The 144,179-nt window shown below is 38.0% G+C and overlaps 4 protein-coding genes and 1 long non-coding RNA gene across 7 annotated transcripts; 1 reads left to right on the forward strand and 4 right to left on the reverse strand.

Moving 5' to 3' along the window:
- Nucleotides 1–570: 570 nt before the first annotated feature.
- Nucleotides 571–16,638, reverse strand: LOC121641161 (secretagogin-like). Its single transcript, XM_041987129.1, has 11 exons — nucleotides 16,102–16,638; nucleotides 15,681–15,751; nucleotides 13,745–13,837; nucleotides 7,449–7,538; nucleotides 6,892–6,948; nucleotides 6,221–6,298; nucleotides 5,525–5,580; nucleotides 4,904–4,949; nucleotides 4,722–4,781; nucleotides 2,442–2,510; nucleotides 571–1,097 (listed from the first exon to the last, which is right to left on the reverse strand). The coding sequence occupies exons 1-11, from the start codon at nucleotides 16,169–16,171 to the stop codon at nucleotides 969–971; spliced, it is 819 nt and encodes a 272-aa protein (XP_041843063.1). The 5' UTR covers nucleotides 16,172–16,638; the 3' UTR covers nucleotides 571–968.
- A 2,600-nt stretch (nucleotides 16,639–19,238) lies between these two features.
- On the reverse strand, nucleotides 19,239–87,983 carry LOC121641160 (F-actin-uncapping protein LRRC16A-like). 2 transcript variants are annotated; one of them, XM_041987127.1, is made up of 39 exons: nucleotides 87,578–87,983; nucleotides 84,114–84,211; nucleotides 57,970–58,020; nucleotides 52,646–52,705; nucleotides 51,129–51,250; nucleotides 49,842–49,939; nucleotides 49,533–49,603; nucleotides 49,307–49,380; nucleotides 49,028–49,103; nucleotides 43,852–43,940; nucleotides 43,491–43,585; nucleotides 42,332–42,418; nucleotides 41,004–41,107; nucleotides 39,414–39,491; nucleotides 38,815–38,891; nucleotides 37,670–37,774; nucleotides 37,263–37,332; nucleotides 36,361–36,372; nucleotides 35,940–36,021; nucleotides 35,757–35,856; nucleotides 35,338–35,392; nucleotides 33,696–33,868; nucleotides 33,299–33,367; nucleotides 31,374–31,467; nucleotides 31,154–31,252; nucleotides 30,752–30,880; nucleotides 29,464–29,595; nucleotides 28,991–29,166; nucleotides 28,736–28,823; nucleotides 28,293–28,433; nucleotides 26,519–26,585; nucleotides 26,147–26,373; nucleotides 25,881–25,990; nucleotides 23,851–24,090; nucleotides 23,547–23,757; nucleotides 23,203–23,239; nucleotides 22,802–23,068; nucleotides 22,419–22,559; nucleotides 19,239–19,738 (listed from the first exon to the last, which is right to left on the reverse strand). In XM_041987127.1, the coding sequence occupies exons 1-39, from the start codon at nucleotides 87,615–87,617 to the stop codon at nucleotides 19,566–19,568; spliced, it is 4,218 nt and encodes a 1,405-aa protein (XP_041843061.1). In that variant the 5' UTR covers nucleotides 87,618–87,983; the 3' UTR covers nucleotides 19,239–19,565. The 2 variants fall into 2 exon arrangements, with proteins under 2 accessions (XP_041843061.1, XP_041843062.1); XM_041987128.1 differs by lacking the exon at nucleotides 36,361–36,372.
- Nucleotides 74,205–84,188, forward strand: LOC121641162. Its single transcript, XR_006010661.1, has 3 exons — nucleotides 74,205–74,215; nucleotides 77,554–77,560; nucleotides 84,118–84,188. It is a non-coding gene; the product is annotated as an uncharacterized LOC121641162 (long non-coding RNA).
- A 1,043-nt stretch (nucleotides 87,984–89,026) lies between the features above and the next one.
- On the reverse strand, nucleotides 89,027–101,641 carry LOC121642343 (tumor necrosis factor receptor superfamily member 6B-like). 2 transcript variants are annotated; one of them, XM_041989032.1, is made up of 7 exons: nucleotides 98,778–98,789; nucleotides 96,910–96,914; nucleotides 91,887–91,921; nucleotides 90,898–91,285; nucleotides 90,001–90,180; nucleotides 89,813–89,894; nucleotides 89,027–89,716 (listed from the first exon to the last, which is right to left on the reverse strand). In XM_041989032.1, the coding sequence occupies exons 3-7, from the start codon at nucleotides 91,893–91,895 to the stop codon at nucleotides 89,491–89,493; spliced, it is 885 nt and encodes a 294-aa protein (XP_041844966.1). In that variant the 5' UTR covers nucleotides 91,896–91,921; nucleotides 96,910–96,914; nucleotides 98,778–98,789; the 3' UTR covers nucleotides 89,027–89,490. The 2 variants fall into 2 exon arrangements, with proteins under 2 accessions (XP_041844966.1, XP_041844967.1); XM_041989033.1 differs by lacking the exons at nucleotides 91,887–91,921; nucleotides 96,910–96,914; nucleotides 98,778–98,789 and adding an exon at nucleotides 101,636–101,641.
- LOC121642342 (tumor necrosis factor receptor superfamily member 11B-like) lies at nucleotides 94,935–114,516 on the reverse strand. The gene is made up of 6 exons (XM_041989031.1): nucleotides 114,358–114,516; nucleotides 107,238–107,465; nucleotides 105,433–105,577; nucleotides 98,931–99,146; nucleotides 96,960–97,184; nucleotides 94,935–96,861 (listed from the first exon to the last, which is right to left on the reverse strand). The coding sequence occupies exons 1-6, from the start codon at nucleotides 114,403–114,405 to the stop codon at nucleotides 96,470–96,472; spliced, it is 1,254 nt and encodes a 417-aa protein (XP_041844965.1). The 5' UTR covers nucleotides 114,406–114,516; the 3' UTR covers nucleotides 94,935–96,469.
- Nucleotides 114,517–144,179: the final 29,663 nt, after the last annotated feature.

Below are 144,179 nucleotides of genomic sequence, written 5' to 3' on the forward strand. Positions count from 1 at the left end.
ACATAAAACCAATATCAAAGCATATGCCACAGCCATGTGGTGACTCAAAGGGCACTCAGGCAGTAAAGCTTTTAAGTTCGCACCATTAGATCCCTTTTAGTGGCTGAAGGGCTTTCCATTTACTCAACAACACTGGTTTTTATTCTTTGGCTCTTAATTGGTAAAATGTTTTGCAGTGTCAACTTGTATTTCAAGGGGTCACGATGACCATGCAACAGACGATCAGCATCAGATTTATTTAAAATGTGTTCTTTTTAAGCAGCTAAACCAGTGTGTACCTCCAGATATCTGAAATACATGTTTTTAACATTTAGCATACAATCAAAACACAAGAGCAAGGCTTTTCTTGTAATATGTGTGTGAAACAGTTATATTAATGTGACTTTTTGTCATCTGTCCTACTATATGGTCTTGTAGTGGGGATTCTTACACAGAATAATGCAAAATTCTTACAACAATTTTTACCATAAAAGAATTAATGATTCAGGAAACAGTATTGACGCCACCAACTTATCTATCTTAAAATTTTAAATATTTTAAAATGGAAAAGGAAACAAATACAGTATCTCACCAGTTTCCATTGTTTTTTTATTTTCTTGATAGCCAGTTATATTTAAATACACTGAACAACATGCTGCAGGCCTGTTTAGACAGAGAAACATGCACATATCAGTATTAGTCAATCAACTCAAAAAAAAACTTCCATTGTTTCACTTTTACTGACCAGTAAATTGTGGCATACATGAATATTTCACCAATAAAATACTCCCATCCCTTTCTTTGTGGTAGATCTGAAACATGTCCAAGAAATTGTATCATATTAGATCGAGTAAAACTTTATTAATATTGACCTTAAATAACTGAGTAATCAGACTGACCTTTAAATACAACTTCCCATTATTACTGACTATATAGCACATCACACACACAGCCAAGGTTGGGTAATACAGCGGTATAATATAAAATCTTTAAGGTTTTGGTTTGACTCCCAGACACAAAGCTAGTTCATTTTTCTGGATCTTTCCATCTTTGTTGACGTCACAGTGACGCAGCAGAACGGCGCGCAGCTTGTCCAGCTCAGGGCCTGTGATGTTGGGCTGAAGCAGAGAAAAGAGCGAGGGCGGGTGAAAGAGAGTAAAAGGTTTAGTAAATGTGCCGTTGGTAACATGCAAACAGCACAAATGTTTGTGGCCATCCATGCTTTGTAGTCATGTCAAATTCTAGTTATCAAAATCAGTTCTTTGACTTGAAAATTACACTTGTCTGTGCAAAACTGTTTCTACTTAAACTCAACTTAAGTATCAGAAATTCTGTTACTTTTTGTTTGCTTTATATGTTGATACAGGTAAAAGGTCTCACAAAACACCAAAGCAGCATTTCCTTGCTGATATTAGAAGCTTTGACATTTTAGGTGAAGCAAATATGGCTATCAATGGTCCGTGTTTGGGATGTAGTGACATCTGGTGGAACAAATTACAATTTACCAGTAACTCCATACTTTCCACATCTCTAAACTACAGCGGCCGTAAATTATGTGATTTTAAATATGTGGGTTTAGATTTAGAATTTCGTTTGTTTCATTTGGGCTACTGTGGCACTTGGCAGTGCAGCATAGGTATGATGCAAGGAGGGATCTTTGGATGTAGACTAGATGTTTCTAGACAATAAGACTATTTGTCTTCATTCATTCTGTACCACTTAGTCCATTACGGGTCGTGGGTATACTGGAGCCTATCCCAGCATTTAGCAGGTGAGAGGCAGGGTACACCCTGGACAGGTCACCAGTCCATCGCAGGGCCAACACATATAGGGACAAACAACCACTCACTCCTAGGGAGAATTTAGAGTGACCAATTAACCTAATATGCATGTCTTTCGACAGTGGGAAGAAGCCGGAGAGAACCCACGCACACACGGGGAGAACATGCAAACTCAACAAAGAAAGGACAATTTCCCTCAAAGTTCGAACCTCCTCCCAGCTGAGACTCGAACCAGCGACCTTCTTGCTGTGAGATAATCACCACACCACTGTGCAGCTATTTTTTTTTTTTTTTGTCTTCAAGTGACATGAATAAAAACATGGTTCTAATTTTTCACAAAAACTACAATCACTCACTTTTTTCTTATAAATAGAAAATAAATATATAATAATAAATATAAATAATTTTAAGACAAAGTAACTAATCTGTGTTTGTTTGATTATTCTTTTTTTTAAACAAGCAAAATAATGTGCCTAATGACCTGCTGTTTGTTTGTGATTTTGATGAAGAAATATCTTAACGTCATGATGACTAATGATAGTACCAAGTTATTGTATGGTCTAACTATGGCTGATACTTCTTGTAGTTAAAAGCTGAGTAACTTGAAACAAGTAGAATAGAAGGAGTAGTGGTAAAATAATCACACTTAATAGCAGTATTTTGCAATGTTAAGAATCTCACCCTGACCAGCTCCATCATGTCTTTGACAAAGCCATCCACCTCGGGACCCTCCAGGGCTCCTGTCTTACTCTGGACAAGGAAAACGAGAGAAACAGAAAAAGAAGACACAAAAATCAGAAATAATCATAAAGTCTTACTTTTTTCTCATTGTTTCCATCCCTTTAGCATCATACAGAGTTAATTTATTCATTTTTCTTTCCTGGATGTTACAGAATATAGACCTTCCAACGCTTGTCCAAATATATAAAGCACAATCAATAAAGGAAAAAATCTTTACAAACATGAGTTTAAAAAAAGAAAAGGCAAACTAAATAATAAAGGCAAAAAACTCTTTAGAGAAAATGGTTTGTTGTTTTTTTTGGCCTTAAATCCCTGAAGTGGCAACTAAATTGACAGTTTATCACAGAAATAATACGACAGCAACACGAATAGATTGAGTCACTGCAGCTGTCACCCCAGAGCACTTCTCACAAAGCTAACTTAAGACTCAAGTAAAGAGAAGCGAAACGTTTCAGATCATTATAATAAGCCACTTATAGTGTTACAGAGACAACAATACTATAAAGAAGATTGTCTAGAATATCTTAAACTTATTAGACACATTATTAATCAGTTAACTCATCATGCTAGAGTGTGACTTGACTGCATACCGGCTGATTTTCTATTATTTTACATAAGGAAGCAGAGCTAAGGGGTCTCACCAAAATGAAGAATACATAGAACCCATGTTTGTGGCCAAAATCTGATTAATAGATGTATAAAAACTATAAACATAGAAAATAAAACTAGTAATATAACTGAGATGTTTTGTTTAACTGTTTTGACTTGACAACCATCAAATAAAAACACTTTAAATTTAGAAACGTCAGCTCTCTAAGCTGTAAGCAGTAACAGTATCTCACCTGAGTTTCCCCTCACATTTTTTCAAATATTTTAGTATATTTTTTCATGAGATAACTGCAAAAATGTGAGGGGGTGCACTCACTTATGTGAGATACTGTATGCATTTGGTAAAGTGCCTGTTTACGTAGTCATTAACATTTAGAAAGTACATCTTCTTTGAATTTCATGTTTTTTGTATCAGTACAGAATGAAAGAGGGTGAGGTAACTGCAGTCTCAGATGAACAACCACGTCTTATTATACTGTCCTGCTATTTAAGAAATACACAAGCCAACATGCAGAAGCAATGTGTAAAAACATACATCCCATATTTTCACAGCTTGTAAAACCTGTTAAGCAGCAGAAACTTGATATTTTCTGTTTTCTGTATGATGTTGATAATGCTGTGGAGGAATTTTGGCCTACTCTTCTCTATAATGTTATTGATGTTTGTGGGTGTTAGTTTGTACATGGCTCTCACAAGCTCCCTCCAAAGCATTTACATAGGGCCGAGGTCTGGTCCTTGGGTCGGTGCAACATCTGAATCTGTTTTGTTTCTATCCCTTCTGTTCTTGGGATGTGATTCCTGTTAAATTGCCCAGACGGATGTCCTCACATCTGACTATGGAATACTTTGGTGTGTAGAGGAGTAATGATGAATTAGGGACTGCAAAGGTGGCCAGGTCCTATGGTAGCAATGCAAGCCCAAATCATAACCCTTCCACCTTTATGCTTGACAGCTGGTGTGAGCTGTTTGTGCCATTTGTTTTTTTTAACCAAACGTTATACTGTGCATTATTTTGTCTCCACTTGGGTTTCATCGATACAGACACTGAAATCTTGTGGTTTGCAAACCTAATGTGTGTGGCAGTGCTCTTTTTAGAGAGAAGAAGTCACAAATGCTCAGTGTCTCACCAAACTGTAATGTATAACACCTTAATTTAGGCCTGTAGAGTCTTCAGAAGTGAGTATTTGTAACAGGGGTGCTAACTCTACTGTATTGAGAGTAAGTCACACAGCTGACACATCTCAAAATTTTACACATGGAGATTATAACTGATAATGTTGCAGCTCAGAAAGAGGTCAGACAAGATAAAGCAGGAAGTACTGTGCAGCAGTACTCCAGTTATTTGTGTACTCCAACTGTAAGGTTGAACTTTTATACAAGCAAACTTTTGATTCCACTTTCATTGTTTTTTTTTTTCATTTCCTGCCAGCTCACATTTTAAATGATGCAACTGACAACTTTTTCTTATGTGAAACTTTCTTAAACTGCATTTTCTTTTTAATTTCACCCTCCTTATTTATTTTCTCACATGATACATTTTAATTTACTTGCACATGATGAAATTCTCATAGAGCAGTAATTATGACTCACCCAGTTGATTATTTTACTTACCACATCGTAATGGTCAAAGATCTTTTCGAAGTCTCTCTTTCTCTCATCTTTACTGCAGGCCTTGAAAAAACAGAAATGAATTGTTCAAAATAACAGAAAGTTAAGGCAAAAGCAAACAAGAAAATTTACACCATTTCCTGTGGTGTTAATCAGTAACAGAACAACATAAGTCATGCACTTACATCCATCTGAAACTGGAGTAAGAAATTCTCCTCCAGGGCCAAGATCCTGGGAAATAAATGTGTCTTTTAATGTAAATATTTGAGTAAAACAATCAGTCAGACTTATTCCTCCAAAAAAAAAAAAAAAAAAAAGAAAGAAAAAAAAAACATTTATATATCTCTTTCTCTCTATATATATAAATCATTGGTGCTCTTCAGATGTTGGAGACACAGGTCTGATCATTTATGGGCCATGAATGTAATAAAAAAAAATTATGAACAGGCTCTAAAATACAAATCAGAGCAGGACCCTTCTCTAACAAAGTAGTTGACAGGTGGTCAATTATTTATACTTCAGACATACAGGGGTGGGTCTAGAAAAGTTTTCTCTAGGGGCCAGGTAGGGGCACTGACCAGGAAAAGCTAAGCACAAATTAGATAAACTTTTTTAAGGTCTTGATTTGATGTAATATTAAACTGATTATTTCAACTAAAGTGATTTCAAAAGAGAAGAAAAATCCAAGTGAGCATTAGCTTTCTGTTAATAGAAAACAGTAAAAATGAGCATATTTCACTCCAGTTTTCCTGCAACCCTGAATTGGAATAAGCAGCACAGAAAATGAATGAATAAAAAGTAAATACCTTGCCAAATCATTAAGATCCAGACGGCCGTCCTTGTTTTTATCAAAAATTTTCATCTGTAAAAGAAATGAGATACAATGAAACCCTCAAGTCAACTGTTGGTCTTTCTTTGCTTTTACTGGTAATTTCTCGACATCCCCTGTGACTTCTGAGTCAACAAAATTTTTATATAAATGTTTTATAAACTGAGATCGATATAACTGTAGGAAAGGCTGCCTGAGAATGTGAGTTTATGTCAAAGTAACTCAGGAAGTTGACTAATTTAATAAGATTAAAGTTATGTATATCCCAAGTGATGATTCCCTCTCAAAATACTTTAAACCCTTAGTTTCATTCAGCATTGTTAAAGTGACTTGTAGAGTGAGTCATAGCAGTTACCTTCTGAATCTTTTACACGTACCAAAAATGATATTTTGAGGAGAAAAACACCACCTGACTAAAATTATACTTTCAGATGTTTTCAAGATAGACAAAGTAATAGGTCACTATGCATTGGTACACAGACAAATTCTCTCTCTTTCACATACACACACACACACACACACACACACACACACACACACACACACACACACACACACACACACACACACACTATATATATATATTTATATATCTATATATCTATATATATATATATATATATATATATAATTTTGCATTAACAGGGACACCTATGTTACATTACAGTACTACCATTGCGTCAGTGTACTCCTCCAGCTTGTCAGATGACACTTCCTTGTGATGCTGCTGGAACAAATCTTTCAGGAAAGCCTGATATAGAACATGTTATCACAAAGAAAGACAGAAAAATAGTGCAATGGACAATGAATTAAGTAGGAAGATCTGGAAATAAAATGTAAATACATAAAAAAACCCATCTTTTTATTGGAGAAACGGTTGTGTAATTTTGACACTGACCAGAGTCTTTAATAGACCAATAATCTACCACAACTTTATTCCCAATAAACTGTTGTTTCAGAGAATGGAAATGACAAAGTTTGTTAATGCAGGACAAAGGTGGAGGTCATGTATTCGGCGGTGTTGGTCTATCTGTCTGTTTGCAACATATTTCAAAAAGTTACTGATGGAATCTGAGAAAATTTTCTGGAAATCTTAGAAATGGAATAAAGAACAATTTATTAGATTCTGGGGGTGATCTGGATCACCACCTGGATCCAGGATACAGTATCTTAAGTATTTCTTTACCATGGGGAGATAGGGATGATGTCATTAGTGCTTCTAACTCTGAGTTAAAAATAATGGCCACAATCATTAGCAAACATAAATTACAGTGGCTTGGCAGAGGTCTGTGCTTCTAGTTGCTATTGAAAAAGTTGTGCATTTTGTTTGTTTTACATTCTCACCTTAAGCTCCTGAGCTGATATGTAGCCACTGCAGTCAAGATCATACTTCCTCCATATCTGCAGTGGGTAGAAGAGGCAGACCAGTAAATTGTTGAATATTACTGAGCATATTTGAATACAGCTTGCTCGGTGTGACATCATTAAAAACCTTATTATTTATCATTGGAACTAGCAATGAAATTAAATATCATTATAAATTAATTATTAACCTGTTGATTATTCAGGTTTATACTATTTTGGCAAGGAACCAAATCTCCATAACATATTGCTAGTTCTTTAAGAATTCATCTGGTCAGTCATAGACAATCATCCACATAGTCTGTGGTCTCAGAATATAAAACACACCAGGGGACTAAGTGTCAAGGAAAATAATTAATTTGGCATTTAATTTAAACCTATTTTTATTTTCCTTTGACCACTTTGACTTGCAAGACTTTTGTTAATGCTGCTATTTATGTATTACTGCTATTACAACTTTTCCTTACATCTCAAACTGTTAGCAGATATGACTCGTTTCACGTCCTTCACTCTCATCTGATGATCCTGCATGAACTTACCATCATGAAATCAACACTGTTGTCAAGAGGAGCTTCTCTGTAGAAAACTAACAGGAAGTTTTCATCTTCAGGTAGGATCATGTTAGCCAACTGGAAAATGGGTCAGAGAAAAGAGTTCAGAGCAAAAAGAGGCTCTCCATACGCTTAACTTCTGTCCTCATCAGCCTCTGCTGGGTTTATGGCAGTAATACAAACTTTAGAGCAGCTCAGTTTATTCCAAGCTGGCCTGTGAACCATGATTAGATCAGTGGTTTCTCTTAATTAAAACATTTTCTACAAAACATCTCATCTGGTGAGGAACCATGCATTTTTACTCCTTCAGTTTATATTGTATTAAATTGGAATGAGAATAAACTGCGCTTATGTGAAACAGCCCAAACAAGTATAAACACTATACATAAAAATGAATGAAAAACCAATGAGAAAAAACCAAACAAAGCAAAAAAAAAAAAAAATTTCTCAACTTAATCATGAACTAGTCCTGCACTAGTCCTTTCTGGCTCCCCTCCAGCTCATTTAGCTTTTCTCTTTTCTGTAGATCATTTAACAAGATTAGCCCTCCATTAGCAGATTAAACTGACCCCAGTGATCACTTCAATAAAAATACTGCCATCACTAAGGTGACAAAGCTGAAATATGTCTTTGAGAACAAGTGCAATGCAGCAGTTGTGTTGCCAACTGCAGTGGACCAACACTCCTAAGTCCTTGACATTGTTGGACATGTTTCAGCCAAACTATCAATTAAAAACAGTAGTTAATTCTTTCTGTAACCATGTGTTTTATATATCACACTTTTATACTTAGCAATAGTGAAAAGAAAGAACAATACTCAAGCATCAAGGGGAACTTTATATCCACCAAGATCTCCTTGGCAAAGCAAATATTTTCCATGAAATGGTAAAATGTCTCAGTTTCAACATCTGAACATTATGTTCATTATCAGGAATAAAATATGGTTTTACGGGATTTATATTCTGGTTTTATTTACATTTAATAAATGCTCCAACTTTTTTGGAATTGTTGTTGTATAATAATGTACATACAGTGCCAGCCAAACATTTGAAAGCATCTACTCATTCAAAATGAGTGGGACAGATGTGTTCAAACCTTTGACTGGTACAGTAGCCTTTATGTTTAAATATATAAAATAAATGCATGAGATGTTGTACAGTTGCTTGCAGTGGAGCAATTGTAGTAATGACATTTAGTTAAAAATTAGTTGATTTGTGATTAGTCTGTTAAATGAACATTGTCTAACAGAAAAGTCTTGTGACAGTGCACTAGAGAAGTAACAGCACTTCATGCTGCTCCTGTAATAACACAGGATATTGTGGCTTTCTGATCAGTTTGCTGACTTCCTTATAATGGCATGAAAGCACCAGACTGTAGAATTTTGACATATGCAAAAAAAAAAAAAAAAAAAGGGCAAAAAAAGAAAACAAGAGCAGAAATATGTGGCTAAAGTAATACCACAATAGCAGACATTTAGCCACTGCCATGGATTTTCCACATTTCTCGATTACTAATTTATTAAATTAATGTTTTTCAGCATTAAGTGTTTTAATCAAAAACTGCTGCACACAAAGGCAAACTACTTTACTTTAACACTGAATGATAGTGACAGCAGCATGCTATCATCCTGAACATCAACATTATTAGCTATGCCTTGACATGAAAACATTTGCCTCTGTAAACGCTCTGTGTTGCTTGCAGTATGAAGGTTGCTGTTGTTGAAGTTAACCACCAGTCATGGTAAGATCTCAGAAAAGAAACACTTACTTGATATGACACATAGGATCCACTTGAACCTGGTTGCTATGAATCCTGTGCACACCTGATTTGTGTGATTTGACAACTTTCATGCAAGTCCTCATGTTATCAGAGACAACATGTGCATATAACTCTTAGTTGCACTTGTGCTGCTATTCCTCATGTTTACTGACCAGATCTGCAAACTGCAGCATCTGCTGTGTGTTCACTGCCTACCATTTTATAGAAGTTACCCTCTCATTTTAAGAGTGTTAGTGGACATGACTGTGTAGCAAGTCTATTAAATAAACAGGATGCCACACTAATGGGACCAGTCTACAAGCATACACATTTTCAATGTAATGTACAATTGTGGTGTTATATTTATTTAGTCACAGCCAACTTCGAGCTAGATTTTTATGCATCACAGCACTCATCATGTAACAGTACATGGAAAGTATGCATGTCCACAGTTCTACTATGTTGTCAGATTCGGAAGTGGTAGAAGATATATCTGACAGAAACTTTGAGATTAGAGAAAAGTCAGATAAGAAAAAGCCACTAAGCTACTTAGAGCATTGAATTTGCTTTTCCTGCATCAGCTACAGCAAGCTACAAGCAGTAACAGCCCACTTGTATAAGACATTTTTTCATTTCTTCTTTTGCTTTAGTCAAAGCCAATGCATTTTTTATGTGGTTGTTATACTTTTAAGGAGTGGCCTAATGAATGGGTAAAAGTGTCTTTCAGTGAAGAAAAGATAATTTATTTCATTATTCTGATGAAGCTCGGTGGCTGCGCCTACACAAGAAGCCACAGCAATTACCCAGAGTGGAGCCTAAGAGAGCTGCATCATGGAAATGTTTTACATTTCTGAACAGCCCCACCTGTTATGCCAGTTGAGTTTGATTTAGTTGATCAAAGTAATCAGCCTTTTATTATAACACACTATTTGTTTGGGATATTTATTTATTTCTAGCTTTATTCAGTTTCTATTGTTAGTGTATGTTTTCAGTTTAGCTGAATGGTTTGAGTTCTGTTCTCCTCTTGCTGTCAGTACATGAGGATGACTTGGCATAATCCTCAGCAGTACCGGAAATTAGTTTTTGTTCCTCTTGAAAAAAACACAAGCTGCATCATTGACATGGATACATGATATAAAAATAAGATTAAGAAAAGGACATACAGCAGAGGAAGAAGGAATGGTGACTAATAAAGAGAGTATAGAGACAGAAGTGCAATGAATATGAGGGGTGACAGATGAAAGAAAGACAGTCAAGAATAAAGAGGAATTTGACAAGAGGGTAAACACATTTTCAACATGGTGTGGAAGAAATAAAGGAACTGAACTTCAAGCTTGATGCTCAGAAAAGTCTACAAAAAAAACATCACATTTGCTTTTAACCCCACACCTAACTGTTTACATACTATGGCTGCTATTAACATGTAAAGCTGCTTAGCCAAGGATTTCAAATATATGGTCACATTTGATCCTATCTGTGGTAATTTGTGAGAAGTTACACGTTCAAAGCTTTGAGCAGACTATATAAGCAAGGCATCAATTATACACACAAAGCATGATTAAAATCAAGTGTATTTCTGGTCCAAGGGAATTGGGTAATGAAAGGACAACATAATGTAATTAGTTATTGACATGTTGGTAATTAGAAAGGACTTTCATTTAGATGTAATGTGGACTACATAAAAAGCTCATATTTCATTTAAAATACTTGATTGCACAGAGGGATGCCTCATGAAGCGTATTTTCCAGATAACAGGTGCAAAACCATCAAAGACAGGTTGCCAACCAAAGATCTATCTCCATGCTGACAAGCTTGATTTTAATGTGTGCTTGAACTTCAATTCAGTGCTTTGTTTTTGGCTGTTTTTCCTCATCTGTCAATCAAATCAGAGCTTTTTCCACAGTCTATGTAAGAAACACAAGTCTGCTAATGCTTCAACCAGCCAGACATGTCAAGCCTTTGGGCTATATTGTCTGATCTGAGCTCCTTTCAGTGCTGGACAGTATTTTTTAACAGTATTAGCCTTTTGAAAACAGAAAAAGAACTCTGACATTACCATAGTACTTAGACCTTTTTCACCAGCAATATAAATGAGTTAAAAAGAAGCTGCAGGATAGCAGAGAGGAAATGGAGAAAAACAAAATTAACAGTCCATTATAAAATTTTAAAGGAACTCAAAATCTACAATAATTCAGTAAAATAGGCAAGAAAACTCTACTGTTCAAACCTCATCACAGATCCTCCAACAAGTCCTCCAAGCCTGCATAAGACACTATATGTGAGGACTTTGCAGACCACTTCAGAAATAAGATCAATGTTATTAGATCCAATTTTTTTTTCTCAACAACATGCTGATTTTAACAGACCTGAAGCCTTGTTTTTACCTGAAGCAACACTGGAGAGTTTTGTCCTTGTTGATGCAAAGATGCTAAATTGAGTTTTCTCCCAACTAAACACAACAACCTGCCTTTTAGACCAAATTCCCATATCACTTTTAAAAACATTTTATGGTTTATTTGAGCCTGAGCTTTTAAACATAGTAAACTAGTCCCTTCAGTCTTCCCTGCTGCCTTTAAAACGGCGAGGCCCCTGCTGAAGAACTGTAATGTAGATTCAAACATTTTTGATAATTATCGACCTGTATCCAACTTACCTTTTTTAAGTAAAATGACAGAAAAAGCCATTTTTACTCAACTGCATGAGTTTCTGAGTAAACACAAGATTTTAGAAAAATATCAATTTGGTTTTAGGGCAACCACAGTACCGAGATGGCCCTTTAAAAAATTGTTAATGACCTTAGACTTAATTTAAACTCAGAAACTTTCTGTCCTGGTTTTACTGGATCTTAGTGCCGCCTTTGATACAGTTGATCACCAGATTTTACTAGACAGACTCAGAAGTCTGGTGGGCCTCTCAGGCACTGTTCTTAAATGGTTTTACTCCTATCTCACAGATTGACAGTTTTATGTAAGTATGGATACATGCTCCTCAAAGATCCATAAAATTCAATGTGGGGTTCCCAAGGATCAATTTTAGGCCCAATACTTTTTAATTGGTACATGCTGCCTCTTAGGCATGTCATCAGGAGACACAGCATAGATTTTCACAGCTATGCTGATGACACACAGCTTTACATCGCGGTGTCTCCTGATGACCTGGAGCCAGTTAACGTCCTAAACTGTATTTTAGATATTAAGTCATGCATGGCAGAGAACTTCTTACAGCTCAATTAGGATAAAACTGAAGTTTTAATTATTGGTCCCGAGGGCAAGAGAGAGATCATTTTAACCCTCTCAGTGTGTGAGAAACTTGGGTGTTCTTTTCGACTCTGAGCTGGATTTTACTCCACACATCTGAAACATAACAAAAACTGGATTTTATCATCTTAAAAACATTGCCAGACTCTGATAATTTCTCTCTCTTGCCAGCACGGAGGTGCTGATGCATGCATTTATTTCTATTAGAATAGGTTATTGTAATGCCCTGTTCTCTGGTCTTCCCAAAAAGTCCATCTCAAACCTACAGCTACTTCAGAAACTCAGCGGCACAAGTTCTGATGAGGACCAGAGGGCGGGAACACATCACACCGGTTTTAAAATCGCTTTATTGGCTCCCCGTCTGTTTCAGGATTGATTTTAAGGTTCTTTTAGTAGTTTATAAATGTCTTAATGGTCTTGGGCCCTCTTATTTATCAGATCTTTTTTTTTAAGTCATGAACCCTCGCGGACCTACCTTTTTAGCGTAGCTTTTGACTAAATTTTATGATCTTATTTTACATAATTTTATTTCACATTAATTTCTTTTTATTTTACTCAACTGATTGCTTCTTATTTATTTATTTATTCATTCTTAGCTGTTCTTACTGTTTCTTAAGGTAATGTAATTTTCGTTTTAACTCCAGTGTTTTCCTCACAGGGATCCTCCATGCCAGGGGTTTGCCTGCTCGGTCTGGGGGTTGTTGCCATGTTGATTGCCCTTCTCTGGTTGGCTGGGGCTCTGCACTGCAGCCTTATGGCAGTGGTGTGGGCGGCAGCCACCCCAGTCCACCCTGACTGGGGTGGCTGCCGTTGTAAGACATGGGTGGACTGGCTCCTGGTGTAGATGGATCCCCATAATATTGTTTCCTCACAACTTTACCCTTACTTTTTATATTTTATAGCTTGGAGACAGAAGTTAAAGGGTCGTGTTTATACAGAATGGGGGGGTGGGGGGTTGCTTTGTGTGTGTGTGTGTGCAACTGTGTCAAAGATCTTAATGAGTGTTTTTAATTTTTATGTAATTCTGTTTTGATGTGTAAAGGCTTGTTTTGTTTTTAACATTGAATTGTGCTTTAATGTCTTAATCATGTGAAGCACTTTGTATTGCCTTTGACATGAAAAGGGCTTTATAAATAAAGTTTGACTGATAAAAAAACATGTGGTCAAAATAGAAATGTTCAATATCAAACCTGACAAAACACCTACAACCTGGAGACGATTGTAGAAAATAATGTTTGAATGAATGAATTCAGACACCAACAGTTTTACCTCTTGAATCTGTAGTTTCCCATCAGCAGTGACATCATAGGCAGACATAAACCTCTGCTTTAATCTCTGGACCCTCTCCTCTGTGGCTTTCTCCTGCAGAGTAGATTACTCATGAAATCATTGATTTTTTTTTATTGTAATACATCATTACAAATTCATAAACCAGTTTAACTGGAGACAGATAGTGAAGGAGGGAGAGTAAGTAATGGGGTGTAATGAAATGTGTGAAACAACAAACATTAATACATAAGTGCAATAAGTTGTTGAAAATTTTCAAGTGGATCTTTTAAATCAAACAACATATTTTTGAAAACTATAAAATCAAATGAGTTTTTATGTGAGACCTTGCAGGCTGAGTCACACTTATTTTTGAAAACATCTGCTCCTTCTGGATTCTCCTTGATATTTTGTCCCCACAAGGTCTGCATCTCTACCTCTAGCAAATCATGCATTAGGTTTTGTTTTTGCAGCCTAATGGAAATTGAAATCTCAAGATTATCTAATCTGTGCAATTTGCATTATAGTTAACAGCAGTTTGTAAAAATAAATACATATATAAACAGAAACAACAACATGACAACAGAAACTTTTTTTTTTATAAACCATTAATTTAAGAATAAGAAAGCATTTTACTGCATATCACAACCACAGATAAATTGTGGGAGCATATTCATTTGCTGCATGCTCAAAGTTTTCTCTTTTCCTGCATAGACCATAACTCAGATTAAAAGCTTGAAGGAAAGCACACTTTCTGTTGCTAAAGTTCTTCTAATTAGCAGCCAATCTTCCAGTTATTCCTCTCTAATTTGCGAGTTCTGGTGCTGTAACTATAGAAACCTGTTCATCAATGGTGCTAAAGCCTGAATCATTGTTTCATGCAGCACAGTGCTCACAGTCTACAGGGTGCCGGACCCTCCCTCATTACACTATTTGTCCTTGGCATGTCTCCTAAAGCCCATGAGACCTTCTTATGTAGCCACAGCATTGTGCTGCTGCTTGTAAACATTTCAAATCCAATTAATATTTGATGTAAAATGGCAGAGCAAACAAACCTGTGTTTTCTTTAAACGTTTATTATACATTGAAAGTAGAGAGCATGAAAACTGATTATGCTGCATATGTCAATTTGTTCCAGCATCATTATTGTTTTTGATACATGCGTAAATAGGAGGAGAAGCAGGTAAGTGTACTGTGTGACGATAGCTGTACAATGTTTTTGTAGCATTGGAGAAATACATCAGCGCTTCTCCTCCTGGGGGCACTGATGATGGAAAAACAAACATCAGAAAGACACAGTAACATGTGGTTGGTGGTCTGTTTGTTTTTGCACAACTCAATTAGTATCCAAGGAAGTCCACATATTACACAAATACAGATACAGAAGCATGCAGAAGATGTGTGCTCCTTGCAGTAAACACGATGTGCCATTACAGCTCAATACATATTCACTCAAACGCCCTTTTTCCTGGTTAATTTGTAACTGAATCAAAGACTTAAACAGTGCCCAGAGCTCCTTAATTGTATTGTCTGTCATCCTTAAAGCAACCCCATCCATACAGAGAGCTGCAAAGAAGTTCAGCTACCCACAGAGCAGAGCTAGCTAGAGCTGCAAATTGACAAAACATGTTTTAATATTCTCAATGTTAGTCTCATGAATTTTCCAAACATTAGAAAAATTTAGAAAAAAAAATGTGATCTAATGACAAATTTCTAAATAAGCAGTTGTCTGTACATATAGAGCGAGTCTAATATAATAATAGTATGTCTATTACAGAATGAAAAAGGCCTTAATTTGGGGCATCATTGTATGATTTAATTTGATAAACTTGGGTGAATTCAGCATCAGATGGAAAGGATGCCTGAATCTGCAACTAATGGCATGTGCTGAGCTGGTGTCATTGCATATTATAAATCCATTCAAATTATATAGTCTTACCTCAGGACCTAATCTTTTCATCATGTGACGAAAAAAGTCATCCAGCTCTTTGCCTTCAATGTAACCATTATCTATGTAAAATAAAAACACAGGTCATAAGGTAAGAAACATAGGGAGATTTGTTTCTTTTACAATTAAAGTTTATATGTTTACTATTCTGCACCTTCTCTACTTTCAGACGCTACTGCTCAAGTTTCACAAATGACTATTCACAAAAATGCTCGAAATATATTTTTTCTTACTTTCTAATATCTACCACAATATTTATCCTCCTACGCGATGTGACTCAGTTTTCTTTATGAACACAGTTTACTCTCTAATGTTCAGTAATCTCAGGTAAACACATAACTTCTATGCATTGTACAGTCTTTTAAGCAAATCTATGGATAACAAAAAGGAACATGTCATTAAATTTCCTCACCATCTGCATCGAAGTGTTGCCAGATTTCCAGAAAACCAGCTGCATCCAGGTTTTCAAAAGCACTGTCCATTTTAATTAGGAAAACTAAGCTATTAGTTTTTAAATTACTAAAGAAAAACGTCTGTCATACACCGTACTGCACTGTTCAGTAGTGTTTGGTTGACATATGCTCTTTGTGACTACAAACCACACCTCCGCTGTGTGTGTGTGTTTGTGTAGAGAGAAAGAAAAACGAAGCACTGTATACAGAAGATTATACTGTATTTGCCATCTGGTGGCAGTGTTGTCACATTGCAAAGCAGATCTGCAATTAGAAACCAAGTAACCAGAGCTGTGATAAACAACACAATGCAGAGATGTTATAGCCTGTAAAGTTGTTTTAATTAGAATTACTCGTTTGAAGAAATTTCTAACAGAAAAAATATTTTGACCAATGACAAAACAAAATGATGTATAAAGACTGAGAAAATGAGCAACCATGCCATTTTAAAGTCCCCCTTTTCCCCCAGATGGAGAAAAAGTCGTCATATTGCATTTTTTTTCTCATCTAAAACTTGTTTAAAATAACAATAAGACTAAAAATATAAACATTCAAAGAATAATTTTGTACATTTATGAAGACTGTGTACAAGAGAATAAAACAAGATCAAGACATGACCAGCTACTGTCCATGTTTTAAGTTTTTTTTTTAATTCCAAATAAGTTACAAACAAACCCTAGTAGAGTAGTGTACTTAGTACCAAAACAGAGGATTTGCTGTTTTCACATAGGTGTGTGAATAAATCAGTGTGTATATTACATGTGCTTATATTACACATACATACACACACACCTACATGTATGAAAGCACATATATACATACAGTACAACTCACAGCCACATCATGCAGTCACACATACAGACTTGGAGATCTAAACTTAATGCTACTAGTTCACGTTCACGTGTCTCCACTCTGAGCACCGACAGAAAAAGTGGACGCTTGCTTTTCCAGGCTAGAAGTTTCTCAGACGCTGCAACAGAAAAAGTCCACACACAAACCAAAACACAGTCAAGATGTCCAGATAATTTTCTTGAATCACAAAGGGTTTGAAATGCCAACATAGTACATCGCACAGTCACATGTATTTGCTTTAAACACCTTAAAAAGTAGATGCATATTGTTTTTCTGTGTCCTTTTCTGGAGAACTATGAGACAGAAGGTGATGTGCAGTGGTGGATATCAGGTATACAGAGGAACTATACACAGCATGAACAGTGTTATTTGTAATCCAGGATTAGTGGGAAAGGTTAAAAGTCTCACTGTAAACTCACAAAAAAAGACATCAACAGTCACCACAATGGAGGAAAGGTGCACCAGTAAGACCTTTGGCTCGGACTTGAATTTGACTCTTGTACACTACAGCACATTATAAGCTGTGTTCTCTTCACGATGCACATAAGGAACCAACATGTAGTTCATGATTAATATTAATGTTGGAGCACAGTTTAGCACACAAGTAAAAGTTCAGAATTTTAATGTCAGGCAGATGTTGTAAATGTTTGTGGTAAATAAAGTTGCATAAATGTCATATGGACAGATTGTGGAGTTTAAGACAGTTTGCAGAGATGGATATAAGGGCTGACTTCCAATACATCACCAGATCCAGTAAGTCTGGGTTTCTGTTGCATGAGTGATAAAGGTATCCATCCTTATTTCTACAGTTTCTTGGCCTTAATGACCAAAAATCCATCCATATGACATTGATGCAAAAGGACAGAATGTAAAGGTTACATTTTGGTTCCCAAACTATATGTGCAGCATCCTCTATCAGACCAAACAGGCCACTATTTGGGGCACAAACTGTTAACTGCCAGTTAATAAAAATGAAGATTTTATAACAACATTTTTTAGAATTTGTTAGCAAACTGTAAACAGTTCAGAAAGGGTGATCTTAGAAAAAGGAAAGATAGAGGGATCAGCCTGAGACTCAAGTTGATGTGAAGAGGTTCATGTGGTTAATATACAGCTACACTCAGTTCACCTTTAATCTGTTTTTATCTATTTATTTAAATGCCACTTAATGCCATGAGTGTCTTTATTTGCAGAAAGTTTCCTGACATTTCCGAATCTGAATAAGAAGATGTGAAGTGGGCTAAATTTAAAGGCTATTTAGGAAGAGGAGAGTGTGAAGGCTGGAGGTTACTCTGAGGAGGTTATGGTCAAACTCTGTCTATTCTGTGTCCTTCCTCTTTTGGAGTAAGTTCTTCATTAACACACCAGAGGAATTTTGATTTATGACACTAGTGACTTACCAGAAGCCAGAAAAACTTTGTTACATGTACTTAAAAATACTTTAAACAAAACAAATGTTTGTTCAAATGTTGATTTAACCGATGTACACTTAAGAAATATGGTTCAAAATGACATAAATACACTCCTCTCCCCAATAAATAACAAATAATTCATGTTTGCACAGTGTCCATGGAAAACAGTGTTAGTTAACAGTGCTGAAGCCATACTGATTATCAATAATGTTAAAGTGTACCACAGTCCTCTCAGAGCACCAACACATTATATGGTCACGCCAGCTTTCACATGGAGAATAACCTGGGTCCACATGGCTACTTTGGGTCTACAGTTATCTGACAGACCTTCAGTATAGAGTCATGGAGTGCATCTCTCTAGATAGTTGTAGTAGATATGATAGGTAAACTACATCAAATTTCTGATTTCTGTTTGTGCTGAAAAACTCAGCTGAAACCTGCATGTTCCTGGAAAAAAAAAGGAAAAAGAAAAAGAGAAACAATTGCATAACAGATTCAGTCTACTCTGAGGTCTGGAGTGAGTATTTGCATGTACTGAAAAAGCACACAGTAAAATATGAACTGATACTGAAGGAAAATATTCCACTGTAGTCCTGGTTTAGTTGTATGTTGGATTTCAAGTATACTAATCCTGGTGTTACTGTTATTGTGTGTTTGATCCCAGGAAGAGAAGCGATGACAGAAAACAGTAAAAAGATGTTATAAGTTACATAAAGCCACTTCAGATGATTACTCAGGTCTTTCTCCTATTTTCTGGAAGCATACTGTCTTACCTTAAGTGGTTCACCGACTGGGTTGAATTTGAGATTCACCATGCATTGAATGAAATGGACTTGATCAACACCTGATAATTTATTTTCTTAAACCCTGAAGAGTTAGTAAGGAAAGTGAGTAAGAACAAGGACGATAACAGATCTTTGTCAGAAGGAAGCTCTTGTGAGATTTAGCACAGTTTTGGTTGTGTCAAAACAATGTCAAACATAATCATACTAAAATTGAAGCTGAATTTCCTGACAGTGCAGCAGTTCTTTCTGCCTAAACATGATTTGTATTTGTGGTCAGACAGAACCTACAGGTACAAATTCTAATATACATTAATCATGAGTTTTAAACCCTTTTGGCTGCTTTTCTAAAGGGAAACGTGAGGTTTGTAAATGGTCTCATATTAAAATAAAGTCTTTGTTCGCCTCTTCCCCAGAGTCTGATGACTTTTTGCTTGCTGCGTTGTCCCTGTCTGGATTTGGAGATTTGTCCTTGTTCTTGAAGGAGCTGTGATCCTCAGAGTTGGTGCTGAGAGAGCCGGAACGCTGAAGACCATCTGAGGCTGACCTCGCTAAAAACGAGACATATGTAAATTTAGTGTTGACAGAAGGAATGCAAAAGAGAAAGAAAGTAAGCTGTAAATTTTGTTAATAAACAGCTGGGATTCATACATGCAGACTGGAGCTGGAACTATAAATGCCAGGAGGCTCCATTAAAACAACTGATAATATTTGTGAATGTAGCTAAAAATGTTGTTTATGAAACCGATCAGGTGTGAATGCTGCTGACTGTAGCATATTAGTGAGCCTGACATATGAAATGTAGAGAAAATTATGTTTTTGTTACTTGAAGCATATATCAGACCATTTTTTTAGATAACCATTAGCATAATTGAAGACAGGCATTTTGTAAACGGCTTCTTAAAACAATGCTTTATAAGTTTCTGACCTTAAACTTTGATTTGACTCATTTTAATGACACACTGACATTTGTTATGCACAATTTTGCAGCATCCCAGTGCTGAAAAACCACACTTGTGAACTTTTCTATCCAGCCCGGGGCATCACGGGACAGCTGCGTGTCACAGCCTCCATCCCTCAACGTAAACGCTTCTTCGTTCTGTCTAAACTTTTGTGGTTGAAATAAAAAAAAAGGGTCACAGGAAGTCTCTGACTCCAAACCAGGATGGAACCACTTTGCTGGAAAATCACACACTATATGGACATTTTAAATATATCTGATAGAGGGTTGATAATCTTCACTGATACTAACCCCTTCCTTGTTTTTATGTATTTATCCATTTTTATTTGAATAGGACTTAAGATCTTAACTTGAGATCTTGGACTAAATAAAAATGCTTTCAGCTTTCAAGGATACAAGTAGTTACTAGATTTCCTGCCATTACACCAATATTATCTGCATTAGACAATACAACCCAAAAAAATAAAATGCAAACTGAATCTACAATATTTCTTAAAGCTGACAAAGAAGCTGAATTGAAGCAGATGACCATGCAAATAAGACACAACTCTTCCTGACTTTCTTAAAGCTGAGTCATAGTCAAGTGATTGACCACTTTGTGAAACTGAAAAATAGGCAGTAAGCTTTAATGCTCAAAAATTAAACAAACTGTTCAGAATGAGTTGAACTATCACCCTGAAAACCAGGTACTAAACATTACTGTGGAATGTGTATGAAGAGAGTTCTGACCTACCATTGTTTGTTATTGTATTTATGCTTTTGCTGCCATGTTGAAAGTGTTCATGTTCGTTAAGTAAGTGTGCTCTTACATTCATTAATATATCAATTAGAATTTTTGGTAGGAATGTGGCAGTGGCACAGGGCAGTTTGTGTGTATGTGTGTGTGTATGGGAGAAGGGGTATGTGTGATAGGGGGCCTGTGCCCCAGTAGAGCTTCATGCCTAGCAACGCCCCTGGATAAACATCTTCAAATTATGTCCTGTGTGAAAGATGATTTTCTATGTTAGGTGTGTGTTAGGGTTCCTGTCTGTCTTTCCTGTGTGTGTGTGTGTGTGTTCCTGGATTGCCCTAGTGTGTGAGTCTGGCTCCCTCTGTCTGTCTTGTACGTCATATCTGTTCCCAGCCAGGAGAATCACAATAGCAGCAATCACCTCACCTGGGCTGATCGTCACACCAGGACCTCATCCACCAATCAACCACCACAATACTTAAACACCAGACCTTTCTTCATTCCTCACTGGATCATCCAGTTACTCACCTGGTATATCATGGCCTCTCTAGTTCTTTGTCTACATTCTACGCTTTTCTTATAATCCTGTCTTGTCTCCAGATTCTTGGTTCTCCGGATCTCATCAGTCCAGCCTGCCTCACCTACCTCCTGGATAAGTCTGTCCCCAGCTCCTGTCAGCTCTGTGCTACGCTCCACCTGCCACCTACTCTACCTGGTCAACTGTGAACTCCTGTGGTCCCTGGATCCCACACTCGGATCAATCTGTTTACGGATTCAGCTCAGAAACTCTATTAAACCCTTTTAGTAAAAACTAACCATTCTCTGCTGTTTGGTTGTTCAGCGTTCGCATCTTGGGGTCCAGTAATCATTCCTGCCTGACTCATCGTAAAAGTGTGTCAGTTCACAAATCTATCGTGATTCTGAAATAGCAACGTGGGATTTTTTTACTTGGTTCTTTAAGTCACCAGAACAGCCAGAACGATTATAATAATACATAGGGTGTAGGCTAAGTGCTCCCCCAGGTTTAAACAGGGGCCTTGCTTCCATCTCTGAAGATTCAGATAATCAGCAAAGTTGTGCTTTTTATTTACACTCCAAACGACAGGCAGCTCATTCAGAGACTGACAGACTCAGTCTGTTGAAACTAAAGGAGAGGACACAAACTCACACAGTAAAATGTGTCTGTTACATAATATATGACAGATTAAAGGTAGTGGGGGTGAGTGACAGTCCTGACCTGAATCTTTCAGTCTGATGTGTCATACAATATGACAGACATCCCCCCTCTGTGGGCTGAATACAAATACGAAACCACAGGAGAAGCACATTGTCTGATTTTGGCAGTGACATCAAACATCAACCAGCCTGGTTGGTTTTGATGATGGGAGGGGAAAAAAGAAACTGTGCTTCTGAGAAGGGAACTTTATTTTTCAGCTCTTCAGTTTACGGCATTTTCAGAACAGTTTAAAATCTGTTTCTATAGTATAAACACCATCAGATGAAGGGGTTAGGAGGAGACACTTAAGATTTTGTGACTCACCTTCCTGAGTGGTTTTGCTGGTGGAAACTCCTGACTGCTGACTGGTCTCCTTGTCTTTTTCTGATAGTGCCTTCTTCAGTGTTGAAGAAAGAACTGTTACTTTAGGAGACACACCACTGCTCGGGGAATCTGAGCTCTCTTCTATTAAGACATGATGAGAAAAATATCATCAGTAAAGGACAATTTCCGCAATTTCCCTTCGGGGATAAATAAAGTTGTCTATCTATCTATCTATCTATCTATCAATATATACTTGCTTGGATAAACATGGATCCAAAATTTCAGCAAGTTAAAGATGTAGCTCAAAAATCAAAATAATTAAATCCCTGGATGAAAATGTATTAACTGTGACAGCCTGTCCCCAGCCAGTAGTCTGACTGTACCTGTACTCCTGCTGCTACTGGTGGTCCTTGGCTTCTGTGGGATGGCGGGTCGGGCAGCCAGTGCAGGCTTTGCTCCTTGTGACACTGGTGGTTTAGGGGTTACTGGTCCAGAGGGGGAGCTTGAGGAAGACGTAGCTCTGAGACGGGTCGTGGGTTCAGGTTTAGCGTCACCGCGTGCCGATGTCTTTTCTGAGGGAGTAGAGTCCGTTTTGTTAAGGGAACCACTGGGAGACCTGCTCTCTGTAGTTGTAGAATGAGGCTTGGCCACTGATACATGCACACACACACACAAACTGATTGTGAACAATTAAGGAACTCTATTGCATTATATCTATATTCCTTCATTAGTTTATCTTTACATGCAAGTTGGTTCTGGTTTGGTACTTGTTTCTTTTACTTACCTGTTGCATTGCCGTCGGGCCTATCAGGGCTGGAAGACTAGAAGAGACAAAAATACAAAATAATGAATCATTATCTTTTATGTCAACACGTCAGCCTGAAGAACAGTCTCAGCATATCTGTGTGTCTCTTGTGGACGTCTCTTATTCTACAAAACCAGCTAGAAACCTTACTTGCCGAGTGTTGAACAAAGCTGTTTTCACAAGAAGAAGCTAAACACCTTCAGCGTTTTGAGTTCCAATGTCTTGTGAGCTTATTGAAACGAGCCTCTCTCCCTAGCAGAGTGGGCAATGAACAATGAAGTGCATGCGACGAGTGATTTTTGGTTTTGCAGACATCACTTCACCTTGTGCGCTCTCCTTTCATGTTTGGCCTTCATCTCTGCCAGGAGGCCGCTTCCCATCATCTGCACCCCAGGGTACCGCTTCCCTCCCTGAGGACTTCCTCTGCCATCTGAACCCTCCCATGGTTCATCTATGGAGTCTGGTGTCCTCAGCTCCTCTGATCGGTCTGAGCTGCTGCTGTAGTCTGTGGGCTGTGAGCGAGTAGAGGCGTCTCTGGAGTGAAGACAGGATTTGTTTATGAAGCTGTGGCTGTGGTACACAAACTGAGTTAGTGAGTAAATTGCTTTTGTATCTGGTAGCCTTTACCTGGACTTTGGCTCAGGTGCAGGACTCTTGACTATCACCTTTGGAGAGGAGGGCTCCTCTGGGATGGTGGGTGCTGAAGCTGGGGATGTTCCAGATGATGTTGGAGCTGCCTGGTTTTTCTCTGATTTATCTGATTTGTCAGATTTATCAGATTTGGAGGATCGCTTGATGAGGTTTAGAAATCCTCCTTTACTCTTTTTCTTCTCTCCATCATGTGATTCTGAACTCTTAAGGGAACGTCTTAGAGAAGGGAGTACAAGAATGGGACAAAGAGAGTTGGCTATTTGACTTATTGTGTTTATAAAACAGAGCAGGGGTCTTATTTATAAAACATTGTGTCAGATCTATACTAAAAGTGTACGTACCCATAAAAGCTAAAAATGGTATACGGTTTGTTGGTGAGGTGAAGCCGAAAAAGGAAATTTAGTGTTACTGGACACAGCAGTGGAGTCACAAATAAAAGAAAATGTTGTGAGTGCAACGTGTTGATGTGGTGTAGTCTGAGTGTGACTGATAGAACTGTAGCAGAAATAAACTAGGAGCACTCAGAGAGAGCAGACCTCAGCCAAGTCGTTGCAATTTTTTTTATGTATTTTTTGCCAATGATTGTGGGTCTGATTTTGTTACTAAAAAGTTATAATGATAAAATTATCCCCATAGTAAAGAATCCTTTTAAAAAATTCCGGGATCCAGACAGTGATCCAAATCGCCCCCAAAATCTAATCACTTGTTACTTACCCTATTTCTGACATTTTCTGAAAATATAACCAAAATCTGTCCCTAATTTTATGAGTTATGTTGCTTACAGACAGACAGAAACAACACCCCCCGAATAGGCCTTATGACCTCCTCTTTGGTGGAGCTAATAAAAAAATAAGTGATCGGACCTCAAGGCGGATGCAAAAATAAATAAATAAATAAAAAGCCTTGCCTCCCACCGTCAGTGTGTGTCTGCAACCGGAGGAGGAAGAATATACCCAAGCTCACACCGCCGGACTATAAAATGAAGGAGGGAGACACTGATTTGGCAGACACTACAGACAAACCCAGTAAAGCTCTGTTACATATTTTATATCATGGCTGTGTAAACTACTTTATACACATGTAGAGAAAACAGGCTGATGTGCTGTATCCTGCAGCGGCGGTGCACATGGTGCATCTGGAAGTGGTCGGGTTCTGAGCGAAGCTTTACTCCAAACACAAATTTCAGCACCATTAATGTCATAGCTGATGAAATTTAAGAACTTAGAGCTGTGATGTGGAACATAGTGACAGTTTTGTGTGACGTATCTAACACAGTAAAAGATCTTTAAAAATGAACTTCTGCATTGTTGTCATCTCAAATGCTGCATTACATCCTCACTGATCCTTCCTCCCGTGTAAAACCTTCCTGTTAGGGAGGGGTCACGGTCCTCATACTGGGCAGGGGTAGGCCAGGGGGGAGATTGTTTGCTTCCCACCTTTGCAAAATGATTGTGTCAATCAGTGGTTTAGGGTACAACCATGATGATAAATTTACCTATTAGTTGCCACACAGACTGGCACATTTCTCTGCTTCAGGGTTTGAGATTTAAATTATTTTATATATTTCTTATATTGAATAATGTTTATACTACAAGCCACAGTTCAGTTTTCATGGCTGGTTTGAATGTTTATGATAGCGTGGATCTGTTATTTATGTTTGGTGTGAAGGGAAAATTAATGTTTATTAGTAATTAATTAATTAATAATAAGTAATTAATGTGTGAGAGGAGTATGATGCAGTCTGGCTGCAATTCACCATCTGCATCCTTGATTTTCCCATGTCTGTATGCATGGGTCAGAGTTTATGTATAGGGGTGCACATTTTCCCAACTTTTGCGTGGGGAGTGGCGTACGCCACTTTTAGGCCCTGTTTTGTGCGTACGACACATTTATAAATGAGACCCCAGACGAGTACAATAAATACCAGGACGAAGCACACTTTAGCTGTTCTCTTTCTGGATTACATAAAGTGTGAGGCAGTCATTTATCAGGAACATAACCCTTACTTTGCACCTATCTTGGTGACTTTTTTAGAGAAAAACTCGTCCACTCCTTCATCTACTCTTCCCATGAGGCCATTCTGTTCCCCATCTTGAGATGGAGTGTTTTTGATTTGCTGAAAGAAAAAGGTAAAGAATATCAGGACAATTTCTCTGCATGTTTAAGCACATTTTCCACTTACTTTTGTAAAATGACTGTTTAAACCATTTCAGTTTAGCTTTATCTTGCTATCTAATGGTAAGTAAACCATAAACTACAAAGCTTTACTCACAGGTACTTTGCTAGAATGTGTTTTTTTGTTCCTCCGTGGTCGTAGTTTGGTGAAGTGCTGCAGTTTTTTTTCTTCCTCAGATGGCAACTCAGCAATTGTTCCCGGAGGTCGTTGCTCCAGTTTAGGTGTAACCAGGGATGGCGTAGGTGGCGTCTGAGATGACGTGGGAGTGTCCTCCACATGCACAGGGACATCTTCCAGAGCCTTGTCAAGGTCAAACTCCATCTCTAAAGATTTATATTTGTGCACTCTTATCATATGTCACACTAGCCGCTTATATAAAAATCTACTAGTTAAGAGCAGAAGAATAACCCTTTAATTATTTAAAATAAATCTCAACATATTAAATGCAAACTGAAAATTACAACTTACCAAAAGCACGAGACACTGGCCGCAGCATTCTGCTATGGATGCTTTTCCTTTTGGATTTAGGAGTCATCTAAGGGGAGAACAGATTATTGAAAACTTGTATCAACTGGGAACAAAAAGCTAATTTCTGAATGTGCTGATACAAAATAACAGTCACATAACTGGGAACCAGATCTTCCAACACTGGTGTGCTTACTAGCAGATGTACAAGCTGTTACAATCTAGCAGTTTGCACATTGACAAAATCTCATGTCATTTTTTAAAAAAAGAAGAAAAAATATATATAGCTTGCATTCAGAACAGACACACATAATTATGAATCATTTTCTCTGTAAAATTTACCAGGTGTAGCATTTTGTCCTTTGTTGATGGATGTGTAGATCCAGACAAAGTCTCAATAAATGTAGAAAATAAAGTTAATTGGTACTACAGATACATGTCAGCACAGTTATTTATATTTTAGACAGAAACATTGTTAAAGAATTATATTTTTTTGTTTTCATTATTCATCCTTAGTGTAAAAATCCCCATGAAACAGTCTGCTGACTACTAACTGTATCCATATTTTTGAACAGAAGGAGGCCGGGGTAGGGGTATTTGATATTTTTATGGAAGCTTTTCCAAAATTTCAAAATACCATTAAGAATACCTGCAAATTACTTTCATATATGTAATCTGACTTCAGTGGGCTTTAAGTGTGTGTCCTATTACAGTATGCAGTTTGCTGAACAGAGTACATCGCCTATAGTACCTGTACTTATTCAAGGAATGAAATACTAAAATATTGTAGAAAAGAAGCTACAGAGGACTTTTGAGCAAGCACGCACAGTGACGAGAGACAAAAAGTGAAAGTACAGGAAGCCGAAAGAAAAGTGGAGAGAGTAGGAAACTTGGAGGGACAGCTCAGAATTACTTACGCTCGTGCAGCACAAAGTCTCCAAGAAGCAAAGGTGGAAAAGACAAGAAGGATAAGAGGAAAAGGTTGAAGAGAAGAGAAGACAAAACACAGTGAAGCTTAAAGAGGAAAATGAATGAGAAACCAATGAAGATCGGAAGGAGGAAGAAGAGGAATGTAGAACATCAAGGAGGAATAACACGAAAGCAGGAGTAACTACTAAAAGAATAAAAGAGAGAGGCAAGAAAACTGTGCTGCTTTTTATGGTGCAACATCTCAAGCTAAAAGGAACATCTCAATACTGAAATCATCCACAATAATTGTATTTATTTAAACAGGGAAAGCTGGCAGATAAACAGATTTTTGTGTTTGATCTGTTATCAGTCTGTTATCAGAATTCTTTTAAAAGTAATTGGATGTGGATGGATTTGAATACAATCAAACCAGAAGGGGGATAAAAAAATCAGAAAACATTAAATTATGATGTTCATCTAGAACAGTGTTTCTCAATCCTGGTCCTCGGGGACCACTGCCCTGCATGTTTTTAGTTCTGTTCTGATTCAGATTAATTCAACTGCTTGTCAGTTCTTTGCAGGCCTGCTAACGAGCCATTCATTTGAGTCAGGTGTGTTAAAGATGGACATCTCTAAAACATGTATGTAAGTGTCACAATGACTTTACTTTCCAAAGGCCATTTTTTAAGTCACAGAAATAATCAAGTCTACATGAAAGTAGCATGATTATTAATGGCTTATATTAACTATTGATTCTTAAAATGGTAATAATAGAATAAAATACATTTTTATAAAATAAAATAAAATAAAATAAAGCTGTACCCTGCAGGGCTCCTCTCACACCCACCTGTTACAAACCAACACCTACCATACATGTTTCCAGATCCTCAAGCCTCTCAGCCTCCAATATCTCAGTCGATGCCCGTTTAGGAATCTTCTCCTCCGGAACATCCAGATCCAGTGACTCCTGCTGCACCAAGGGTCGACCTCGTCGTACCAGATGGTCTGCCTAAACAGGCAAGAGATGAGGGGGAAAAAAAAAACATGAAGAAAAACTAAATATCAAATCAACCTTCTGCTTTTTCATGTTTGCTTATTAAGGACTAAAACTTAGTGGCAAACATTAAATAAATGTAAGCAATCGTTACAGAGAATAAACCAGTGCTGCTCTCCAATATTTTCCAAGAATAAATTAAATTGAGGTGTAGCCTAACTTAAATAAGATTACATTGTTATGTTGATTCATATAAAGATTTTTTCATATTCAACTCAGATGGAGGTATATGGTCTCACACACTGCTCTCATCTTACCAGTGTGTGTTGTGATGTGGAAAGAGCCTCCAAAATCTCATCAACGATGCGATCAGACAGAAAAGACGCCAGACTCAGTTTCACCTCACTGAGAGAAAACATGATTTCAGAGGGCGAAAGAAAGAGGGTGACAGGGCGTAGAGCAACTGTACCAGCTAAGCTGTGTTTTCCTTATTTGTTGAGGAAACAATAGCAAAAAAATACAATAAATAACATATATAATATACACTTTAACCAACAAACTCACATACAGACCTGATTTTATTAATAATATCCACTCCTGACTGCTCTAGGAGAGTTTTGGTGACAAAGCTTTTAGGTACAAGCATCTTGGCTGAGCTGGCCTTCATTAGCTCAGGACGAAGATTGCTCCTCTTTAACACATGAGGGCACATAGATTCTGCTGCATCCATCATGGACTCTAGCAAAGTCTGGAATGAAAACAGGGAAGAAAAGTAAAATGTAGCTTTATCTTAAAACCCGACTGACAGAATTCTGGTGATCAAATAAAAGACATAACCCTTCATAAAAGTCAAGCTAATCTGCCTGAATTGTGCTTATTTATTTTTTTTGTTTTTCTGGTGAAGCATTTCGATGTCAGTTCTTTGCTGTGATGTGTTCTGCTTTAAAGCAATTACAACAAAGATCTAACAAAAATAGAATAGAAACCAGAAAAGTATTCACAATTATGTATACATATACTGAGTCTGTTTGTCAATACACTGTACCTGCAGCTGCTGGTCCATGACAGAGGTGACCTCCCCAGCCATGGACTCCAATTTCTCCTGGATAGGACCCATTGATGAACTGTTCACCTCCTCTCTGGATGCTGATCCAAGGTGGTACAAGTTAGGGAGTAGCTGGGAATACACAGAGAAGACAAACAGGTAGTTATGATGGCAAATAAGTAGAGGATAATGCCCGACGAGGTGTCCATTATCAAAAATTAATGGATGATGCGGAGCCGTGAAGTTTGCCTCCGCGAAGTCCATTAATTTATGATAATGGACAACTCGAAGGGCATTATCCCGCTTATACCATGGTCACTTACGAAAGAAAAAAATATTAAATAAATTATTAATGCGTTAATGTTGTTTTTTACTGTTAAAATCGCAAGTTTTTCACAAGAAACAGCTGAGTGGACTATTTCGTTATGACGCACTGCCAAGGTAACCGGCTCTGACACAGAACCTGCAGCTCGGTCGGCTGCAGCTGTTGTATTAGACCTGATCAGTGGAGGGAAGGGAGATAATTGCTGAACGTTATGTTATGTGACAAAGTATCATTTCAGAGGGCGGGTGCAGCTCTTACAGCTTGTGTGTGTCCAGAGGATGATGCGACATTTTGTTTCAAACAGTCAAAGTCCACAGATCAGTTTTTATAATGTTATCCCCCCTTAACCCTAACCCCTTAACCCTTAACCCTAACCCTAACCCTAACCCCTAACCCTAAGTAAGGTAATCAAGACAGAATGACGGCAACAATGCCATTGATCGTGACATTTCATAAAGATACTGGCAAGTCCATAGTGGTGTTTGAAGGACGGAGTTTAATGTTTGTGGACACTGACTACTGCTGGTTGACATTGCAGGAGGACAAAATGTTGCTCCACTATCCTTGACTGACGGAGCCCAATAAGCCTGCAAGCTGTTTTCACAACAATGTGCCGTCACAGACATGATCTGGCGCGTCTGCAGCTCGGCGTCTGAGTTTCTGTTGCCCCAGTTACCAACTAGCGTTTAGTCAGCGCAATAATTTACAACAATAAGTCTATCTGACCGGAACTTCTTTCATAGGTGTCCATTATCACTTTTTAATGGACACCCTACAGCCAATCAAAACTGAGTATTCACCCAGACCATGGTATAAAGACATATAACCATGTCTGATGAGACAGTTATTCTCTAAATAACCTTTTATGCAGTAGTGGTAAAACCATGTACATAAGTTTAAGTTTACACAAAAGGATTTTAATTAATAGTGCACATAATATGACTAAAACGTGTGTGTCCTCACAGTTTTAGAATTTCTGGCATCTTTGATGAGATTCTCTGCTGCTTTGACATCTTCTAGGATGGCATCTATCTCCGAGTTCTTCAGAGAGTTCAGGTGATCTTGCACCTTAACACAAATCCGGTCTATCATCTGCAAAACAACAAGAAGACAAGAAGGTTTGCTGGGATTATATTTAACAGAAACAAGCTAAAAGATGACAACTCTTGAGGGTGGATATTTCCAAAGATGAACACTGTATTTAAATGACATCATTTCTGAGCTAAAGTGCCACAAACGACAAGCAAAACATGAATGAGGAAAATAATAATGTCTATAGCTTAATCACATGCTTAACTAAAAATAATAATAGTGCATCTGAAGACGGCCATAACTGTCTTGGTTTTACCCAACCTGTGTACTCACCTGCTGTGTGGTTGTTGTTACGATACCTTGCTGAAGTCGGTAAGCCTGCTCCTGTAGATATTTTCTGGTTTCCTGATTCCTGTATAAATAGTTCTCAATCTGGGAAGAGTAATAAACAAAGAATCTTGTGTTTGTTCATTCAGCATTTTTTTTAATTTAGTGAAAAACCTGCTGCACTTTTCTCTGAGCAATGGAGGAAGCAAAGATAGCACTAACGTACCTTCAACAGAGCATCTTCCGTCTTTTCAGGGCTCGCCTTCAGAGCCTGGGAGGCATCAATGATGGGGATGGGCATGAAGCGGATGGTGAAATTCCTAATGAACATGCAACCAAAACACATGATTCCAATGTAAGTTTTGGAAAAATATATAGAGTTGCACAGAAACAGAAGACCAAAAGGTTAAACGTCCACATGAGGATTGAAGTAGCAACATAAAGGCCACAGGTGTTAAAACAATGATTACACAGTGTGCTTACATCTACATTATAATGGAAGAGATGAAAAATCCAGAAAGTGCAGAGTTTAATGCGAAAAAGTGGAGGATTTGGAGTCAAGTGACTTTAAAGTGGAGACAAATTAAGATTTGACTCTGGTAGTGCCACAGCATTTTACATTAAAGAACTGAGATTTATTCCTTAAAGAATGAACAGAACACCAGAGACATGAAGAAAATTAGAGAAAAAAAAGAGAGAGAGAAAAAACAATCCACAATGCTGCTGCACTGATGAACAGAATGGAGATCTGGGGTAATAAAAAAAAGCCATTGTTCTTTTAATTATTCAATACAGCAGCTCAGAGAGGAACTGGGGTGATGTCCTGCTAGAAGAATATGGAGATTAGCAAGGGAAGAGCTGTGTATGGTTAGATGCATCTCAGAAGCAAATGTTGCCAATTCACAGTCACACAGAATACTGAACAGTCAAAAAACACTAAATGCAAAAATCTGATTTTTTCTGTCATTGGTTTTACTTCTTAATACTCCTTTTTCTTCTAGCATGTTTTCTCATGCAACTGTCTTTCCTGCTGTATTCCCTCATTGTCATTTTTATTTTCTCTCTTTTCAGCCTAAACATACCTCAAGGTTTTCTCAAGAAGCTACAAGACATTTCAGCAGCTACAGCTCACCCTCATGTCGTTCACCAGTACACGTATACTGTGAGAATAAAGGTATAAAGATGCATTTTATTGCAGAAGATTATCAATGTAAGCTATTGTTGCACACACAAAGTATTCAGCTGGATTTTTGAGATTCATTTCACAATCAGTGAGAATCCATCTTGATGAACTGCAAGCTATTTATTTTGTTCCAAAATACAAAAGTCTGGATTATGAAGTGATGACCATTAGTGACATTGGCTACAGTTCACTTACTGGTTACCCTGTGTTTTTCTTAGTTTATCTGACTGGCTCAGTAATAAAGTGGCTTTAAACCAGCTACTTTCCCAAACGGTTGTAACATACTCAACAGTTTTAGAATTAGATGCTTTTTTCAGGGAACTTAAGTTTTCTTTGTTTCCATCACAGCCCAAAGTGTAAATCACACGGTAATCACAAGAGCTTGCATAAAGTTAACTTAACTTCCGTTTCTTGGTTCTTGATGTTTCAGTCTGTGGAGAGTTTCAGCATGTAAGAACATTTACGCATTAACAGAAGTTATGGTCACATGATGCCACTGACTCACCTGACCTGATCTGTTGGTTGTTGAACTCACTGTTCTCTATTAATTGTTTACCTACCTGACAAAAACTGTTTTGGTCAAATGAGTGAATTGTAAAAACTCTGGGGGAGAAGAGTCAAAGCTGTATTGTAGGTGCTGGGAAGGTGAAATGGTCTCTGATCAGAAATGTTTTATTTCCAGTTTAACATATAGATGCCATCCTAAAAGTCCAGAAGTCTAGTTTATTTAAGCTCTTATATTTAAAAATATTTTAAAAATGGTGGCTGAAATTAAATGCTGTGACTTTGTGTTGGAAATGTAAATTTGTCAAGTAATATCCTCAGCCACTTTAGTTTGAATTAATTTAGATCAATATCCCCGTGATGGAAGAAAGCCATTATTCAACAAAGGTTCCTCCTAGCCTGGAAAAGTGGAAAAGGTGTGATATACTCATTTATACTTTGAATGGATTTACGAAGCTTCTTACTTCTCTAAAGCAGCTGCTACATCCTGTAGACCCTGAGGACTGGTGTTGTTCTTATCCCAGATCACAGTCCTGCAGAAAAGACACACAGGATATGACATAATAACAAAACATAAATATTTCATTAAAAATTATCTGAGTAAAATTGAGTTTTTGTTGTAATTATTACAAAGAGACACTATTAAGGACTCAGACTAACATTAACACAGTATACATGCAATAAATGTGTTAATAGTAAAAAGTTTAATTTTGCCGATATAATACATTGTTTTTGTTGGAAAACAGATCATAGTGCCAGTTGTTAGCGTTGTTGCTAATTACTTGAAATCAACTCTGATTTTTGACTGCAAATCAGCATGATGTAGTTGTAGATTTCCCTTGAATACACCTGATTTATCACCTGAGTTTAGAGTTGATCTGCAAAGCCTTTGCCAGCATCTTGGCTCCCATGTCACCCATGGCGTTACCGCTGATGTCGAGCCTGGTGAGCGTGGAGTTGCTGCCAAGGGCGTTGAGAACGATGGTCAAGTCACTCTTTAGTCTTGAGTCTGCTAGAGACAGAGAGGTGAGGGGCTGGAAAGAGGGGGGGATTGAGAAGAAAAGTACAAATGTGGAGGACAAAAGGAAAAAAGGTGTTAAGACTGGGTTATATCAAGAGAAATAAAGGCTATAATACATTCTTTTTATGACTGCTAGGGACAGCATGGTATTCAGCTGCAAGATGTTTAACAGTTACGGCTGATATGCCGCCCTCCAGGAAGCATTTTTATACAGTTCTCCGCATCAGCAGCAATATTTGATGAAGATGGAGAGAAATAGTTCTTATTAAAATCTATTGTACGTTCTCTTCTCCCATCCCATGATCTTTGGCAAGAAAGCATCCAGCTGGACTGCGAGTTCACATCAATGTTGGAAACATAAAATTCCCCAACAACTTCATCTTATTGTAATTCATATTATAAACCTAGATGTCATCTCGATAAAATTCTAACAAGTTAAACAGTTTTCAAGAAAAAGGGTCTCCACTGTTGTTTAAACACCATATATCAAGTGGGGAAAGAAGCTACAGACACGAACACAGAGACACATATAGAATATTATCAGTTATTTTTCATGACCTATGCCCAACAGAGGCAACCTATGTCTGTCTGGACTCTGGCAAAAACACACACGAACACAACCCCTGTGTATAGAGCTGCATCTGACACTGCATGATGTGTGTTTTTCCCATTTTAACATTCCAAAAGAGGAAAGGATGCACATAGAGGCTTGTTATCTCAACAAGGCTTCACTTATCTGTCAGCTCTGGTTTTAAGATACTGTAGCTGAGGGCTATGTAGTCCTGTCTCACAGCGAAAGATGGAAATTTTCTGTTACTTTCCTCCCTACATTACCTTGGTGAGCTTTTCTTTTGCATTTTTTGCTCATCTCTACTGGCCATCCTTTGATCCACTGTCTTTAGCTTGTTCCCATTTCTTTTCCAATATCCTTTCATCACTATTTTGTCTTTAAATTTCAGTGTTTACCTGCACAGCTTTCTTATGCATAATGAGCTACACACACAGATACTAAATCCAAGCACCAGGAGCTCAATTGCAACTCATTTATTATCAATCCATCACATTCATCACTGGAGTGAAATAATGGCCAACACCAGGGTAAAACTTGTTCAAGCTCCTATGATGGGCAGAGAGAAAACACAAGGAAGATGGATCGGTTAAGTCTTAAATCCTCAACAGAGAAGGTGACCATCAGATCAAATTATGACATAACAAGGCAGGTCCACATTCAGGCCATCAGTCATTTACATGCTCTCCTGTACTTTGGTGGTTTCACTTGAATTTGATTGATCCATGGTTAAATTCTACTATATCAAGCCTCCACTGCTGAGGCCAGCTACAGAGTATCTGCTAAGTGTTTTGCTTTAGTCACTTGGATGTTTGCTTCAGCAAACCTGAAACATCATCTAAGAGGATGTTGTCTGTTAATACTGGATTGCTGTCCCTCACAAGCCCCCCAGAGAAAAAAAAATAAATACTCACTGACTCCTCCTCTTGAATCATGTGGACCAAGCTGTCCAAAACTGGAGCAAGGTTCCTGAGTCAAACAAAAGAAAAGAAAGAAAAATAAACAATTAACATATAAAGAAACAATGCTCTTCATTCTTTTTTTCTTTTTCCAGTCACTTGGATGTTTGCGTCAAAAAAACAGAAACTTCATCTCATCTTTCCACAAGAGTGCCACTGTGTACGCAGCACTTTGTATATGTGGATGCTTTAACTCATACTGTCAGACTGTTCACATGTAGGTTTGGATTTGTTACTCAGGTTTTAGCTGTGAAGCATTACAAATCAGTTTATATGACAAAACCTATTTTAGGATACCAGTAGTGCCCTACCCTCCACCTTATTGTGTACACGTCAGCTGCACACCTCCTGCTCCTCTGGCCTTACATTCTTACTTGGATTTGATGTTGTTGAAGTTCTTGCCCAGAGACAGATGTTTGATGGAGCGGTTCTTGGCTAACCAAACAAGCAGAGTGGATAGCTCTGAATCCAGGCCTGGAAGGAGAGAAACATGATTTTTTTTATTTATAAATTTAGTTATTTATTTTTTGGTTTAGTAAAGTTAAAGACCATCCCACCATTATCTGATATATCTAGGCTGGAAATGTTTGGGATCTCGGCAATACAACCCTCAAGGATCTGGGAACCTCCAGACCGAAGCTGGAAAAAAAAATAATGGGAAACCAATTAAAGATTACTGGAATGTGTTATTCTTGCCTTGACAAAATGTACATCAGTCTACATGGATGTATAACCATCTGCAGTACACTGTCTCAGTAAAACACACATTTATTTCCTGAACACAAAAAGCAATCATATAATAATAAATCCTATAACATATATTCATTCAGAACAATAGCTTTTTTTTATGCAATATCATTTTTGGGCCTCACTGAGAATGTTTTCTGCAGGCAAATAAATAGACCAGACACACAAGACAAAAAAAAAAGAAAGAAAAAAAACAAATAAGTTGTTAAGAGTGAGCACATTAGTACTTACACAATGGCCAAGCTTGCAGAAGCATTAGGAGGAGAGAACAGCATGTCAAAGCCAAGCCAGCAATTACCAGCAACAAAACACACAGATGCTTAATGATCATACTTGTATTCAAATACAAACTCATCAAAGACAAATACGCTGGTATGCAAAACACACTCAGCAGGAAGTCATAGAAAGTCCTTGTTTTACATGCAGTCCGCTCACTCTGAGAACAGTTTTGTTGCTCCACCAAACGGTTCATTAAAAGCTCCATAGAGCATCACTTCACTTAGAAAATTCACTTAGGAAAGATTTCTATGGAAATCTAAAAAAAAAGGACTTCCTGCATAACTCATGTGAGTGTGATATGAGAGTTTATCCTTCATGTTTGAATCTGGTTTTTCTCTAGTCAAGCAGCAGAGAGATGAAGGCAACAAGCTGGTGCAAACATCCATGCATGATGTGACGAAACAGAGAGGAAAACTAAAATCCCCATCCACCTCACCCTCCCCCCCTCCGTGTCCCTCTCCCCTCCTTTACCCCTCTCTGCTGTCTGCCAACTATTCCATTATGCAGCCTCTCAGCGTTGCCACTGGCCTGTCGAATGGCTTTTCGAGTGTATCCTAAAAAGCCAACTGCTTTGGATGAGCTTCCCTTTTAAACTGTTCAAAACTGCACTCACAAAACTTCAGCTGACAAGAGCACTTATTCAGCTTTCACTGTTTTACAGCAGTTTTAACAAAATAATAAGCATCGCCGTGCTCTCAGTTTAACTACAATTGGTCTACTGTCCACCCCTAACAGTTGACAAAGACTTTATTTATTTTAAAGATGTGCTAGTGGATCAACATCATTCAGAATTTATTTCTATTATTTAGATCTAGATTTTGAGCAATTTTATATTTTATCTATGAGAGACTTACCTCACAGCAGCTGAGGTCTAGTGACACATCCTTCAGGCTGGGATTACTGGCCAGACCAAGTAGAAGTGCTCTACAGTAATAATATTATAGACAGTTAGAAGGGAAACTCCACACACCTATATCATTGGCAAAAAGCAACTAAATAAAGGAATATTTTAAAGGGAGCTAAATCTCAGTAAACTGTTCATCAACCCACATTTCCTGAAAGCACACATTTATCCCGTCAATACTGTCAATAAACAGCTGTGCTCTAGTTTGTGCAAACTGAGCAGCTCTTAGCTGCAATGTACCTAAAATAATCTAAAAACAAGGACTATGTCAGTGGTATGAGTAAAATACAGAATCAGTCGCAGCTCCTCAGACACGTGTGGATGAACGTGAATAATGTGAATGAATCATTGTCTCACTTGAGAGCCTCTGGCGGCAGCTTGGTTCCTGACACATTGATGGAGCTGAGAGCCATGGCACTGCTGAAGAAATGCTTGAATGATGGCGGCACCTCTTTGCCTTTCCTATGACCACAAGAGGGGAAGAGGAACAAAATATAGCTATGCCACATGAAGCACAATGGTAATAAAAGATCACCCATTTAAAAAATCTTCATAAAGGTTTAATGATACAGTAGATCTGTGATTTTGGATGACATTGAGACTATGTGACAAACACCACATTTTAATTAGCTTACAATAAAGTGTCTGCGCTCCACAAATCCAAGTCCTCTAATTTAAATGCTCCTCCTTCTCACCATACTCTGCTCTTCTTCCCACGCCAACCCCACCCCCACTGCTCCCCTCTTTCCTGGCTTAAGTTCCCAACTCCCCAGAGACACACTGGAAAGATATATACCATAGTTGTAAAGAAAACACAACTCTTCACACATCTGTTACTTACAAAATAAATACACTTGCATCACCATGTGATTGCATTTGTTCACCAGCAGGTGTCACACACCAACACACAGACAGCTCGTCTATAACTCTGATGTTAACAATGTAACAGTAGGAAAGCAAGAACAATAATAGACGAGCCTCAGTGGGGTGCTGTGTTAAGAGCTTACAGTACACAGAGCATGACTACATCTATATTGCATGGGTCACAGCACATTTTATAGTTCGTTCATAATGATTGATAATGTGTGAGCCATTTTCAGGTCTATTTAATATTAAAACAGATTCAGGATGCAGATAAATACTGATACTTAGAAGTATTCATCCTGATAAGCTCCCACGTTAATACAATACTGAGTTGTAAACAACTACTAATGCTGTTTTAACAGTGTTTTTATGTTTCTAAATATTGCTTTGACATTTTAGATATGTTCTAAAGTGGCAATAATATAAATCTAAGTAATAATACTGATGAAAAAACAACCAAATAAAATGACATCCAACTCAGTTGATGTCCCACATGTAATATTTTCTAATATTTTAATACAGAAATCATAATATAAACATTTAGTAACTACAGCCATGATGTGTCATCCATCTGCCTCACCATTTATCACTGTAATCCTCTAATTCTTTCAGTCACCTAAAAGCTGAAAGGTTTGTACCTGTGCGGGAAGATGCTCTTTGACACGTTGAGAACAGAGAGGTGTTGGACAGAGCCTCGCAGCAGAGCTGAGCAAACCTACAACACATGATTATGTCAAGAAAAACTCTGCAACATTTTGGTTTATGGGACTTTTTGAAGCTTCATTTTTGGCTTTAAATATCATTGAGTATTACTGAACAGTTTTAATAGCAACTTCCACCACTGCTGTGATTATAAATGTGTAAATGCATGTACATCTGACTGTGCATGAGTGAGATATGATTTAGGGGCTAATCGATATGTTCAGCGACTAACAGCTGGCTACATCTCAAACTAATCAATAAGCTTGGCCTCTCTCTCGGACCGACATCAATACATCACAAACAGTTTTCAGAACACTTTACAAGCACTGAACCGCAACACACACTGAGTGGATGTACACGATTAGATTAAATTGCCTGCAACAAAGATATTAATGTCCAGCATTTCATTTTACAAAGAGCTGTAACTCTAACTGCATGTTTACATGTCTATTTACGGAAAGTAATTCTGTATATTTGTGGGACATTTGAAAGTCGGCTTTCCATTACCATAATGAATGAGACGTGACTAACTCACCTGGTCCAAAGAGCAGTCTGTGTTGGAGAGGTCGAGCGTTGTCAGACTGTTTGGTTGACCAAGGAAGTTGTAGAAATGCTGGAAACAAATAAAAACACCACAGCGTACCAGTAAGTAAATATGTCAGCATCTTCACTACTATCCACTTTTGTAAATTGTGAATATAATTTAAACATGTTTGGCTTCTCAAATTGGTAATTGGACTGTACTTATATAGCACTTTCTAGTCATTTGTTGACAACTCAAAGCGCTTTTACACTACAAGCCACATTCACCGACTTTAGACGAGTGCGGTTCCTCCTGAGCTACAGCCGTCCCATACAGACAGACTGCAAAGAGTAAATATTTCTATTGATAAATCGACAAAAGGGAAAGTCAATTCACTTTCTTGACCAGAGTTATTCAGTGGAGTCAGTGGATAAACATGCAAACAGGTAACCTTTCCAAAAGTTGCAGCTCTCCAGTTTCACTTGTTAGGGTCACAAACAAATGACATCCCAACTGTTTAATCTTACCAAAAGAATATTGTAAACCATGTTAGGAAGGTTATTAGAGAGAAATCACTTAAGAATCAACACCTCAAGAAAACTGAATAGAAATCAATGGCAGAACTCATTAATACCAGATGTAGTGGCTATATTACATACAGTATATCCCATTCTTTCCCACAAGAAGCCAACTGTCAGTTGGTTTATGTCAACTATAGTTTCAACTGTTTGGTAGAAATCATTTAAATAGAGACTTAATTTTAAAGAATGGAAAAGTATAGCATCATGCACAGAATTAACAAGTAAGGTTAAAGTTTAATAGTGACCATAATGGGCACTTAAATGAAATTGACGTAACCTTGTTCCTGCTTTGTGGGGTAAATAAAAGTTGGAAAAATATGTCTTTTAAACCTAGTTTTGGAACAGCTTTTTTTCCCTAAGAATTAATCTAACAGATGTGTTTTGCTTTTTATCTCATAGTGATTATAGAAGTTGCTTTTACAGTTCATCCATCAGACATGAACCTGGGGCCTCCTATCAGATAGTCATCTGATACACCTCTCAATCTGCAGGCTAATCAACTGCATATATCCTATACAGACAGCAAGGTGTCAATTTTCTTATCTAACTCAGTAAAAAAGGCACTAGGTTAGATTTTATGAAAACATTTCCTCCCTCAAACAAATCTCACTTCCTGTTAATGCTGCAATAAATGATAATAATGTGTGGCTGCACAATAAAATACAATAAAACAGTGATGGGTGTGATGGATGTGTGGTCACTAAGTAAACAGTTTTATCCGTCATGCTCACGGGAACTTCCTTAAAAAATTCCCACCAAGTGACACGTAACAGACAAAAAAAAAAAAAAAAAAACATCAGTCATTTCTACTAGCTTTAAGATGCATTACAAACTGTGTTTGTATAAAAGGATGGTGTGGGGGAAAAAATCCACTGACCTTTTTGTTCCAATTGCCAATGCACTGTTACTTTGTTACTTTTTATTTTGATGAACTTTAGAAAAAGGTTTGTGCTTACTTCTTGTCATTTAAATTACCAAGGAGCACCCCACCTTTTTAATACAGCAACAGTACTGCATATACCTGCATGTCGTCTCCTCTGAGCATATTCCCTGAGAGGTCCAGATGGACTAGGCTGCTGGGGATGGACGGGTTGGCACTCAGTGACTGGCAAAGGCTATTCACCCCTAAAAGACACACACACAGAAATCCACAGACACACATTGTCAGCATTATCACAACCTTCAAATCTCCACTTGATGTTCTGACAGCACATTGAAGGAAATGGCAGAGGAAATGAGCAGCGGGTGAAGACAGACAAAAAAAACACAGGATCAGAATATAAAGTAATAGAGTCTTTTCTGTGGTTTTGTAAATATAATGCTCTGACGTTGGCATTACCAAGCTTTTGTATGAGCCTTTCTCCCTTTTATATCATAAAAATATATTAAAAATAAACAGAACAGTATGATCACAGATATAACAAGCTCTAAACACTGTGAAGTGCTTTAATTTATTTATTTATTTTTATCAGTATTCATTTGAGAGGGCAGAGATCTAAGCCTATGGTTGTGGTTTCTGCACCACAGTGTGCAACCTAAAACTGACATACAGTGCAAACAACCATTGATCTGTATTATGGGCATCACATGACAGTTAACTGACATTTTTACACTGATAAAACCTGACCTGTCTGCCTGTAACTTACAACAAAACTGCAATTAAAAAAAAAAAAAAGAAAAAATCCCTCAATCCTTTGGGGACATAGGTCATGGATTGAGCCTTCAGCAAGACGGTCATGGTTCAGGTTAAGGACCACAAGCGCTTTCGAACACACACCGCAGAATATAATAGCTCTTTATTGATTGTCTGAAAGCAGAACATGTTTGCAGTGAGTCCCAACAGGCTGTGTCTGTGCTGGATGGGTGCTGATATGTTTACCTTGGATTGGAACCAAGAACAAATTTAATCTGTAAGTAAATGTTCACAACAGCCTCTTTTTTTTTTTATCTAGGAAGCATGACAAAGTAGCTTCAAATCTTCTGCAGGTTTTCTCAATAAAAAGAAAATCTACCTTCATATATTTCCAAACGACTGGAGAACAGCACATATGCAAATTACAACAGACTTGGTAAACACATTCATTCTTTCACTGCCTTTCTGAGCCAATGTTAATGGAGCAATAATTAAGTTTCACTGCGTGCCAGCTGTAGCTGCAATCAGACTAATGGAAGATATGAATTGTATCTGCTTGTTGGGGAGCATGTAAATGTAAAACGGCAACAACAAAAGCTGGCTGATAACATAACGAAGTTATTTATTGGCTTAATCAAACCATTAGCTTTTTTGCAAAATTGCAAATGTTCTTTTTTATTGCATCATTGCCCCATTTCCCCCCAGACAACACATACCTTTGGGTGATAGTGAGGTTCTGGAAAAGTTTAAATGCTTGAGCCCCACACGGAGTTTGGCAAACTGAGCACCTAAGGAGGAAACACCTGCAGCAAGAGATAGAAAATGTGTAATGACCTTCCAGATGCTAGTTCATAGTCCTGCTGCAGCTTCTTTTGTTAACAGCATTAATCTCTTCAGGGACTTTTGCATTTTTCATGAGAAGAACTTTACTCCAAACAGGTATTGTTCAACTTTACATGAGTTTATGGTTTAACATCACAAAGGCTTTATTTCCCCTTTATTAAAATCTGGCTTTACGTTAAAATGTGGTTTACAGTATGCATGGATATTATAAGCCCTGTTTAAAATAAAAACATTGAACTAAATCAGTATTTCTCAAAATGATTAGACTGCTTTTCTATACGCTGTTTAGTTTAGGATGAACATGCAGCATAATCAGATATAATCACTAATAATGAGATGGTATAATTTTATAAAACTGCATCAAATCACCAATATATATGTGGTTGTGGTTTCTCTTGTATAGTAATAACATAATTTTTATTATTACAGATAAACCAGGGAGTGAAGAGCAATCTGTTGCATGGCCACACGTGACTGCCTATATACTTGGCGGTGTGTATCTTTAATTCATGTGTCCCGGATAGACTTAGAGGCCTTAGGAGAAAGGTGATGAAATATTAAACTGTTTGCTTACACTGCACTATAACAAGTTAGCTACCAAACAATACGCATATGCATATGTGACAAAATGTAGAAAAAAAACACTAGTTAATTGTGTAACTTTTTAACAGTTGAGAAACAGTATTTAGTTTTCCAGTTTTACTTGTCCCCTGCCTGGATGTGTCATAGGGAGAGGATATTTCCAACTATTTATCCATCTGTTTCTTGAATTAGTCCGTCACGTCTATATGTTGTTAGAGGAGGTCTGCCTCCTGAGTTTTTGGTTCTGTTACTCTAACAAAGGAAGTGCATTTGAAAATGTACTGGAAGCAAGAGTGGCATGGCAAAATATTCCTCACCAAGCAATTACAGTGCAGTAAACACTGTTGGATGTAAAAAAACACCAAAACAGTGAATAAAGACAGAACTCGGTTCTAAGAGAACTGGAAATCATGATGAAAACATTAGAGCTGATCACAGCAGCCTTTATACCTCGGTCCTCCAGTGGGTTGTTGGCAAGATTAATGGTGGTGAGTCCTGAGCTGGGGTTGTGGGCCAGGGCGGCAGCTAGCTTCTGGGCAAATTCCCTGCAGGTTGTGAAAATATGTTTTTTATGGCCAATGTACAACAGACAGAATCTTCATAAATGGTTTAACATCACGAATATTTCTCTCCTGTCACAGCAGTACAAAAAGCTACATAAGAACTATCATTAGGACTAACATAGTACTCATTTTTAAACGAATGAAAACAATATTAATTAAATAAGTATAATGTCATACATTATATATACATTTTAAATACATTTTAAATACAACAAAACTAAACAAAGCTTAGCTATGCATTGTTTTACGTTTTGAGTCCAGCATTGTCCAAAACCAACTCTTCCAGCCGACTGGATCGAGACACCACCCGAAGAATCTGCTCACACACATCTGCAGACTAAAAGACACACACAAGGAAGGTAGCCTTCTTCTTGCAATTAGCAAAACAAATTATGGTCAGTTTTTATATTATAAGGGTTATTATCTGCAGGAAAAAAATATAATGTTATAAATTAAAAAGAATGCGCTATACATTCTGGGTGTTCCTCTTTCGTTTGGTGTGTTATGCAGTTATTTTGTACATGTAAAGTATCTTGGAGTTTCACATCCCCATAAGCTATTTGCTCCTACGCCAGGCATGACTCCTGAACAACCTGAAGTGATTCATTTGCAGTCCTGGTTTTCTTCTACTACTTATCTACTTCACCATGTGACACGATTGCACAGTGCATGCCTAACAAGACTAGTTCTGCACATTGTAAACAGAGAACGAGCAGATTGCACTCCATTTTGTAGCCAATCAGCTGACAAACCAGAGCAGATTTGTATTTCCAGAAGGAGAGCATTTAGGAGTAACATTTAAAGCTGCTCAGTACATCTCATCATGCTGGTTTATTGAAATAGCTCTGCTTACCAAATTTGATCCAAAGCATTAAAAATAAGCTAAAGTAGCTCAGCAAAACCTCATACTGAACATTCTATGTCACAGGAATACCACAGGAATTCACAATGATTATATGCATTCCTATGCAAAGTGACTCCAGAAAGATGTTTATGCTAATTAAAACTGTGCTGTCAACTGTACATATAAAAATATTGCATAAAGGGGAATTCTCTGTATGCTACCTTAACACTATTCACAACACTATATATTATTACATATATTTATTACATTATTAGTATAATATATATGGAGAGATGGAAGAGAAAAGATTTGGCACACTTTAGAGGGAGAAAATAGTTATACTTCTATGGTCTCAACACCACAGGAGACATAACCGGGAGAGCAAAGGCACTCATATTTCAGCAAAATTAAAAATGCAATAGATGAAGGCCCCACCTAGATGTTCACTGACCCACTTCACTATGTGCTGCATCATACCCAAACATGAACAGCAGACATCAAAACAAATTTACTTTGCATTGTTACAGAGTCACAGTTAATCCCCAATTATATGCAGTGACTCGGACCACAGTTTCCTTTATGATAACAGAACTTTACAGGAACATTGTGTCGTCAATAACCACGAATAATAACATTACTGCAACAAGGACTGTTTCTGTTATCCTGCAGCCTGAGTTTGACCAAAACAGTAGAGGCATTGTCCAACGTATCTCAGCAGCACGGAGGAGAGAAAGAAGGGAGTAAAGGAGATAATGGAAAGAGAGAGACAATGACAGGAAAACACAGAAGAAAAGGGCTACTGTTCACAATCATTACTAACACAATTTAAGAGTATTAAAGAAGAGGAATAAGAAAGATGGAGTGCAGAGAGGGATGACATAGGAGAGAAAAAGAAGATGTGAGAGTAGTGAGGGCTGGAGAAGAGTAAAACAGCAGAGAAGGGAGTTGCAGTATAGCAGAAGGGCACAAAACACACACAAAGAAGTCTGTATTTTCTACAGCAGTCACAATGACACTGCTGGAGACAGCGCAGTGACTGTCAGCATGCGTATTGTACCATTTACTACTTATCAAATAAAAGCTCTGTCATGCTGTGCTGCTCTGACCCTACATTCTGATGAAAATATCACACGCTTTTACACATGAGTTCACATGTGTGCTGTGTGGTCATGAGGTGATCAGAGGGCTTGTCGTCTTATCACTGCCGTCCTCATCTTTGTCTCCTTCCTCAGTTTTGGCTCAGCATCTTGATTCGACCACAAGACAAACAGCCTGATTGAACTGAGGACGAGCAGTGTAATCCCTTCCTGGGAAAGCCTGCTGTGTGTGAGAGTGTGTGAATCTGTGTGTTATATTATCCAGTCTGATGTACTGAGAGCTGCCTTATCTTTGTGATAGAGGTGGTTTGACTGTAATGAGGGGATTGAGGCTTGTGAATTTAGTGTTGCACATCTCCTTATCAGCCACATTTTCATTCCTCTTCTTGTTCCTAACACTGTTTAATGTAACGGATTAAAGCTTCAGCAGCACAGATGCAATATTTCGTGTTGTTTGACTATGTTATCTTTGAGTTCAACTTTTGCGTGTCTACTGGTTCATTTCTCAGGTTTGACATTTTCAGTTTGTTTTTATTCTGTCTCCTTTTCAGGCTTCGTTGCGTAAATCTGATTTGTCTTTCCTGATACCTTCTGACTTGTTTCCTTATTTATTTGGCATCCCTCCCTTTCTCTCTGACCTCTGGTCTGACCTCGTCGCTTGTCTCTCTGCTCTGTCATCACTTTCACCCTGTGCTTTTGTATTGTACTTTCAGACTTGCTTTTGTTTCCACTGGCACAAGACTCAAAAACAATTTAAATTCACGCTCCAAGATCACATTCTAGTAGCTTTTGTTTGTCCAGCTTTTAAAAATCCTGCGAAATACAACTCTACAAGTCATACACTGAATGCTAAAGTAACAAACTAGGACAAAACAAGCTTAGGATGGTACACAAAAACAGAATAAACACAGCGGACTTAGACAGCACATGTGCCTGCAACAGCATTTGTGTTTAAATCTGGACATGGCATGGTGAGGGACTGGATTTTTAAATTTTAATATAAAAGGAATACTCTGTGATGGAGCAGTGAGGTAATTGTTTGGACTGAGGAAGCTAAGTGTGGTAATTGGTGAGACTGAGCAAAGCCTTGAGATGCAGAGTTGGTAATGGAGTGCTGCAGGGGGCAACAGCCCAAGACATTGAGCCCCTTTGTCTCGTTTGGATTAGGAGTCTTATCACACAAGAACACTGGACTGATCCTCAGTCAAAAGACTGGAGGGGGGGACTGAGAAAAGGGGCAAATATTCTGTAAAGGCCAACAGATCCGGCTGTACGTCCCGTCAGTCAAGGTAGAAGGAAAAGATGCCCGCACTCATGTATAGAATGGGAATATAACGTTTTAATGTGCACTAAAAAGTGAGAGAAATACCAGATATGAGAAAGATAACATAGTCCAACCAAATAATAAGTGTTGACTTTTAATTAGGAACCAATTATATACTAGGATAACACAGTAATTTAATGCAATCGTACAATCTCCTCATTAAAAGAATGATGATAACCAGTAAATTTAAACATCAATATAATTTTAAGCCATGTGGCCCCAAGGATAGTGTTGGAGTGTTGGCTCAAAGTTTTTAATTTGTCCAGTAGTTAGGGTAATATCCAAAGATATAAAAAAATCTGGCATTCCTATTAGCTGTGTGAGGTAGAGTATCACAGAGTAATCAGTGTTACTGGAGAGTCTTATCTTCCTAATACAGTAATTTTCCATATTTTTGCTTAATCAGTTAGTGTCTGAACATTTGGGAAACAGATGGGGATTTGACGGATAAACAGAAAGGCAGACACAAAGAACTCAGTCTTTTTTTTTATTAGAGCCCATGTGAAACTAGATTTTTGTGGCCAATGCAGATACACATTTTAATAGACTATACACTATATTAATTGGGTTGCTCCTCTTTGTCTATGACATTGTTCATTTATTTTCCTGTAACCTATCATAAAAATGTGTTAGCAGTTTACTGTGAAGACACAGCTTGTCTAGCCATGCCATCTGTTCAGAAGAGATGTGCATGCTCCTGATGGACACACTATGTCATGATGCCAACTAGAGCTGCAAAACTAATAGGATTTTGATTGTGATCACGATTTTGGTGGCCACAATGAAATTAACCTGATTGTCAACGATATTTACATTCAAAATGCGAGCTCTGCTGCATGCATCTCTGACCACACATATTCTCAACCAGTAGTCTGCCAACCACCAGGGGGCGAACGCAAGGCCGAAGCGCCATTAAGCTGCCTAAAAAACAAGGGCGCAAACCTTTTACAGCAGGCAGCTAGTTGTCGCTATATTTGCAAGTTTTCAATCACCTCTAGCAACTTATTTTCAAAAAAGCAACTAGTGACAAATCTAGCAACTTTTTCTGGTGATATTGGAGAATTTTAGAGACTGACGTGAAAGAGCGTATAGTTTACTCTTCAATGAGGACTGGGTGCTCCGACCCCTCCCCCGTCCAAAGCAGTCAGAAGAGGCTTGTTGCTCACGCGGCAGAGCTGCATTCATGACCAGGCTGAAAATGAAACGTACATAACTGCTGGTGGCTGTTCCCGCACTGGCTTACCATCAGATGTTAATGTTTATTAATGAAGAGTGTGGAAATAAATATTTAAAAAGTTAAAAGTGTTGTGACATGTTGCACTTAATAAAATTAAACCTAAAAAACAAATATTGACTTTTTTTTTTTTTGCTGTTCTAAATATTTTTACGTTGTCTTTTCATCAATTTTTGCCTTTCCCACAACATCCCTCTCCATAGTAACATCCATTTCAACTATACTAGTGATGGGATGTTCGGCTCTTTCCAGAGAGCCGGCTCTTTTGGCTCTTAAATTAGCGTCTTTTGTAGCCCCATAATTTATATTAACTTCTCAAAAATGAATGGTAAATGTATTTTTTTGCATTATTTATAATCTATTCTAATTTAAAGTTTCATTTTTCACTAAAAATTGTTGTTTATATACATAGTTTATAATTGGTGCAATAAAAGTACATATTTTTCCAAACACGGTGATCATGATAACAATACTGATCAAAATAATCGTGATTATTATTTTGGTCATAATCGTGCAGCCCTAATGCCAACTTAAAATGACCTAAAGCGGAATTTTCAACATTTCCAAGTGGCTTTGTATAGTATAATAAAAACACTGATAGTAGGACAGCAGCAGACAAAGCAAAAACAACTGCAGCAGTTCTACAGCAGTGCAGCATAGAAATAAAGAGCTGCCTTAAACAAGTAAAGGAATATGATTAAATCTGGGAGCTTTACAGCAGAAAACTAATACTATTTACTTTTTAATTAGTAAAATGATAAAACTGTACAAAGGTTTGAAATCCTAAAAGTATATAGGAACTACTGGGATGAAAACAGAGGCCGAAAGAATAAGAAAAAAAAAAGTTTCTAATATATTTGATCCAATCTTGATAAGTGAAATGAGGATACACTCTTCATAATATTTAAATCTGACAGGTACTGACCAGTTTATAATCTTTGGTAGAGAGCTTGGTGAACCACTGGTTGAACTCCAGGACTGCAATTATAGCGACAAGATCCCTGCAGACGTGGAGGAGAAAGGTCAGAGCTGCCAGAGGTGGGAACATCAGCACATTTACTTTCAAAATAAATCAAGTAACACATATAATGCTCTTCTTTTCTTTAAGTTTGTACAATTTAAACATCTTATCTATACACTTTGAAGGTTTACATGTTGCTGCTGTGCTCTAGTAATATTAAAGAAAATCTTTGCCAACATTCACCTGTTTTCCAAATGGCTGAAGTCCTGGAGGTTGAGCTCTCTCGTGTCTTGCGTTAGATAGATGGTGTCAACATCCTGGAGGAGAAATGATTAATATACATACAGTGTTGTGGCTATTGTATTTATCAAAGGATTGGACGCAGTTTTATGTATCCGGCCAACAGTACTGAACTGGCATCTGCTGTGCAACTGCACACAAGAATGGAAAGAATGGATTTAATGCTTACCCACTGCACCTCTTCTCTGTAAGGCAACCCCAACGAGTCACACACACATCTGTACATCTGAGAAAACCCACCTACACACAGAGACAGTTAGAAAGAATCAAACATTAATAAAAAAATAAAAAATAAATAAAAATCACAAAGTCCTACACAAGCTGGACTGACTGGCATAATAAAAAATTATGATTAATCTAGCCAGATAAAACTACAATATCAGCAGCTGCACTACACTGACTTTACATAAAAACTTAGATTTTTTCCCCCAACATTAGGATGTAGAGGCACACAGTAATTAAAGTCCCAGGTTCCTACCACAGGGTCCAGGTTCGGCAGGTTTGTTGTTCTCCCACAGAGTCTGCAGAGAGGCCAGCCTATCTGGAGGCTCAATGGAGAGCTTCTTCATCACTTTACTAAGGAGGGAAAACAGGAGAAATGTTTAGTCATCCTATTTCTATATTATTCATTTCATGCCACAGGCAACACAAAGTGCTTTACATGATTAAAAACATGTATGTATATAAAACAAAACAAAGTGGGAATAAATAATAACAGAAACACTCACCAAAATATTTCACACAGCCACACGAATGCACACACACACGCCAAGCAGCCTTCCCTCCCCATTCTATACAAACATGATTCTCTTATTTCTGTCTCGAACTGAATGTTATTATAAAATATAAATAAAAGGAAAGGAAGCTGCTGTGAGCTGCAGGGTTCCTCAGTTATTAAATATGCAACTAATTCCGTTTAATTTAACATTATTAGTGACTAAATTCAGCACAAAAAGAAAAAAAAAAACTTTAGCCTCTTGATCAAAACTTTGTCCTGATTCCTAGGGCTGGGCGATAGGAACAAAATCTTATATCTAGATATTTTTCACCTGAATCACGATATACGATATATATCTCAATATTTATATATATATATATATATATATATATATATATATATATATATATTTTTTTTTTTTTTTTTGTCAAGTAACCAAAGAGACAGTTCTAATTTACAGCCTTCAGTGCTAAATATACTTTTATTAAAGATCAGCAGCAAATGTGAATTAAAACAGCTGACTGAAATTAAATACCTTTACATTAAATACTCCTAAAACAAAATAAATTAAAAATACTTTTCAATGACCATAACTAAAATACAGCTGTGTAAAATGCAAAAAAAAAAGATGCTTTTAACTCAAAACAAGCTATCTCGATATAAACAATATTCCCTCCTTCTATACTGCGTCTGATAAAGTCTCGATATATTTGAAAATCTCGATATGTTGCCCAGCCCTACTGATTACACATCAAATTTATAAAAATAATGATTTTACATCTCTGAATGTGACTCATATCTGTACTCTAATACATATCTGTACTTTCAGGTATATTTAGTTTGTTCCATTTTATAAAATGCAGTGTGTTTTGCTGTGATCAGTAACCTCTGACTTATAGACATAATGTCAAAATGTGTGTCCTTAACAAAGATGTAACACCAGGGTACTGCATATGGATGAATTCAAATCTGTAATATGAATGGTAAATTTAAATGTCAGTCAACTCCCAAAGAGAGCGTCCTGTGATGCATACAGAATATACTGACCTTGGTGGTAAACCAGGACATATCCTCTGCAAACAGTTTCCTATGTGAGCCACCACTTCATTTACCTCCTCTGTTGAGGGCAGCTTCAGAGAGAAGGAACTACGCTCATACTCTACAAAGAGCTGAAAGGAGACATTGACATTTACTGATCCATGCTACTGTCAGTGGACACACCCACATGTGCTCTCTTAGCTAAGATAGTCACATGTTTTAATTGTTTCTTACTGTATATCAATATTATACAATATATTATCAATATATTGTACATCCGGCTCCCTTCTCCTCATTTCATATGCCACCTTTTCATATTACGTACCATTAGAGGTATTATTATCTCTATTAATCTCTTCAAATTTTCACCAATGAAAAAGCAAAAATAGGTTTTTGGAGTGTACTATAAATTTTACTTTTCGGATCCTTCATGCTTGCCACACTTTTCCTTTAGAAGGTTATTAAATCCTTTTTGGCAAAAATGTTCAAGCTCAAATCATTCTGGAGGGGAGGCATCAGTGCAGAACCATTCTCTGCTGGATTCAGGTCTGCAGTCTGGCTGCAGACTTGATATCTGGCAAACACCATCCATCCAGTTTGACAGGATTTGAGCACCAAGCATCAACAATGCAAAACTCACAGCTCCCCCCTCATCCCTGAGGCCTTTTTGGGTGTCAACATACAATGTGGCCCACCTGCCAAGTTATGAGGGAGGCAGGTGTCAGCCTCACTGAAATCACTTTCAAGTGTGGTCAGTCTCTACTAATAAAGAATGCTTAATTTTAAAAAAAAGTGTTAAAAATTGAATAAAATAAAATATCCCAGGCTTGTTTGTTTATTCTAATAATAATAATAATGTTATTCCGATGATGTCAAGTCAATAAATTAGGCACTAGCAAACTAATTAAATTAGAGAAGTCCACATGAGTTTCTGAATACTTTAATGGGATTTTTCAGCCTTTAATTTTACTAAACAATTAAAAAAATAGCCTAAATATGTTAAAATGTATCATGTTGGAAAAGCTCTAAAAAATGTCCATTTTCCATTGAACATATCTATTGAATCTAACAGTTTATAGTACCTGAAAGTACCAGAATCAAATACATCTATCTGCTGAACCACACTTATATCCCACATCTCTGTCTGTAAAGAAAAGCAAATATTTATTGCTCTAATCAAGACGGGTTAATAATTTCAGTGGTGACAAAACTTGTACCAATACTAATGTAAAGTGATATACAGTATGGCCTTAAGTCAAGGTATTAAAAAAATAGCTGATTTAAAAAGCTGGAATTACTCAAAAGAGGCTGTGAAGAATCTGTTGTGATTCCAGGTTATGGTGTGATTAAGCATAACTCATGTCAGGGGTGCTAGAACATGACTTATCAGTGGCAGCTTCAGGTCAACACTTGTGAAAGTAGAACATTTGAAATGTTTATCATTGTAAGAAAAAAAATAATAAGTTACACATCCTAAAATATATACCATTTATTATTTTCAACTTCCAGAGAGCAAGGTAGTATACCTGTGTTGGCTTGTTGCAAGCAATTCCCTGGATTTCCAGATAATTAAAGGAATGCTCTACCTAGAAAATAAGCACAGAAGTCATATTAAAGGTTGTCCTGCCCCACTAAGCAACAACCATCAAGCATACTGTAGGGACAATGAAAGAGATATTACTGCTTATTACAGGACACAATGCTTCTGGTAGAGGTTACATTACCTCCAAGAGTGAATCACAAATAACTGTGTTATAGAGTCACAGCCTGTCTAAGGAATGTATGACTTTTCCATAATTAACAGGTTGGCTTCTTTCTCAGGACTATCACACACGTACTTGTTTTTTTTTTTTTTCACAGAAAAAACAAACACATGCTGTAGCTCAAACAAAGACTGCTGTACCAGATGTAGTCATTTCCTTCTTCGCTTCATACCTGCCTATTTGTGAGTATTTCATTTCCACCAGCTGATTTTTGGCAAATAGTCACATAACACAGCAGTTAAGACAATCAAGATTTCTAGTAATTTATCTCTGTTCATGATTGACTTTGTAAACTAAAACAGGATTTTTCTTCATGTAGATGAGCTGTTCAAATCAAACAGAAAAGTCTCACGTTCCACATTTTTCCACATCTGTTTCAACAGGGCATTTTAGGACAAAGAAAACAAAGAAAAGCTGTGGCTCATCCTCTCAAGCCTCTAAAAAAAAATAAAAAAAAGGATTATTTTATGAGACATTTGTTTGTACTCCTGTGCATACAAATGACTAGAACATAATGAGACCAGTTTTCCTCTTCTTGTTGCTGTCTCAGAAACAGGGTAGTGCCTGAGGGCAGGCCAGGCAGCGAGGCCAGACTACTCCAGGTGGGTGCTGAGTTTCTGAGGCTTGGCTCAGAGATGAGAGGGGGAGGATAAGCATAAGTCTGTCTACTGTCTACAGAGTGTGGGCGTGTGGGTGTGTGTAATGTGTTGTGCTGTCAGTAACGTTTGTGGCAACTCACAATAAGAATATGAAACAGAGTAAACGGCCACACTCAATGATTTTCAATATTCCAGTGAGTTATAATGATTATGTATATATATATATATATATAAAAAAACAAATTAGTTTAATAACGCCTTGAGTGAGGAAATAAAAGCTAGGTTAATGACAAATGGTTTTGATTAAATAAGAAAGCAGACATAATCAGCAGGAAACACAAAGAAGCTGCAGATCAAAGAATAGGTTAATAATTTTTACACCCAATTCTTAGAAAGAAAAAGTTTATTTAGCTTCTTTGTTGTCAACATGACCAGAAGTTTAAAAGTGGTGTATTTTCCAATCAAAAAGTTCTTTTTCAACTACTTTCTAATGCAGTTGTCCTCAAAATAAATGCTCCTATACATACACAATTGATCGGGTTATATAGTTTTTACATTTAGCATCAACGTGTAGTTAGAGGACTGCGTCTGTCTGGTGGCAAACATCATAGAATCTTACGTAAATCCTCAGATGATGAAACATACGTAAATCTGACCATTGCAGACCTTTCCTTTCTCATGGATGCAGAAAGTTGAAAACGCTAGCTTAACAACAGCTGCATGGACTAATGATAGCACCAGTGGGATTAAGTCTCGGTATTCTGATATATCCTAATAATGTCTGTCTGAATGTCAGAAGACAACGTTATCAAAGCAAACTGATGGCAAAGACACGTTATTCTTTATTTTCCTGGAGAAACACTAAGAGGACCTGACACCTTCCCTTCCCTTGAAGAAGTCATGCAAAACCTCCTGCACCAAAACCTTTTACAGCTCTATGTATTCTGTTCATGTCTGTGAGGTTCTTACTTGTCTAGTTTTTTTTTTGTTTTGTTTTTTTTTTACTTTATCTATGCAAGTTCAACTAATTGAGACCTGTCCATAGCCTGGCCTTAATAGAGCCACCATATTTCCTGCAGTTGGGAAGCACTGACTGTAATAATAGCTGTTTTATGGACTAAAGTGATAGCTGCCTGTTAGGTTAGTCCAGAAGGTTTTATTCTGATTATTGTTACTTGGCTAGATGTTAGGCTGTATAACTTTCCCTCACTTTTTTGTACAGTAACTCAGGAATCAAAGTTCAAAGTTCAAAAGTTCAAAGTTCTTTATTTGCCATTTGTACATAAAACCAGAAAAGTCAAGGTACATTGGAATTCTTGTGCAGGGCTCTTTCAGAGTCACAGTTTAAGTAGTAGGATGAATCAAGAATAAGTGAACACTGTACGCATTAGAAAATAAACTATAATAAAAAAAATGTATAAATACAAAAAATATAAAATAAAATATAGTATGTAGCCATACTATTATACACTATACAGCGCTGTACAAGAGCAGAAGGTAGTGTGAGATAGAGGAGTGGGTAGGGGGAGAATATTGCACATGAAATTCTCAAACAACTGACCAACTGAACACTGATCAGAAGAACTGCCCATTATACAGGAGGGGATATAAAAGACATCATCCTGTTTCACAGGTGATGATAGTGCAGGTCAGATATTGCACATGCACATGTAATTTCTTAAATAAACATGAATAAAAACCATTTTAAAAGTAGTTTAGCTAAAGAGTGAATGAATGTCATTCATGTAAAAAGTAGAACCTTATTAAGGTAGAAACACTAAACAGTCTGGATATCAACCAAAAAGTTGCTCTTGAATATTTAAATTGAATAGATGTGTAGGCTCATGCAGCACAGAGTCAAAATATCCAGTTTGATGGAAGTCAATGAGTTTTATTGATGCTGCCATTAAAAGCAAAATTCTGAACCAACTGAAGTTCATGTGGTAATAAATTTGAGCTCTGACCAATGGCTAAAGTATCATGCTGGGAGGTGTATGGAGGAACCAAATGCTGTTCACTCAGCGTTCAATCATTCGTTCAGTGTCCATCTGCCAGTGTCCAGTCATGCACCTACAACTGTTTAATTTAGATATAATGGTTTTTACTTTAAGGGCTACCAACCAGCTACATATTTATGCTAAAGCAGGTTGCATTACATAATGACTACAGTATATTATATGCTGGGTGTTTAAGTTTTGAAAAGTGTGACATGTTTCATGTTTTCTTTAAGTTATTTAGAATTTTGGCTTTAATCAGACAAAAACAAGAGACTATACATAGAAAAACAGACAAAGAGAGGAGATATGAATGGATTAATTTGTGTGTGAGAGAGAGCATGTGTGCAAGCTTCAGAAGAAACACCGACAGACAGTTAGACCCCGCAGCTTATCGAGAGCAGCCAAACAATCAATTGGGGAGATACGCAAAGGAAAAGCAACTGACAGGAGCATAAAAAGAGCTAGAGGGAATTTCAGCTGTAAATAGACAACAGTGTTTAGCTGAGAGTTTCCGTCTACTACAACAATACTTCACTACTAAAGCTCTGGGCTCCCTTCACAAGATTAATACAGAATAATGACAAAGCACTTTCATATATCTAAGATAAAGTAGATGAGAAAATAGTTTAAACTAGATTCAGAAAAAAGTAACAGCTTTAAATCAACAGCTTTTAGCTCAAAACTAGAAGCCTGCAGATGATGAAGATGGGATGTGATCATGGGTCAGAGAGCAACAGCTAAACATCCCTTGCAACTGACTCATCTCAAGTATGATATAAATTTAACAGCAAGAAATAAGTTGACTGTCAGCATTTATCTGTAAGCATCATGCACAAATAATCCACCAGAACAGCAGCACAGTGGAAATGATGGATACATAAAATTGCAACATGCCTCTACCACAGTATAAACTATAGGGTGGTTCTTTTGAGATAAAAACCATAAGCTTCAGACACTGATCGTCCCTGCTGACATTTGGCAAAGTGGTGAGTTGGGGAGGAAAGCAGAGAAAAGGGGCAACAAAGAGGGGCAGTGAGGAAAGGATAGAGAGCAATCTGGACTGTTTAGAAAGAAGGGGAAGGTTAGTTTGAGAAAGCTGAATAAAATGTCCTTTAGGAAAGCAAAGAGAGAATAGATGGTCTGTGGCTGTAATCTGGCTAAGAGGAGAAAAAGATAAAGGTTTATTGCAACAGAAACACTTGTCTCCCCAGAGATCAGGGATTGACCCAGAAAAGAATGAAGTGGAAAAAGAGACTGACAGACTGCACTGTGGGTTGTAAAAGGAGGTTGAGAACTTTATCAAGATATAAACTAATACTGAACCTGTGGCACAAAACACTTACATGTGATGTCATCTAAATTTGCGTCAAACTGACTACTGTTCACAACCCCTCCCCCTCCAGTAACAGTGTATATCCTTTCAACAATCAATTACAGCGTCCCTGGATAATTATACTGTCTAGAAACCACACAGCCATCTAAAAGCTTTTTTAGCCTCATTTTGAGCCACAATTGACAAAAATCTTTGGAATCAGGCTGATGTTGAGACCAGTGACAGTGCAATGGCTGCCCCCAAAAATGTAAGTGCTTGCTTTAGGCACTGACAGTCTCAGACTGGTTCGTGGCTAAACACAGAAATGTCTGTGTTTAGCCACAGAAATATGGCTAAACGCAGGCATTTTGCTAACCATACCAGGCATTTCCATATAAGTACTTTCCAGATGAATTAATCATATGTTCCCAGTTTGCGTGTAAGTGTGTGGTAGTATGTAGTTGTGGTAAAAAAAAAAAAACAGGTAAAAGATGTAATCCACTACTACATATAACTGAATTTCCAGGGAGTTGGTATCAACCTGTAAACAAACCAGCATGCGTTGGGGAATTAGTTTAGCTAATTAAAGCTGAACCAAGCAAAAAAATACACTCAAAAGAGTGGAAAATGGAAGCCCAGGTTTTAAGGTATTTGATATTTTTCTGAAGCTTATTACAGATAATCGTTAATTTTGTTCACACTGGAGCACATCTAAGTCATTTATACATGAGTTTTTCTGCACATCAGTAAAGTAAGCAAAAAGATAAGCTTTGGGTTCAATAATGGCCTGAGAGAAGTTTCAGTTCACATCTGTGTTGTTTCTGTACTACTTTGTTGGTAAAAATTACATATTTAATTTCAGTTGACAGTACTAACAACTGCCATTTGTTCTTTATGAAAACAGTTTATTTAACCATAGCATTGCATAGCATTTTATTGCATAGCAATAAAACCTTTAGCAAAAGACATGGGCTAACCAGGGGAAATTAATTATTTTTTAACATTTGCTTGAGAAACACCTGCCTGAGAATTACCTGAACATGCCAGCTGTCAATCATGGTTAGTAGAAAAACTGCAATATTTCCCCAAACTTCATAAATTACTTCCTCAATTTGTTTTCATTGTAACACTTGATTTGTTTTCTGACTAGCGGACTCAAAGCAGAACTTGTGGGCTTACCTTGGTGGGAATGCGCGCTGTTAAGAGGTAGACGCGGTAGGTTGTGAAAGCCTAGGAGAAGATGGAGAGAATAATGAGTGTGTTGCAGCAAACAGATACAGTATAGCTGTAAACATACACCCTAAGGGAAGGGAACATTGGGAATGTTAAAGAACACAGAACTGTCCTGCTGACTCAGAGATTTAAAGACTTACACATTTCTGTCAGGGCGAACAGACACAAACAGGGATGACAATGAAGAAAAGGAAAATCCTACCAGAACCATTAATCCAAAATTCATTTCAACCAGCTATATCATAATTGCCAATCAACACTGAACATTAACATGCATATAATATTACTGATATACCTCCTGTTCACGATGTCATAATAGCTCAGTAAGTTTTCCCTTTATCTGGATAGTGTTGCCACAGCCTGCTGAGCAAACTGGGCACTAATAGGTTGCAGCACATGGCCAAGACCGAGCCTGATTTCATTTCACTTCTATGAAGGAAAAATCAAATCACAAGTTAAAATGCAGAGTCCTGACATCCCCATATCATCTAGAGAGAAATCTTTATGGCCACTTGATAAAATTTGATTATTTTCATCAGATTTTTAATTTTTTGTATGTGGTTTTATGTGTTTATGTGTTTATATGCTTTCAATGATCTGTGCTTATTGTTGCTTTTTAAGCACACTGAGTTTGCACTTGGCAAAAAAAGCAATTTAGGACATCAGTGCTGCAGATATTAACTAATCTGAACTTTGATTCTCTCGCGGACACGCACAAATTAATCCAGAAAGAAAGACAGCACAATGAAGAAGCTTGACCTTTAAAAAACTAAATTATGTCTTAAGGTGATATTTCAAAGACTAAGTCATGTGCCATGACACTGAATTTTCTCCTGTCAGAAGGTATCATTACACTTCAGCCTGACCTTTAACCATCGGGGGGGGGGGGGGACTTACTTTTTCCAGAGTAAACACTCTTGATGGTCAGTAAAGAGACACACCCAGAAAGGCTGCATGGAGTAACAGTCTCAAACTATTACTTACATTTCAAGACAAATCAATAAATCAATGAATCTCAACAAAGCTGAGCACATGGGGTAATAGCCTCAGATCTCAGTCTAACAGTCTAAGTCCAGGTTGGACTTTAGTTGATGAGGGAGTAGGAAAATGGACTGAAGAGCGACGGGGCAGAGCATGTTATTTCAACAAATCCCAGATAAACAATACAGGGAGTACAGGGGTGATGGGAGAGCATAAGAGATAACAGGATAAAGGAAAGTCTAGAAACTGTCAGTGTTTTAAAAAATGTAAAAGAAAAATCAAGAGGGATGAGAGACAGGTCTAAAAAGGATGACAGTGCTTCCCAGCCTTTTGTGTCTCAGCTCCACAGGCAGCATTTGTGTGTTTTGATGTGATGGAGACAGACAGGCAGGCCTGCAGAGCCAAAGATAACCTCAACTAAAGAGCACGGGTCACCAGGGCTTCACTGTTTCCCTCTTTCTCTTCTCTCTGTTTCATTTCTGCACCCTCCTTCTCATTTCCATACTGTACTATGTGTTTGCAGGTTTACTCCTAATAAAACATCATTGCAGATTGAAAATCTAAAATGTAGATAAGCCTATAATTTTGGGTTAGTTACCAGAAAATTAACATGTAAGCTGTGATGGATGTGTGCACAGTTTGGATAAGAATTTACAATTCTCTTTGGTTTGCTCTTCCAAACAAGTTTTGCTTGGCTGGGAAGTGCTTTCCATTGACTTCATACATTTTATTACATGCTTACTCTTCATAAGGAGTATGATTTAGCCAGTGAAAAGCTATAGAACACCTTTCTTTTAAAAAAAAATTGAATAAATATCTCTAAAAAAAAAAGCAAGCAACCTAGAAGTCACTCCCAGCCACAGCTACCTCTTGGGTGTGTAAGTCATGTGCCACAGACAGTGTGTTTTCCTGGGATAACGGCTAATACATCCTAGAAATACAGATGGTTTGAGGTCAGCTACTGGCTGAGCAGCTCAAGGCTTTTATCCCCTGCTGCATGATTTGTGAATGGGGCAAAGACAGAAAGAAAACGTGCCCTGTCATACTTATGGTGTCTTATAGATAAATGACTGGAATAGTGTTAGTCCGTATAAGAAGTTTCGTGGTAAATCCAGCTGTTCAGGTTCAAATTTGTGAGTATATAAAAGAGCTGTTGGAGGATACATCTATTTGCTTTGCTTTTAGAAAAGCAGCCCATACGATTTGTTTTTACCATTTGGCTGTTACATTATGAACATGGCATTCTGCTTTGGCTGACGGCTCTCTTGTGGGACAGTAGCTGGGAACCTCAGTAGGAGGTAGGGCTGGGGAATATACAGATTTTCAAACATACTGAGACTTTTCCATACGCAATATAGAATGAGGGGATGTTGTATATATCGAGATAGCTTGTTTTGAGTAAAAAGTATCTTTTATTTTTGCATTTTGCACAACTCTATTTTTGTTATAGTCATTCAAAACTATTTTTCATTCATTTTGTTTAAAGACCATTTAATTTAATATACAGCTACTTTAGTTTCAGTCAACTGTTTTAATGCACATGTGTTGCTGATCCTTAATAAAAGTGAATTTAGCACTCAAGGCTGCAAATTAAAGTCTCTTTGGTTACTTGCCAAAAAATGACATCGAGATATATATAATATATCATGATTCAGGTAAAAAATATTGATATATGAAATTTGGTTCATATCGCCCAGCCCTAGTAGGAGGATTATCACCCTTCAAACACAGACAAGAAATGGACTTATTGATTGTAGATGCCTGTTTATATTCACACTGTACTTTACATAAAAGGTTGCAAACAGAAATGAGATTATTGTAGACACCCAGCTGTGTTATCATGGGTCAAATTTCTGAAGCAGCTTTCTGTTCTCTATCCTATTGTTGATTGGACACTGAACGTCGCAAATGTCATGGTTTAACATAGCTGGATATGAAATAGAACAGAACAAGCAGTCAGGATTGATAGTTGCTGGTTCCTCAAAATAGTCTATGTAGAACATAAGGGCTGTCTGACTCCAGGATGAGGGTGGTGCTCTGCAGGTTTAAAGCAAAAATTCTCAGCGAGGATTCTGTTCCTGGATAATTTTGCTTGTGATAGAGCTGCAACTAATGACTATTCTGATTAGGGCTGCTCGATTATGGGAAAAATGATAATCACGATTATTTTGATTGAAATTTAGATCTCGATTATTTAACACGATTAGATAAAGAGAGAGTTGGGGGGGGGGGGGGGGGGGGGGGGGGGGGGGGGTCATTGTGACATTTTAAGTGTTTGCTGTGGTAATACAGACTAGTTTCTTTCTACTAGGTCCCCTTAACTATTGTTTCTCTGAGACCAGCAGCTATGTTCCGCCTGGTGTGATCTGGAAAGAAAATAGTCTGAAGACATTTCGTTTTCACGTTGAAATCCGCGTCAATAAAAGGTAGCGAGACATTTCTATACTGCTTGACCACAATTCCATAGTGGTGGCGAAACATTGGACTATTGCCATGTCTTTTACAACACCCTCACCACACTCATCATACAGGGCAGGAGAGACACTCCACTAAAATGGTGTTGAGATGGCAGTGATGCCATTTGTCCAAAGTGTTGATGAGTTTCTTAAATCCCGGATTGTTTGCTGTGTTAAACGAGAAAAAATTTCTGTTTGTTTATAACGTTTGTCTCTCTGTGACTCTGGGAGCTGGTGGATTATTTAGTCGCGAATCACAAAAATGGAACATTTTTCTATTTTCTTGTGTCGCATCGCAAGCCCCCGTGTGCACGTCTGCGTGCACGAGCGCAAAATTTCACATGCACGACTGTTGCCTGCCGCTTGGCTGGAGGAGGGCAGCGATTTCCGCCTCATCGACGTCGCCTCCCGTGTGTCCTGCCCATAACTGCCCATAACTGGCGAGGTGTTTGCAACTTGCGCTGAATAAAACTAAAGCAGTCGGGGCAGTGGGAGGAGTCTGCACCAGAGCGCTTCAATGCAAGCTGTGCTCAATTTGCAACTGAGAACAGCACGGGAGGAAAGTGTGAAGGACAAAAATAATCGGACCATTTCATTTTTATGATCGTTGAAAACCCAGATCGTAATTGCGATTAAAATTCGATTAATCGCCCAGCCCTAATTCTGATGGTCGATTAGTCACTGACTATTAAAACGACTAGTCGACCAATCAGATTATTATTATAAATGGATCTTATTTCACTTTCAGCTTTGAAATTTTGCATAAGGTTGTTAAGTCCGATGTGCCTCCTCTTTAAATGTTCGAGCATTGCAGACGTACTTCCATGGTACACAAGGTCCGCTTTACAAATCTCACATGTATTTAATTTATTTTGAAAGTTTAACGTTAAGTTATCCCAGACTTTTAACGTTCTCCGCCGCCGTTTTCTTTCCGAGTCCGCCACCATATTTTTCCCCTGGCGACTTCACTGCGCATGTGCAACTCTCTGCAGAGATTAAAAAAGAAGACGATGTCTCACTCTGTATTTTTTTCCCCTCTCTGCGCATGTGCATTGTGCAACTCTCAGCAGAGATAGGATTAGAAGACGATGTCTCACTCGGTAGTTTTGTTTTTTTTGCCGACAATAGTCAACAGCTAAATTCGTTGTCGATTATTTTTATTGTCGATTATTGTCGACAACGTCGACTAATCGTTGCAGCCCTAGCTTGTGACACATCAAGAAACACAATAAGAAAACACTACATAGACATGTTAAAGAGGCATCATGTCACTTTCCAACCTCAGAGTTCCAGACTCGTTTCTGATGATGTCATTGCCCAGTAGCATCCAGTGACTGAGAAACAGCACTGTACAACTTCTTTATCTGGGACACGGCATAACATTGCAGCTGAGTTTCACTTTGCGCACCACATCATACGCTAGCAAATGGATATAAGACAGCAGCCGTTTTGAACAAGTAGATGATTCAGCAATGAAACGCAAGAACACATTATTGGAGAAAGAGAGAAAGAAGAAAGGAACAGAACAGGAGATGACAAAATAGTTAGGATAGGACTGTCTTTTACAGTCTGGAGATATCTCACAGTACAGGCAGGATGCAAGATGAATGTAGAAGTTCTTTACTGCCTCTTTAACAAGATGAAAAAGAAGACTTTTAGCAGAGATACCTTAAACTAAAGTTATAGCTAGTGATTCCAGTCTCAGTTGGCAGAACTTCTAATCAGTGTTACACAATAAATTATATTAATGCATGAAAGTAATACACTAGATAAATTCTCCTTTGTTTAAAAAGTTTTACACACTCCACTTTAAGTTGCGATGACTCTTTTGATCCTTCTTTAGAAGAATCCCATCCTCCCCCTATCAATGCATGACTGCCCCCTCTGCCGCTACACCACTCTCTCCATCTGCCCTTTTAAGTGGACAAAGGCATTACATCCCGTGACCCCCCCCCCCCCCTCACACACACACACACACACCCCCATGCATCTTTGCAGCTTTCCTCCTCTCTCTTGCTTTGCTCACTGTATTAAGTGGATTTAAGCCATGAGCCTCCCCATCAGTCACTGATTTCACAGCGACCAGCATCGCGCCCTCAGCTCCACTCAGCCAACCAGATGGCAGCCGCATTGGAGCATGTCTATGTGACCGAGTAGAGCATCTGCCATTACTCTCTCACTGTAATACACACACAGACAGACTGGTGGTTCACATACAAGATGACTGCCACAAGCTCTAAAGCACCATTTGTCTTCTTGGCCTGCAACACAGGCCACACAAACACTTGCACACTTGTGCAAGGGAGTACAAACACAGACACACAGAGTTCTGTCAGTCAATTTCTGAGCCAAAAAATGTCTTTAATACAAATACTGTAAACGCTACTGCACATGGACTCAAAACAGAGGAAACCTGACCTGCTCTCAAACTCAATTAAAAGTTCAGCAGTAAGTGCAAAGATATGCAAAGTGTGTGTTTGTGTGGTATGTCTACACTACAAAGTCCATTCACTGCATCATCATTCCCAGATTCTTTTTCTTCCTGTCAAGTCAACAACAATCCTCTCCACCTCCCCAGTTTATCCATGTGTGCAAATCCAAACGTGCACACAAACAGACAATTCGTGTTGCTATGGCAACGACTGGCATGAATCTGTAAATACAAATGCCATAAATGCGATAGACATTCACACATGAAAGCAGCCCACTGCAGTGTCAAGCTTTGCTTCAGAATGTCAATGAGTTTTCATCCTCTTAAAAAAAAAAAAGAGACATTCTTTCTGGACCACAGTTAGACTGAATCTCCGCAGGAGCAGGACCAGCACTGAGTAATGTCATTCAGCGGTGACACCAGTCAACCACAGGAAATATACCCCCCACTTGGAGGCATTCATGGTTTTTCACAAGTAATCATAAAACCATTTAACATGTATTCAATCAGTCTGACTTTGTATAAGTGAGAGTAACATCTTAAAAAATAAGAACTGTTGGCACCATCAAAAATGCATCTCATGCTTCATATCCTAGATACCAATGGAACTTGAGTATATGATTGGTTGGGGAGGTTTTCCTTCCTTAACTGTGCACATGTATGCCATCACAGCTTGCACAGCTGAAATCTTTTCCACGAACAGCAGAGTATCATGCTTCAGTTCACCACACTGTTATCGTTTACTGACCTTACTGAGAGCTATTGTATCTTGCTTCCCCTATAAAAGATGAAAATACCTGTCAAAAATTGTAGGGATCAGTGCTGATCAGTGCTAATGAGCCGTTTGCACATGTGCACATGCGATGCCACCAACTAAAAGTAAGAAAACCCAAACTATTCTGTTGCTCCTCACTTTCTGCCTGGTTTATCATTACGTTTATACCCACTGTCCTTTATGCAAGATTAGCTGTTTCTGAATGAAGACACAGAGCCTAAAAATAGTACATCAAGTACAAAAATGGTATTCAGGGCAGCCCAATTCCTTAAGGTATGCCCGATTAATCTTGCTGGAAATGCAACCATTACACAAGCGTGTCCAGTGTCATTGATTTGACTGTAGATGAAAATGTTTAAACTATAAAATAAAAATAGTAGTTACAAATTAGCCCAATATGAATAAATAATGTCTCAGCTTGTCTCAGTATGCTAGGCCAAACATAAAGCAGTAATTAACTTGCATGTTGCTGCACTATATAATTAGCCAGGCTAGTCAATATTGAGCTATACATTTATTTGACCCACAAGGAGGATTTTGTCAGTTTTATTATCTACAAATGTGCAATTTGGCTCTAAATGATCAAATGTGTCATTTCCTCTCATTTTTTTAAATATTAAAGGACACACTACAAGACTAAACCTGATGTTAAGAGCTAAAGCCAATAAACTAAAGCCAGCTTTACTTGAATAACTATCAATTATAAAACATGTATGACAGCGGTCAAAGTTGTTTCAATAATTGTTTCTGCTTGAAGTAAAATTACTTTAAGCTGCAGCCACAAAATGAGCAGGATCATGAAAAGCCTACAGCTGCCTAACCCCACTGATGACAAGCTCTTCATTGCATAACTACTGCCAACATGTCTTTCATGTGCATGCGAGTCCAGCATTAATGAATCATGACGTGGTGGCTGCAAACTTGAACTGTCAACACAGCGCAACAGACATGAATATTTTTAGGTCTACACAGAGAAAGAGAACAACATCACAGACAAACAGAGCTGCCATCAAAGAGATACAGAGGGATGCTGCAAGTGAATGAGAGGGAGGCGAGAGAGCAAAGCGAGTGAAATGACTTAATAGAGTCTAAGTGCTGTTGTGCTGATAAGGAGCCAAGACTGGAATCCAATCAGGGCAGGGCAGATCATTAATGAAAGGAAGTGTTTAAAAGCCATTTCATCTCTGTTATAACCAATGCTGCTGGGATGACCCTCTTACTTAGTTAATTGAAATCAATCAGCTCACTGTGGACATAATGCGGGAAAATTTCTTATCACACACCAATGTTTTATCCTCTATCTTTATTCTTTATATAATATTTTAATGTTCTCACACTTCTATACTCCATCCATATTTACTGTATTAACAGAAGATTCTAATTGGCATAAAAATCCCACTAATTACTTTAAAGTGTATATATATGCATTTCTTTTTGGAGACTGAGTTAGATTTTGTGTAATGTAGGGCTACTGAATAACTGAACCACTGCTTCATAAAAAGACCTTGCAATCAAAATTTTTTTTCAACTTTTTTCCCCCAATCGGTCTCCCCTTTTTTTAACTGGATATCATTAGGACTGGGCCACAAAGAGATGCAAACATTACATAAGAACAAAGATCAGCAACTTCTTTAGAGTATCTTAATATTGCTTCTTTCCTTTTTCTTTTCCTTTCCTTTCTTTTTTTTTTTTTTTTTTTTTTTTGCTGCACCTTCCTGAGTTATGTTAGGCAGCTAATATGAATGCATCTGTTTATAAAACATTAGCAATGTGTGCACCTAGATACAGGGAAAAACAAACATACAGTCATTACCCTCCTCATTAATATCTTGGAATAATCAGGGATGGTGTAATTAAGTGAAAGAGAGGAGCAAGACTATCAAGGCTGCTTAAAAACACCAGTTTCATCTGCATGGTGGTGGTCTGCACTTATCTCAGGCTCACATGAACCTAACTAACTGGATCAGGTATTGCCTGTTTTACGGTTGGTACATTACTTTTAATCTGCTTTTTTGTGTTCTTTTCTCTTTTTGACAGAACCTAAGTAAATGCAGTTATCCACTTGGTTTCCCATTTCTAGCTCTCATTGACATTTTTTCCAAGGATTGTTTTTTTCCCAGCAATTCCACAAAATACAAAAGTACTTGACCATAAACGGGTCTCTGTGGGGCAACAGCAGTGTTTGATGTACTTCATCTTAAGCAGACTGTTAACTATCCAGTGGATGTGTCATTATGGTTCTATTCAACATAGGGCTGGGCGATATGAACCAAATCTTATATCTCAATATTTTTTTACCTGAATCACGATATACGATATATATCTCGATATATATTTTTTTTGTCAAGTAACCAAAGAGACAGTTCTGATTTACAGCCTTCAGTGCTAAATACACTTTTATCAAGGATCAGCAGCACATGTGCATTAAAACAGTTGTCTGAAATAAAAGTACCTTTATATTAAATTAAATGCTCCTAAAACAAAATTAAAATACTTTTCAATGACCATAACAAAAATACAGCTGTACAAAATGCAAAAGAAAAGATGCTTTTAACTCAAAACAAGCTATCTCGATATAAACGATATTACTTCTATATTGCGCCTGATAGTCTCCATATATTCAAAAATCTCGATATATTGCCCAGCCCTAATTCAACATGTGAAAATCTAATGTGGACAACCTCACAACTTGCTGTAGGAACTTCACTGACCTTTGATCTTTATAACATCTACTTTGGTAGACATACTGAGAACCACTGATTTAAGGTATGCCTGCTTAATTTGCATGTTTTGTTTTTTGTTTATTACTATTTTTAAAACATCTGGAATAGATTTATTCACCACCAGGGATACTTAGATTAAGTACTAACTGAGCTCATGTTTCTGTCAAAAAATTTTAAAAATTAGGCTGAAAATTAAATTTGTTAATCTGCTTAATCTTCAGAAGCGGCAAAATGCCAGCAAAACCCTTGTAAACCACTCTTTGTGCTTGTATAATGATAAAACATCCAGTGATTCCTTCTAGGTCAAAGTCTGACAGACCCAGTAGAGATCAACAGAGAATAATTTACTCACAGGCCGATCTGAACCTAAACTGGCTCCAAAAAAACCAACCAACTAACCACTGAAAACTCAGGCGGAGGAACAGTCTGTTTAACATTGACTCTACTGCGAGGACAAGATGCTGACAGTGCAGCTGAGGTCTGGTCCTTTAATGTCTGCAGACCCACACTGCGACAAACCACAATTCAATGTGAGCATGTAGCATCCCTGAATAATACAACAGGATTCTGTGATAATTAAAAACACACATACAAAAACATATATCATCTGCAGACAATAATTACAGAAAATAATAAAAATAAACACACTAAATAGCAAGTTTTCACATGTTTGAAAACACAAACATTATCTTGAAAAGCATGCTCAGACTACAATGCATCTAGTTCAGCATATTTTTTCCTTTGTGAATAAAACGAATTATCTGTAGAGCATATCCTTCATATAAACTGCACCAGCAGCCACTGAAATAAGACATCAATTTTCTTTTTATCACTGCACTGCTCATCATTATGTGTCTCACTGGTGGGGAGGCGCGCTTGGTGAGGAACAAAGGCGGCTGACAGCGGTACTTCCTGAACAGATTTGATTGGCCGATTTCATCAGACCACAGCTGCAGTGAGCTGAGGCATCAATAAACGTGGCGTCTGATTGTGTGACATTTCATTTTTCATTTTAATTTTGTTCTGATGTAAATTGCTACTGCTGCTGGTTCTGTTTTCAGACAGAACATTAACTGTTAGCATTTATGTGCAATGTTCTAAATAATAGATGAGGAAAAAATATATAATCTTCATAAATGGAAATATATGAAAGCTTTTTAGAGGCAATAAAAATCCCCTGTAGCAGATGACTACAGGTCTTCTATTGGGTATCATTCCCATTATCTCTTCATGCTATCACTCTGCCCAACAAGCCTAAAATATTTAGTAGACCTAAATGTATCTTACAAGAAACAAATGGACTGACCAAATATTTGAAAGGTGAAGCTCAGGGATTAATTGTGGTTTCAGATCAAGATTATATTCCAAGTTCTAGGTCCAGGATAGATATCAGTGATTATAAAAAAAAAGTCCCTGCTGGGAATAATATGGAGTTCTCTCTTAGTGCTCTGTGGGTGTGTAGATCATCCTGTTAAAGCCCCATGTGTGTTTAGGTTACAGAGATAAGGCAAAATCCCAAAGGTTCATTCATTTATCTGCATGCCAGCTAGACACAATGGAGAGGAGATGGGTGTGTGTTGGTGTGTGTGTACTGTAGCAATGTGATTTTGAGCCAAGATTTTTGTGTAAATAGGATATCACTCCAAACCACAGGGACAACAGAGTGGGACAGAGAAAAGCAGAAAGAAGCAGAATAGAGAAGGGGAGAATATAAAATTTAATGCTTAAATAGACAAAAATTCAAAATATAAAACCTCCTCAAACTGAAGTACAGTGCTGTTTCAGAAAAAAAGAACATATGCATGTATGACAGAAAGAAAGAGAGAAAAAAAGACAGAAACAAAGACAGAGTGCTGAGGGGCAGGAGGGTGGGGTGTTGATCTGGGCTGGTGTTTGCTTTACCCACACTTTCCTTCTGGAGTGGCTAGATAGCATCAGTCAATACTCATAACACACACAAACACATACTCAGTGCTGAGCACAAATGGCATAAACAAACTCTATTACCCTAGAGTTAAGCACATGTCCTCTCAATATTAGATTTATATTATTACATCTTTATAACTTCTGAAATTATGAAAAGAAGATGTAGATGATGCAAGTATACGACTATGTTTCCTACATATTAAATGAACACAAAGAGAATAGCTGTCATTACAAAAATATGCAACATTCATGTTTGTCCAACCATCCATTTTCTATACCTTTCATTCCAGTTCAGGGTCGCGGGGAAGCTGAAGCCTATTCCAACATTTAGCTGGCAAGAGGCAGGGTACACCCTGGACAGGTCGCCAGTCCATCACAGGCAGTCATGTTTGTATGTTTGTATACACCATAAATAGCATCTGTTATGCAGTAAAGACTAAAGAATCATGACTCTGTATTCTTCCCTTTGTTTCTTTTTCTAGCCCTGGTCAACATTTCTGTTAAATTATTTCCTGTCTGCGGTTAGTTTGTCCACATTAGAAAACTGGATGGGTGCTGGTGGTGTGGTACTTCATTTACATAAAGCTAGTGTCAAATGTAAGAAAATGAATTTCTCTGTATAGTGAATTCACTGCAGCCATGGCAGAGGGACCTTTTCATTCTTTCTTTTTGATAATAAAAATGCACACTAAGTACTACGGCACAAAAACAAGGCTAAAAATATTTGGTGAGAAACTTACTTTTCTTCCAAAGGCCACCACAAAAATGAAACATTTTAAACAACAATAGGAGAAAAATCCCACACCAGAAAACAGTGAACAGTGGAGCATCAAACACATAAATAGACCTTTGCTGATCAAGGTGTAAGTCTCAGGATTTTTATGGGGGTATTTTCCTATCTTTAATCAAGAGCGTAATTGTTTGCTTTGAGAGCAAGATTTCTGGTTTTCACACTCAAATATCATCTTGCTCTCTCTCAAAACTCTGATCTCACACTCAGAATCCCCTCTTGCTTTCAAATATATTTGAAAAAAAATTTAAACAAAACTGTTAACTAGTTTGGAGCCACTGCGTGAAGTATTGTGTGAAGTAAAACAAGCGCATCATGAAGAAGGTGAGGACTATTTGCTCGAATTATCTCATATACTATTGGCTGGAGGAGGTTTGACAGACTGCTCTTACAGCAACCCAAGAGAGAGGAAAAAATATCCAAGACCAGAAGTTTTGAGAGAGCAGAGAATGTGTCTGAGTGTGAGAGAAAGAGATCAAGTCTGAGCGTAGAGTTTTGAAAGGAATAACATTATATTCGAAGAGAGAGCAAGATGATATTTGAGTGTGAAAACCAGAAATCTTGCTCTCAAAACAAACAATTGTGCTCTTGATTGAAGATAGGAAAATACCCCCATAAAATTTTCCTTTGTTACAGCTGTATTTATGGACTTTGTATGTTCACTTTGATTTAGCTTTTTTCAAGGATGTCATATTTTATTTACTGTATAAGATTTTTATTATTTTTAAACTAAACAATATTAACTAAAGAATAGTATAAAGAAAGCTGAGCCGGCACCTTATCGTGTTGGAAGAGTTTGTGAGTCCTGACGATCCTAGCGGCTATGTTGTCGGGGGCTCATGCCCCTGGTAGGGTCACCCATGGCAAACAGGTGTCTAGGGGAGGGACCAGACGAAGTGCAGCTCAAATCACCTCTATGATGAGGAGAAAACAAGGACCAAGGTTTCCCTTGCCCGGACGTGGGTCACCGGGGCCCCCCTCTGGAGCCAGGCCTGGAGGTGGGGCACGAAGGCGAGTGCTTGGTGGCCGGGCCTTTGCCCATGGGGCCCGGTCGGGCTCAGCCCGAAAGGGTGACATGGGCTAGATATAGTTGGACTCACCTCGAAGCATGGCTTGGGCTCTGGAACCACTGTCCTTGAGAGGGGCTGGACCCTCTTCCATTCTGGAGTTGCTCCAGGTTAGAGGCGCCAAGCAGGTGTTGGCATGCTCATTGCCCCCCTACTTGGCGCCTGTACGTTAGGGTTTACCCCGGTGGACGAAAGGGTAGCCTCCCTCTGCCTTTGGGTAGGGGGACGGGTCCTGACTATTGTTTGTGCTTATGCACCAAATAGCAGTTCAGAGTACCCACCCTTTTTGGAGTCCGTGGAGGGGGTGGAGCACTCCTTCCGGGGACTCCCTCGTTAAGCTGTGGGACTTCAATGCTCACGAATGGGCAACGACAGCGAGACCTGGAGGGGCGTGATTGTGAGGAACGGCCCCCCTAATCTGAATCCAAGTGGTGTTTTGTTGTTGGACTTCTGTGCTCATCATGGACTGACCATAACGAACACCTTGTTCAGACCTTGTGCCCACATGTGCACTTGGCACCAGGACACTCTAGGCCACAGTTCGATGATCGACTTTGTAGTCGTGTCGTCGGACTTGCAGCTGCATGTTCTGGACACTCGGGTGAAGAGAGGGGCGGAGCTGTCAACTGATCACCACCTGGTGGTGAGTTGGCTCAGGTGGTGGGGGAGGATGCCGGTCAGGCCTAGCAGACCCAAGTGTGTTGTGAGGGTCTGCTGGGAACGTCTGGCAGAGTCCCCTGTCCCCTTCCCCCAACAAGTCACATGCCTTTAATGCTTCTCACTGCGGCAAGCTTTCTAACTGACAACCCAGTTTGTTGTGATTTCCTGCCATTGATGTTCCTCTCTCTTGATCATGATCGTTAGCGAGGCAAGGTATATACTTTGGTTTAGTGGTTTATAGGCAGTGATTCAGTTGGTAGAGCAGGTTGTCCAATGACCAGAAGGTTGCTGGTTCAATTCCCACTCCCTCAGTCATCTATAGGTGTGTCTTTGGGCAAGACACTTCACCTTCCATGCCTCCAGAGTCAGTATTGCTGGTGTATGAATGTTTCTGTGGTGGTTGGAGAAGCTGCTGGCGCGCATTGGCTGTCATGTTTCTGTCAGTCTGCCTGAAAAATACCTTATTAATCCTGAAAGAAAATTGCAATAATAGATCCGAAGTAAGCACTTTAAGTGCTGTCAGCAGTAAAAGTGCAATATAAATTTAACCCAAGGCCAAGCTGGAGGTCATGTATTCGGCGGCGTTGGTTTGTCTGTCTGTTAGCAGCATAACTCTAAAAGTTATGGACAGATTTTGATGAAATTTTCTGGAATTCTCGGAAATGGAACAAGGGACAAGTGACTAGATTTTGGGGTGATTTTGATCACTGCCTCTTTCCAGGATTATTTTTAAATTCTTCACTATATAGTTACCTTCTAACTCAAAAATAATGCCCACAACCATTGGCATAAAAATTATAATGGTTTGATGTCTGCGCTCTCTAAGTGCTTCTAGTTATTATTACATAAGTATTATAGGTTCTTGGTGAAGATTGTTAGATATGCTTAAATGGAAAAAATATACAAGAACAGCAACAACCACCATAAAGATATTTTGCTTTAGGACAAAATTTGCCATTTTGGAAAATTGTATTTTTCTAACTAATCTGTACACTAACCTTAGAAGAAGAATATAATCACAATATCTGCCCATTAGGGCTACAGTCAGTTATTAGATTAGTTCAGGTTAGTTTTGATAATTTTAGTGCAAAGACTGGAAACTGAAAGACAAAGCAGACATGACAAACTTGGAATTTAGTCCAGTTGAACACATTTGAAGCTTATTTAGTGACACGTTATAAGGCATACTTGTTTTCAGCTTATGTGCCAAACTAACTGCCGAAGGCTTTACATGCGGTGGACATAAATGAAAAATTATGAGACACTCATGACAAAATGTATAAATATCAGTTATTGCTAGAATAAAATCCAAAATGGTTATACATAGATCTGTGGTCTGCTGGGGGGGCAGCATTGCAGCCAGTGACACCAACAGACTGAACAAACTGATCAGGAAGGCTGGCTCTGTCATTGGCTGCAGACAGGACACTTTAGAAGCAGTGGTGGAGAGGAGGACACTGAACAAACTGTTATCTATCTTGGATAACCCGGACCACCCTCTCCACCCTGTGCTGGACAGACAGCGGAGCTCCTTTTCCAAAAGGCTCAGACAGCTTCGCTGTCTCAAGGACCGCTTCAGGAAATCTTTCCTGCCACACGCAATAAGACTGTTTAACTCATCATCATGGTCTCAGAGATAACAATATGAGTGACTGTTGTAACTGGTGAATCTTTGCACTGACTGGATCAACCTTGCACAGTTAAACTCCTCATCTTCACTACTAATCATTGCACTGGACTATATTATTCGCTGGCTATTCTCACTCTTACTGTGTATAGCTAAATACCTAATTGTATAAGTCTTGTAAATATTGAAATTTTTATACTGTTTTTCATTTTTTTTGCTACCTTAAGAAGCACAACTGCTAAATGACTGTACCGCTGCAACACCTAAATTTCCCAGCTTGGGATGAATAAAGTACTTCTATTCTATTCTATTCTATATGATGTGACAGCAAGTACAAAGAAACAATAAGGTTTTTCTAATAAAGGAGTGAATTTATTTAGCCAAACAATCGGTACATAAATGTAAACATAACAGTGTCCTTAAAGATGGATAGCTATTTAATAAGAGCTACATGCTTCCCTTTGATCTGTGTTGGTTTAAATCTTCATGTTCTAATTTTTCAAGTTTAAAAGTCCATCAGCTAGAAAAAAAAAAAAAAAAAAAAAAGAATTAGGAAAAGCCAAACTAAGACAAGCAAACTATATCATCATTTTATGAGCTGGGCTTCACTGTTTTGACATAAAACACTAATTTAGCTCAAAGGTTTTCTAGTCACTAACTATGACATAGTCTACAATGCTATTACCACCAAATCAATGCTGGCTGTTGCTGCGACCTACAAACCTAATTTGATGGGTGAGAACTAACTGCCAGTGTGTCAACCAGACCACTGCACTATATCATCAGCTACTTCTCCTATAAAACTGACTGACCAAACTGGAGTCACACAATCAGTTGGACCAAATTTATGAAGAAGTTGAACAACACAGTTCATAAAGTGGCGTTGTTAAAATGGGTAAAGGAAAATAAAGACAAGGATGTAACGAGACCTAAATCAGCCCATTCAATTCTGAGATTTAGACCAGACATACTGGAAGTCAATAGTCTGAAATGATAAAATCCAATGCCCTGAAGCAGGGTCAATTATATTACTGAGACTATGTGAGTGACAATGACCCCAACCTATGAGATAATAAAGATGAATGACTATGGGCGGAGCTTCTATAGAGTCAGACAGAATGGATGTTTAATGTGTCTCCAGGGAGGTTTTATAGGGCAGTGTGGGAGGAAACACTGCTTAAAAATAAATAATAATAAAAAAATAAAAAAAAGATCCCCATTTAACTTGGTTAGGTTTAATACAGAATAGAGACCAAAAGATATTCAATTACTATGAGACAGACACTAAGGTTCGTATAGAACAGAGTGAGAAGAGCTTGCCTGCGATGGATTTCTCTCCTAATCTCCCTTTTACATCTTAGCATTAAATGGTATGATCCCTACTACTGTTAATGTTTTGTGTGGCTGGAGTGTGGATATACCGTTCCACATACAGAAAGGTTTAGCGAATTTATAACTGGTTTAACTCAAGTTTCATTACAGAAGAAAGGTTTTATTTCAGACAGATGCTTCCTCATTTTGCTCCATCTATCCATGCTTTTTTCATATATATATATAACGCTAATTTGTTTCAAAGTTGAGGTGGATGTGGCTTTTGTTGCTGTGTATACAGCAACAGTATAGCTCAGGCAGCAATGCAACAGACGGCGTTGAAGAGACAAAAATGTCACATTAGATTTTTTTTATTTATTTACTGACCTAAAGCTTTATTTATAGCTTTGCATTATTAATTAATTAAACATTTGTGTTAAAAGTTTCCAAGCAATCATTAATCCAGTGAAAACCAGAGATAGATAGGGATCAATGTCCAAACATCTGTAAATCAGATTAAATTATTTTAATCTGGCAGCAGACTAAATGATGTGAGCTACTTCTTTGCTAGTGATGAGGAGGAAGCCCTTCAGAGCTGTGACCCCAAAGTTGTTAACTAAGAGGAACCCCCAGCATTTCTTCTCTCACAGTGAAAGTGAGGTGAACTGGGAACTTGAAATTGATCGTAGTTGAGAAAGGGTATATGAGGAGGTACAACTGGGGTACATTAGCCTAGCACTGCAAGACTAATGGGTAAATATGAATTAATCTGGAACCTCTAAATTAATTTTGGATTTCTAAGTGATTTTGTTAATGTGCGCAAAGATGCCTCTGGATGCAATTGGATAGACCTACAACTAATCACAGCACTGAAATGTGAAACACAGACCTAATAGACATGCTTGAGTGGTACTTTTCTACACCTGCCCGGCATCATAAACCTTTTGACATGGACCAGGGTGAGTAGAAATCCATCAAGACTGGTCAGACAGTTGAATCAAAGAAGGATCAGGATAAGTTCTTAAAACTGTCTGATTCTGAAATTAGTAAGAAAAATATATTAATTTATTTATGTTCCATTACATCTGGACACTTAATTATGACAGGTCAAAATATCGCTTAATGAAGAATTCTTAAATATAATTAGAAAATAGTAGTCTATTTAACCAAATGCAAACCACACATGACAACACTACTGTGTTATTATTTGTGGGTCTCAGCGGGGAAATAGTGACCTGTTTGACACATTTTTTCTGCCTGGTTAGCTGAATGTCAGCTTAATTATGTTAATAATTATAAGCACTGCGTAATGACAGACAACACAGAGGACCTTGAATGAAAGATAACTATTTAATAGACACAATGATGTTATGTGTCACAAAACAACTGTAAATTTCTAGTTAAAGGAGAAAACAAAGTTTCCATGTTCACATCCACTAGTTCATGCAGTTTTTCACCGATTCCCAACCTCAGGAATGAAAGCAAAACTAAAAATAGATCTAGTCAGGCAGAGAAGATGCCTGTAAGGTTAGTGTGACTTTTTTTCCCAGACTGTGCTCTGACCACAGATTTTAAAATAGAAAAACCACTGGATGACTTGAGAAAGGAAGGGGTATGACTGCATCATGAAAGACATTGTTCTATAGTGGTGTAACATTTTGAACACTTCCCTGAAGATGCCATGACATACATTTCCTGCACATTACCATTTTTAAATCAATATTAATTAATTACTTATTCTTCTTCAACAAAATACCAAAGCATAGTGTGTTCCAGCTGGTCTTCATCTAATAGTACCAGCAGTACTACTTTGATAGCGACAAATGAACAGCGACTGGTTGGCTTTCAGGTTAAAACTACTGCACGAAGTCAAGCATTTATATACTAATTATGGTTTGCAATAACTTAAAAATGTGCAGAGACCCTCAAAAACACAAATGTAAAATAATATAAATCTACACTGAATTAGCTTGTCAGCTGAGGATTGTATCACTCTTCTATTACTAGAAAAATAATTGGAATGCTAACAGCTCACAAGCTATGTTAGCACATGCATGCAAAACTCACCTAAACACAGGCAGATAATTCTCTCTGAGACTCTGATGCCTGAAAACTAAAACTCAAAATAGCTTAATGTTGCATAATATATTCACTAGAAAGTGTTGACTGTACAAAGTTGGGTCATATTGGGTCACTGGATGATAAGTGGCAATAGGGCTGGGTGTTCAAATTTCTGGTTAATCATGGTGATCAGCTTTAAGTCTATTTACTCGATCAAACATGGCAGAAGTGCGCGACAACAGCCAATGAGAGTCAACCTTTTCCTGTTCTACGTCCATAAGTTGCTGGAGAAGTTGAAGCTAGGCAAGCAGAATGATTAAACGTGGAGCTGAGGGCAGCAAAAAAGATGTCAGACATGACATCAGAGTTATCCTCCGAAAGTGAGGTCACAATGTCGGTTGTGTGGCGGTGGTTTGGATGCCCACAAAAACCAGCAACACAGCAAATCTGTTTAAGTGATTATGGAAAGCATGAAAATGCCACATAGCCTGCCAGTTTGGAACAAAGTAGACCTAGCAGTTTAGCTGCTACTAGCGATGCAACCACACAACCAAAATCAGAGGTCAGTGGCCTCATTGTTTGAAGGCATTGCACTGTAAGAGCAGCATTCAAAGAGGAGCAAAAGTTTAGCTTCAACTAGGGCTTTCAAGGGAGCCCTTTTTCAGGCACTCGTTTTCACAAGTCATGTGCACTTGCATATCCATTCATATATTTGTGAGCAGCAGCATGGTCAAAAATACGGTTATTGCCAATAGCATTCTGTTACTGTTGTAAGCAGCTACTGCTGTATGCTGTACATACTACTGCATGCAGCAGTAGCAGAAAAGTTAAAGTAGAAGCAGAAAATTCTCACATAGGGACAGAAAGTTATCACTGATGCCATTTTAAAACTACAAATTTGGCATAATCTCTGTGAGAGAAGCTGATTTTTGGCATGTAGATGCCTCATCACAGTGGTGAACCAAATCCACATACAAAATATATATATGTATTTATGGAGATTTTGGTAGTTTTTAAGCCTTACATTTAGAATTCATCACCGGGTGTTTAGAAACGAAGTTACGCTACTGCTAGTGCTATTTGAAATATCCAAGATTGAGCTATTCTCTGCAAGAAAACTTTCATTTGGATGCATTTGTTCCTCACAGTGGAAGGTGATCAGAAGCCAGCAAAAATTAAGATTCTTATAGTGATCTTATTTAATTTGCTTTAATATTTACTGTGTATGTTAGTAAAATGTTTAACTAATGTCTAGTTTCTTTAGATTTCAGTACAGATGCTTTAAAACTAGCAGTATTAAAAAACAAAAATCGTGACAAAGATTGGAGAATACGAAAAAATGGATTGTGATCCTGTTTTTTTTTTATGCAACCTGAAGGTTACATTTCCTCTAGAACAGGTTTAAACTTGGTCATTTTATTAAAAACTAAAAAGTTTGATGTCATTTATCTGATTTACACCACAGGACGTCATTTCTCTCTCTGTCTGCTATTGCGTGTGATGGAGTTCCACCCTGATGCACATACAGACACAAGCGCATGCTGTAGGCACTCTCCAACCAGCAGAGAATGTATGTGGGGAAATATGTGTCTTCAGCCACCTGAAAATTATACAAAAATCTGTGTTTTGTAAACTCACAGTGTAGTGAAGATGGAAACACTTGTCTTTTGCTGTGAACTTCATTTCCATCGTGGAGACACAGCTGAACAAACTGAATCTACTGTCACTGTATTTATTCCTGTAAAAAAGACTTTATTCACTTCATCAGGACTTTTTTTTTTTAGAAAATGTACCATTTTCTGTCCTCAGGGTTTTTTGTCACTGCGTTTCAGGTATTTGTGGGGAAAAAAAAACGCAAAAAACTGCAAATGTAACGTCACACATGATGTTTAAAAGACTGTCGCACAAGAAAAACCACTGGAATTACGACTGGACCTTGATCATGTGACATGAAAGTCAGTCGGATTCCTTTGTAATTTCCTAATTGCAATGTTTAAAATTGCAATTTCGATCAAAATATTATTAATTGTTCAGCCTTTAAAACCTGCAGGTTTTTAAGCCTGCTTTTAAGGGGAAGCCTATAGCTGGATTTATACTCATGCAGGGTCCGTGTACAGTAGGGCCGGCTTAACTGATGCTAGTGAAATATGCACGAGTGCTTGCTCTTAGGGCGTTGTGTTGCATTTTGTCTTCTCTCTGCACAACTTTAACAAAAAGCTTCAGAAATCCAGAAGCATGTAAACACAAACCGACTAATTACGAAGAAGTACTTCCGAGTAACTGCAGGGCAAAACTTCGGTGGGCACACTGCAAATTCACTCAATCAGCAATGGCTTAACAAACATATAATCTTTTATGGGACTGGTTATATTACAAGTATTTTAGATATATAAAAAATATTCTATTCAAAGACAATATAATGACAAACTGAAAATCTTTAAAACTGTTCTGTTAATCTTTATATGCATATTTAGGTGTTTTGATCAGTATTTACTTCTGTTATTAAAATAGATTTTTAGAAATGTGTGGGTTTGAATCTTTTCTTTGGTTATGATGTTAGCGTTATTTTGTACTATTTCAACCACCTCTAATACAAGGTTGTTTTAAATATGTTTAAGTTGTGCTGTACCATTTTTTAAACCTGCTTCATAAAATATACAATATTCCTCAGTAATACTTCTTTTCCAGTAATTTACTCTTGAATTATCATTCCGTAATTACAAAAAAAACTAACCGAAAGAAGCTAGAATGCAATATTAACAGCATCAAAAAGCCTTTTAAAAACATCACTGCAAAGTATGCAGGCACACAATAAAATCTTTTACACCAAGAGTCTATCCTCCAAAGAAACTTTAAATGTGACTGAAACTTGTATTGTTGGCTTCAAGAAACGGGTTTAATACCTCTATGAAAGATAAAGGATACCAGAGAACTGCTAGTTCCTGTGGGGAACATCACATTTGCTTATCTAAGAGTATAGAAATTAGTTACTTCTACTTTACCACTACCCGCTCCAAATGCCAGACCTTGGGATTAAAGAAAATACTGAATATCAATTAAAGCCAATATCGAATTCTCCAAAGGACGCAACGCACACCTCGGTCTTACAATAACTATTGAGCTAATATTTCTCCCATGTGTAAAACATTTAAGGAAGAGGTGGGAACTTATTTTCACTTGATAAGGCAATGCCCGGTGACTGAACTTTTTTTTTTTAAATATTAAAAAAAGAGCTTTGTATATTTTTACATATGGAAATTAAAATGGAAGCTGCATTGTTCATGTTGGTTTTCCACCAGGAAGTTTTCATCTTAACCCCTCACAGTATTCTCTTGTAACAGAATTACTCTTACTAGTTAAAGGATGTATTCAATGGATTAAAGATGATCCCCAACAGTAGCAGAGTGGTACAGAATTATACAAGGTTTTGCTGGTGGAAAATCTCTGCTGCTCTAAAAGGAAAAGATGCATGTTTTTGTGTTTTGTTTTGTTTTTTTTTTACAAATCTGGCAACCAGTTTTATCTCATGTGTCACGTGAAATTTCAGACTTGTTGCAGAAGGGTGATCTTTTAGAGTGAATCCAATCTCAAAGGATCGGGCCTGAAATTAATGAAAATATTACTCTTCCTTTTTTTGTCTCTTTTGGTCATTTATTTATTTATTTTTATATTTTTAACAGTCTTAAATTAAGTCAGTATATCTCCTACCATGTTTACGAGAAAACTGGTGGTCTGAGTTGAAATGCTGTAACTTCTCTTCTGTGCTACTCTGGTTTAGTGATCCATTCCTGTAATGTTACATGGCTGTGAGTTTTATTTTATCAGGTGCTGTCAGTGTTGTTATTGTTGCTGTTATTGTCTATGTGTTATATTTGCAGTTTTTTGTTGATTATGTGCATACATTTTTGGGGGGAAAATATCATTACAATTTATTAAAAGAAAAGCAAAATAAAAGTGAAAGGTAACAAGATGAACAATTCTCCATATGTTTTCTGTTTCTTGCCCTTTTGTAAGGCCCTCAGAAAAGGGAACAGTTCACCACTGTAACACTTCATGATTATTCTCTTTGCCCCTAGACCCACTGTGCCCTCAGTCCTGTACAACCCACTTTACTCTTCCTCCTTCTGTCTTCTCCTCTTCCCCGGGGGTGTGTTTGATGGACTGATGTTATTATCACTACCTCCTTCACCCTTCGTCTTCAAAGGAGGGAGTAGACTATATATATTAAGCTTTAGTGTGGTTAAGAGATGCCTTGGGCCCAGCGGTGCTTCACTCTTAGTCAAAGCAAAAGAAAGGAGCCTTTTGGATATTTGACAAATTAGAAAATTAATGGTAGAAATAAGCATATTATTCCTTTCATTCTGAATGCAATAGAAGGTGTACTGCATTCTATAAAGTGGTTCAGCTCAGCAATACAAGTAGCTGTAATTTAAAAAAAAGTCAAATTAAAAAAGGAAAGAGGATCATTTAAAATAACTAGCATACACACCACAAAAGACAGAGACTAGCATCTCCTTATGTATACAACACATTTTATTGTTACTGTGTTTTCCAACTCTTTATTGGTGGGATGTCAAGTGTTCGAGGTTTTATTAATGATGTTTAGTTACTGTCATGGGTAAAATCAATAGTGGCTGCTTAACATTTTTCTGTATACTGTTGGTACACTTCTGAGAAATTCTTGAAACTGACGTTTGACTCCAGCTTGTGATCTTTAAACAGTCTGTAAATATGCTGTTCTTTCACCACGTCTAGAGACAACAAGACTACAGGTTACAGTTCCATGACATGTTTGCTTTCTCTCCGAGCCACTTCCTCCATAATTAGCCCTTCAAACTCTACTTTTCTGCAACAACAAACAGTGGTTTATTTGTTCAGTTCTGTCATGCAGAGCAGTGATACAAACTCATGCTCTGCTAGATGAAATGCCACAACGTCTCCACTGGAATTCCTTACTTCCCAGTACTAACTCCCACTTCTTTGCATTGCTTTGTGAGCGTGCCTGTGTTTGTGCACGTTACTACTATTGCCTCTGCATCCAGCACCCAGATTGTGCCATTGTTGTCATTACCACAAAAGGTTAACCTCAAACCGAGAACTAAAACAGAGGAGAATGTGTTGGCTGTGTGGGGCTGTGTTTAGTACTAATGGGTACAGAGTAGTAGACAGTATTTTATAATATTCTCTGTATTTGAAGAATCAGATAGTTTCCCAACAGGCAAGAAAACTATAAGCCACTCTGAAAGGGGCCACCAAAAGAGTGGATATTTCAACATCTAAAACGACTAATTTCCTGAATAATTTCTATTCTATTCACAACAGCCTGACTCGATTTCAATTCATTTACAGGTATTTATGTAACATCAATTTTTCTTGATTATTAAAGATATCCTCAGACAAATATTTTTAGAAATTACTGAGGCCATTTACATGACCATCAATTGTAATCATTATTGTAATAATCTGATCAGACGTGCCTACATACCATGTCACCAATCCATTATCAGATTTTTTTTAGGAGTATGTATGTGCATGTTGACCTCACTTCCTGTTATTTTCAAAACATGTGGTATTTGCTTTCTTTGCACCATCTGTAATGCTTTTAATGTTTTAAGTAATCACTTAATTGTGTTATATATTAAATGTAAAGTGCCCTGAGATGACAGTGTTGTGAAGTGGCGCTGTACAAGCTGAACTGAATTGAGTGTCTTTGCTTGTAAATCTTGCTATCAGTTGACAGCAGCCAGCCTGCTGTAGCTGACTGTGCTGAACAGCAGGTTGTCTAAAGATGCTAAACACTACATGCTGTCTGAAATGTGGAGCCACCACTGCTTTAGTAGGGCTGGCTGTAAAAAAAAAGGTATCAGTATTAGGAAAATGTGTAAAGAAACTCACAATCCTTTCCGTAAAAAAGGCTGTTTAGTGAGTTAATTGACCGCATTTTCAAAATATGTGAAACTGTGCCTATAAAAATACATAATGCATAAAACCGTGGTTGAACTAAATTGAACTGAGCTGCATTTGATGATAGAAAAATCTTCATGGAGATTCTAAATTAATTGCTGTGAACTTGCCCATTATCCTCACTGTTATAATCCTTTTGGCTTCAGATTCTGGCTATAATGATGTCTCTCCAATTAATTATTACTTTATATAAACTGACAAGTGCAATATTCTTACTGAGGAACTTGTTCTATCCTGCTGCTTCTTACCTCAGTGTGCTCCCAGATCATTTAGAGCATACAGAGGATGTGAAAAAAAGAGGCTAATCACTCTCACCTTTATTTCTGTACCGCTAAATGAATTATGCACTGTGGTATTTAGGTCCCAATACAGCCAAATGTGTTTGGATATATAAGTTAACAGTTGCCTTAATATATAAGTATTAAGTCTTAAAGCAGAGATCTTTCTGTACATACCTATGCTCAAAGATTTTTCTTTCTACTAACTGCTGAGGTCATACAGAGCAGTAAAACTAAAAGCTCCCAGTTCCACTGAGATTTGTATAACTAAAAGGCTCTTATCATTTCTTCAGAACCACAGATAATACCGTAAATGTTTTCAACAACTAAAAGCCTTCTAATTCAATCATCAAACTTTACTGACCCTCAAAATATGAACTATTGAGACACCTGTTATGTCTTAATCTCCTACGTTTTATCCTGGTGCTGGTGTTCAAACAAAGTATATAAATGAATAAATTAATTACCTCACCTTCAATACTGTGAGGTTATTTAATGTGACAATCTTCAGCTGCTGTTTCTAAGTGAAGGCAAGTAACTGTGTAAGAAGAAAGGAACAGGTGCAGGCAAGGAAAATGTAGTTTGCCCTACTTATCTACTCATTCACTGGCAGAAGCATTGCTGGCTATGATACTTAAAGGATGTCAATTTAAGATATTTTAAAACCAATTTTGCCTGACAGCATGGAAATCATACGCCTTTCCCTTGGAAATAAATACTCCTGTCAAGTTTCAACATACAGAAATGCAGAAATACAGGTAAACTGCAAACAGGAACTGCTCATAGGTAATGCTGCAAAGCCCAAATGTAAACATAACATTAAAAAAGATAAAAGTATAATCAACTATGTGTCTGATTCAGCTAACTTTACCTGATCACTTGCCATTCACAGCTATAACAACTAATTACATGTGTTAAATTTGCAGTCTCATTAAATTTAGGGCTAAGCACAAGCAAAAAACTGGAGAGGGAAAACAGATGATGAAGATTTTATGACCTTTAATGAAGAAATAGCTTGAAAGCAGCAGAAGTTGACTTACCAAGACTCTGTTCTCCGTCTTGTCACCTTTGATTTCCAGTTTTACTCTCTTCCTTAGTGACAACTTTACCTTCCTCCCTACTGCGTCTCTCACACTGTCTACACAAAACAGAAGAAAAGGTAAAATGAGGAGGCAATTCAGGAAAATCTGTGTCAAAACATTGTTATTTCTTCTGAAGAGAAGAGAAGAGAAGAGAAGAGAAGAGAAGAGAAGAGAAGAGAAGAGAAGAATCAAGTTTCATCAAGTCAACTGAACTGAAAGAGAATTTATGTTTTTGCTGCATCAAGCAAAGATCGCCGTATCCTTGCCAGAGAGGAAATAATCCCTCATAAGGCCCATTTATGCTCGACACAGAAGACAAATACGCAGCCTGACGAGCAGTTTCGTCATACGTCGCTGCCCTCATTCTTCCATGCGTCTTTTATGTCTACATTGGTAACAAGTCAGCTATAAAGTTGTTTACAAACGTCCATGTCTACAGTTGTGTCTGTATATACGAATGTTGTTGTTCTCAACTTCTTCTTCGTCTCCACCTTCTTCTTCTTCTTCTTCAGGTGCTTTTTATTTGGCAGTTCTGAATCATCTTCCTGTTCCTCTTCTTTTTCCCTGGTTTGTTCCTTTCGCTGGTTGTGTGTTAGCTCAATACGGCCCCCGCGATCTCCGGTGGTATTGCTCCGTCTTCTGGATTAAGCTATGGACAGCTAAGCTCCCTGAAAACAGACCAAATTACACGTATAACCGACTAAGAAGACAGATGAAACTGTCCGTCAGCCTGCGTATCCGTCTTCTGCGTCGAGCATAAATGGCCTTATAAACAATCTCTTGTAAATTTCAGTTAATTTGCTCATTGGACATCTGCAGCATTTTAAGTGCGAGTGGGAAGTAAACTGTCACTAGTAATAATGATGGCAAATAATACAATGTACATTAAACTAGCACACTAATTCATTTGAGAAATTCTATCCTGAGACACTTCTATCAAGCAAAAAAAATAAATATTATTTGAATAAGTACCAGAAATACTGTGTATATCTTCAACTAAATTTAAACACGCAGTCACCAACTGAGCCTGTGGTCCCGTTAAAGCCCATTTATCTTCTGGGTATCCATCTTCTGCGTTGAGCTTAAATGGGCCTTTAGATTGATTGTTCACACCCAGGAGGAATGTCAACAACCAGAAAACTGGCTTAAAGAGCATAACTGGGTCGGCCACCTCCTCACACTGCTCATTCATCACATAAACACACTCACCAGATGACTCAAAATAGTCTGTACACAAGTCGGATGCAGCCACAGATTCTGAAAGAGTACATCTGCACTGGCAGCACATATCCCCGCCTCACACCACCATCAGATCACAGCAAAGCTAATAATTAGATACTGAGCTAAATGGTTCTTCTGCCTGCTTTGAGCCTCCTAAAAAAGAATCCATTGAAAGAAAGCAACCTTTCCTCCCGCAGCACTTGTACAAGTAACACACAAAGTCAGTGTCTCATAATTCTTCAAAATTTATGTACAAAAATGAAACTGTCTATTTTAATTAGTCATTTTAGGTCTCACACAGGAAATCTACTAACATGACATCTCTAATAATTTACAAAAACTGCAACCATTACAAGCCATTTTTACAAGCCAGCTGTCCTGTGTGTGTATAAAACATTTAGGGCATGTGCGATAGGTCACACAATACTGAATGTCAGAGGGGATTCATGTAGAAGGTGGGGGATACAGGGGACCAATGACCTTGTTAAAGCCCAAACAAAAGTTTCAGACTCATTAACTCACTTCTCTTGTTATTATCCCAGAGCCAATCCAGAGATATGTCACTGTTGAGGCAGAACAATGGGTAGTAGGCTTCAATTCTTTGCCTTGTCTACATTAATAAATATAAAAAAGTCCCAATATAAATACATTTATATCTGTTTGCATGTGAGGCATATGTTTAAGACTTTGCACAAAAATGTTTTACATTTTGCAACATGTTTTAAAACTAAGCAGAGAAAAAATATGTTTTTCCATCTGTACCACCACATTTAAATTCCTTGTAAGTTCTAAATGCCAAAATGCTGACTAGCAGACACTGGTGAATGTTTCAGACAATGGCTAGCTATACTCCTCTAGAAAACACCTCATGACATGGGATCACGACAGATTACATTCCACATCATCCTGTTGTCAGGTTTATCATCTGTTTAAACTTGTGACTAAGAAGCTTCCACCTGATGATTAATGATGCTGTAAGAATAAATAAAATTTAAATATTGTCATTGATCAACAGCTTCAAACCTCTTAACACCCATGAATCAGAAAAATCTCTAGGCATTGTTTACAACTACAGCTGTTTTTCAATAGCAGTCCAGGTCTGCATGAAGGTGCTTTATTTGCAGCACTTAATGTAATCTGTATGAGTCAAATATTGAACAATTCTCTTATTAGTATCAAGAGGCTAAAATCTTAGATCAAAATGATCAGTGGGAAGAATCTTAATACTCCTGTGGCCTCTTTTCTCAACTTAAACTTAAAAGGCACTCTGAGGCAGCCGCATCTACTAAAGCTGCTGCACAATGTGTATTTTTAAAGTGAGTAATTACGAAATGAACAATGATTAATAGATTTATCTGCTCAAAAGGTTCAAATTCATCTTGATACTGTTTTTTGTAATCTTTCCTCAGTTCATAAATTGGCATAGCTGGAAGAACACAATCAACAGGGTAAATAATAATAATAATAATAATAATAATAATAATAATAATAATAATAAACACCTATACTTCCATAGAATCAACTGGTTGGAATACTCATGACCAAATGTTTTCTTGATCAAATAACATTTTCTAAAAACCTCATTAACGAACTGCACTGCTCTTATGCCTCACAATTAAGAAATCATACTAAAGCATCTTGGATTGTATAATCAAACAAAGAGAAACAGCCTGGGCTTAGCCAACATTACACTGGAGGTGTTAAACACCAGAACACTTTCCCCTAAACAAAGAAACCCTGAGTTAAAGCCAAACAGCCACAGGACTTTAAGCTTTGTCCACAATCAGTACAGGACAGCACAGTGAGGCTACTAATGAAATCTAAACTCATTGTTAGAGGTGAAAGAATGGAAAAAGAAGAGTTTTTTTTGAGGAGAAAATAATTCTCAGAGTTATGTGCACAGGTCTGACAGGCTGAACACTCACATCTAAACTGTGACTGTAATCCACATCACATTTACAGTGTGAGCACCTTGTGGCAGCGCTCAAAAGCTTTGAGCTTCAGTGCAGCAAAAGCACTTAAAGTCTTAGCAAGTTTAGCCTCGATAAACTGTACTTATAATTTATGATGTATTAAAATTTATTTGGAAGCTCTTCATCCACACAGGTGATAGCTATCGCGAGAAAAAGTAGTCCAAAATGATAATGCCAGTGATTGCTCCAGTCGGGACACATGGCTACAAATCCGTGTATGTCTCTTACCGAGAAGCTCTTTAGGGACCTCTGACACTTCTTCGCCCATTTTGCTCAACACAAGAACCAAAATAAATATACGAATCCGGTCAACACATCGAGCAGCCTCAAAAATTTTGAGGAGAATAATGAGGAGGGAAGAAGGGAGGTGTCAGGTGGTGCCGCCGCTGCAGCAGCCGGTGTATTTCTCCCGGTTTACATGCTCCTATCCTCCACTCGCGGTGTCCGGACAATGTACCCGCTCTCATCTGGGTACATCCCTTTTTCCAGTTGAAAAGACGCAGGATTCAAGGGTCGTATGCAGAGAAAAACACAGCCGGAACAAAAACAATTAAAGTCTCCTTAAAATCACGTTAAAAGCCAGCGCTTCGGACAGATGAAACGACCACCGCTCATACACATCGTCCACGGCCATGGCCTTCCCGTGTTACATTAATAGCCAATAGTAAGAAACGGAGCCCCTCCCCGCACGGTGATGCTACAGCCAGAGAACCGCTGCGACGCCGGGGCGTTGTGGCGTGGCAGGAGGGGGCGGTGGTGATGGTAGTGACAGACTGATATTAATGAGCACGATTTATCATCAGATTCAGGTAAACAGGGACCTCTAGCGGTGTAGTCCTCATGCACACTTTTATGTAGCTATAGAACTTGAGAAATCTGAGAATAAAGTCTACTTCATTTACCCAATTTCATTAAATAAGCTAAACAAGGTATAAATGCACGCTATTTCCCTAAGGAATATTATGAGAGTATTTTGAAGGACTTTTAACGGGGTTTAATGAACACAGGCTTCGAGGGTTCAAGAGGTCAGAGAGCCTTTGGACTTTTTTTTTTTTTTTTTTTTGTAGTTGTCTGATTCTTTAACATTCTGTCAATTAAATCACTCAAAAAAAAAAAAAAAAAAAAAAAAAAAAACGAAACAAAACAAAAGGCATTTCTTTGAGCTCGTAATGACAGAGTAGCTATATATATATATATATATATATATATATATATATATATATATATATATATATATATAAATATATATATATATTATATGATGGTCTGAGGGGTGCCAAACTACAGACCATCCAGCATCCAGCAGACTCCAGTCTGCTAAATAGCGGTCTGTAGTACTCTGATTACTCTGTTCTCAACCCGAACATCACTCCGTGGCTGATGGCATTCCCAATCAGCTACTGAGAGTGAATGAAAAGGAGACAACCTGAAATCTTTGTCGGCAGTTAGACTGCACTAGATTTGAAGCATGAAAATAAGTTTCTTCATAGTCTCCAATGAGTTTATTATAAATTTACCCATTTTTAATTAGTGCCGTTCTCCCAACAAAGATTTAGGTGGCGACCCCTTGTGGCTATTTTCTAAACTACATAGTGCAACAGCACTATGTGCTCTCCAGTTGGTAAGAACAGTTTCATTTTTACTTTGCTGTTGCACGTAACAAATAAATTGTTTCAGTTTTTGTCAAACAATTTAATTGAACCCCTTACATAAAATAACGGATTGAAGCTTATTCTCTTCATCAAACAGCCTGCATTTGGTCTACATACATTACATTTAATGATCTTAGACTAATATTCAAAACATTTAAACATTTTGTCCTTCTGAAATGTCAGTTTCTTTCACTTTTAAAAACTTAAAGAAAGTATTATGTATTTAAAAAATATAAATTCACAACAATATCATAACAAATGTTTTAACATCTTGTTCACCACAAACCTAAAAATCAATATGACCATTTTGGTAATAATGAAGACAAATTTCACTTATCACACTACTTCATGTAGCCCATTAAAAACATCCTGTAAGACACAAGTCAGCTTTTGTTGTAACAATGTACTAAACATATAAGTGATGACAAAAGATCCTCATGTGCATCTAGGAAAGTGGTATATCTCATATTTCTGCATGTATTATGGCCATTACACTATTATGCTACAGTTGGGAAAATGTTTAATGTCATTGAGTCTCTTGTTCAATTTTTCTGCTATGGAGCTGAGATGGGCATCTTTCAGCTCTGTTGGCAGGTGTTGTAGCTTCTTGACTGGAATGTGGGCCACCCACGCTTTGATCTGATCCAGGAGAAGACCTCCATCCTGGTGAAGAACATCATCTTCGCAGCTCTCCTGGCCTGACTTACAGATTATCCTGTTACAGGGAGAGGACAGTTTCGTAAAGGTATGATAGTATAAAAACAAGAGAAAGAAAAACTAAACAGAATAGTCAAGGGAAGTGTCTGCTCACCTGGAGACAAATCTCTTCTGCTGTCTGACCCGCTTTAAGTTCTTACTAAAGAATGCTGAAAGGAAGGTCCTGAAAATCTCACCTTAAATCAAGAAATAATTTTATGTTTTAAAAGAAAGTCTAAACGTCATCATTTTGACACATCAGACTTCTCTGTGTTATAAATATAAACTGAACAATATGCACACCTTTATTTGCTAAATCCTCGCAGGAGCCACACAGAGTGTCTTCAGCGGCTGAGCCGTGGAGGAGTACCTGCTCCCCGTTTGCACACTCCTGATGTTTTACACATGAGTCCAGCGCAGAGGATGATTTGGAAAAATAGCCATTGGTGCACTTTTCACAAACAGTGTCTTTTTGTGATGTACCTAGAGAGAGAAAAACAAACATTCGGGTTATTATAGTGTTTTAACTTATCAGTGGGAGATCAGTGGGGAGACAGGATTTCCAGCAGGCACGTTTTTCTGTATTTTCTTCTCAATGTCTAGGCATGCTTTGAAATGAATAAAAATCATGAAATTCTTATTAGTTCAATGTGAGGGTATAGATATAATACTTTTAACCCATTCCAAACCTGTCAGGGTTTGTTAAGCTAACTTCATAATGGTTTCAAATAAAAAAAAACAGAAAAATGCATTATATTTAGTCTAAAAGAAAATTATTTTAAATGACTGTATATCATATGATTTTATCTTCAATGTATAAGTACTAAATAAACATTTGGTTAAAGTAATATATATATATATATATATATATATATATATAATTTATTTTAAAAAAAAAAAATTTTCTCAATAAAATTTGCATACCGCGGTTTCCAGCACTGCCAACAACCATGTGAGATTGAGATGGAAGTGGGTAAACACTAAAATGATCATATGACTATTAGCTCAACCCTAAGTGGTGGAAATAGTATATATACATATATCAGACCATCAGACTAAATATCAGACCATTTTACAAAAAATAATCTTGTAAAAAAATTTCAACAGTAAATTCTAACAGTAAAAATTCTAATTTTAACAGTAAAATTAATGTCTATTTTTTTCTTTTTTTTTTTGTCTCAGATGGCAGCAGAAGCCTACCTCTAGCTTGGACACCGTATCCAGGGCCACACTGGGTGTGGCTTACACAGAAGTCATCCACCCAGTAGTAGCCTTCTTTGCACCGACAGACCCTGTTTCTGACTGGGGAGCACTCCGTCTCCACCTCCTGCTTCTGTGTGCAGATGTTGCAGTACAGGCACCTGGGCAGGTAGTTCCACAGCTCAGTGAAGTGGTCACTTCTGCACGGTTCGCACTTTGTGGGCGTGGTGGCGGTGCAATGTGCAGCAATGTGAGTACCTGGTGGACACTTGTTGCACTTAAAGGTCTCCCAGGTATAAGGGTCCTGGTAGTCATAGGTGGGAATTAAATCTTCTGCCGAGGATTCCCAGAGGACTCCAGAAAGCAGGAACAGTACTGCCAGTGAGAGCTGTGGAGAGAACCATAAAAACAGGAGCAGTGAGCATCAGCCTGCCACAGCAAGCACTCATTTAAAATAACTGGATAGAAATGAAAATGTTAAGTGACTTTATTAAATGGCATGTAAATTCTAACACAATGGGTATTTTAAAATATCAGACCAGTGTCACAAACTGGAGGTTTTTGTGATTTATATATTTATTATATTTGAAATTCACTACTGTTTATGAACACGCACAAAACTGTGACACTTTCTTCAAACTTTAGCTCACATTAGATGTACTTTAACTCTGTAACCACAAGGATAATATAAAAATGTGTTACTCTCCTCTACACTAGTACTTATGAGTTACATTTGGTCTGGGTTACCGTGATGTTTAACTCCCAGTTATTAATCAGGTTTCAAACACCAATACAGCTGCCTAAATGTGACTTAAATCAGTCTCTAAAGCAGATCAACACAATATGCTTATTGATGAATTTTATAGTACTAGTAAAAAGTTTGAACACACTTTTCCAATAAATCATTAAATCTAATGGGTACATATATATATATATATATATATATAAACATCTTTTAAGCGCTCTCATATTTAATGCAGAATACTCACCATGCTCATGATGCTTTAACTTCTGCCACAGAGGGCTTGCCAGTAGGATCAGGTCCATTATATAGTGATGAGTAGTGATGAGGAACTCTCGATCTGTGTGGGCGTATTGCCTTACGCTGTAAGCTGTACAGGCTTTTTTGAAAGGTCAGTAACTTCCACCTTGTGGTTTTGCATACATACATACAATATATATATATATATATATTATTTTTTTTTTTGTTTGTTTTTTTTTGTTTGTTTTTTTTTGTTTTTTTTTGTGACAAATTGATGTGAGCTGAATTCAGAGTTCATCAACTTTGTCCCCCGATTGTGTAAATTTGGACCACTGATACAAAATGATGTAAATTCAACAGTTCCTCTATGCTCTAGATGCTGTCCAATAAAGAGAATTAGACCTAAAATCATGAACAGAATGTATGGTCTGCTATTATAATTTTCAAGCATTTTTATTTTCATGCAGCACAATCTGCTGACATTTCCCTAATAGCATAAAAATTATTTAAAAAAAAAGATTAAAATCCTTTTAAAACAAATGAAGAAAAAACTTTTTAGATTAAGGTATAGTAGTTTAAAGAATTAATATATTTATACTAATGACTCAGAGGGTTTTTACAAAAAAAAAAAAATCTAATTACCAAAGGTTGAAAGAAAATGTCTGTTTTTGCACAATTTAAAAATTCCTGTTTCTTCAGGTTCCAAGAAATGTCCCTTTACTGATATTTGCATACATACAAGTCATCATGTTACAACTTGTGATATTAAATAAAACCAAAATGATGATTTTCCACTTGCTTGTGCGAACAGCTCACCTTTTTTCTTTGAAGAATTAGTCACTTTATGGTTTGTGTACTGCGAATATTTGCTGATTTGACAAAGGGGCAAAGCCTAAAAACTGTGCAAGTATGAGTCAAATTTGCATGCACATGTCAGTGATCTCTTCCTGTTTCCAAAGACCAAAATTCTACCATGACAGAACCTGCTGATGTTGAAGGAGCAATGATTCATTATACATTATTAGTTTGTTTTACCAATTGAAGTATTTGAGTTGAATAGAAAAAATTCTCCCATATTTACCAGCCAATCTCAATTCTAGTCTTCACAAGGAAATCTTGAGAATTTATTTTTAATCAGACACTTAAGTTCTTGCAAACACATGACATAAATTAAAATAAAATTAAACTAAATAAAAAAGGAGGAATTATAATTAAGATATCAGTAACAGCTTATGATTAGTGGTCTGTTAATACCACAGCACTAAACTGTTTTCATGTACTTGTTTGAATAATGTTGGAGAACTTGGGGAGTCTAACTCTCTGAGTGTTCCTTGATTTTACAGCAACATTTAATATTGTGAATAATGAATTACTGAGGTAAGCTTTAGGGGAAGATGATATCTAAAGACAGGGATATGTGGTTAGAGTCAGGATTATTAAAGTGTCTGCTGTGGTATGTGTGCCACAGGGATCCGTTCTTGGGTCCCTCTGGTCAACCTGTACATGCTTCCCCTGTTTTGATTTCTCAATCAATTTTTCTACTTGCTGGTTGATTTGAGACATCTAATGGATCTTGTCAAGTTTAATCAGAAAGAAAAATAAACAAAACACCATGTTATTGTTAAAAAACTTTGCGTTTTTTACAAAATACTCTCATGGTGGTCTGCTGTAAAAATCTGGTCCTACAGATGTGGTATTTGTGTCCTGATAAATATACAATTGGATGCAAAACAATTTCTTTTCTCCTAGTAAAGATAAGAATAAAATTCTCATATTTTGCAGTTAAACAAGAAGGCTTTTATTTTTTTTTTTACTTAGAGTCTAACGCAGCTAAAACAAACACCCATACCTGAAATGGTCATTTAAGAGAATCTAAATTTTAGCAGCCATATCAAACAGAACAGCATCATCGTTCAGGCATTTTCTGTACAAGGAAGTTTTTAAAAGCTCAGCCATCTTTTTTATTTTCTTCTTGAATGCAGCACTGTTATGCATTAGACATCTGCAACTCATTTAAAATTCAGCTGCAACTTGACTACCACCAAGAAAGTAGAGAGACGACATTACTGCAATTATTCTATTCATGCTCTGGCCTCCAGTTAAAACAGACATAAAATTACAGCCCTATTTATTTTCTGCAAGTCTCTCCATAGTCTGGACTCAAATACTGTAAATTAGAGTTTGTCAAATGCAAGCCTGGGAGGTCTTCATGGACTGGTCTGTCACTGATGCCCAGAATTTGAAATAAATATGGAAATGAGTAATTTTGCTCTGACTGTTCCCACTCATTAAATTCTTGATATTAGTAACCTCTTGATTAGCTTTACACACATCATAACTTTGAATAGGTTATAATTATTTCAAAATGAGGGAGGGCTTCCTTTTACAGGGAGGGTCTCTATAAAAACAATCACATATCAAGTAAGTTTCTTCTTAGAAGTCAGATTATTGTCATCCTTTCGCTTCATCAGTTTATATATGTTTTCCTTTATTTCATTCATTCCTTACATTCCCACCCTTCACTGGTTAGAGGTAATTCATTTCAGTGTAAAAACACCTACTTTTCAAATGGTCAAAGTGGATAACATACACACACTAGCTACCATACAAAGAAATCCAGGAATTGTGATTTGATGGTAGCTAGGTTGCTGCCAGAGTTCAAGATTAGTGGATTAATTGGATTCCTTCTGTGTAAAGTGATTAAATCATGAATATGCCTCCTTTTTATGCTTTGGGTGATGTTTAAGATGATAATGCATTGTTTTCACGTGGGAGGTAAGCCAAAAAATATGGAAAAATATGTCATATCCTCAGAGGATATCTTGGAGTTTCATTCATAAAAATGTTGAGATTTATCTTTTTTTTTCTAGATAATTCTGAATCGTGAGTATATTTGATTCATATAACATGCTGACCGAAACAATAATACTAATAAAAAACTTGCTTTAGCACATCATAAGAATCTTTTTATAACATATACAGTCTGCAATCCATGAAGACATTTTCTACTCAAATAATGCAAGCACAACTAAAACTTCAGGCAAATTTAAAAATCGTTCATTTTTTCTAACCTTGACCAGTACCTGAGCATAGAGTTAGCTCTATCAGTTCATTTTGTTTTTTCTTTTTTTTTTTTAACGTCAAAGGAAGCCAGAACCTTTTGAATGTCACCACCCCCCCTTTTTTTTTCTTTTGGGTGAGATTCAAATGACAGTAAACCATTCATTGCTAATTTTTAAGGAAACAAAGCATTTTTACAAAATGAATTTAGTACGATCATTTGGCATCACAACTTAGTTACACCAGCTTAAAAAGAGGACAGGCATACATTTAATACAGATCATACATTTATAATATAAAAGTAATAAAACCAAATATAATAAAATATCAGTTCATGAACTTGCAGCATTTGGAATCCAGTATTTCTGATAAAAGTAATAAACACAAGCTTTTAAATGTTCAGGAAGTAAAATTATATTTTAAATAAAAAAAACAAACAAACAATTGCACTCCTTTGTACATTCTTACAACTCACAAAAAGAAAATAAGCAAAAAAACATAGATGAGCTTTACTAATCAGCAGTCCAAAACAAACAAACCAACAATGCACAGTCAAAGAAAATATATGTATTTCATTATGAAATCAAACCTTTGTTCTCAAACAGCGAGAAAGCACTAATAAAAATACAGAATCTGTCAGCCTATCTTCCATAAAACAATGTCCTATTTACATCTTAAATAGTATTTAATTCTTCACAGACTCTGGTCAAAAGGTATCAGGAAAACAGGAGTGTGAATACACCAGGCATGTGATACCCCCCCCTTCCCAGGCGGATTTATACTCGCGCAGCGTCTGCGTCACCATCGTAGGTGCCGCATAGCTCTGTGAAAGAAACTGCAGCACGACACCAAAACGACGTGTACCCCATACGCTTGAGTACGAGAGCAAACTCACCAGCATCAGCTACCCCATAGCCGAACGCACACAAACGCTGCGCGAATATAACCCCTCCAGATATTAGCATTCCTTGTAACCTTGTTTAATCTAAAAATGATTATTAATAGAAATTTAGAGAGGCAAAGATGAGTTTACCTTCCCATGTTACATTTATACATAAACATGTCTAAATGCATAGCTTGATATAATTGGCTTTTAAATGTTAAGGTGGATTTATACTCGTGCGGCGCCTGCGTGCGGTTGGCTACGACGTAGCTGACGCTGGTGAGTTTGCTCTTGCACTTGAGCGTACGGGGGTCATCAACTTGATCCACTGGTTATTGATTTTTAAAAAACGGTGGTTACCACACAAATTTAGTGAGAAGATCCAGATATGCGGCAACACATGATCGATTGTGACCAATCGCAAGGGAGTACCTCTGTGTAACCGTCTGCGTAGCAAGGGTACACGTCAGGTCTGGAAGTGTTGCGCGTCAAGCCTCTGCGGATCTACACAGCGTCTACGGAGGTGACGCAAACGCAGATGCTGTGCGAGTATAAATCCACCTTTACACTCTTATCTGACTCATGTCTGCTATGTCTTTTTGTGTTCTCTATTCAACAGAGCATTAGTATTTAGTTAAGCTGCAGACTCATTCATTTAATTGCTTATGAGCTTTAAAACACGACTCCCGCTGGAGCATGTTAGCAAACATCTTATACATCCTGGGAGCCGAGGTGGTCCCTATGATGCGGCTGATCTTCTTGAGGCCTTTCAGCAGATATGGTGGAGCCCCCTGACTGCGCAGCACCTTCAAACTCTGAGACATACTATTTGCTAGATCCAGGTTGTAGTTTGCCGTTTTCCAGAGGTGGAGAATCTGCAAGATGTACAGCCTGGATGGACAGGAAGAGACAACAGCCTGGACATCCTGTTCCTGAATTTTTATCCCTGGCAGACTGTTGGTTACTTTCACCAGATCAGCAAGGGTCAGGTTTTTTAGGTGGTTGCAGCGAGAGACCTTTCTCTCACAGTGGTTCACACCTGGAGTTTCAAAATGCAAATGTTATTATATATTGGCAAAAATTACACAAGAGCTTGAGACTTAAGTGAAAGCAGCTATATGTATCCTTCATTCATACCTTGTATGATGCCATACATCTTGTCGTGGTCCTTGTTTTGCTTCCTCCAGAGTCGGAGCAGTTGCAGGACCTGCTGCTGGGGAGAGCAGGCTTTCTTCAGCCTCTCCAGGCTCTTAGGATCCACCTTCTGTCCAGGGAGACTCTCCAGCAGTCGCTCCAGGGGCATCGAGGAGAGCCGCAGTGATGCTAGTGACTGGAAGACTGCCTCCTCACAAAGAGTCACATCTGGATGGAATTATAAGAGATAAAATGTTTACACATTTTTTGAAGAAGTTGCATGGTGTAGCAGCTGGATGTGAAACTGCTTAACACAAAAATAAAAATGATATTTTCCATTTCACGCAATTGAATATAACCCTGAAAAATTCAGTGCAATCAGCACTTTCACTGCTCCAGCCTTACTTGCTGTGGTGTGACCAGTGGGCGTTAGCTTTTGTAAGCAAGCTTTTAATAGATATTGCTGCATAACTAACAGTACTGACTCAGATTGTTGCCATAAAGACAAGTTATGACTGCAACACCTCAACCGTAGAACCAACAACACAAAGTCTATCGGTTAATATTAAATGAAAATCAGTACTACTAAACTAAACTAAAGTGTCTTTTATTGTTTGTTTTAGCGAGTTTAACAGAGTTGGTTGTTGACAGGTTTTATAGCAAAGACTGTTTTACATCTACATTCTGAATATATTACATTCCAGCAGTCTGAGCATGTCTGGATTTGTTTGTGCATGTTTTTAGAGTGTTGCTGTGTCATCTAACCACAGCACAACCACGGACATCTCCTTTTTCTGTTACTCATTAGTCGACATGAGAGGGACTAGCTAAAGTTTGTGTGTTGTTCTGCACCAAACTTAACAAATCAAAGCAGCCTTATTTTTTTCTTTACTTTTCTTTTGATGCAGCAAAATTCTCCAGAGCCAAAGCATATTTGGAGCAATCAGGGTATTTTTCTGCAAAGTTCAAGAATTGTGAAATATCAGATGTCCCCACTGTCACAGAGGACAGTCTCAATTTATACATGCAGTGCAGTCAGAGCTGAACATGATGTGAAGCCTTTGCAGAGTGTGACAGACATAAGTAAATATATAAATATATAAAAAAACACAAGTTGAGTAAATTTAAGTTTTTCTGGTGGAGTTTTATGCTTAGACGGCATTCGGCTTGCTTCTCTGATGTGTGAATGACGTAACCGTGGCTTGCTTTATAACTGACACTGATATCCTGGTGGTTTTTTTTAAAGTCACATAATAGCTTTGGGAATACCACTCGTCTCAATTTCACATATTTGTTAAAGAAATATTGCTAAACTGATCCAGGGTCTGCTGCAGACAGTTAGTGGTTGTGTACTTTACAGAAAGACAATTTGTGAATGAATTTTTGAGGAAAGCATCGCCACGCCTGAGGGTCAACAGATTTGTGTGTTTTGTCAGAAGTGCGATACACATTGTGCTTGAGTGTGCCAGAGTCTTTGCATCTGTGTGTGTGGTTTGTCAAGCTCAAGGAGTTAAGTGTCATTTTTGAGGCTTCCTTTTTTAAATCATCTTTCAACATGTCAAAGTTCTGAATAACAATGCTCAACCAGCCCATTTTGTGTTTGACTCAGTTTCCTCTGTTTTTGTGTTTAAGGATGTGACAGTTAAGGGAGTAATTGATCCATCATGGTTCGCTTTGAAAGCAGTACCATAAACATCCCATTCACATCCTGGCTTTTCTTTCTTGTGCTGGTTTTTTAGACATGCAAGAATTTGGAACAGAATGGAATCTGGATGATGAACCAGACCAAGGAAATCCCCTGCCTTCAGGAATGAAAATGACCACATGTCTGAAATAATTCAGTTCAGAGTGGCTTTAAGTTGTTGACAATTGTGGTTCACTCAAAACATGGTTGCATGCGTGTGCTGACGGTCTGTACCCTGATCCCACACTGCATTAATCCTAAAGCCTTTCATATGATTCTCATGTTCTCACCAGTATGACACAGAGTGTGATGATGTGAGCAGTCCGGTGTTGGCTTTTTGTCCTGAGAGTCACAGAGGGTGTCTGAAGTGGATGTGCCCCATTGCAGCGTTTTCAGCCCCAAATCTGAGCAGTTTTTCTGGGGCTGACATGGCTCGGTGGAGGAACCGCCAGTAGAGAAATAACCATCAGGGCAACGTTCACACACAGTGTCACTCACTGGTGTACCTGGAAGACAGACAGGAAATGGCTTTATCATTTAAACTAGGCCGAGCTGATCTAATCAGATTTAGTGGTACTTGAATGAAGTAGAAAGGGTTAAAGGTTTTTCTCATTACTAGTTTCCTGCAAAATGACTCAGTGCGTGAACATGACATCCTTCATGACGTTCATCAATTGAAGTTATGTGATTCTAAGAACTGAACACACAATACCATGTGATAAACCATCAGAAGAACAGATGACAACGTGATTACGAGAATGACTCATACCTGACTTAATCGTAACCCAGCTTCAGTTTCTATGTGTAGTACTGTTTCTACTATTACTATGACTGCATGTGACTTGCAGTGCAAAGAGATACTTCCTGTGAGTTTTCCGAACGACTGACAAGAAAACTAGATTTCACCATGCTTCTTTTTCAAATAAACAATACCTGAATTCATTTTAAACATCTTCTGTTTATGTGAAAAAGTAACTTATTTATTTAATTTGTCAGTGGATATACCATCTAATAACATTACAGTAAATTCAGTGAGCTTCTGGTATTTGGCATGCAGGATGTGTAGCGGAACTTTTGTGTAATCATATCCTCATTTCTATTTTCTATATCTGACGCATAGAACTGAAAGTGCGTAGGATGACACCATCCTTATATATGAATTAACATTTTAATCAGTTTCTCGCTCTCGCTGCACTTTCTTTCAGCAGTTAATAAAAAATAAAAAAAAAGATATGCACATAGCAAATGTTTCCTGTAGCAGTGATGACAAAGCATGTAGAGTACAGACTTGTGAATTTGTGAGCCTATTTGAAATAGATGCTGACGTTGGTGAATCTTTTTCCTTTGAACTTCCTCCGTGCAAAATCAGAGTTAAAATTGAAGTAGCTTTAAATGTCATTTAAAATTATGTTGTGTGTGTTGCCATCTGTACATTATACAAAAAAAAAGCAAAAAAACAAAAAAACAAAACGTGTCTCATATTATGGCTCCATATGCAGAACTGACTAATACATTTGTTTTCTTATCACCATGTTCAGTAAATTAGCTGAAAATGCATCTTGGTTAAAAAAAACAAAAAAACAAAACAAAACAAGAAAAAACTTCTATGCAAAGAATGGCTAAAATGCTAATTTGATTAAATGTCTGTGTGTTTGTGTGTGTGTGTAATAGGTATTTTACCAGAATCTGTCTTGTGTCTAGTTCATGGCTTATGTTCTTGTTTCACATGTTTGGTTTTTGTTACTTTCATGTATAATGTTCTTGGTTTCTTGTATTTAGGGTCATGTTAAGTTCTGTGTTCTTTGATTCCTGCTCATTAGTTCACCTGGGTTAATTGGTTCATTCTTCTCATCTGTGCCTTGTTATTTCTTTCAGCGTATTTAAGCCATTGGTTTCAGTTCCTCTATGCCAGATCATTGTTTCCGTTTCCCCGATTTCCAGTCTGTTTCTGTTTTCCTTGTTCTTTTGAATTAAACGCCAGATTATCGCATTCGCCTGCCTCATCTGCCTGCATTTGGTTCCTCACAACCACGGCTCTTCTGTTTCTCAATCCTGATCCTCAGGACCCTACTGCCCTGCATGTTTTAGATCAGGGGCGGAGAACCCTGGTCCTTTAGGGCCACTGTCCTTCAAGTGTTAGAGGGTCCGTCTATCAACACACCTGATTTAAATTAAGGACTCACTGTACAGAACTGGACAAACTGCTGATCTGAAAAACATCTAAATAATACAGGGCAAGGGGGCCCTGAGGACCGGGACGGCAAACCACTGTTTTAGATATTTTTTATATATTATTTTAGTATTATTTGTTTGGAAATGTTTTTTCTCGGCCAAGGATCTCTTGTAAAGCAGTTTTAAAGAAAGTTCTTATACTGCTAAATCAACTTTACATAGATCAAACTAATTTAAAAGTTTTGGATGTTCTGGTATCTAGGCCGTCTTTACATTCTTTACAAAAGATTTATTAAGAATTAATTCAAATAAGCTACAAAGACTTGCACTCATAAGCAGACAAATCAGGAGATCAAGAGGAAAGAAATGGAGTCATAAGGATGGAGTCAGCAATCTTTGGTTTGAGAGTTTAAACCACAACTGGAGGCATTACATAATGAGTCCTCCAGCTTCGAGGGGGGTATAGGGGAATCCCCTGAATTGCTGCCTCATGTATGCTGAAAATCATCTCACTTCCAGAGTAGTTGTGGATCCAACTTCATGGAAAATGTTGCATTTCTGAATGGTATCAGCACCACAGGGTTCATATGATAACCACAGCCACTGGAAAATGTTGTTTCATCTCTGCAGTGGATGGAGTCTGGTCTCAGATCAAAGATGAAGTCACAAAAAGTGCAGGGCCGGTATGTGCTGCGGTTACAGTAGAAATACCAGATAATGTTCACTGCAGTGTTAAGATTCAGCATCAGCCTCGGTGTGTTGCCAAAAGTCAATGGCAACCCAGGAAAGAAAATCTAGTGAAAATATCAGGTTACAGATCCACCATGACTGTGTTAAATGCTACATAATGCAGACAAGTTCAAGAAAAGCCAGTGATTCCTGACTCCTGAAAAACAAAAAAGATATCTTACTTTTAAGAATACCATGACATAAACTAAATTTAATTTCTGAAGGGCTCAAACAGCATCAGCCTGTATGACCAAACTAGAATTGAGTGTATCAATAGAGTTATTTATGGTGGTTGAAACATTACCTTTCATGAAACAAATTACTGCAGAATCTAAGAGGAAGCAGAGTTCTTGGAATTAGGAAAGGTCACCAGTTTATCAAGACAAAAGAAATTGATGGTAAATGTTTGAAGTTTCCTCTTCAATTGGGCTTTCAAATAAGCATAGCTATAAAAAACAAGGAACAACTCATGAAGCTCTATGATAATGAAAAGGTCACGTTGTCTTCTGTTACTAATTTTAGAGTAAAGAAAGGTCAGGGATAATTTGGCAAAAAATTCCAGGGATGTTTTTTAGGCCAAGCTGACATGTATGTCAATAGCAACACTCAAAATATTCTTACATTTTAATATTTTGAGTCATTATTTGGTTATCATCACATGCAGATTGAGAACGAAATTGTAGAGCCTCACTTCCCATAAACAGCCATGTTGGATTAAACATCCTGTGGTCACTTTATTTTGTTTTAGAGGAGTAAGTTTATTGTTCTGCATCAAGCAAGAAAAGTAACTAAGGAGGTTTCTGAAACTTCTAAAATTTTTATCAGGAACTGTCCAACAGATTACAAAAACGACTATGCTGGAACAGGTTAAACCATACATACATCTGAGCATGTAAAACAGTGGATAAAGTGCTGCACCTATTAGGCTTAGTAGCTACCATACAAGCCTGAGGTGCTGTAACATTTCCAGGATTCATTGGGATCAAGTTGTGTGAATACTTTAGGGAGCTAGAGACATCACTTTCACACAGGCACTGGCCACAGTAGAGTCCAGATCTTAGGGTGCAATCACACCATGATAGTCTGTGGGACTTGTTTCAAGTAGGTGGAGAATTATGAAAAAATTTACATCATCCTTTGGTTTCGTTTGATTTTACACTGCACTTTACTCAAGTGGACCAAACTGTCTGGATAACATCTCGCAATTACAACAACTTCTGTTCGCTAGAGGACTATATTCCCCAAAATGATCACTGACCAACATGAAAGAAGAAAATATGCCTCATTGACTGGCCAAGACCGAAAACAGCTCGTTCACTGCAAGTAAACAATGGTGCAACACCAAGTTTATGCAGTCACGGTTTTACTTTGGTGCTCAAACGTCATAGGTATTTTACCACAATCTGTCCTGTGTCTAGTTCATGGCTTATGTTCTTGTTTCATGTGTTTGGTTTTTGTTACTTTCATGTATAATGTTCTTGGTTTCTTGTATTTAGGGTCATGTTTAGTTCTGTGTTCTTTGATTCCTGCTCATTAGTTCACCTGGGTTAATTGGTTCATTCTTCTCATCTGTGCCTTGTTATTTCTTTCAGTGTATTTAAGCCATTGGTTTTAGTTCCTCTATGCCAGATCATTGTTTCCATTTCCCCATGTTCCAGTCTGTTTCTATTTTCCTTGTTCTTTTGAATTAAACCCCGGATTATCGCCTGCCTCATCTGCCTGCGCTCTTCTGACAGTCCTGTTTGAGCTGCAGGAGAGGCCGGGACTGAAATGAATGACTGCTTCACCTTCCTCCTCTGTGTTGGTGAGCTGTGCCTCCGTGTCTAGTGCACAACAATGTCTAGGGTTTACAGAGACTGAACCAAAAGTACGAAAATATCCAGAGAGCAGCAGTTGTCGGGAAAATAATGCCCTGTTAGGGGAAAATGGGGAGACTGGTTTGAGATGGTAGGCAACAGTAACTAAACCACTCATTACAACTAATGTTTGCAGAATACCGTCTGAAAGCATTACACATTGAGCCTTGAAGCAGATGAACTACAGCAACAGAAGTCCACACCTGCTGCCACTCTGTGAACTAAGGACCGGGAAGTGAGGCTACATTTCACACTGGCTCACAAATAGAAGTTTGGAAAAGCATGGAACCATCCTGTCTTGTATCAGAGGTTCAAGATGGTGGTGTAGTGGTATGAGAGATGTTTTCATGACAAACTTTGGGGCTCTTAGTATCAACTGAGTATTGTTTAAACACCACAGTCTACTTGAATATAGTTGCTGACCATGTCCACCCTTTTATGACCACAGTGTACCCATCTTCTGATAGCTACTTCTAGCAGGAAAATGGACCATGCCACAAAGCTCACATCCTCTCAAACTGGTTTCTTGAACAACGATTTGATTGTACTCGATAAACGGCCGCTGTCGCCAGATCTAAGTCTAGGATGTGTTAGAACAAGTGATTCACATTATGGATGTGTAACAGAAAGGTGAGCAATGTGGACTAAAATCTCTGATGAATATTTTAAAATCAAACATTCAAACTGGATCCCTCAGTTTTAGACATTAGAATCATCAACTAATTAAATCAACATCAGTTCGGAAAAGTGAAAAGATAATGTGGAGGATCGGCAAATTGCTAGCAGATTTAAGTTGGCCACAAATGATATTTGAGAGTAAGACTAACAGAAAAGGAGATAATTTCCAAGAAACAGTCTCTTTAAAAAATATTTCAGTGGAAAGGGATATGGGCATCTGGAAAATATCTGACTCAATATCTTCGAGGAAGAGGTAGAAAGACAGAAGGGCTTAAGGAGATGGAGAGGATATCCAGCTGTGAAGTTAAAACTGATGTGTCTCCTCTGACTGTACGCATTTGTGATAAAAAGAATAGTGAATGAGCGAACTGAGACCAAAAGGCTTCTTATCTAAAGCACATCATTTTCACTGCCAAACATACAGCGCTTTTCTAAGATTTAAAAGATATTATTAAGGGTCGTATTCACTGATGTGAACAACTGCTCTCCTTCAGTCTCTCTTTTTTCCCCCCTTTTATTCAAGGATAGTATTATTTCTTCGGGCATTTATTTCTGTGTAGATCAGTGGTTCTCAAACGTTTCCAACCCTGTCCCCCTTTGGAGGAATAATCATTGGCTCAATGTTTGTGCTTCTTGCTACGTGATTGGCTGTCACTGCTGTCAGTTAAAAAAAAAAAGAAAAAGCTAGCGCTTCTGGCTAGTGTCAGCGGGGCTAATGGTGGTTGTCTTCAGTCAGAACTTCAGGACTTAAGGAAAGAAAGGAGGGCGTCAGGAGTTATTTTAGAGTCAATTAATGTAAAAGTTTAAGTTACAAATAAATTATTTTCCAACTGCCATTGTGACGTTATTAACGGGGATAATAGCAGCCACTAAGCCAAAAAACGTGTTTTCTTATCTTGAATAAATGTGTTATTTTGTCAGGTGACAGAATCAAAGCTGCAGGTAGTTCAGAGAGAGATGATGAAACGAATTGGTGCATTACTGTCATCAAGTGGTCTGGAGTGTGGACCAGAATGTTTCCAAGAGCCTAAGTTGTCAAAACTTTAGTTTGTCTGCTACATTTTCCCAATCTATGTTGCCCCGCCCCCCCAGTTAGAGAACCACTGGTGTAAATAAAGACAGTAACTGTGCCAGGAAATATGGGAAACATGAGGGGAGGAATGACATGACAACACCCCAACCACTGAGTTACTGAATTCCTAGTTTACTATGGTTTTATTCCATATTTATCAATCTAATGATTTAATATAAAGGTTATATGCTGACCTGTTAGAAAACCCAGAAAAAAATTGCCTTTCGTGAGGAGAACGCAGTAAGGGATTAATTAATCTAAACTTAATGGGAATCTTAGGCTTACCTAAAGCTGTCACTCCATAGCCGGGTGGACAGGCAGTGTGACCAATACAGAACTCCACCTTTAGGTGAAAACCTGGAGCACACTCACACAGCTGGTCATGAGTGCTGTTGCACTGTTGTTTCACTAGCTGCCTCTCTTTACACACCTAAACACAGCAAACACAGCAGATCATATGTGAAGTGATGATGCTGCATTCACACAGTCTCATGATTAATTTTAACAGTCATGTGAGGTATTTAAACAAATAGGCAAGGCAAGTTTATCTGTATAGCATAATTCAACAACAGGGTAATTCAAAGTGCTTTACAGAGACATTGAAACATCAGAAAATAAGAAGCATATTTTAAAATAAAAATCAAAAGAGAAAGGAAAAAGAAAGAACAGTAGATTAAAAACAGTATTAAAAACATGATTAAGTACATTCAGTACAGATTTGGGCTTTTAAATAAAAACTATTCAAAAGCAGCAGAGAACAGCTGGATTTGTAATCTGAGGTTTTAGGGAGTTTGTTCCAGACATGCGGAGCATAGAAGCTGAATGCAGCTTCTATATGGCTGGTTCTGACTCTGGGAACTGATGAAAGACTGGATCCAGATGACCTGAGGGTTCTGGTAGGTTCATACTGGGTCAAGAGGTCACTGATGTATTTTGGTCCCAAACCATTCAGAGCTTTATAGACCAGCAGCAGAACTTTAAAGTATATCCTCTGATGGACCGGCAGCCAGTGTAAAGACCTCAGAACTGGACTGATGTGGTCCACTTTCTTGGTCTTGGTGAGGACTCGAGCAGCAGAGTTCTGAATAAGCTGCAGGTGTCTAATTGATTTTTTAGGTAGAACCTGTAAAAACACTAGCTACGTTTACATGGACAAATATTTCATTTATCAAACTGAAATCCATCTGATTGGGGATACGTGCTGACATGTTTACATGACACATCTTTATTCTGATTGGACCGGATCGGATCGATCGGATTAAGTGCTCTGTGTAAACGTAGCTAATGTTACAATCATGAAGCCGACTAAAGATGAAAGCATGGACTAGTTTTTCCTGGTCTTGCTGAGACATCAGATCTTTTACCCTTGATATATTTTTAAGCTGATAGTAGGCTGATTTTGTGATTCCCCCAATGTTTTTTTCAAAGTTTAGGTCTGAGTCCATCAATACACTCAGATTTCTGGCTTGGCTGGTGGTTTTTAGGGTTATAGAATGAAGCTCTGTGGTGACGATGATCCTACCACACCAGCAGCTGTCTTGAATAATAATTTGAAAATTCATATATATTCAATAACTAAGCATATTGTGACTTACATTTTTAATAACAGATTTTAATTTTAATAATTGATTTAAAAAACACTGGCTTAAAAAATGTGCTTAAATGTAAACAAATAATATAACCAGAACAAAAAAAAACTACTGAAATAAATTAATCATATAAATAATAGAAACTAGGGAGGTTGTTCTCAATCATTATAAACCATGTAGCTACTAAGAAAATGTCAAGCTCTACAGGCACCACCTTTATGCCTGACATTAAAATTAATTTTACAATGTGGCTTTTACAGTTTATCTTGGCTGTTAATATAGTTTACCTCAGGATGAGTTGATTTCAATTCCTTTGCCTGCCACTAGAGGGAACTTGTGCAACATGTACCACAGTTTGAGCTAGACACTAAACAGCTTGAAGAAGATAGCATAAGTAGCTTCTACTAAAATCTAGTTTTCTCATGAAAACATCTTACTGCAAACAAAGAATCGGTTAAATTCTTGATATTAAGATGATATGCAATGTTTCTGCATACATACCGAGGTACAATATTGGCATGTGTCCCCCCAGTGCCAATTTTCAGCAAAGTGTCTCTCAGGACAGGGCTGGCACTCAGTGGGGGTGTCGGCAGTGCAGTGTTGTTTCACTGCTGTGCCTGGAGGGCACTGGTCGCAAAGTAACAGGTTGGATGTCACAGGGTCTCTGTACTGGTACTTTGGCGGCACAGCTTGTTGCTGAAAGGCCCAGGAAAGAGAAGCTGTGAAGAGCTGCAAGAGAAAGACAGTCATTTTAGGAAAAACTCAACTGTAGTGATGAAATCTTTATCAAAACAGTCTTGTGCACAGCTGCCCTTTGGCCAAAGGTTACATTCTTTTTCTTTTTTCTTTTTTTTTTTTGTTATTTTAGAATGCCTGCCAACCCAAAGCTTAAGGTTAGAATAAGATGATACAAAGGTCAGGACATTAAAGATGAAGCTCCCAGTGGACATTATTTAAAGCATGGAAGTCTGAGGAGAAGTAACAACAATTATTAAAGTGATGATCTCTGAACTCACAACAGGTTTTTAAATGTTGCATATTTGAAGTGTGCTACATTGTCTTTTTGTCCTGCCGAAAGTTGTTTGACCCCATACAACAAGCAAACATTTATAATGTCTTTAATTTTAACAAAGAGATCTGACTTACTTTATTGCCCTCTCTCATCTATTTAACTAAATTTCTGACTTTTAAATGAGTTCAGATGTATCAACCAAGTCAACATTCTGCACAAACTAAATTAGAATAAATGTCTGACATAGGATTAAATGCTCAGCCTTGTGATTTCTGACTTAAACACCAGTTTCTATGCATGTCAGCATCTGTCAGACAGGCTACTCTGCATCTGCAGAGCATCTGATGTGATTCCAATGTGATCTTTAGCACTTTAAAAATACCTCAGAGCAGGAAGAACTCCCCCTGTTTTCCATTCACCAACCTATGAAGAACCTGTCTTTCTTTATTCACATTTGAGCGGATGGCTATTAGTAAATCTCTGGAACATGTTTATTTAGCTATTGCTTTATAAACAAGCCCATGTATCATTGACTGAACATGAACAAAAAAGTTTGAGGAAGTGAAATCTAAAATACAGGATATCAGTTTGTGAACAGGTTTGACATGCAGCTGTGTAGCAGGATAAGGCCACATGCAGACCAGATGTTGCACGCCAGGCACCTTCCACAGAGAGCCTCCACCACTGGCTCTGCAGACTTTTTCCTGCTGGCCATGATACATCTTCGCTGCTTGGACAACGCACTAACAATAGACCCTGCAAGTATTGTGTGTGTATGCATGTGTTCGAGCGCATTATTTTATGTTTTCTATCATTATGTCTGTGCATCTTCAAAGATGAGTCAATTCCTGCCACAAACAACTAAATAGCATCTGTGCATGTGAGATGAAGAGTGTGCATGCGTAGGAATGTGTTTGTGTGTCTGCATGTTTGTGGAGGTTCACATCCAGTTATTGTCCTCCTCAATGTTGGTCTGCGTGTTCTGCGGCCTCCTCTCCTGGCTGCTGCACATATAGAGAAGTGTTGGAGGTTACTGGGCTTTCCCCATTCACTACCAAAGAGAACAACACTTATCCACCCTGTTCTCCAGTTTACACCAACAAAACACCAATGATCTCCATCCAAAAAAATGCATTTTTACTTCTCTTATCTAATTAGCCATAAAACTAGCAGCCACAAACACAATCTACAATGTGTAAAACTAGAGGTGCTTTGAAAAGCAAGAGACCTTCTTTTTAAGGTGTACTTTTATTCATGTTAAAAAATGTTTGGCCACATAAATGTTTAAATTATAAATCTCCTGCAGCCATTTGGGGATGAGAGTGTGTTGGAGATAGTTTACAGTATAGCTGTCTTCTCCATCGTCCAGCTGTTACTGTGTGTTTGTATGCTCTCTTAATAATTTAATAGTTTACATGTACTGTATATTTTTCCAGTAATAAAAAAGTTCATTATTATTATTATCTGTTTTTGCTTCCCATTGCAATGGTGGCCACTGAAAAAGACAGTAAAAATAGATGAATGGGTTTTACACACCATGATAGAAACCGAAGCTTCAAACCGCCTGGCAAGCGCAGCGGTATTCCCGGCAAAACCTATCGACCTCTGAACACAGCATTTGAGGGAAAGCTTTAATCTACAGCAACTTGCTGAGGAGTACCATAACTGCAAGAGTTCGTTTGTAGTATGGGTGGTCCCATCAGGAATCAAACCCACAATCATAGCCTTGTACTACAAATTAAGAAGTGTATACATACACTATTAAGCCATGAAGCCACATCAACTCAGCTCAGAAGCATCAGGAGGGTGGAGTAGACTGATAGACTGACAGAGGGTTACCTGGGTTTTTAACAAATCTGGATGTAGTTAGACTTGTTTTTGCCTTAAATCTTTGTTCAAGCCAGGATAGGTTCACTTGCATATCTGTGCTATTTTCAGATGGAGCCAACGAGATGTTTTTCAGCAACTTCATATGAAGTAATTTGATTAAATTCTTATCTGCAATATACAATGCAAATCTATTAAAAGTAAGAATGATTTCCACAGTAAGTAGGTCAGAAACAAACTGCATGCAAATTTCTGATTAAAACAAAAGATAATATTTGAGAAATGTTGTTTAAAGGACTGAAATACTCAATGATGCACAGAAATCCAGTCCACATGTATATTGTTTAATGAAATACTTACATAATAAATAAAGTTCAGTTCATCACTTGTGAAACATGTGAGCTATCTCTGGCTGCAATTTGCTTAGCATTTGAGACCCAGCTTTGTTAACGACATCCAACAGATGTGTTCCTTACATTTAGTGAGTAATAATAACTCCTAATGACTCCAAATAAGTGTTTTTACTGGATTAATTTATAGCATGCTTGTATCCAAAAAACTGGAGAAAATTTATTTTCACATGTAGCCATTTCCACTTTCCAAACCAGCCATCACAGTAGCTTTCTGCCACTGAGAACAAAAAATAAAAAGGAAAAATAAACTTTTTAAGAGTCCGGAAGATGTCCTGTGGTGTGTGTTTCAGAACGTCCGTCAACAACAAAAAGAGATAGTGAACTTTTCACCCTCCTTTTGATTTAGAAGCCGCCATCTGATGACATCATGGATAACCACTGGAAACCCAAATTACACAGCAGCTAGGGGTAAATGACAGACATAATTATACTGTTGACATCTTCAGAACAAAGCTTAGTAAAAGACATATCCTACACGGAGAAAAGCCAACTAACAGGGAAGCGCAGATGAAGATACGGTGCCCTGTAGAAGCCCTTGAGCAAAGCTGGGCAGGTGTTATGTAAATTTTATGTAAGTGGGGAAGCCTGCATGTGAAACTAACTGTTTGTTGGAAAATTGGCTATCTAAGTTATTCTCCCTTGGGAAAATACTGTACAGTATTTAAACTGTCTAAATGTTGTTTGCTGTTTAATGTATTCCAGGATATCCCATCTGAACTGGACTGAGAAAAAGCTTTGTTCATGAACAGAAAGGAGTATGTGAACCAAATCTTTAATGTGTTATTTAAAAGATGTTGTATTCATGGTTTAACGAGAAACAGTACAAGTGTGCCTTAGTCTGTAAAGGAAGGAGATACATATGGTTATGTTGGCTCAAGAATTTAAGGCATACTCAATACTCTCCAAATCTAAACATATTCACTAGTAGCAAAGCTTCAGTGCTTCAATTCACAGTGTTTTCTTGTCCCTTTTATTATACACAGTGACTGAACACAAGTAACAAATAAAGTTCTAAACAACGTTTAGACACCTGACAGAAAGAGCTTTTAAAACGATCACATATGCTTTAGATATAAGCGTGTTAAAATACTTATATATGTATATCATGCCTCTCTCTCTCTTTCTCGCTGTGTGTGTGTGTGTGTGTGTGTGTGTGTGTGTGTGCAAGGCTTATGAGCTTTACACATGTGTAAAAACTGAGAGCCAAACATCATTTCACTGGAAGTTTTATCAGCCATGTTGCACTAAAAAGTACAAACCAAGCAACTTGATAATGCAAAATATTAGTGTAATAACTCAACCAAATACATTTAGGTTTGTTTTGAGATAATACTGCGACTTGATTTGATTTACTATCCAAACTAATAAACATGCACAACATGGAGTCTCTGAAAATTTCTGCAGGAAACAAGCAACATTATTTAATATCCAAATAGATTTGAGAGTTAGAGTTGCATTGTACTTGGAGCATACAGACATGCAAAGACTGGATTCCATATTTAGCTTGTTTGAGGTCAGCTTTAAAGTTATGATATGAGGAAAAGAACCATGGCACAGAGGGACCAACCCACATTTCACCAGCTCATCCAGCAGGCACATGGATTCAGTTAAGTATACGGCACAGGTGGTCTGAGGGGGGATTCCAGCTCACAAGTGTGTATGCGTGTCTTTGTGTATGTGCGTGCGCGTGCATATATATTCTGTCTTTTTTCATTCATCTATTCATCCATGATTGAAGATACTGGTATTGGTAAATGGTACATCAGCCCTGTTACTGACTGGTAAAAGCAGAATGACTGTATGTTCATTTTGTCTTGGAATCTTAAAGAAAACATTTGACTCTATAACAGAAGAAATTACCCAGTGCTTCACAAAAGAGTCTAAGTCTAGCTTATTGCTAAAATTGCTAACTCAGATTTGTGAAGCATAACTTCGAGAAATATAAGAATTTCACCAGAGACTGAGAATTTCTCTGGCATAGTACTGCTCCTTTTACTTAAGCAACTCTGCTGTTTCTTTGCCAAGGAAGATCATTTGCTTTGATTTCTCAAACACAATTAACAACTACAAAAAAAAAAAAAAAAAAAAAAAAAAAGTCAAAAGCTATCTGCATTTCTGGATGGATTTGTGAACCACTCACACAAATTCCAAGACAATGCATCAGACTTCTTTTGTGCTCTATCATATCTAATATCAGATAAGGAGTCATTGCGGACATTAGCATATGATTAGTCAGGCTGTTTTTAATATGACTCATACAGAAGTAAGATGAAAACTTATGAGGTCTTGTGAAGTTTTGAGGGCTTAAGACAAAAATAAATAACTGCAGCAAACACTATCAATTATGTCATCATATTAATTCATCACAACTTGCCACATTTACAAACACTAAGACATGCACTGGCACACACACACCAACTTCTGCTATCAGTGTCACTGTTGATGGAAATGAGGAAGTTTGGTGTGCAAAAGCAACCTGGACAGGTAATAGTGATTCTGAATAAAATACCATTTGTTTGTTAAAAAAAATGTTTATCCTAGGCCTTCACACAAATGTCCTCTTTATTTCTACCCTCCCCGACTTACTTCCTCACTGTACTGATTATCTCTGAGAAAAACAAAAACACAAAGAAGAGGTGAGTCCTTTTGGGTAGGTGATTTGAGTGTGATAGAGTGTGATTTGATCTGCGTGTGAATGTGCTGCTAGGTTTAGGGAAGTTGGTATGACCACAGCCAACGGCCACAACAGAGTTAGGGAGAGAAGGTGTAAAGATAAGGAAACACAGATAATAGCTTATAGATAACAATATGGGGGGAGTAAACTTAATCCCTGCATGTGTAGAGACTTAAAGTGAGATTATGAGATGGATGGATAGATCACATGAACAACAGCTAACTTTCAAGATGGACTGTGGCTCCCTAATTGACTGGGCTTCCAGTGGTATTACACATTTTTGCAATTTTATAACTGATTGACAGATTGACATTACCTACTTTACTGACATCATTCAGTGTTTGAAAAGTAAATTCTATAACATGCATCAGGAAAATGAGCAGAAAAAGCACAGGTCTAGGTTGAGCATTTATGGCTGCACTTTAAGGCAAAGCAATGTTTTGGACATGAAATTGCGTTATCTTTGCAAATGTGAATTACCTGCTGACTAAGTTGTTGGATGACTGACTAATTAGTTGACTAAAAATACATTTTTCTGAATTTCTAAATAACTGAAAGACCGGTTGATTACATGAAGAACACCATGTCAGAAATTGAAAGAAGAAAAGATTTCCCAGTCTGGAACACAATATGTTAGAGAAACTAATTAGGAAAGATTACATTACATTATGGGATGCCAAAAGGTAAACGTGCATGCACATACACGTTCATTTGTATGCGACTATATTGTGGGTGCACACAGTGAAGCAACACATCATACAAATTACTAACTGACCATGCTTGCCTAGTGCAGACTGTTTATCATTTCCATCACACACAAAGGCAAACACACACATGGCTCACATGGAGGGACAACAGCGTTAGTGTTTTGGAGTTATGGTGAATAATTATGTTTCTGCCCTGATACACATCTGTGGATTATGCAAAACCTGCAATGGTTCTTCGCACTCCATGCAAAATGCGCCAAAGAAAACGGCTTTTAACCCAGAGTTACACATTTACCAACAACAACTTAGTGTCATTGTCATACACAACCAGCTGTAAACACCGTCTCTAGGGCAATGTCATTAACTGCTAAACGTGCTGTGGTAAAAGCAGTGAAATGTGACCTCAAGTAAACGTTCATTCAGTGATGAAAACTGATGATCTTTTTGCTCGAGGGTGTTCAGAATATTCATAGCAGTTAAGAAACAGGTGTGGAAAACATGAACTCCATTCATCAACAGCAAACGACTCCCAAATAAGAAAGATTTTAGATGTTCTTTAAAAATATTTGATACAGTACTTACTTATTTGTAATATCTGACAAAACCTCAACATAAAATGCCATTTAATCTCCTTCAACTGCGACATGAGCTGAATTTGGAGCGGTGAAACTAATACAGAACACTGAGTAAAGTCTGAATATGAATTTTGATAACTACCTGCACATACGAAGATACAACATATGATGAGCGAAGGGTTTATTTTTATTTATTAATTTTACCATTTTGTATTGGGAACATGTGGACGACACCGAGAACTGATTCTAGTTTAGGCTGGGAACCGAGTGCAGCGCAACAAAATCTCGGGTCTACAACAAACAACTTAAGATTTAGCAAATAAATCAATGTATATTTTAATGTCCTCCTTCAGTAAAACAGCCTTGTATGACCCACCGGACTGAAAAGCGCTGCAGAAACTTTGCTTACTCACCACTATTAGTTTCATGGCCGGGTTAGGGATCACTATCCGTGTGCTCATCTCCTCGGCGTAAAAGTGAAATGCGATGTGACGGGGTCTCCATCACAGATCCACTCTTATATGGCGCAGAAAGAGAGACAGAAAGCGGGAGACATATGCCCACCCACCTCACAGCCCTTCTTCCCACATTCTCTTCAGCTCTCCTAAAATAGGACGTTGCACCTTCACGAGTTGCGTAGTGAAGGAAGACGTCAGAGGAACGCAAGGCAGGGTTTCAAACGCCTTATCCACAGATTATGATGTCTGGGTTCAGTCTTTAATTTAACCAAATAGGCTCGACTTTTAAAACAATATAGATATTCCCAATTTCCGAATCTTTGGTGCCTACGAGTGTTTTTCTCTCCCTTTTCCATGTTTCTACAACTGAAACAGACATGAAGCAGCTACAGTGAAGTATTTCCATGTAGATGAAAAGTTAAAACTGACGAAGAAATTATTATTTTTTTTAAAAATCTATAATCTCTGCATGCCAACCCATGTGTAAAACACCATATGTGTCAAAACCAGAAATAAACACATATACAAAGATAAATAGATCAATAATTAGTAATTAGTCAGCTTTGCTATGCTAATTTGATCATCCACTGAGAAACTTGGAAATATTGCATTGGTGTGGATAACCAACCTAGAAATATAGTTTTAACCTCAATCCAAGACCAATCGTTAAAAAAAAAAAAAAAAAAAAAAAATTAGAAAGGAGAGATGTGGGACTTGTGCTTTTCCAACAAGTCTATGGACAGAGTTTATTTTTTAATTTTATTAAAAAAAAAAAAAAAAGTAAAGCATAACAGCTAAAGGGTCCCATTTTAATGTGGGGCTTGAGTGGTGAAATTCAGTTGGATACCCATGCACTTTTTTTTTTTTTTTTTTTTTTTTTTTTTTGTACCTACTTAATGCCCTGGAATAAAGTGGATGAAGGTGCAAGATACAGGTTACAGCTTAGACAGGCTGTCATACCATAATATCACCTCAACACAATACAACTGGGCATACTCACAATCATACCTATGAACTTTGAGAGGAAACTGGAGCATACAGAGAAAACCCACAAATACATAAGGGAAACAGAAACACTGCATATAAGAGACAAGGCAAGATTCAAACTGGAAACCATCTTGATGTGAGGTAAATGTGCTAACCACTGATTCCCTGTACCCTCTGGGTATTTGAGCCTTCATTAGATGACGACAACAAGTCGACAGAGGGAAGAGAGGTGCCAGCAAAGGATCCATTCTGGACCTGAGTCCAGGCAGCTGCAGTAAGGACTGAGCCTTTGGAGCATGCAGGGAATTCTCAGTTTAATGAGTGAAAGGGCGCTCCATTTATTTAACCAGGAGGCATTTCACTGACATAAAAATCTTCTGTAGTGAGAACATTCAATAGAAAACAGCACAACACAGTACTTATATATCACAAAACATTTACAAGAAACTTTAAGGTGCATTAGAAAATACTATACAATCAAAATATATTTCTCATAAGTAGTAATCGTATAGTGGCAGAGTGAAATAGAAAAAAGGTTTACACCTTCTACACAAACTTCTTTTGAATTAAATTTACTGGAATCAGCGCTTTATTCGTAATCCAAGCAGAGTGAGTAGCACTTAAACCCTTTTCCCAGCATAATATTGCCAAAAAATGCAATGCAGCCTGGAAATAAGGACAATGAATGAATGACAAATGATTTCCTTTTTGTTTTATGGTTCAGGTTCCTAAAAGCATGTGTTAATACATGCTTTAATCCAAATAGCTTTTTTGACTGAACAACTGTGATGGCATTGCTAGATATAACAGTACAATGCATTGTTCCACAGTATTGTAGCAAAACCCTACTCTTACTATAATGTAATTATTGAAAAGGAAACCATCAGCTTTATTTCAAATTAAATTTGGAGCTCACTCTGGCCAAATATCCCCTGTCTGACTAAAGAAAGTAACCTAGATCAGTACCAAAATGTGATGCTTTCTTCCTTTACCCATCCTATTATCCTTTATTAAGTTTTATGAAAGTCAGCATGGTAAGTATTCCACGTTCTTGCTGACAAAGAGAGTGATCACCAAAGTCACATATCATACTTCTAACTCATCTTTCACCTTAATGGACTAAATATTCATCTATAGTTTTAAATGAGAGCTTTACATTTTCTGGGTAGCAGTGGCTCAAGTAGAGCAGATCATCCAATAAACGGAGGGTTACCTGTTTGAATCCTGCTTCATCCTAGTCATCCTGCTGTTTTGTCCCTGATGGCAAAACAGTCCATAACAATGGTGTGAAAATATGAGCAAACAAGGTCAAAGAGGTCATGGGCCAAAAGGCAGCTGTGGCTGCAATAGTGTGTGACTGTGTGATCATGGAGTTAATGAATAATTGTTTACTTGTGAAGTACTACATAAAACCATTCAACTTCAAACATCAATCTACAATATAGTTAATAAATTTCTAAATGGATATAACAACTACTAATTGAATTTCCAAGTCAGGTAATGAAAATAGAACAAACCTGTTGAAGAACTCAGCTCTCACAAGATCACAAAATATCAAAGTCAGACTTCAGAGTTATTTCTCAAGGATGTCGTCACACACTTATAAACAGTCTAAGCCTGTTTGTTGCAAATACCTGTAGCTTTTGACATCATGGAAATATCATTTAATGAGGCCCCTGTAGCGAAGACTTTTGTGCCTGACAAATATTCACATTTAGCTATTCACTGTTTTCAAATCAAATGATGGTTTGGGAAGTTATTAAATCTTTTTTTTCATTAACTTATCAAGCATTTTCATTAAAAGTGTTTCAAAATTTAATGGGGTATTTTTCCCTTATCACATTATATCCATCAAGGTTTCAGCCAAAAGGATAACTACAGACATTGTGGCCAAAAAGTGTGATTGGTACACCCACACTGTGATCTCAACACTGTCATGCAGACATAAGGCGTCTGACATAAAAGATGCCAAAATAAATCTGGTTTTCCATTTCTCTTTTTGTAGCAGTCCAGCCTGTACAGGGGGATGACAAAATGTCATACAGATGACGTAGAAGCACAGGGTCTCAACGTAATCACAGAAAATACACACTCACCCACCTACGAGTCTCTGAGGGATGTTAGGGAAATGTTAGTTTTGAGGTCAAAACTCACCACAGTATGACTGAATGCAAACATACGCACACACACGCCCATGCTTACAAAGGAATAAGATAAATACACATGCAGCACATCTTTCAGCAACAAGGTCAGAATACACCACAATAATGGAATACAAAAGTTCAATGTCTAACCTTTTAAACACACAATAACACATATGCACGCATTAACACAAAGTCACAGGAAGTCTGCAGTTAGTTATGAGGAGCTGTAAATTGACGTCCCGCTGGCTTGTTTTCTATTAACAGCTGTGTTACACTATTACCTGTCAAAACGAATAGCTTAAATCTTTCCCTGTCAGATTTAAATATAAAACCTTACTGATTCCATACATGAAAGCATTCAGTTCTAAATAATGCACATGGGCATACTACACTGGAAACAATGACTTGTTAGGTGAACTTAATGAAATTATGGAAATAATTTCCACCTATATCAATTGCTTTAATTTAGTGAGAAATTATTTTGTTGACTGAAATAAATGCAAATATGGTTAAGTCCAACTAGATTTGTAAGCATAAATTAAACATATCAACTGAGCTGACTTGGTTTTCTTGAGCAAATTTAACTTATGGACAAGGAGGATGAGGTTCGTAATTTAATAAGGTAATTTTTACAATAGCAGTTACATGAATTAATGGGGTTTTTCAATAAAACAAATGTAATTATCAGAAATGCAATTTTATCACATCACTGGTGTCAAGTTTGGAAAAGAAAAACACAAAGTAAAATAGGTTTGTTGGAATAAAACTTTACATTGTTTAAAAAAAATAGGAGGTGTATAATAATAAATAATAAAATAATAATATTTAACTCTGCTAGTTGGTGTCGGTTTGACAGACACCAACAGGTCAACCAAAAGCCAAAAAAACAAAAAAAAAAAAAAAAACTGAAAAAGTATTAAGTCAAAAAATGTTTGGCTTAATATTATATTTGTTTCCATAGTATACCCATCAATTGTGCTGAATCCATTAATTGGCAAGCCTCTATTTCTAAAATATTCAAATCAAAATAAACACCCTGTTTCTTATTTTGCCAATCGTGTTACAGACAAAAGTTGTGTTGTCAAAGACATGAAAGTAGTACTGCGCATTTGATAAAACAATTGTTTGCAACTTCCTGGGACTATCATCCAGGGTTTTGATGTTGTTTGTCTAACTGCTTTGAAAATAAGGATTTTGAACTGAAATTTGATATTCTGTGGGATATCATCATCAAGAATTTTACAAAAATCCATATTACACTGAATACAAAATTTACTCAACATTACTATGCAAGTCGTCACTCTAGAAATGTCCCTCATCCTTTATAGTTTAGCAAACATTTAAAGAAATTTATGGCACAAAAAATGTATGCAACACAGTTGCCATCAAAATAAACACGGTTAATAGGACATATTAGGAAAACTAGAAAGAAACCTTGCTTTGCAACAAAAAATTTTTTTTTTAATTTTTACAGTTTAAAAGTTATTTTTAAATTGCAACATTTCTTAAAGGTCCCATATTATACATTTTTTCAACAATTCCATTTGGGTATTTGGGTTGGTTAGGGTACCAACATTGTTTTCAGAGTGTATTATCCCAAATTCAGTCTTGATCCTAATTTCAGCCATTCCAAAAGTGGCTCTATTGAGCTCTACTGAGAACAGGCTGTTTCTGTCTTTGAAACTTTAAATGTTCATGAGTGGTGCCTGGCCACGTCCTGCTCTGGGATATGATCTGACTTTCGCTGGCAACTACTCAATGATTTTAGAGGACAGGCTCAGCTCAATGGGAGCATCCTCTACCAGGGCAGTGGTTATTTCCCTTCATGATGTCACAAAGGGAAAGATCCCAGACTCATCTGTTTGAGCATACCTTTGCTAAAAAGTATTTTTTCTTATTTTTGGGCCTCATACACAGGCTATGAGGACACATATGAATGTTAGAAAACCTTTAGAAAGGGAATTTTGCATAATATGAGACCTTTAACATTCCCCCAACCCTTCTGTTCATTCTTTCTTTGATCTGTTCTTCCCTTCCCCCCCCATTTTCCTTTTGTCAATTCTCCCCTTCTACCTTTCATCATCCCTCCTTTATTCTACTTCCAAGTTATTGAATAATTCTTAATGTAACACTATATTTAAAAAAAAACATCATGCACCGTTAACTGTAATTCCAAAATCTGAAATAATTATGATTTAGTTTTAATTAAGTTTAAGTTTATTCCTTAGTTGTTCCCCAGTGCTGGAATGATCTACCAGACTCTGTCTGATCTGCATCTAAGAGCTAGGTAAACTCAGCTGTTTAAGGAGCATTTCCACACAAACTCTTCTACTCGCCAGAATGAGTTAGAAAGATTTGTCCAGGTCTTTGGCTCAACTCAGCACTGAATAAGCTGCTTGCACTTACACCCAAGATGATATTGTGTGATGAAATTGTGATCTCATAATTGAACAAAGGACTATTATGGAAAGAAAAAAAGAAAAATGCACCGCCTCTAGCACTACACAACAGCACCTGTGTCCAACTGGACTCACAGCAGTCTGACTACCACTTAATTATGATATCCCCTCCTGTTTGATTTCTTGCTTGCGTTGTTCTTACTCCAAGATGTTAGTCACTTTGGAGAAAAGCATCTGCTAAATGGCTGTAAATTAGAATACATTAGAAAAGAACTATGTTACACTTGATGAGAAACACAACTGACAAGTAACAGTTGACATTTCCTCAATTTTTCCATCTTTTTGCTAGCTAAAGATGTTGAAGATGTCACCACATGACCATGATTAACTCATACTTCTTTGAGGGGTTGAAACTTACCACGCTGTCTTCAGAGTTCCCACCAGAAGGCATGTGCTCTCCATCAATGTGAGTCATGTGACTTTGGAGTAAACTATTGCTGATTTGTAGGGGTTTTAGCATTAGGTAACACAGTTGACAATGATTTCTTGGACACACATAAAGTGTCATGTTTTCTGCTCTGACCTGCCTGTGCTCATCAGTGAGATTTAGCCCACCTGGGGTTTCCTAATTGCCTCTGCCATGGTCCCTGCTCTGTCATGCTCATCAGTCTGAATCAGTCCACCTGTGTTTTCCTAAGTGCTACCTTGTTTTCTCATTATTCACTGCACTACTTAAACACTCTCCAGTCTCTCCCTCTCTGCCAGATTATCAGTAGCCTCTTGCTAAGGTGAAGTCTAGCTCAAGTTGCCTACCTGTTTATGTCCCTGGATTACCCTTCTTGCCTTGCCCAAGTCGGATCTCTCTTGCTGCCTTAGATATCTGGATACAGACTCACGCCTTGTTTTTGGACCCCCAAGCCTCGCCTATCGTCTGGGTTAAATACCTCTCACTTGTCTGCCTGTGTTTTGACCATTTGCCTGTTCCTTGACCTTGTCAGTGGATTCTGGACTCTTTTTTTAGCTCTCCTGTTTCCCCATGATCAGGCTGCAAGTTCAAGCCCTCAACTCACCATCATCCTCCTTGGCAATAAACCTGGTTTGTTTTAAACTACACTTGTGTGTGGTTGACTTTCCAGGTCCTCACAGCTACTCATCATATAAAGTTATTTTATATATATATATATATATATATATATATATATATTCATTTTTTAAAATAGATTTTAAAACATTTCAGAAATCGGACAGCACAAAAGCTGCAAAGTCCAATATATCATTAGCAAAATAAACTCTGGAACCTGTTAATTTTTTTATTATTAAATGAAAGAGACATATCATTGAATAAAAAATTGGTCATTGTTTGAAATAATGACCAATGATATTTGGTGATATTGACAAATAAACTCCATGGACTTGAAATGTAATCCTAATTATGGAATCACTCAGTAACATTCCAGTAATGACTTCTACACATCTCATGTCCATTGCCATCTCCTTCATGTGCCAGTAACTAATTTCTCATCACATTTCCCTAACTTAGACCTTGTTTGACCAGGCAACATTGAAGTATAGTATGAGATATGGATCTAATCCAAGGACCCAGACTGAATGATTGTGTGTGTGAAAACTTTAATTATTTTTGTGACAATGTCAGTCTTACCAGGGCTAAGCTCTCGCCACCTGGTTTTGATCCTTCGTTCCCTGTCACTTGCTTTGCTGTTAGTTTAAGCCAATAACTGTGCTTTTTAGATGAGATTGTTGGTCTTTTGAAGCCCTCAGGTTCTTCAAAAGATGCTGTCCATCCTCGACTTCTTAAAGAGGTCTTTCCAACTTTAGGTCCATCTGTTCCTACAGTCATCAAATAGCAGTCTGGCTTCTGGTATAGTCCCAGGAAGTTTTAAACATGCGGTAGTTCAACCACTGGTCAAAAAACCTTACCTAGATCCCTCTGTGTGTACAAATTACAAGCCCATTTCCAAACTGCCTTTTCTCTTTTAGAAGTGTTGAAAAAGATAGTATATACTCAACTATTGGTATTTCGGAGGGAGCACAATATTCTAGAGATGTTTCAATCAGGTTTTAAATCTCTACATAGTACAGAATCAGCTCTTCTGAGAGTTTTTAATGATATTTTATTAGGCACTGACTCCAAGGACTGTGTTGTTCTTTTATTTCTAGATTTATCTGAAGCTGAATCTTCTGAAAGAAAGAACCCCATAACAAGCTACAGATCGACCTGCAGGAGCAATACCCCCAGGGATTCCTGAAAGAGGGTGCAGAAGAGAATCCCACTGGACGGACCAAAGGATGACGATACAAAGTAATAGACAGTGATGTCTATAGAATGCATATATGGCAAGATATGCAAGAATCAACATGGCCTGCAGATCCACCAGGCCAAAATGAAGTGTGTGCAGAAGGTTCTAGAGTCACAGTGTGCAGGAACCATGCTTAGTGAGATGCAGGAGGAGCCTGGCCCAGAGTAACCCCACAGTGCCTGGAGCCTCCAGGTGACACAAGCACCAGACGCACACAGGACATCAGAGCACCATCGACTGAAGTGGCCCCAAGCTAATAAGGAGAAGGCGTGGCTCCAGTTCATTGAAGATGCTGACACCATTCTGGAACCAACAGCCAATGGAGAAGCTGATTGACGTGTCAAGATGATGACCATGATCATCATCAGCCTAGCCGCAGGGAGGTTTGGGTTTAAGGAGAGGCGTACAGCAAAGGCACCCTACACAATGAGCAACAGAGCCAGGAAAATCCATCAGCTCAGACAGGAGCTGAAGAGCTTGAGGCAGCAGTTGAAGGAGGGAAGTGAAGAGGAGAAGGGACCTCTGGTGGAGACACAGCACAATCCACAAGAGGCTGATAATCCTGAGGAGAGCTGAGTGGCACAGGAGGAGGAGGGAGGAGAGGCCCAGGAAGTGGGCTGCCTTCCTAGTTAATTCATTTGGGTTCACAAAACAGCTGCTAGGGCAAAAACACAGCAGTCAACTCACCTGCTCCAAAGCTGAGGTCAATCAGCACCTCAGAGAGACCTAAAGCGGCAAACATAGAGAGCAAGAACTGGGCCCCTGTAGGTCCCTGATTGATCCACCTACACCAACACTAGATTTTGACAGGAAGGAGCCCAGTTGGAGTGAGATCCAGGAGGTAGTCAAGAGGGCAAGCACAAGCTCCTCTCTTGGGCCCAGTGGAGTACCTTACAAGGTATATAACTTCCTTAAAAGGTATATACTCCATAGCCTCTGGAAGATCCTGAAGGTAATCTGAAGGAGGGGCAAGATAGCAGACCAGTGGAGACGGGCAGAGGTTGTGTGGGTCCCAAATGAGGAAAAGTCTCAGAACACCAAGCTAGTGGAGGAGTGTCAGAGCAATGATTGGTGGGCAAGATGTCAACCCATCAAAATGGGATGTCGAGGATTTGTGGGCCACACCTCTGCAGGGCCTACAAGATGCTGGGCATCACAGGAGCCAGTTAGCAAAGGGCCATCAAGTTGGCCACCAAGACAGCAGAGGTGGTGTCATGGTCGCTGTGGATCAAGAGGGGAGAAGCATAACAAATAGGGTAGCGCTACCTGGACATAAGCTGGGGCCTGATTAACCCTGGCTGGGTCGCCTGGGGGAGGGGTTCTGATTGTTGAAAGACCCAAAACGTCCTGTGATCCCAGGTTACATCACCGATGATGTGTCCAAGGGAACGATAAGGTGTATCAAAAAACTGAAGCTTTTGATACTGTGGATCATGAAAATTTGATAGATCATCTTGAGCATTGGGTGGGCATTAGAGGCACAGCTCTACAATGGTTTATGTCTTATCTTGCTGAAAGGACATTTTGTGTCAGCCTTGGTGATGCTGTGTCTTCTTCTGCCTCTCTCTATGGGGCCCTACAAGGTTCAGTTTTAGGCCCTCTACACTTTTCTCTATACCTGCTCCCACTAGATTTCATACTCAGGAAACACTGTATTTCATTTTACCGATATGCAGATGATAGTCAGACTTATATGCCTCTAAAAAAGAACAATCCTGACACTGTCAGACCACTGCTTCAGCATCTCCATGAATAAAGTGGTGGATGGCCTGCAACTTTTTAAACTTCTGAGCTAATGTTATGTTTTTGGTGGTAAAACTGGGTTCTCCCTTTTAGATCTGGGTTATTTGGCTCAGTACAACAAGCCAGTCATCAAAAACCTGGGTATTAAAATGGATTCTGATTTTAAGTTTGACAGTCAAATAAAGGCAGTCGTAAAGGCAAGTTTTTTCACTTATGGCAGCTAACCAAATTGAAGCCAAATATTCTGAAGGAGAGTGGCTGGGCTCTCCCTTAGAGATAGGGTGAGAAGCTCTGTGACCCAGAAGGGGCTCAGAGCTTCTCACCCTAACTCGAGAGCAGCCAGATGAGGTGGGTTGGGCATCTGGTCAAGATGCCTCTTGGACGCCTACCTGGTGAGGTGTTCCGGGCATGTCCCACCAGAAAGAGGCCCTGGGGAAGACCCAGGACACGTCTCGCGGCTGGCCTGGGAAAGCCTTGGGAACCCCCCGGATGAGCTGGTGAATGTGGCCGGGGAGAGGGCAGTCTGGGTTTCCCTACTTAGGCAGCTGCCCCCGCGACCTGACTCTGGATAAGCGGCAGAAGATGGATGGATATTCCAAAGCAGCATTTTAAGACCATTATCCATGCCTTTATAACCACTCAGCTGGAGCACTGTAATGGATTGTATTTAGAAGTTAGTGGGTCTTCCATTACTCGCCTTCAATTAATGCAAAATGCTACTGTGCGTCTTTTACTTGGGAAAAGGAAATATGAACATATTTCTCTGGTTTTTACATCACTCCATTGGCTGCCTGTTTAGAATTCATTTAAACATAATTTTATTTGTTTTTAAATCTCTCCATGGTATTGCACCACCCTACCTCGCTAATTTTCTTCACCCATACACACCTTTAAGCTCTTTAAGATCAGTTGATCAGCTTCTCTTGATGGTGACAAGAACAAAGCGTAAGCTCTGAGTAGATCAGGCCTTTGCTATTGCTGGTCCCAGATTGTGGAATGTTCCACCTCTGCATATCAGACAGACCTCCTCTTTGTCTGATTTGTCTCTTCTTAAAACTCAAGTTTTCCTTGGCCTTTTTACAGTCTTGAGATTTTGACATTTTGCTTCTGTTTGCTTCTTTTTTGTTTATTCTAACTTGCCTTATTTATTTGATTTTATTGTGCTATTTGGATCTACACTGCTCCCATAGACTTTTCAGTGCTACATTTCCACTCCTGTTGCCTTGATCACATCCAGAAACTCTCCTAAATATTGGAATTCTGCCTCCCTGACCTCGGTTAGGTAAAGCCTCAGAGTTGTCATCTTCCACGTGCTCCTTCAGGTACGGTATTATTGTTGACAGATGCGGCATGATTTCCAACAGAAGCATCACTTTCAGTCACTAGATGACCAATCATCATCCTCAGAAGGAAAAGTTTTCCCTCCAGAAGCAGAGATGGCTAATAGCTGAGAAAGTACTTCATCAACAGTGAAAAAACATTTTGATATGTTGTATGTGTTCTCTGTAATCCACTCTGCATCACTGACTATGAACACTTCCTCAATGGCTCCATATGATCCTTTCTAACACCATAAACTTTGAAAAGAGCACCAACCCTCCCCTTGCATGACCAGCAAGCAGACAAGTGACTCTAGTTTAAGGTTTAAATGAGTGATAAATAATATTTAGATTCATCTTGTCAGATGAATAGATTAGCTCATTGTATTGTTTGAGCATCTGGTTTGCATACTACATCAGATAGACAAGCTCCGATGGTCACAGTTTAAATCCACTATCTCCTGATCATGAGGACAAAGTACTGACTGGCTGCATGGTTCTCTCTATTGTGTGCATGAAGTAAATTTTTGTGTAAATGAGATAACCAGTAACGTATCCCACTATGTCCTATTCATTTCCATAAATGTATGAATAGAAAAGGGAACTGGTAACTGTTGTTGTGTTGACAGTGACCCACTGTCAGATGTGAAAAAGACACAATGAACTCTTTTTCAGTTTGTGCAACAAAGGCTTTGACATATTCATGCAGATAAAGCAAACTGGGTTTGACATATCCACGCAAATAAAGCTAATTGGGGATTAAAAGAAGAGATAATCAGAAAAACAAGAAACACAGAAAAAACAATGTACCTCCACTTGGGAGACTGTATTATTGTTCAACTACACAGAAAACTTTGACCAACTTTAGTTTTACAGAAAGTTTAGTTCTAAAAGGGTTTTAATGTTCATTGTCCTTTAGTCTTTGTTGAATTGTATGAACCTAACGTGCATATCACTTTTACAGGATACTAACTGATTCTGGTACTGCCACAAATTTTCAGTAAAGTTAAAATAGAATATTTCTTCCACTTTCTTTTACATTTCTATCACGTTTTGTATGGCTGTTAAGTAAAACATACTTCCCTCCACATTTTAAAGATGTACTACTTAACTTTTGTCATTTTTTTAGTGACACGCCCCCAGTCGACAGCTAATTTGGCATCCATCTTGCATCCTGTGAGCTTTCTCAAGACAGTAAAAAAACAGTCTTATGTTGACTCTTGTCTTAATCTCTTTTTCTGTCGTTGGTTCTCGTTTGTTTCCTCTTTTCCTCTGATAATGTTTCTTTGCTAAATTAGCTACCGTGGCAAGTTTGTTTACATCTGCTTGCCAGTGTCTGACATATGTGGAAAGCGAAACTCAGCTACAATGTCCATTTGCATTCGTCAATTAAATGTTTTACAGTGAAATTTCATTTCTTGAACAATGACCATACAATTTGTGTACATATGTTATGATTACCATGGTGAAGGGTCATGACAAAATTTTAATTGCACACTGCACAGATTGAAATGTCAGCATTTCAACTTTCTTTTTTCAAAACATTTAAACATCCCAGCTTTCCTGTCAATCACACTCACTGTTCTACCCCAACTATGAACAAGACCTAGAAATACTTATGTTCCTTTACTTGAAACAAGGTCTCACTCCAAACTCAGGGAGGATTCTGCATCCCTTTTCCACTACCATAGTCTCAGACTTAGAGATTCTAATAGTCATCCTAGCTGTTTTGCACTCAGCTGCCAACTGCCTGCTGCAAGTCTTTCTTTGATGAAGCCAACAAGGCCCCATCATCTGCAGAAAGGGAAGATGAAATCTTATGAAATCTTAAACTGACCAAATAGAAACCTTATGCTCCAACTAACCTTCTACCCAGAAGGTTTGCCCAATAAAGGCTACGGAAGTACAAAAAGTCAGTTCTGATAGTGTCCAAAACTCACAGAAAATAAATCAGACTTACTGCAGGTAATAATGCAAAATTCTTACTCCACCCCAAAATGGTGAAAACACCTCTGCTGGCTCTGTACACTCCCGTAGCAAGTCTACTCCAAGCTTCTGCTTAATTACCAAGCTCTTCGCCCAATTCCTAAGAGCACAGTTAAGTTTATCCATAAATATGCATACAGAGAGCACTTTCTGTCTGTTCTTTGCATTCATTTTGTGCCTATGTCTGTTTCCAGAGAGTTTGGGATGCTCACCCAGACACAGAAAACAGAGCAGTACCACAGGAAAATGTGGGGAAGTGTTGAGCAGTATAGCTTATGCACAACAAGTACAAACTGTACCACCTCCTTTTATGCATCTTTCTGGGAGTGTGCATTATCTTGATCTCCCCCACCGTTACCATATTTACCATTGTATATTGCTATTGACAGGATGTATTATATAACAACCATGCTAACATAAAGCATGCATGGGGAATAAGTGAACAATGATGTTTAATAACATTTAAAGTGGACGAACCTATTTACGTAGCTAAAGGGAGCATAAATAGGCCTTAAGGGTGAGTCCAGCTATCTTTCCAGACATTTTTTGGGATCAGGCCTTTTTGCCAAAGCAGTGGCATTGCCACTGTGGTAGCCAAATCAATGGAAGTTTATTGAGTTTGATGGAACAAGGTTTTTCCATGTGGACATGGGAAAGACATAGAAAAGAAGCAAAAGTTGGAAGATGATTTTGATTAACTTTGTAACAAATAGGAAAAGGTGTCTCCGGTGTCAACAGAAGTCATCCCAAAACATTTAGTGTTAAATGATCTTGTTTGTGCTGGAGGTCAATGGAATGAAGTGACCCTAATGCAAAAGGTTTGCTGGAAACACTGGCCACATCACTTTAATTTGTGTTGTTGCAGCAAGGACACAGAAGAAGCATGCTGCCTTGTTAAAGATCTTGACCTTCTCATATTATACTCTCCACCATCCTGTGGTCCACCTCAGTATTTTTGTTTCAGGATATTTTATACCTCTCAATGTCCAGACCCCTCTGATGAAAATCACAGTGGACAGTCTTTATGTAACTTAGTAATGATAATGCCTCAACAGGATACTAAATTTATGAGTGTGGGAAAAAGATGCATGGAGAAAATGTGGAATCATGGGGGGCAACAGAAAAGAGTAGGAGCAGAATACAAAAAGGTGGATGAGAAAAGAGAAAGTGATCTGCTTCGGCTTAGTAGCAGCAAGCTAATTGTCTGTAAAGAGGGTGAAAAGAAAGCAGTAGCTAAGAGAAACATCCAGACAAGCTTGAAAAAAGGATGAGGGTTTCCAGCAAATTTTGTGCCCAGCTTTGGAAGTCTTGCCAGTCAAAGCAGTGAGTCAGATGTGACCTTGAGCGAAGAAATAACAGCAGAGGGATCCCTGGATTTCCACAGCAGCTGATGTGGTCACGTTGTTTTCTCTGGTGAGGTTTCTGAAAATGATTTAGGGGAAACTCTTCTGGGCTTATGAACTGCGTGGTGTTGAGAGTGACGCATACAAGGAGGTTCATTCTAGGGAGATGCTTGAATATCTCTCTGGAGAAATGCCATTTTTAGGGCACTCATGAGGCCACTTTCATTCATATTTGGACTGTAACGTTCCCTCAGAATGATTCATAATGTCCTTTTAATTTTTTTATATATGAGGTTTCAGTTTACGTGTATAGTTGCACTTCACAACAGATGTCATCATGAGGCATTTTAATGATACAGTACAACATAATCCAATTTAGTGGACTCCAGCTATAATTTAATTGAAGCATCCATCCATTGTCAATAACCACAGGGTTGTTGGTGGGGAGCCCAACTAAGATAAAGTACACAACTTACCCCGTAACTTATTTAGTTCCTATTCGATTGTGTCAATGTTAGACATAAATATCACATTCATACAACAGTTGACAATTTTAATTTGAAGACATTCCCTCAATATGTAGAGGAAGCATAAACAAACTGGATATTTAATATCAGTTTGTATTCTCAAATATTCCAACTCAGATAGGGAATTCCTAGAGGTGCAGTGTTCCTTTTCATCCATAAATCCATCACAGAAACAACACACAGAGACAAACAACCACTCACACATAGAAAGAATTTAGAATTACTAAGTGACCAAACAATTATGTTTTTAGACTGTTGAAGAAAGGTGAAGAAAGTCAGTACATGGAGGGAGGGAATGTAAACTTTATACAGAAAGGCCTCCAGCCAAGATTTGAACCAGGAATGTCATTGCTGTGAGGTAGTGGTGCTAACAACCACACCACCACACATCTGCAACAAAATACAAATTCTAGTAGTTTTCCAAAACAGGAAAATAACAAGGAGACAATTGTTGTTTCAGGGCCCATTGCAGCTTTTCTTAAAGTTTTTATTTCAGTTTTCAGTTTTGTGGAACCACAGTCCATTAAAACACATGCTTGTAAAGTTGTTTGGTTTGATTTCTCACTGTACCAATGATTCAGTAGTAGAATACTACAGTCAAGTGCATTTAGAATGAATTCAGTCACATATTATAGCGTAAACGTGGGTTTTAAAGCTTCTCTGTCAGTTTTAATTCTTGTCATATTATATTGTCTACTGGCAGCAAGAGGAAAAAAATGCCTGTTCTAATGGTAATCAGTCTGTATTACTTGATTTTCAAATACCAACTGATGTCAGTTTAGCCTTTTTTGTGCTAACAACACTGGCTATTTCCATCATCATTTCAAAACAACAATCATAACTGTTCACTTAACTTCAATTGTTTTTACATTTTCATGATTTAAATGCCCTCTACTTTTCATTCACTTCTCCCTATAAAATCAGTGTATACAGTACAGTGAAATGACTGGACTTTGGTTAGTGTGCCTTATTTCTAGTTGAGAGGAAATAGAGGAGAAGAAAAATAAATAAAATAGATAGCTCATTTTTCCACCTCTGGTTGTCAAGCCAATAAAGAACTGGCAGTTTGTTTGTTTGTTTGTTTTTTTATGTTTAACCTCAAGCAGTTTGTTTAATGCCTTATCAGAAAAAAAAAAGTTTCAGATACAAGCAAGGAAGGAGATTGCATAATTAAAGAATGCTGAATTTCATGTTACTGGAAAAACATGTGGATTGTTTTTAATGAGAAATGTGATATTAAACCTCACAGCCACAATAAACTTTGCTGTGAACTAGACCGTGGACTATGCACCAATGGGAATGTAGATCTAAGTTAAACCAACAATTTTCAGGTCCAAAAAGTCAGGTGCACTGAAGCATTGCTGCTCTAAGAAGAGACAGGGTCATAGTATATTCATTTTTGAGAATGAATAAAGTAGTTTACAGACAATTCTTTGCTGGGAAACTGCCACTTCCTGTAAAATGTATTTCAAATAAACTTTCACTCCAATTACAAGGATGTATTTCAGAGCTTTATAATTATTTTGCTGCCAGCAGGGGAAAAGTGATGGTTGGGAAAAGTCAACAGACAAGAGTCAGCAGCCTGCTCCCTTGTTTACCTAATTCGTTTCATGAAGGAACCGCTCAATGTGACTGTTTGTGCCGAATGTTTGCCATCCAAAATGAGCACGTGGCAAAGAAGGTCTTACTTACCAGCCACAATCTACAGTGGCCTGCACCCAAAGTAAAGATTGCTTGACTGTGCAACTACTGTACTGCATGCTGACTTCACCCCTGGTACACCTCCATAAAAGAGTAAAAATAAAATATATGGTATGTTTCATTAATATTCAATACTCTTCACAGCAAAACATCAGGCATAAAAAAGGAAGGAAGAAGAAAAAAGGAAAAGGCTGCATATTTACAGAAGATTTGTAGGCTTATGCTGTATTATTAATAATGTTACCAGGTTACAAATTGAACCAGTGAAGATGAACATAAAAATTACTGAGAAAAAAAACACCAATTAAAAGCTGGTTTGAACTTTTGACAAACAGTAATTAGCAGAAATCACTAAAAGAAATAATAAACACACACACACACACACACACACATATGTGTCCCTGAATAAGAAAAAGGAACAATCTCTATATGGTCTCACAACTGGTGATGCCTGTCAAAGTGTGAATTAACTCATAAGGTTGGTAGAATTGTCTGTGCAAAGTTGTTTGACAAACAAGGAAAATTTTAGTACAAATCTTCCTGCTGCATTTCCATAACCCAACACATCATTTCAAGAAATGTCTTTCTGTGGTCTTGCCCAAAAGACAGTAACTTTGGTTGAAGGGCCTTTGTCAGGCAGATAACCAATAAGCCACTGGCTACTATGACTGAGACTGAAAGTTTCTTTGTGAGCATGGAGAACAACCTGGGGTAAATTGAGAAGAAAATATTAGTGGCCTTGAGAAAACTTTAACATAGTCCTTGAGTGACCCAATGAAGAGTTTGGACTGAACCTCATAAAGAAGTTACCTGAAGTTACCTCACAATGGCTGTACAATGATCTTCCCTATTCTATTTGGCTAAGATTTAACATTTACACCTTGAATAAGGGGAATACATCTTATCAAAAGATGTGTCAAGCTTGAAAGACCATTTACAAATAATCTCAATGCTGTCATTACAACCAAATTGTTGAAATAACTAGTAAATACTAGAGTCTGAAGATTAAAGACGACAAAAAACTATGGACCCCGGTTTCCCTTGCCTGGACGTGGGTCACCAGGGCCCCCCTCTGGAGCCAGGCCTTTAAGTAGGGCATGGAGGCGAGCACTTGGTGGCCGGGCCTTTGCTCATGGGGCCTGGTCAGGCTCAGCTTGAAAGGGTGACATGGGACACCCTCCCGTGGGCTCATCACTTGCAGGAGGGGCCTTAGGGGTTGGGTGCAGTGTGAGCTGGGACCCTAACCGTTTGATCCTCTGCTGCAGAAATTAGCTTTCGGGACGTGGAATGTTACCTCTCTGGCAGGGAAGGATCCTGAGCTCGTGCACACGGTTGAGTGGTACCGGCTAGATATAGTTGGACTCACCTCGATGCACGACTTAGGCTCTGGAACCACTGTCCTCGAGAGGGGCTGGACCCTCTTCCATTCTGGAGTTGCTCCCAGTGAGAGGCACCAAACAGGTGTGGGCATACTCATTGGCCTCTGACTTGGTGCTTGTACGTAGGGGTTTACCCCTGTGGATGAGAGGGTAGCCTCCCTCTGCCTTCAGGTGGGGGAACGGGACCTGACTGTTGTATGTGCTTGTGCACCAAATAGCAGTTCAGAATACCTGCGCTTTAGGGGTCCTTGGAAGGGGTGTTGGAGAGCGTGCCTTTCGGGGACTTCCTCGTTCTGCTAGTGGACTTCAATGCTCATGTGGGCAAGACAGTGAGATCTGGAGGGGCATGATTGGGAGGATTGGCCCCCCTGATCGGAATCCGATAAGTGTTTTGTTATTGGACTTCTGTGCTCATCATGGATTGTCCATAACGAACACCTTGTTCAACCATACAGTATATGTGTCCACATGTACACTTGGCACCAGAACACTCTAGGTTGCAGTTCAATGATCGACTTTGTAGTCGTATCTATTGCTGAAGCAACCAATTGGAGCTATGGCTGTAAGGTCGTCGGTGCTTGTCATGGCAGTAATCCCCCAACTTGTTGGTGGACACCAGCAGTGAGGGATGCCATCAAGCTAAAGAAGTCCTACTGAGCCTTTTTGGCCTGTGGGACTCTGGAGGCAGCCGATGGGTATTGGCAGGCTAAGCAGGACACAACCTTGGCAATTGCTCAGGCAAAAACTTGGGCATGGGAAGAGTTTGGAGAGACCATGGAGAATGACTTCAGGACAGCTTCGAGACGATTCTGGTCCACCATCCGGTGGCTCAGGAGGGGAAAGCAGTGCTCCATCAACGTTGTGTACAGTGGGGATGGATGGCTGCTGACCTCGACTCAGGACATTATGAGCCGGTGGAGGGAGTACTTTGATCACCTCTTCATGTATCTCAGGGTCTTGTTCACGAGTGAGGGAAGGATGGAGCGGGAGATCGACAGGCGGATCGGTGCGGTGTCTGCAGTGATGCAGTGGTGAAGAGGGAGCTGAGTCAAAAGGCAAAGCTCTCAATTTACGAGTTGATCTACTTTCCTACCCTTACCTATGGTCATGAGATGTGGGTAGTGACCGACAAAACAAGATCACGAAAACAAGTGGCCAAAATGAGTTTTGGTTGCTAGGCGCTAGATAGGGTGAGAAGCTCACTGATCCAGAAGGGGCTCAGAGTAGAGCTGCTGCTCCTCCGCATCGAGAGGAGTAGATGAGGTGGCTCGAGCATCAGGTCAGGATGCCTCCTGGATGCCTCCCTGGTGAGGTGTTCTTGGCACGTCCCACCGGGAGGAGGCCTCAGGAAAGACCCCGGACACCCGGGATGGACTAGATCTCTCAGCTGGTCTGGGAACGCCTCAGGACTCCTCAGATGAGCTGATGAAGTCTGGGTTTCCCTGCTTAGGCAGCTGCCCCCATGACCCAACTCCGGATAAGCGGCAGAAAATGGATGGATGAATGGATGATGAAGATTAAATTCTGATGTTGAAGTAGCTGTGATGTTAACTATTTCAGCTTCAAGTGCAAACAAGCTGTTATTGAAAATAATACATGTGTTATCTGTAGAGAAGTTGCTTTTTAGCACTGACAACTTTTTCTCGTTATGAATGTTGAAAATAATTAACTTTTCTGTGTGGGCAGCAGATCAGTCTAGTTATCTTTTTGTTCCTTTTTTTTTTTTTTTTTTTTTTTTTTAATTACAAATGTCATTACTGCTATTTTAAGCTCCAGACATTTACACTGGGGATCATATTCATTTTTGCCATTCTGCCTTCTCAGACCTACAAGTGATCTGTTAGTTTACATTTAATGTTAGGTATTTGCCTTGTTGTCTTTTTCCATCATTATCTCTGTGAGTATTTTCCACCAAGCTAATCTCCTGCTGTCTCTGGTTACCTTGGAAAGGATGACAAACAGGGCAGCAGCCTCTGAAACAGCAGCATGTTTTCCTGCTCGCTCTCCAGGACGCCACTGGCATGCAGGCCAGTAGGATTTCCCAGCACTGGGCACTTAGCTCAACTGAAAGGAAAGGCCTGTCTGCCGGTGTGTCTGCATGCAAGTGAGTGCATGGCAGTGTGTGGGTGGGCGTGGGTTGCACATACAGTGGGTAATAGGTGATAAAGACAAAAACCAGAGAAGTTAAGCATGTGCTGTATAATTGTGTTTGTAGAAGAGGAAAAGCACAGAAGCGTAGAGCTGTCACCCATAACAAAAAAAAAATTGGGACCTTATTACGTTATAATGTGATATTCTTCTTGTAAAAGTGTGAAACTTGTTATGTTATAATATGATACATATTGTAGTGAAAACGTGGACTATAAACCGTATTCATCTTTTAATGAGGAAACTGTGCATGCTGTAGATCAGAGAATTGTCTAATTTACCATATGGAAATAAGCTGTACGTCGTAGGAGAGACTGTACGATGGTGACGCTTGGAGGATACTGTGATATTGTTAATGTTACATCCTTGAAGCAGACAGGACTAAATCTTTGTGTTGGCAGCTTTATTCTCCCAGTCCCAGCAGTCCATATACCTTAATAATTTTAAAGATTTAAACGTTTTTCACAGTTTAAATCTCTCATCCCTCTGCTCATCTGATGCTGAATATTTTAAATCTTCCATCACGTTGGAGGAGCTCCACCTGGTTCCTAAGCTTACTAACAGAGGTTGCTCACCAAGTATGGCTGGTCTCTCAGCTGAATTATACTTGATGCTCTGGGAGACTGTGGGACCACTATGGCTTGATGCACTTTATTACGCTGAAAAGGATAGTCTTCTTATTGGTTTGAATACTGCCTTGATAATTGTATTACCAAAACCAGATAAGGACCCCTTGGAATGTGTCAATTACCGTCCCATTTCTATGATAAACACCAATGTCAAACTGTATGCCATAGTGCTTGCTCTACAGCTTGAAATAATAATGGGGAAACTAATTAACTGAGATAAAACAGACTTTATAAAAAGTAGGCTTGCTTCAGATAATAAAAGGCGGCTTCTCCCTAATCAACTAAGTCTAAATCCCAAATTGGTCTGTTTTTCTCGGATGCACAAAATGCATTTGATTGATTGGAGTAGAAATATTTATGGAGAGACTTGCAAGAACTTAATTTCGACCCCAAATTTATTAAGATGGTTTAAATCTTATGCTAATCCTACAGCCAGGGTTTGCATTGGAGGATTGTCTTCTGGTCCATTTGGAATGCTTAGTGGTACGAGACAAGGGTGTCCGCTTTCTCCACTTGTTCAACCTGTCTATAGAACCTTTAGCCCAGTATGTGCAGCAAAACGATACTTTGAGTCTATTTACAATAAGGTCCTCCAAGCATCATATTTCATTGTATGTGAATGATGCTTTGATATATATGTCAAATGTTCACATCCTTACCAGAGATGTTGAATATCCGAGACATGTTTGTTAAGATATCTGGTTTTAAAATTAATCATAGAATTTCAGCCCACACGCTCCTTAATGTAGACCAAAGAAAAGAAAGTATGCCTTCTGATTTAACCATTGTTAAACTATATATATATATATATATATATATATATATATATATATATATATATATATATATTAACAAAATAAAATAATTTGATTTATTACATGTTTAGTTTAAACATGTAATAATTCAAATTATTTTATTACATTAGTAATATTTATATTATCATAACACATTATAATACATTTATAATACATTATTCTCATTATTCAATTCAATTTCTGTAACATCTTGGACATAAAAGTGACATTTATTTGCAATACAAATTAGGTACAAGATTTACAAATATACATCAAGGAATGCAGCTTGCTGAAATCCCCAACATGTACAGAGAACTAGACTATAGTGGCAATTTACATATGGAGGACAGAGATAGAAACAGAGAGATGTGTGAGAGAAACAGTGGAATTGAATTTAACAATGAAAAGAAAAGACCTCCAACACTGTATACAATTACATGATCCAACTTAAGGTTTCACTAGACAAATACACAGGGCATAGCAGAGTGAGACAAAATGACCACAAACTACACCTCAGTAATCAAAGTACAAACTCTTGTAAAACAAAACTGAAAAGAAAATAAATAAATAATAATAAAAAAAACAGCCCCAAAAACATGGCTTGGCTAAAACCCTTGAACAGCACTGTTTTGTTGAGCTTCTGGCGCATGTTGTTTCTCTGTAAACTAAGTGTAATCATCTTGGCACTGTGGTGCAGTCTTAGCTTAAAAAAGGGACACAACTAATGTCAACAGCATATGGTGGTGACTCTCTATGCCACATTGTGTGTAGCCGATGTGCTCCTAGTGCAAAAACACATCCTCTGACCCGATCCTCTTCCATACAATGTGCAGGACCTGAAGCAGTCTGATGGGTTGTGACTATCTGTAACTTGCTGATGCCTGGCGAATGAGCCACTCTGCTGCTCCGATGTCCCTTATTGTGTGAGACAAAAGCTGCAATTTCAACATGTTCAAGTATCCAGAATTATACGCACGTTGAATGTTATTATTTACGTCGGGTAATCCCGCACTACGCTGGAGGGCAAAAAGCTCTGCTTTCGTGATGACCAAAACATTGTAGTGTACAAGTATATCGTCATTTTGACCAAATCTGTTCACATAATGAAAACTAAAGATTTTGGTATTACTAATTTAGATCATCTTTGATGATTGCGAAAGGTACAGTGCAAAGCTAATTGTATTTAGCGAAAAGCTTACAGACCCATTTAAAATAGCTGACGATCTATGGGTTGACAGTCCTCAGAAATGACCGCCAGTTCAGTATGGCGATATCTACAACTACCTCATTAACATGCCAGGAATTTATACAGCAGAGGCGATGAAGGCATACAAGTCACTAGATGGCTATAACTTCTTTGTGTCTGAACATGTGGGGCAGATATTGTACCACAGCAATGAAAGCATGAACGTAGTGTGTTTCTTAAAATGTGCCGTAATGCCATCGCAGAAGATAACCGACCAACGGAAGCATCAGGTTTGGATCTGCTTGGAAAAATTAAAAGGCTATGTAGTGTCTGCCCACTGCACATGCAAAGCAGGGTAAGAATTCACATCCAGTCGCATTCTCCTCATGGCTGTTATCCACTGCTTTCGGCGTTTTACATCTGCTGGAAACCTATTAAATTTGACATGACTGTCCTCCTTTCGTCTATTTGTGCAGGCTACAGCGCTACACGTTTTAACCATACTGATTTAATGATGTTTCAGGGCAAAATTTAGATTTAGCATAACTTGCTGTCAACTTCACGTGTTCTAACAGTGGAGGGCACCGGCTTTTTTGCCCTCCAACTGGAAACTGGGTCAGTGAGCACGTGGGCATGACGTCACTTGTCAACATGCGTATAGTCACATTGATAATTTTTTTAAGAAACCAAACTGTTTGCAAATCCACCAAGATTTCAGTGAAACAAGAGTATTTGCATTTGTGCCACTCACTCACCTTACCTCAGAAAGCACAGATCCCATAAGAGTGCAAGCCTGTGGCAAGATGGCCACTGGGTGAGAATGTTCGAAGCTTCACCATAAAGCATCTAGCCTTACGGTAGATCTATGATTGGTCTTTCACTTTGGAACACTGACTGGATCCAGTATCAGAGGTCCCTTGGTTAGAAATTGAAAGACATCTTGTACCCCCTCTGAGACTGCAAGATTTCCTGTTTTCAGGTATCGCTCTTAAACACTGCTCTCTTAGACATGGCCCCATAATCTCTTTTTTATTAAAAACTTTTAGAATGGTGGAAAAGCATTTAGGAGGAGACGTGAAATGAACAAAAACTGTGAATATCATTCTCTTTAAAGCTAATTTTTTGTCTAAAATGTTAATGAAAATTGCATTACAAAAAAAAAAAGCTCAAGGACTTTCACGATGAGATGTTAGGACAACTGCTCTGTAGTCTTTGATCTTTTGGTTCAGATGGTTGGGACTTTTTAGGTACTGGATCAAGGGAGGATTTCCACCATTTTTCCACCCCACATGAACTCTTGTCTGACTCAGGCTGGTATTGAAAATGTGCTGAAGAATCCAAGATAGTCGTTCTGAGCAGGTTTTCAGAAACCTAAGGGCCGACGCTATCTGGACATGCAACCTTATTCCAATTCAGTCTCTCTAGTTGTTTCTTCACCTGACTGCAGGAGACAGACGGGCTAGATAAAATTTAAGTTATCCCAATATCAATTGCCTTAAGTGGCTAAAATCCTACCAAGATGGCTGATCCCAGTGTGTTTGTCTAAACGATGCAGTGTCACAAATGGAGGTGTGCACTAAGAGGGTTCCACAAGGCTCTGTTCTGGGGCAACTACTGTTCAGCTGTTCAGCCTTTGCATCGGTGACCTCCAATCTGTGTGATTATGTTGATTTCCAAATGTATGCTGATGATATGGTCAGCCACACACATAGGAAAAACCAAGAGCATGTGGTAGCCAAGTTATCACAAGTGATGAGTTAAATTGCAAAATGGTTGAAAGCCTCCTGTTTGACAATAAATGTAGGAAAAACTACAATGTTCTTTGCAAGCAGGTGAAATTGCTAAATCTATCCCTCTCTAACTGTTATGGGAGATAAAATGCAAGTGACTTCAGATACCTAGGATTTATTTTATATTCTAAGCTCAGATTACAAAGCCATTTTAAAAAGGTTTGTCATACTTTGAAAATTAAATTTGTCCCATTTCAGAAGTAATAGAAACTCACTGATAATAGAGGGAGCCAAAATTTACAGAAATGCAATGATTCTGTCTCATTTATCATTTGGTATATCATCACTGTCAAGTATTCTCTAAACACAGTGTTAAACTTTTAAAGTTACATTAAATATAATGTTTTTTATAATGTAGTTTCCAGAAAGAAGTCCAGGTAGAGGTCCTTTAGCCTTTTTTAACTGTTTTCTCTGAGAGACTTAATATGTATGGATTTATTTATTCTTTGCACAGCAGAAGAGATTTAGTTGGCATACAACTTCTTGGTTACTTTACTTTGTTATAAATTATTTTATTATGTTGCCATGTCAATATAGAAATAAAAACTTAAAGACTTTAGTGTTCATAAGGTTTTACACATTTATAGTGCTGTAAAATTAATTGATGCAGAATAAATGTGATCATAATAAAATTATGTTTATTTCACAATATTTGTTCCAAGAAAATCTATAATCATGACATCCCTAATCTGAACAGATGAGCAGAATAACATGATCAACATTCAGTGTTGGAGTGGTGGTTCTCCTCCACTGGCTCTCCTCGGGGATTTGTCTTGTCAGCTCTGCTGTGCGTTATGAACACCAACAACTGTAGGAGTCAGCATGTGAACAGGCACATCCTGAAATTCACAGATGACACAGTCATTTTGACTCTGCTGCATAATGATGAGGACAAGCATGGGCCAGTGGATGGGTCAAATGGTGCACTGAAGCCCACCTGCACCTAAATACTGACTAAAACAAACATATGATTTTTGATTTTGGGAAGTCCTTTCACTCGTCATCACAAACCATAATAAATGACAAGGACATTGAGCAGGTGGAACAATATAAATATCTTGGTATGGTTTTAGACAAGTTAAAATTTGATGCTATTGTGGAAGCAGTGACAACGAAGAGCCATCAATGCTATTGATGCTAAAGCCATCAGTACTTCCCCAGGAAGTTACAGGTTTTTAATGCGGAGAGGAAAAGGTTGACATTTATTTCCTGGTTTGGAAGTGTGACAACAAAAGAGTCTATCAAGTTTAGCAGTGTGGTGAAGGTGGCCCCATTACTCGGGGTTAGCTCGGTTAGCTCTTAGCTACAAGCATGTCGGAGTTTGATGGTTGTCAGTTATGAAAGTAAAAATGTGCCAAAATGAACAAACTTGTAGATTTGATGTGAAAAATTGTAGAATACAATGTGAGAAGTTGCGCATCAAAAATCTGAACTTGTATGTCAAAATTTTCTGCTGTAAAGAAAACTCACACACACGTGAACTGAATTTGAAGTTACAGAGAAAAAATAGTCCATCTGACAAATTGTCTTCCATAGTTTACTTTAATAAATTTTTTTTCAAGTGTTCATTTTGCTTTACAACCTCAACTTAGCGATTACAACTTCCTGAATCTGCTGCTGCAAGTCACAAATGTGCTCTCGCGAGTCACAGCATGATAAAACTGTGGCCTGACTTTTGGCTCATTCCTTGCGAAATATTTGTGCCAAAACTAACTTGTGTCTGAAGATGTGAGAGCAGAGGGGGGGTTCGGGGCTTACCCAATCAGAGTGAATGGTTGTGACACCAACGTCTCCAGTTTCTCTTGTCAGACCTCTTGGCAGCTATCGCTATGGCGCACCAACCTGGGGAAGGTTACTTCATTAACCATCGTTTTGACTACCCCATTGTGTGTTTTAGGAGTAAACGAACATATGCTCTGACAAAATGTATAAAGAATTACATTAAGATCAAGTGAATACGCTCTTTGGTGTGTATGAAAGGTGACTGGTGGCTAGCTGAACAAATCTGAACAGTTCTAACTTATAAATGACCAAAAACTAGCCCTTCATGGTACTGTGGAAGCCCTAGTACCACTGTGTTCATGAGTTTCTCATCTCCACATTTACTTTACATATCTACTGAGCTAGTTTTTGCTGTCACACACGACCCGCATCGTCACAGTGTACTGCACTCTGCTGCAGACTTCTTTTTAAAATGGGGTTTCCCTTGTTATGGGCAGGTATGCTGAGGTCAGCTGTGGAATGTAGAACTTATAGGAAATGTAAATATGTTTTGGCGAAAGAAATTTTCATGCATTAGAGTTTATGGTTCTGATATCTTGGATATATATCAAGATATATATATATATATATATATATATATATATACATGTCTTGGGGAAGTTGTGGAGTACACCCCCCCACCCCCCCGCTGTTGAACTTGTCTTTCTGTGCAGGAATAAACACGGCACCTGTTAAGCTGGATTTATACTCGCATAGCATTTGCATAAAGTCAGTTAAGGCGCCACCACTGTAGATGCCACATAGGTTCATGGAGGCTTGACGCGCATCTCTTCCAGACCGGAATTGCACCCCTGCTATGCAGACGGTTATGTGGAAGTACTCCCTTGTGATTGGTTAGTTTGGGATTACATGTCTCCAGATTTCCTGAATTTGTGTGGTAATCACAAACACCCAATGGATCAAATTATTTCGTGGGTTAAATAGAATAATTTCATGCTTAGTTTTATAACTACTACTACTAATGGGTTTTTTGTTTGGTTGTTTTTTTTTTATATATTTTCTCTAATATTTTACTGTATTTTACTACATGGCATGGTTCAGCAAGGTAGAGCAGTCGTCTTGTAACCCAAGGGTTGCTGGTTCGATTCTCGGCCAAGTCGAGTTCATGTCGAGGTGTCCTTGGGCAAGACACCGAACCCCTAATTGCTCCTGATGGGTCATGGTTGAGCGCCTTGCATGGCAGCTTCCGCCATCAGTGTGTGAATGTGTGTGTGAATGGGTGAATGTGATTTATAATATAAAGCGCTTTGGGTATCATCCCAGGAACAGAAAAGCGCTATATAAATACAGACCATTTACTATGTAATGTGCTTTATTAATTATTTGAATGTGTGCTTTATATTTCTATGCGTAATGTATTTGTGTGTTTTTGGCAATGCAGATGAAAATTATCTCAGAGAGATACGATCTGGTACAAAGGACATTTTCCTCTGTGATTAATGCTGCTGTACTAGCGTCCTATTCCATAAACTAAATAAACTAAAAAGCTACAACTAAACCACCATGACCCATAGAACCCATAACAGTGTGTGAAGATCTGTCTCACAGAAGAAAATGTCATGTGATTTTATTGCTAACAAACAAGCTAAGTAACCTCTTTTACTTAAAACTTCTTGGGAATCAGCTATAAAGAGCAAATATCCAAGGTGAATTGTTATTGCTCAGTAGTTTATCTATATCATTTAATAATACAACAGGCACCTAAAAACAAATGATTACAAAATAAGTTTGTTGGAAGAGATTATTTTGCTCCCTTTTTTCTTGTTCCCTAGAAGTCCTAAGCCCTTATCCTATATGTAGATTTTATGTTTTAAGAGATTTTTATACTCAACAGCCAGGAGCCACAAGTCAAGGAAACAACATAAAATATGTTTAATTATAGAGATGTAAAAAAATATGTGAAAATTATTGAGAGTAAGCAGCTAGTGTACAGAAAGCTGTTGCAATTCACAAAACAATGGCTGTAATATTACCAGAGCATACGTCATGACACCTTTAATAGGAAATAGGGTGTCAGATATTGCATAAGTGAGTCACACACTTCCTAAAAAAACCTGTGGAAAATGTAATGACTTTCTAGAAATACTCATGACTCCTAATAAAGTTTCCAAAATGAATGAATTATTTATATATAAACAAACATGCATGGAAAACTTCCACACTGAGTGGAAAAACCAAGTAAAAAAACACACACATGTAGTGCCTTAAATATGAACATTATGTATTACTTATGTTAATATCTGTGATTCAAATATTATGCACCATGTTAAGGATGTCTAAAGTGGAAAAAAAGACCAGGCTAATGAAACTTTGACACTGTCCCTCTTCCTCACTTCATCACTACAGGTCCAGACAGTAAAAAAAGTCAGTAGCTAGGCACTAGCAGGAGCCACTTAACAGTCCATCACTGTTGTCATTTGCATTAATAACACATAAAAAAAGAAATTATTTATAGAAACATTAATAATATATATATATTTTTAAAAAGTTAATCTAATCCCTAATCTACACAAAACATTATTAGATAACTCGAGGTAGTTTTTGCCAGCTTTGAAAAAGACTCTAAAGATAGATAAATACTTTACTGATCCCAGAGGAAATTTGAGGACTCGGTAGCATATGAAAAACAACACAAAAAACCAAAATAATTAATAAAAAAAAATGTAATAAAGTGAAAATAAAGATGGTTTAGATAAGGTGACTTAAGTAAGAAAATAAGTATGTTTATAAGTAAACACAATATAAACAAGTCAGGATAAAAATGATATCAACATACGTGACAAGATAAGTGTTTGTCTTTTTATCTTGTCCACACACTATCTTTAGTGCTGTGGTGGTACAGTCTTTCTGTCCTTGAGGTTTCTTTATGATTAGGACAACTATTGGTTCTACTGAATTAAAACCCCCAGCAATCTGTACCACCACCCTCTGGTTACACTATAAAAATCCAGCTGCTTTTACAGTGGCTCTGAGAACACACCAGGGTTCCTGTTGCTACACAACTGAATCTAAAATAACAAATTATTCTTATTTTGTGCTTTATACAAGTATAGTTTTATTATTTTCATAATATGCATTGATGCTGTTATATATTTAAAACAACTGAAACTAAATTAACACATTACTTTTTACAGAAACATGGGAATGAAATTCGGTTACTGACACCAGTCAGGCAGCTGTGATGTAAGATAAGAGATAAAATACATACTTTATTGATCGTTTAGAGAAAATTGCCACATTACAAAAGCTACCTAATGCCACAATGAATTAAAACACAATAAACATCAAACAGAAATATAAATTTAAGCGTGCAAAATGTACATTGCAGAGCACCAAACGTATTGTGTGCAAGAATGAGCTGATGTCCAAAATATTATGTCACATGTGTCCAGTTTAGTTCCAGCCCTAGAGCCCACTCTCTCAATCAGCTAATTGGATATTTCTGTCTTCAGTCTGAGTTCATTCCCCTCAACACACTTCTCCAAGAACAAAAAATTAGCCACCACAGAAAGTGACAACAGAGACCTGCAGATGTTATAGGATATCAGATCATTAAGACGTACAGCTGGTTTTGGCGCTTTTTGTACAGTGCCTCCATATGG

Source organism: Melanotaenia boesemani, chromosome 6, assembly GCF_017639745.1.
Source record: "Melanotaenia boesemani isolate fMelBoe1 chromosome 6, fMelBoe1.pri, whole genome shotgun sequence".
NCBI lineage: Eukaryota > Metazoa > Chordata > Actinopteri > Atheriniformes > Melanotaeniidae > Melanotaenia > Melanotaenia boesemani.

Excerpts from the sequence above, each read along its gene's own strand:
- LOC121641161 (XM_041987129.1), bottom strand. The coding sequence starts at position 16,171 with ATGGACAGTGCTTTTGAAAACCTGGATGCAGCTGGTTTTCTGGAAATC. Across the intron at positions 15,752-16,101 it reads GCAACACTTCGATGCAGATG|ATAATGGTTACATTGAAGGC; the intron begins GTGAGGAAATTT and ends TATTTTACATAG. Across the intron at positions 4,950-5,524 it reads GATCTTAATGATTTGGCAAG|GATCTTGGCCCTGGAGGAGA; the intron begins GTATTTACTTTT and ends TTTATTTCCCAG.
- LOC121641160 (XM_041987127.1), bottom strand. The coding sequence starts at position 87,617 with ATGGGCGAAGAAGTGTCAGAGGTCCCTAAAGAGCTTCTCG. Across the intron at positions 33,869-35,337 it reads TGATTCAAGAGGAGGAGTCA|CCCCTCACCTCTCTGTCTCT; the intron begins GTGAGTATTTAT and ends CCCTCTTTCCAG. Across the intron at positions 26,374-26,518 it reads GCCAGTGTCTCGTGCTTTTG|AGATGGAGTTTGACCTTGAC; the intron begins GTAAGTTGTAAT and ends ATAAATCTTTAG.
- LOC121642343 (XM_041989032.1), bottom strand. Across the intron at positions 90,181-90,897 it reads ATACGGTGTCCAAGCTAGAG|GTACATCACAAAAAGACACT; the intron begins GTAGGCTTCTGC and ends TTCTCTCTCTAG. Across the intron at positions 89,895-90,000 it reads CGAGGATTTAGCAAATAAAG|GTGAGATTTTCAGGACCTTC; the intron begins GTGTGCATATTG and ends TCTTGATTTAAG.
- LOC121642342 (XM_041989031.1), bottom strand. The coding sequence starts at position 114,405 with ATGAGCACACGGATAGTGATCCCTAACCCGGCCATGAAACTAATAGTG. Across the intron at positions 107,466-114,357 it reads CGGCCATGAAACTAATAGTG|CTCTTCACAGCTTCTCTTTC; the intron begins GTGAGTAAGCAA and ends TTTCTCTTGCAG. Across the intron at positions 96,862-96,959 it reads GATGTATGGCATCATACAAG|GTGTGAACCACTGTGAGAGA; the intron begins GTATGAATGAAG and ends TTGAAACTCCAG.